The sequence below is a fragment of the Emys orbicularis genome, chromosome 1, assembly GCF_028017835.1.
Source record: "Emys orbicularis isolate rEmyOrb1 chromosome 1, rEmyOrb1.hap1, whole genome shotgun sequence".
Taxonomy (NCBI): domain Eukaryota; kingdom Metazoa; phylum Chordata; order Testudines; family Emydidae; genus Emys; species Emys orbicularis.
Genome location: NC_088683.1, coordinates 105,715,866 through 105,860,044, shown reverse-complemented (window position 1 = coordinate 105,860,044; position 144,179 = coordinate 105,715,866). Strand labels below are relative to the sequence as shown.

General features: G+C 39.6%; 1 protein-coding gene across 1 annotated transcript; it reads right to left on the bottom strand.

The window, feature by feature from the left end:
* Positions 1-24,646: 24,646 nt before the first annotated feature.
* On the bottom strand, positions 24,647-101,651 carry IGF1 (insulin like growth factor 1). Its single transcript, XM_065414919.1, has 4 exons — positions 101,589-101,651; positions 97,768-97,924; positions 42,995-43,176; positions 24,647-24,706 (listed from the first exon to the last, which is right to left on the bottom strand). The coding sequence occupies exons 1-4, from the start codon at positions 101,649-101,651 to the stop codon at positions 24,647-24,649; spliced, it is 462 nt and encodes a 153-aa protein (XP_065270991.1).
* Between the last annotated feature and the right edge of the window lie 42,528 nt (positions 101,652-144,179).

Below are 144,179 nucleotides of genomic sequence, written 5' to 3'. Positions count from 1 at the left end.
CATCCCTGCAGCACAGCCCGGGCCTGAGGAGGAGGCCTGGGACCTACAAGGAACAGACTATGAACTGCCCTGAAATTCCAGAGACTCTGTTTGTGATGTGACCTGTCACAGAACGGGGTGATGTGTTTCCTTCAACCTTTCCCATTTTTCCTTATTCCTTTTTAAACTAATTGCTGATTAAACAAATTGTATTTGCTTTAAATCGTATGTAATGATCAATGGGTCAGGGAGGTGCCCAGTGCAGAGAGAGTACCCTGGAATGGGGACACCCTAGCCCCTGACCTAGGTGACCACAGCAAGGTTGGGGGTCGAGCCCCCCAGGAATCCTGGGCCCAACCTTGTTGATGTCACAAGGACTCTGCCAGACAGAAGAGTGCAAGGGGAGTCCTCGAGGGCAGGGAGGCCTCTGGGTAAAGGAGGCTAGCCCATTTCAACGGGGTAGTGCAGAAGCCAGGAAAGTTCCCCACAACAGTGGGACCATTCCCCCGCTTACATATATAAGCATTTAAACAGTTTCTTTTTTTTTACTAAGGACTTTTTGGGGCTAGTCTGTGAGAAATCCCCCAGTGTAGTGATTTGAACTCTGGCTCCGTATGAGCATCCACACAATTGATAAGATTTTGTTTTTAACAGCCGTAGAAAGAGAGTAGTACTAATCTTTTGCCATAGATTTCCTGCTAATGGAAGGTTGAGATATCAAAACTTGTTAATTGACACCTCAAGATTATGAAGAGTGTAATGAATTCTAAATGGTTTCTCCTTTTTAAATTTGTTTTTCATAGTATGAGAACAAAGAATGTGATTAAATTAAAAGGCTGTACATTTATAATCAATTATAGTAAATACAAGTACCATATTAATTTGTGGAATGTAGTCAATATATGGAATTCACAGGAGTTTATCAAGATAAATACTATGGTTGGATTTGTGTATAAAAATTGGATAACATGATCTTTAATATAAATAGCTATAAAGGTAATGGTAATCCTCTTTTGTGTTTGTGTTAAAGGGGCATAACTTGACTCTTGTAGGAGTCGGAAAGGACTCGTTCATGCTGCTTTTATGGTACTGTATTGCACAAGGAGCTAAGCCAACATTTTCAAACTTGAATGCCTGAAGTTAGGAAATCCATATCTGAGCACCTAAATAAGTGGCTTGATTTTCAGAGGTGCTTCTAGGTTAGCCCAATTTACTCCCAGGGTGCCTATTGCAGTGTGGCCCCTTTGAATACTCCAGAACATAGTCGTTTAAAAGCCACTTTTGAGCCCCAAGACTATAAACAAGCAAACAATTCTTGGTGACAAATTCAGCCTTGGTGTAAGCAGGTGCAATTCCATCGACTTCAAAGGCCTTTCACTTACTTAGGCCTGGCCAAATTTGGCCTCTTTCTCCTCCATTTCAGTGAATAGTTTTGAATGCCAAGATGAACCAATTTAGTTTAGCCACCTGTGTGTACAGAAAACAAAAGATAAAATAACCAAATCAATAGTATAGTTGGCAGCAGTGTTCAAGTTAATCAGGCTCTTGACGCTTTTGTCTTCTGTGCTATCATGTGTTCTTTAGCTAATCTGGCATTCTGGGACATGGCCAATCCAGAAAATTAGTGTGTTTAAAAATCCCAACCAAGGAAAATTCGAATTAAGTGTGAGTCAACTTTGTGTTTGTAAGTAGTGCAAGAGATATTCCTCCTGTTCAGTCAGATGACATGGCAATTAAAATTTAAAATGTAAATGCGTAAAGAGGAGTGGGGGCAGGGAATCTGATAACACTCTTCAAATATATTAAGGGCTGTTATAAAGAGGACTGTGATCAATTGTTCTCCATATTCACTGAAAGTAGGAAAAGAAGTAATGGGTATAATCTGCAGCAAGGGAGATTTAGGTAAGATGTTAGGAAAACCTTTCCAACTATAAGGGTAGCTAAACTCTGGAATAGGTTTCCAAGGGATGTTGTGGAATCCCCATTATTGGAAGTTGTTTTTAAAAACAGGTTGGACAAACACGGTCAGGGATGGTCTAGGTTTGCTCGTTCCTGCTACAGCGCAATGGGCTGGTCTTGATGACTTCTCGGGGTCCTTTCCAACCCTGCAGTTCTATGATTCTATTATTCCTTTAAACTAGGAAAATGGGTGACATAATTTCTTATTAAGCTATCTGACCTTCAAGAACTCCTGGAATCAAAATGAGAAGAATGTTTTTCTTTAATCGATAATGAGATGCTTAAACGTTTTTTTACTGCTTTCTCCCTGACACAATTGTATAAACAGAGACATTTTTGCCAAGTCTTTACGATGATCAAAATCTTGGTCCCTGTTTGAGTAAAGTGCACGACAAATAAATTGGCACACAAATTTACTGTATCATCTTTTCCGTATTCAAAAACTGTCTGAGACTCATTTGATTAAGCTTAAAAATAACTCTGTGAATGTCATTAGAAGTGCTGATGAATATTCAATGTCAGTTGCCTGCATTTGTATTCTGGTAAGGAATTATTAAATTGCCTGTTAGTCTTTCCTCTTGTAAGAAGTTGATTGTACTTGCCAGAGCCTGAAGGAATTATTTTCATATTGAGAGTTTTAAAGGGTTTAAATTTTCCACTTTCCATTGGAGAAGGAAACAGCTGGTAAATTAGTGAACACTTGTTACAATTTATTTGGCTACTGTAATCTTCTCTTGCTTCCTTGGTAAATAGAACTTAAATAATACAAAATCTTTTGGTGACACCATGTAGTGTTTAGGAAAAGGTTGGGAGGAAGGGGGGAAAAGGGAAGAGAGAAGGGAAGCAATGTTTCCACAGAGATTAGTTGGTTATCTTCATGCTTGACTTTGTTTTTCTTATCCACTAGTTCTCAGCTTCTACCTTTCTGTCTAGTGGTGGTTTTTGTACTGCAGCACAACTGACTGAGCAAGTGCAAAGTCCTTTACAACTGTGCTGATTGCTACTAAGTCAACATTACACGGCTGCTTGAGTTATGCAAAATGTCTTATTTTCTTCCTACCTGGGTACTAATCTCTCAAGAGAATAATTGACTGAGGTCCAGAAACCCCATGCCACCTCATTTTGAGTTTGAATTCCAATAAGGAACTCTTCAGGAGACCAGGGAGGGCATAGTTCAGAGGAATTGGACTAAAAGAAAAACTATTAGTAATATGTATAAAGTCTAAGTTGTAATGCAGAGAACTACATGTAACTGTTCATACTATTTCTAGAGATCTAAGCACTGCGGGATGTTTTTCAGGAAGACTTCTAGGCCTTTTGGCTAAGATAAGTGTAATACCAGCTTACCATTGTGCACCTTCTGAACTTGCAAGGTGATAGATTCTAATATCTTACAGTCTTTTCCATATTTAACTTCAATGATCCTCATTTGTTCAGAATGTTATAAACTTTTCCCCTAATATCTCCATAGTGTCAGGTGTTTTCTCCATCTACATTCATGATATGTGCAAAGCCACTAAGATGTAAATTATTTCATTTATTCAAAGTAACATAATGGGCCAAATTTTTCCCTGAAGTCAAGGATGACTTTGGTCCAGAGCATTTCATTTAGTATAGCTACTGTTGAAATGCCTTTTAATGGCTAAGGACAATGAGACTGTGGAACATTATATTACAATATAGAAATTCTAAACTCCGAGAAACAATCAAGGCAAACTTAGATAAATGTATTAAACAGATAAAGTGAAATCCTTCCATGAGGCATAGGGTTGGACTAAATGATCCAGGTGGTCTTCTATCATTGATTACACTGGTCTACAATTTTTGAGAAGTCGTCTGCTTCAGAGATAAAATGTGCTATTTATTATGTATTTTGATGTGCTGAATTCAAATATGACAATTAAAACAACTGATTGGCTACTGTTTCTAAGATATTTAAGTTTTTACATTTTATGTCTATGTATATTGTGTAGATAGTAGAGTTTTAATCATAAATTGTAAACCTAGGTCTTTTCATGTGTTTATGGTTGCTTTACATGATAATATTTCACCTGTCCTGTTTATGTAACACTTTAAAAATCAGCAAAAGGGTTATATAAATCAAATTTATTATGAAACAAAAGGCAAAAAACTATTATGTACATAGTTTAGTCCTATTCAGTGTCTACTCGGCGCTTCTTGGCTTGTCTCTTGTATTCATTAATGGAGCATCTCTTGTCACTGTCCAGCAATAGTCTGCAAGCATTGATGGGCTCCATTTGCCCTGATAGCGTTTCTCGATTGTTGCAATGTCCTGGTGAAATCGCTCGCCGTGCTCGTCGCTCACTGCTCCGCAGTTCGGTGGAAAAAAATCTAGATGAGAGTGCAAAAAATGTATCTTTAGTGACATGTTGCAACCAAGGCTTTTGTATGCCTTGAGGAGGTTTTCCACCAACAACCTGTAGTTGTCTGCCTTGTTGTTTCCGAGAAAATTTATTGCCACTAACTGGAAGGCTTTCCATGCCGTCTTTTCCTTGCCACGCAGTGCATGGTCAAATGCATCATCTCGAAGAAGTTCACGAATCTGAGGACTAACAAAGACACCTTCCTTTATCTTAGCTTCACTTAACCTTGGAAATTTTCCATGGAGGTACTTGAAAGCTGCTTGTGTTTTGTCAATGGCCTTGAGAAAGTTCTTCATCAGACCCAGCTTGATGTGTAATGGTGGTAACAAAATCTTCCTTGATTCAACAAGTGGTGGATGCTGAACACTTTTCCTCCCAGGCTCCAATGACTGTCGGAGTGGCCAATCTTTCTTGATGTAGTGGGAATCTCTTCCATGACTATCCCATTCGCAGAGAAAACAGCAGTACTTTGTGTATCCAGTCTGCAGACCAAGCAAGAGAGCAACAACCTTCAAATGGCCACAAAGCTGCCACTGATGTTGGTCATAGTTTATGCACCTCAAAAGTTGTTTCATGTTGTCATAGGTTTCCTTCATATGGACTGCATGACCAACTGGAATTGATGGCAAAACATTGCCATTATGCAGTAAAACAGCTTTAAGACTCGTCTTCGATGAATCAATGAACAGTCTCCACTCATCTGGATCGTGAACGATGTTGAGGGCTGCCATCACACCATCGATGTTGTTGCAGGCTACAAGATCACCTTCCACGAAGGAGAATGGGACAAGATCCTTTTGACGGTCACGGAACATGGAAACCCTAACATCACCTGCCAGGAGATTCCACAGCTGTAGTCTGGAGTCCAACAGCTCTGCCTTACTCTTGGGTAGTTCCAAATCCCTGACAAGGTCATTCAGTTCACCTTGTGTTATGAGGTGTGGTTCAGAGGAGGAGGATGGGAGAAAATGTGGGTCCTGTGACATTGATGGTTCAGGACCAGAAGTTTCATCCTCTTCCTCTTCCTTGTCTGACTCAAGTGAGAATGATTCTGGTGCATCAGGAACCGGCAGTCCTTCTCCGTGGGGTACTGGGCGTATAGCTGATGGAATGTTTGGATAATGCACAGTCCACTTTTTCTTCTTTGACACAGCTTTCCCAACTGGAGGTACCATGCAGAAGTAACAATTGCTGGTATGATCTGTTGGCTCTCTCCAAATCATTGGCACTGCAAAAGGCATAGATTTCCTTTTCCTGTTCAACCACTGGCGAAGATTTGTTGCACAAGTGTTGCAGCATATGTGTGGGGCCCACCTCTTGTCCTGATCTCCAATTTTGCAGCCAAAAGAAAGGTGATAGGCTTTCTTAACCATAGTGGTTATACTGCGCTTTTGTGATGCAAAAGTCACTTCACCACAAACATAGCAGAAGTTATCTGCACTGTTCACACAAGTACGAGGCATCTCTGCTCACTTTGGCTAAACAGAAATGTGTCCCTTTGCAAAATCAAACACTGACAAATAAGAGAGCACGACACTGTATGATTTCTAGAGCTGATATAGGGCAATTTGTTCAGCAGAGTGATGTAAGCTTCGTTATGATTGCATCATCCATGACTTCTAGGAATAACATGATGCAATTCATATCATGTATGACGCAATACCAGCTTCAGATTGCATCATTCATTGTTTTGCCTAAAAAGCAAGTACTGTCCAAACCCAGTCATAGATTTATTCATAGATCCAGTCAAAGATGTATTTTAGTCATTTCTGGTTTAAATTGAGATCCCTTCCCTTTATAACTCACTTATCCTCCGCCATTCCCAAGTCAAGGGTTGTATATACTGACCCAATAGCATATCTTGAAAACTAGAGCCAATCAACAATTTTAAGCATCATTTTCGTTCTCAGTGACCCAGAATTAGTAAAGTTTGACTACATTTATTTCAGAAGCATTTTGGCTGTAGAGCAGTGTTATGCTATCATGTTTGGGAACTGGAAGTATGTTTAACAGAAAGATCTTTTAAATACCCTATTCACTCCTCTTCCATTTAAATGAGGCTACTCTCAATGAATGAAAGTGTTATAAGGAAAAAAGTCGAAGTCAGTTAATTCATATAGGTGCTGCATTCCAAAGGTCATAGAGGTCAATGGGAGTCTTTTTCATTGATTTCCATGACTTTTGGATCAGGCCCATACTGCGCTATATGATCTTCCATTTGTTCTTTAATCCTAGAAAGAGTGTGTGAAATGTGTGTAATGAGGTAGTGTGTGTCTAGTGCTAAGTTCAAGCGACTGGGAGTTGGAGCTCCTGGATACTGTTCCCAGCGCTACCACTGACTTGCTTTGAAGTTTTGAGCAAGTTACTTAAAACTCCTGAGTCTCAGCTTCCCTGTTTGTAAAAGGGGGATAATACTGCTGCACTGTCTGTAGTGGCTCACAACTGTGAGTGCCTACCTCAGGGCAGACTGTCAGAAATAGGGCAGATTCCCCAAGCTGATGGTGTGTTCTATAATTAGATTTCACCAAGCCAGTAACAAATGTGAACTCCTGGATCACTATACCAGTCTTACCATGGAGTCACAGACAGTCCTCTTAGGCACTCCAGTCTAGCTTGCCACCCAGACAAACAGAACTTTGTGATAATGGTCACTTAGAGCAAAAATCACACCACATCAGGTTGTTCCCAGTCCCAAGAGACCAGTCACTTCCCCCAGATCAATTGGTACTCTGGATCTTTCACCAAAGACAATGCTGGCAGCCAATTCTGTAGTAAACTAATGAAAGATTTATTAGCTAAGAAAAAAGAATGAGAGTTATTCAGAGCTGAAAGCAGATAAAATATATGTACAGGTGAGTCACACTTTGTATCTCCAAATGGTGGCAGTGATGTAATAAACTGCCAGTTTCCCAAAAGTATTTTCAGGGTACCCAGATTGTCCCTCGGGATCGCCGCTTTGCATCTGGTACACTTCCTTGTAAGAGTCCAAACAGTCCAGAGATGAAGGATTTTTCCTTGAATCCATGTTTATAATTTCTCACAGAAAGCAAGGTGACAGTTTCTCTCACACATGTGCATTTCCTTTGATGACAGTGAGTGAGGAATGCACTTTGAGTCATTGACCTCCGGTCATCACACCCAATGGCCATTTGCTTTGAAACTAGAACTTTTTCCGATAAAGTCCTTCATTAGCATTCCACAAGGTTTCTTTGATGGGTTATTTAGTTCCAGGAATATACACAATGTAAATGTTTGCCGCTGCATCATAACAGGATACAGATAAAAGAAAACAACGTGAGTAATGTCCTATTAGTTTTATGAAGTCTAAATACCAAATACACTCTTCTACTTTCAACAATCACTTTGATCTATACTAATATACAAGTGACTTGGCCTGAATACAGTCTGGCATGACCTAGTCTGCCAGCATCACACATACGACTTATTGACTTTCTGCGAAGCACAGTGAGATGTTCTATTTAAATACAAAGAGTTGTTATTTATTAATCTCATTACATCATCCTCTATTTTAGTTATTATAGAATCTTGTGTGTATGTTGTCGTGTGATCAAATTATTCAGTTACGATCACAAAGTATATAGTACTGATGTATGTGAATTTATGCAGCTACCTCCTTGTGCACTGAGATGAAGTTATGTTTTAGGGATTAATATTTCTCTTAAGTCATGCGTTACACCATTGAGTCTAAAGGAAAGTGAATATGATTTATTCCAAGTACTTGAAGCCAGTTATCCTTACTATTTATACTCCTTGTCACCAAGGTTATAAAACATCTTAACTTCAGCTGCTTGGGTGAGGTAGATCCTTAATAAATCGCGATTTGTGTTTTTGATTTGCTGTAATAGCATCAGGGCTGTAGGTAGCACATCACCTTTGTAATATGCTCAGGATTTATCAACCTTAGTTCCAGTAGGGTATATTTCCAAACTGGGAAGTGAGACTGGGTCACTTACTATATAGTTACTGTTGTGTATCAGTTTTTATTATTCACTCCTGCACTCAGTTGTTCAATTTTCTGAAACTTTAACTTTTGAGGCTGAAATTTCCCAGACTTGGTATCAGCCCAAAAATGAATTTTATTTGAAAGTTGAAGAAGTCATGACCATTTTTCTGTGTGAGGATAATAGAGAAGGGAGAGAACCCACTATAATTTTTCCAACCGTTTAATTTTTTTTTCTACAGCCAAAAAAGCTAGAAAGAGAATTTTTTTTGGCATGGAATAGCCATCACTCAGAAGAGGTGCCTTTGATCCACTGAAAATTTGTTGTCGACTTGACTGACTTATGAGCCTTTGGCAATTGCATTTTGCACCTGTAGTATAGCTTTTGAACATGATTTTTCATTAAGCTGGTAAAGTGCGTGTCTAAGTATGCCTGCATTGCGTATGCTTGTGTAACTGACTTTACTGTTCATGTAAACTCTAGTTTCCTAATTACTCCCAAGTGATCAGGCCCCATTATCAAATGTTTCAGAGAAATGCAGGGTCAGGTAAAAGGGATGGAATTTCTCCTTGTAAAATATCCCTTTAATGTAGGAGAATGAGCACAGGACTGAGAGTTGTGACCATCTGAGTTTTGTTCCCATCACTTCCTTTCACTGGCCTTAATTCGCTGCACATTAGTGAAGTCTCATACCACTTTCCTAGCAGAAAAATATCAATTTGCAGTCAGGATAACTGAGGTACAAAGACGTTAAATACGTTGCCCAAAGTCACAGAGGAAGTTTGTGGTAGAACTAGGAACAGAACCCAGATCTTGGAGGCAATAAACCCAGATGCCTACTGCTAGAGACCACGGTGCTTCTCAGGAAAAAAAATGCTGCAGATCTTGGTTAAACTGCTTCTAAATAAGGCTAATCATGCCTTCTTGTCCATTCTTGTCAAATGCTTTGAGATGTACTATCTTTGGAAAGATACAGCTCTGCTTAAATAATTTTTTATTATTTTATTATCTGCCCCTGGAAAAGTAGAAGTAGAGAGTACTGCATAGAGCAGAGCAAGCTTCCCTCTCTGTGTTCTAGACCTATTGTCTTTCACAAAGCCCAGCGAGCATGGAGGATTCTCTGGATATGTCATTGGAAGAGAGGGTTGCGGGTTGGATGATAAATGTTCAGGACAGATACCTTCTATACAGAGAAAAACTTTAAAAAGAAAATGAGGGAGGGAGAAGGTACTCAAAGTAGCAATGAAAATTTAGGCTGGGCCAAAGGGGATGTTTTAGTGGTCTGAACAGTAGATATGCAATGGTTTACCCTTTCTGGAGCCATAGATTGTAACGTCTTTGGTGCTTGAACCAAATCTTTTTATTTGTACTGTAAAGCAGTCAAAACACTTTTGGGTGCTGTAAAAATAAGAAATACTAATTCCATGCATTGGCTGGCTGTTGTTTTCCCCAGAACTTGCAGCAGTGTAATAGTGCTGTAGGTATACAATGTGTAAAGTGCTGTGATGAAAGGTGTCATATAAATTTAATATATACATTTATGTGTACTCTGCTTCACTGGGACAGAGTATATTAGAATAGCTGTGATTACTAGGTCATCTCTCAGAAAGCTAGCTTTGGCTAATGATAACACATGGTAATGACAGTTGCTTAACTGGGACAGTATTAGATGACAAAGCACTCTCAGTCAAGGGGATCCAGCTGTGGAATGAAAATCTAGAGATGGCTAGTTGAATCCAGAGTCTGACCATCTCTATGAAATGCTACAGAAACCTCTTCTTTGAAAAAACCTTTCTTCCATAGCAAGAATGACACTCCCACTGTTGACACCTCAGACAGCCCCCTTAAGAAAACCCCCAAACTGAAACAAACAAAAAAAAACCCAAGAAGAAGTTTTTACCCTGGAAGGGAGAAGAGCCAAAGACTCAACGAAGTCCAGCAGGGACTTTGCTATTGTTGTTTTGTATGGAAGATGCTCAAATACTATGGTGATATGTGGTAGTTTAAACCCTTAGATAAGATAATATGGAGGGTTTTCTGGATGTAAATGGATTTTTTTAATTATTAAATGTTATAGGAAAAGGTTCAGAGAAGAAAATAGGAAAGAAAAGGCATAGTATCGCATCCCATACAACTATCATGAGCATATGTAATTAGTTTATTAAAACAGAAATATATAAGTTGAGGGAGAAGTCTGATCATTTTAATGCTAGAGACTTGGTAAAAGAAAGAGACTACTCATGTACTTAAAGTTAGGCATGTGTTTAAGTATCTTGCTGAGTGATTGCCTGTTCTGTTCATTCCCTCTGAAGCACCTGGCATTAGCCACTGTCGGAAGACAGGATACTGGGCTAGATGGACCTTTGGTCTGACCCAGTATGGCCGTTCTTATGTTCTTATGATCCCCTTAGAGAATATTACATTAGGTGAAGGGCTATCCTCAGTAGAAAAGAGAGAAGTCATGGTTGTGTTGAAAGCCAAGGAAAAGTATTTTGTAACAAACTGAGGCCTGGTCTACACTGGGGGGGGTGGGGGGAAATTGACCTAAGATACGCAACTTCAGCTACGAGAATAGCGTAGCTGAAGTCGACGTATCTTAGTTCGACTTACCTTTGCTTCTGCCTCTCACCGAGCTGGAGTTCAGCAGTCGACGGGAGAGCGACCGGGGATCGATTTATCGCGGCAACACTACACGCGATAAATCGATCCCCGATAAATCGATCGCTACCCACCGATCTGGCGGGTAGTGTAGACGTACCCTGAATCTCACTCATTTGGTGTTAATGTGGTGTTTTTGCAATGAGGCACACCCAGTAACTAGTAGAAGACTTACAGGACAACCAAGGAACAGATCAAGGCGGAGGTGTAAAGCATGCTAGACATGGGAATCATAGCAGTCTCAGACAGCCACTGGGCTTCCCCAATTGTCCCAGTCGCAAAGAAAAACCATACAGTAAGATTTTGTGTGGATTATAGAAAACTTAATGCTGTTAAAAATCCCAGATGCTTACCCTATGCCTCATGTGGATGATATGTGAGATATACTTAACAGTAGGGCTGTCAAGCGATTAAAAATATTGTGATTAATTGCATGATTAAAAAAATTAAACACAATTAATCGCACTGTTAATAATAAAATATGATTTATTTAAATATTTTTGGATGTTTTCTAAATTTTCAAATATATTGATTTCAATTACAACACAGAATACAAAGTGTAAAGTGCTCACTTTATATTTATTTTTTATTACAAATATTTGCACTGTAAAAAAGAAAAACAATCTCTTTCAATTCACCTAATACAAGTACTGTAGTGCAATCTCTTTATCATGAAAGTTTAATTTACAAATGTAGAATTATGTACAAAAAAATAACTGCATTCAAAAATAAAACAATGTAAAACTTTAGAGCCTACAAGTCCATTCAGGCTTACTTCTTGTTCAGCCAGTCACTCAGACAAACAAGTTTGGTTACAATTTGCAGGAGATAACGCTGCCTGCTTCTTGTTTACAATGTCACCTGAAAGTGAGAACAGGCATTCACATGGCATTGTTGTAGCCGGCGGCACAAGATATGTGCTAAAGATTTATATGTCCCTTCATGCTTCAGCCACCATTCCAGAGGACATGCGTCCATGCTGATGACAGGTTCTGCTTGATAACGATCCAAAGCAGAGTGGACTGACACATGTTCATTTTCATCATCTGAGTCAGAGCCACCAGCAGAATGTTAATTTTCTTTTTTTGGTGGTTCAGGTTCTGTAGTTTCCACTTCGGAATGTTGCTCTTTTAAGACTTCTGAAAGCATGCTCCACACCTCGTCCCTCTCAGATTTTGGACGGCACTTCAGATTCTTAAACGTTGGGTCAAGTGCTGTAGCTATTTTTAGAAATCTCACATTGGTACCTTCTTTGCGTTTTGTCAAATCTGCTGTGAAAGTGTTCTTAAAACAAACATGTGCTGGGTCTTCATCCGAGACTGCTATAACATGAAATGTGGGTAAAACAGAACAGAAGACATACAATTCTCCCCCAAGGAGTTCAGTCACAAATTTAATGCATTTTTTTTTAACGAGCATCATCAGCATGGAAGCATGTCCTCTGGAATGGTGTCCAAAACATGAAGGGGCATACGAATGTTTAGCATATCTGGCACGTAAATACCTTGCAATGCTGGCTACAAAAGTGCCATGTGAACACCTATTCTCACTTTCAGGTGACATTATAATAAGAAGCAGGCAGCAGTATCTCCGGTAAATATAAACCAACTTGTTTGTCTTAGCAATTGCCTGAACAAGAAATAAGACTGAATGGACTTGTAGGCTCAAAAGTTTTGCATTGTTTTGTTTTTGAGAGCAATTATGTAACAAAAAAAATCTACATTTGTAAGTTATGCTTTCATGATAAAGAGATTGCACGACAGTACTTGTATGAGGTGAATTGAAAAATACTATTTCTTTTGTTTATCATTTTTACAGTGCAAATATTTGTAATAAAAATAATAATATAAAGTGAGCACTGTACACTTTGTATTCTGTGTTGTAATGGAAGTCAATATATTTGAAAATATAGAAAAACATCCAAAAATATTTTAATAAATTTCAATTGGTATTCTATTGTTTAACGGTGTGATTAATCACGATTAATTTTTTTAAGTGCGATTTAATTTTTTTGAGTTAATCGCATGAGTTAACTGCGATTAATCAACAGTCCTACTTAGCAGAGTTAAATATTTAACTATTTTAGATTTAACCCAGGGGTACTGGCAGATCCCTTGGATACTGCGTCACAGAAAAATTCTGCATTCATTACCAGTTTGGGACTTTTTGAGTTTAACGTATTACCCTTTGGATTAATTCATGCAGGAGCCAGATTCCAGAGGCTGGTCAATCAGCTGTTACCTGAGTTCCAGGGCTTTGTTCTCAGCTACATAGATGATATTATTATATTTAGCAACACCTTGGAGGAACATAAAACACATGTGGGAAAGGTATTGAAAAGCCTCAGGGAGGCACGTCTTACAGTCAAGGTGTCAAAATGTGCATTGGGGGCAGCGAAAATCCCTGACTTGGGTGATATTTTGTGGTCCTCATCTGTATAGCATGCCATGTTTACTATAACCTCTATTATGGTAAACTTTCAATCTATTAATATTTACAGTTTGGGGTGAGCCCTTTCCATATGGTTTCTGTGCATGGAATGTCACTTCATTTAGTCTCTCTATTATCTCAAAGAGATCCTCCCATGAGGTCTGCATTTTATGCCTTTTTTCAAGGGCTAATACCAGAACCAAATCACCTATATCAAAGTCTCTATCACATGCCTTTTCATCATACCATGCTTTTCGTACAGCTTGGATTTTTCAAGATTATGCTGTGCCAGCTCCATAATAGATTTTAGCTCCACCCTCAATTTCAATACAAATTCAGTCATTGATTTCCCTTCTGAGTCAACGTCACCTTCCCACAAGTCTCTGACCAGATCTAGGGAGTCTCTGACCTTCCTTCCATACACAAAGTTGAATGGGGCAAACCCTGCTGATTCTTGGGGTACTTCTCTGTAAGCAAATGATAGGTAATGCAGTAACATGTCCCAGTCCCTTCCCTCCTGGTCTACATACATTGCTAGCATGAATTTCAGTGTCCCATTAAATCGTCAACTAAATCATTTGCTTCTGGTGATATGGGTCAGACGTGAATTGTTTTACCCCACACCTTTTCCACAATTCAGAGAATATGTGGGACATGGAATCTGACAAATCAGATAATATCTCTTTTGGGAAACTCACGCTATTCAATATAGAAAGGAGAGCAGTTGTCACTGTTTCTGTTTCTATATGAGCTAGGGCCACTGCCTCTGGGTATCTTGTAGCGAAGTCAACCACCACCAATATGTATTTTTTCCCCATTTTTGGATGGCTTCAGGAATGGACTAATAACATCCATGGCAACATCCTGGAATGCTTCTCCAATTACTGATGATGGTTGCAATGGGGCTTTGTAGAGATTTAGTCTTTCTGCTTTTGGGACAAGTCATAGGACTTATAGAATTCCTGTACTGATAGGTTTATTCCAGGCTAGTAAAAAAATTTTCTGATGCCTTTTAAATGTCCTCTGTATTCCTAGATGTCCAGCGAATGGATAGTCATGGGCCAAACCTAGTAACACTGCCCTGCACTTTTTAGGCACTAGGCATTGTTTGTGGGATTCTCTGGGGCCCTTGATCTTACCCTCTGGGGCTTCTCTGTATATCCTACTATCTTTCATAAAATGCCTCCCCCTATTATCCTCCATATGGGTATTGCTAATAACTGTTTTCCTAATGCTCTCCAGGGAAGGGTCTGTGTCCTTATCTTTAACAGAGGCTGCTTGCCACTGGCTGGTTTTAGAGCTGCTTTGGTGAGAAGAGCTGATGCCCCCTCCCCAGGAATGTGTTCCCACCCTACAATGCAGGCAAGGCGTCCTTCCCTTCAGGGCTTTTGTTTGATACCCATTCTAGCGCCCGACCAGCAACCTGCAGTGTGTCAGGAGATTGTTTCCCATATGGCAGCTCTGATTTTGTCTGGGCATGCATTCATTTATTCCTCCTGCTTGGTTATCTCCATCCTATCTGTGAATATTACAACCTGGGGACTTAATGGTCTGTTCTGCAAGGTGCTAACCTCCCTCAACACCCATGGACTTCAGTTTGAGTCAAGAAAGCTGCTCATCTTATACCAGAAGAGAAAGAAAAGGAAAAAGCCCCTTTAAAAAGGAAGCTAGAAACTGAGGTCTTCATCAAGAAATGGAGGGACAGTCACTTGGCATGTGCTGTCTCTGAAATGTTAGATCCCTGGTACGCTGGGAAACTGTTCAAAGCTAATAGGTAACTTCCTGCTTAGAGGCTGTCCCTCAGTTTTTTGATGGTCTTCAGTTCAAACCCCTTCTTTTTAAAAGGGTTTCTCCATTTTTCCTCTCTCAAACTATGGTGACTCGTGGTTATTCAGATTGGGGAAATTCTAGCTTGGATGTCTCAATGTTCACAAGCTCACAGGCTAATCTAGCCCTAACAATTGGGAATGAGTGGGTTGTGTTAAATAAAGGTGAAGTTGGAGATGATGAGGATTTTGGCATGGAAGGCAGTGACACAAAATGTTGGTCTCTACAAAAGTAGGTTTTGGAGGAATGTGAAATGAAGAAGTGTCACTAATGCATGAGAAATGTGCAGTGGTGGAAATATAGATTGTTATGGAGGTTGCAATCCAAAGTTGATTCAATAAAATCCAAATGCAAAACTGGCAAAACCCCCAATGTTTCTGTAAGAAGTGGATTAAAAGACAAATGAAGGACATTAAACATGCAAAGAGATGGAGGAAAATTGGGAGAACAGTACAAATAAGCAGTACAAAGTAAAAACTAAGTAGCTAAAGCTAGGAAGGGCAATAAGAAATGACAAGTGGCAAATTGAAGAAAATATCCCAAATAAAAATAAGGGACCAACTTCAGTTCTTGGTAAGTGGATGCAACTCCACTGAAATAAATGAATTTGGTCCAAGAGATTTTTCAAATAAGTACACAATAGATAAAAGGATAGAAGAATGTTTGGCCTGCTTACAATTGAGAACGGAGAACCTGTACCAAGGGTAAGGAAATAGCAGCGTACTAAACTAGATTCTATTCCCTAAATATATCTTAAAAATCTACTGCTCAAGATTTTAAAAAGTGATTCTAGTGATTGTTGCGTCAGTTTTTGGGTACCCAACTTCAGACACTTTAAAAGGGCCTGATTTTTAAAGGGTAGGTCCTCAGCACCTTCTGAAAACCATGCTCCTTTAACATGTCACAGGTTGGGCTCCCAAAATCAGAGTCACTTTTGAAAATTTCAGTCCACTCTTCATAAAGAAAATCAAGAGCTGTTTTTGGGAAATAGCACTTCAGAGGCTTAATACTGACCATGTATATTCCTAAAATGACAATGTGCATTTATTTAAAAAAAAATTCAGTACACATCAGATGAAGAGGGTGGAAATTTAAGTGATGGATTCATTTCCCAAAACAATCCAAGTTCTTTTTTTCAGTGAGCTAAGGGAGTCTGTCTCTCTCCATCCTCTCCCCTTCATCCCCCTTGGGTCCAGTCAGTGTTTGTCTTTTTTGTACTCTCTGATTCTCTGAAGAAGAGCTCTATGGACCTAGAAAGCATGTCTCTTTCACCAACAGAAGTTGGGCCAATAAAAGATATTATTTCACCCATCTTGTGATTCTCTGTAGGCACTCCTATTCTTCTCAAAGATATAGTCTCCTGGGAAAAATTCTCCCCTGTGAGGAGGACAAGCACAAGCCCTGTGCTCCTCTTTAGTTCCACTTAAAACTGCAAAATAGGGACTTCAGTGGCGCAGACGTCCTTGTGCAGATTGTCTGCATGGATGTGACTTTCCCTGTATCTTGTCTCACTTATTGAGATACATTGTTCATAGAGGATAAATCACTTTTGCTGGGGGGAAATAGTACCATAAAGCCATCCTCACTCTTCTATGTTATATTCATTCAGGATGTATTTACAAGATGTATAATAAAAGACACTAAGGATGAAAGGATGCAATAGGAATCTAAAATTATAAGGGCTCAAACAGAAATTAATTTAGTAATTTGTGACCGAGGCTATTCTTTCATCAACTATTGTACTACAAAAAATAAACACAAGAAAATATACAGGTGAATAAAGTTTCTCCTGACAGATAAGTGTCTAACTTCTCACATAATGTTTGATTTTAAAGTATTTTTAACATCCGTGCCCTCTGCCCTTCTGCTCTCTCAACCTCCTCCTTTCCTATTGTCCTCTTTCTCTCTTACATAAGTGCTTTCTGAATAAGTATCTCCTCAAGGAGCAATTGATTGTGAATTGACTTTCTCCTCAGCTCTGTCCCAAAACCCATTTTGAAGTTAGGGCAATGGCTGAATTAAGATTGCTTCCCCTTATGTCAGGATCTAGACCTGGGTCATTCAGAAAAACTTTTTCATCAAAAAAGTACTATAGATGATTCAATGACCTGCATCCCAGATATTGGGCTCTTGAAGAAAGGAGTTTGCCACTATACCTGTGATCTAACTGAGCTATTAGTAACTTTGTCATGTTTTATAAATCTTTTGTCTATGGGTTTTTTTTACTGTGTTAATATGGCTTGACATACAATATATATATTGACAATTGTTCATATAAGATCTGAAACATATTGCAAAATATTTAATGCATTAACCTTACACATGTAGTAATCTTGGTTTCTCAGTTCAAATTATGAACAAATTGTGGTTCAGATCACAAAACCCACACAACTGATCGTGCCTCTGGCATCTGCATAATGTGCTCAGAGTTAAAGGATGAGTGTGTGTTTATTATCCCTGGATCAACATTTTTTTAAACAACAATTTTCATACATTTCCTAAGTATTATGTTAACATGGTAGTGTTTAAAATTGTTTTTGTTCTATGAAAATTTGTATAGAAATGTAAGTTGGTGCAAAGGAATGATATTACATTAGGGACAGCATGGGTAAGTACCCACAAACTTCAGGATGACTGTGAAATAAGTCACCTACAGGTAGCAAGGCCATCTGCCAATAACCATCAAGATCATCTCCCTAAATCAAACCATATCTCAGCACTAAAACCTAATCTTCTACACTGTTGGTGGATGTCCCTGTTTTGACATATTCTAACCAACTGGAATGTGCATTTATGGAATGTGTAGTTTAGACCAGAGTCTAAACTAGTTTTATTTCCAGAAAAATCATATACCATTATAGCGTGTGTGCGTGTGTGTTTGTGTACATGTGTGGGTGAGAGAGAGAGGAAGGATGTTCAATACACAGTTGTTATTAACCATTATCCTTTATTAGACCTCACAGAGGTGTAAACTATACATACAAATACATTAGAAAGATACCCTCTTACAGTAATGCTTCACATTTTGGACCTGATACCAAGAGGGATGCAAATATTTCAGTACATTCTACAAACCAAAGGGTGCATTAGCCTTTATGTATACAGAATGACAGAGCCCTTTACTGAAATCAAAGTAGATAAAAGTGAAAATCAGTCAGCTAGCTCTTTCAACCTTTGGACCTACCAGAATGCATATAAAAGCCTTTAGAAGCATGGATACACTATCATTTATGGAACAATGTTTACTGATTTAGACAGTTTGTAGAGAGAGGGGAAGAAAATGGCTAAAATGGCATTACATGAACTGCAAACTAGCAAGAATCCTTGATTAGCTTTTATATTTGTACATATTAAAAGCTCCTTTCCTTGGCCTTGATGTTTGTTACTAGAAAGCCTATCAGTGCTAAATGGGGAGAATAGTGCAACAAATGACATTGTTGAGGTATTTGGGGGGTTCTGCAACACAATGATGTTACATACACAGTATGAAATATTACTTGTCATCAAGTAGTGACATCACATTGTGTGTAAGCACAGGATAATAAAAAAGAATGAATCCAGTTAGAGGTTTAGTAGGAAGTTTACTGGGTTGAAAGTGAACATATAACACTCGTCACTGTTGGGTTATAATGATTTGTACTGTTAAAACTAGCATTATTCAGTAGTGATAATCAGAAATTCAAGTGTCCACATTCATGCCTGCATCATGCAAACCCAGGCTTATTCAGGATATCAATTAAAGTCTAACAATGAATAAAGACAGGTCAGTTAATATTTCACTTTGGAAAAAATGACCTCCTTAGAACTAAGTGCTATTAATCTCAGCATTTAGCACTTCTGGGTGGTCTTACAGACAGCTAGGGAGACAGAAAGAGTGCATATGATTTGAATAGCAATAGCAAGATGGCTAGTGATGCTGCTTTCATAATTTAACTTTGTTCCGTAAAATCATGAAGCTTTATGCTAACAGCGTGTTTAATGCACAACCCCAAAGACTACTAGGACTATGTAAAACAGAAACACCACATTATGATGAAAGCAACATAGTCTATTTGACAGCCAATGAATCCTGTGTCAGTGAAAGCACATTCAGAATGCTGATATATACCAACAGGCCACTTTATAACTCTTGTTTGATTACATCGAGTTAAATCAGATAATCATTGTGATTTATTATAAATGCATCACAATCATTATTGGATCGTTTGCTGCACTCCTATATATTTCAATTGTACAAGTTCTTCATAAATCAAAGTATACATTGTTTTCATTCACTGAGCGATATTAGGTAGCTTGCATATTTCTATTTTATGCAAGCTCCTCACTTAGTGGAAATAATGCTCAATTAAAACATAATTCATGTGGAATACTTATATCTATGTTAATCTGAAGGATTAATTTATTACAGTAAAGTACCAAATCATTAAGGATAAAATTCACCCCGTGTACTTAGCCAGCATGAGGTTTACAGTGCCACTTAAATCCACAAAAAAGTTCTTAAGTGATGTGTGGGCCCCTATACTGGGCCTTTGCACAAAGTGGAATTATATCCTATAATAGCAAAGTGTGCTTAATAAATTAAAGGTAATGGAACACTTATTTACATTTAAAACTCATCAGGATAATATCCCATTATCAAATATAAATTTGATGCAACAAATCAGCTCTAATTATAGTTTTCTGGATACAATTTTGCTTTAATTCAAGAGTATATAAGCATGACATTAATTTAAAGTGTTACCAATATAGAAATTCTTTCAATTCTGCATTTGTTTTGTTCTGATTGGGGGGCGGGAGGGTAATGAGATTGTATTATTGAATCAGAATAAAAGACACTGAGTCTTATTGTATTTTATCAACTATTCTTAACCAAAGCAAAGCATGAAACCACGTGAATCTCTTTCTTAACTGGATTGATGCTGTGTATTTGTTAGAAAAAGCTTTCAATCAAATACTATGTAGAGGTTTTACATAGATGCAGATTTTTACAAGTATGTTTAGTGTATGCTTCCGGGAAAGAGTTGGTAGCAGCGGAAGTATCATATTAGTGATTATCATGAAATGTATGAGCAATAGATTAGAAATTGGTAAAAAAAAAAGTCCTTTCCACTTTTTGAATATTTGTCTGTGTGACTGGAAGGTATGAAGTCTTAGAGAAGTATTAAGTCCATTTATAAAGCTTAATTCAGATGACAATAAATGACTGAGATCCAAACTCTCCCCATTTTATAACACTCTTTGTTCCTATGTCAAGAAGGAGACTTTAACAATTTTTGTACAAATGGTATGTAATGAAGGATGAAATGAAAGAAAACACTTAGGCCAATATTTTCTAAACTGGGTGCCTAAAGTTAGGGTCTTAAATCCATACTTAGGCACCAAAATAGGTTTTCCTGATTTTTCAACAGGGTCTGTAAGTTTTGCAAATCTGGCCATCTATTTAGAGGCCTAAATATGGATGTTAGATCTATCTTTAGCCACTCATATTTTAAAATCTTGTCCTGAAGTTGGAAGAAATTCATGAGAAAAATGTGTAAGAAGCAGAGAAGAAAAATTTAATATGTTGTAGGTCAAATTTCACTGCAGATTTTTTTTAAAAAGCACAATATACACCCTTTATGCAACCAGTATGAGACTTCCTAATGTAATGTAAGCATCAGGGAGGTCCTTGTTTTTGTATCTGTCAGACTGGTATCTATACTGTACTATATGTAATCAAGTTTCAGATATTATAACCTCCTTCATGTAAAAATCAAACAAAAGATGTGTATATATCAGATATTGTGTTGGACAATGATCGTCCTGTAAAATATTACAATGCTGTGACAAGCAAAACATGTAGTGTAGGATTAAAATGAACAAAAAATTGCATTTATGATTTTTTTCTCTTTCAAGACAGAACTTTGATCCATTTGCTTTACTTTATGGTATTTCCACAGGTAAAATGGATAATTTGTGAGGAGTCTTGCCAAGGCAGATTTAGATATTTTGTCAATTTGTGAAAAAAATCCTTTAAAAAAACAAAACAGTGATGCAAAGGCATTTTAGCTAGATTTGCCATTTGAAAAAATAACAATAGAAAAGTCTGTTTGAGTGAAACTTCGGCATCTTGAAGATTTGTTTGAATTGAAGAAGTGTTCCTAAAAGAGTAACCAGCTGTATAGGTTGAGTCCCTAATAAATTATCACAATTCCTTTTCAGACTAAAAATAACTTTAAAATAATTTTAAATAGACGGATTATAACTTCATCAGAACATAAGTATAGCCTATAGGTTCAGAGAATCTCTATTTGGGTTTAACTTACTAACTCTCATTCAAAAAATAATAAAACAATGAACTGTCATTTTTTGCACATTAAGTTGTCCATAGTGACCATATAAAGTTAAAAAAAAAATTCACAGACTATTAGCCATATTTTTCAACTCTTTCTCACAACTCAGAATTGCTCAGTATTAGAAGATAACCTGTTTTTCATTGGCAATGATTTTTCTTCATTTCCCACCATGATCAGAGACATTGCTTTGCATTACTTTCTGTACAAGCAAAAACCTTATTGTATTGCTTGGGGCTAATAGTGGAGGATGGAGGGCTAGGCAGGAGAAATAGGGAGTGTTAATCATTCCCGTGAATTAGAACCTGGACTATATCATGTCACACTGACTATAAGCAGAATCCACCACTGATTTCAATGATATGGGACCTTCCATTGACTTCAGTGAGCTTTGAATCAGACTCATGGTTTCATGACTTTAAATGCTTTCCTTCATCTGTAATACCCACTTGGAATAAAATGTTGATAATTGTATTGTGTTTGAAAGCCCTTACCCTGGCCCAATCCCAATAATTTAGCAGATTTCTTCATGACTTTTTTGTGATTAAAAAATTGAAAAGTTATGGCTAGACATTTCTATTTCAATAAGCTTATCTATATAATTGTCATTTTCATACTTTAAAAAAATATTTATATGCTTTCTTTTATATTTTAGTCAAGTACTTTCTTAAACAAAACAATAGCACCACTTCGGCATTGTTGGCCAAATCGGTAAAAGGTAAAGCAAATTGCTACATATTCTTTTCTGAACTTGAGTTGTAATGCACTTGCTTGTTGAAACTGAGGGTCATTGAGCCATTGTATTGGCATAGCAGAGGCTTCATGCATACATTCATACATACCAACCATCAACAGAAGGGGCAATCTGAAAATGGCTACTGCTTATGGATGAAATTCACTCCTGCCTAAGGCCCATACAAGGCCTATGGACCACAAGCCTTACAGACACATCTAGGCTGCATGTTCTCTTGGGCAGCGACTGTCTTTTTTATTACATTTGTGAGCTAGTACCGTACAATATAACTGTGTTCTCTGATGGTGGTTCCTATTTATGCCATAATGCAAATAATAATAATAAGCCTTGTTCAGACCCTCCTCACAGGTGTGAATTTCACTCTATATGTACAATTTTACAGCTGTGCAGAGCATTTATTTCTGCTATCCTTTCAAAATAGTTAGTTAGTGCTAATTACGATTGAATGTGGGCTCAAATCTTGCTGCCATTGAAGTAAATAGCAAAAACCATATTGACTTCAGTATGTGAAAGATTGAGCCCTTTTTGCACTGCTTGTTAGTCAACAGTCAGGTTTAACTCTCTCTTTTTTTTTAAACTTCAGTGAAATTCTATGTAGTAATTGAAAGTCTTATTTTGTATCAAATTTTAGAAGGTTAGGATATTTCCTGAAATTTAGTCATTTAAATTTAACACTTTAAAATTTACTATGGGATGGAGAGTGCAGAGCTGTCCAGATGCAGAGAGTAGAACTATGTTGCACACCTTGAAGGGGTGTAGCGTTGTGTGTGCTCCTCCCCATAGTAGGTTATTCTGGTGCTCCCTCTGCAACAGTGTTGGTTCCATATCACCCTTTATTACAGAGTTGTTTTAACCTTGAATCAGAGCGTCACATATCAAGGTTCTGTGAAATGGCACCGATTAGAAACATATAATCTTATTCCTCCATCACCAAGGTATCTGAGTGTATAAAAGGTACAAAGTTACAGTCTAAAGAACTGCTCTGCCTAAAGAGCTTTTCTGATTTACAGAGGGATGCTGTAGTATAATTAACACTCGGTTTAGTCACATAGAGATGTGGGAAGAAATAAAAGAGTATGATTAACCCCCTGTTATAAGAGCAGAATACTAATGTTTCTTAAGGATTTAGGGCCTGATCCTACGCATTGAAGACTGTTGACGTTTTTCTATTTATTTCAGTGGGCCTATGTGTATATGTCTGTGTTCAGAATTACTGTAACTGTATTCATGTGTTACTATAAATACTAGAATCCAAATCTCAAAAAGGAAACTACTGGAACTTCACATCTTTATTTTCTTTTGAAGGTGAGAAACAATTTTGAAATAAGAATCTAAAGCACTGAGTCTTTAAAAAAAATATACTTGTGTGTTTTTTTAACCTACTTTCTTTTATTTCATCTTTGGCTTAGTTTTCTATTTTGCTTTTTACCTTTTACGGTTTTGGCCGGACCCTTTCATATAACAGATTATAAAATAGCACCATTGTACTATAAAAGAGAATTTTACATACTGTTTGATATATGTGTATTATTGATATGCTAAATTTTACATACTGCATTATATGGAAGAAAAAAAGTTATTTATACTGTTGCAAAACAATTTGTTACCTGAAACAATCATTGATGGTCTAATAGCCTACATATGCTTTAACTGCTTCTAACAATCATTTGCCTCACAAGTTGCAACTATTTGCATCTTAGCAAGATGTGGAAAAATAAAGCTTTGTCTTAAACGTGTTTAACCCATATGCTGTCAAAATACCACAGATGGAATAAATGGATGTCTAAAAGTTGTGTTACTTTACTGCTGCTGCTGCTGCTACTGGGAATATCAGACTGTGCAAATATGAAAGGGGTAGACAAACAAAGTTACCAGACACTGTAAAACAAACAGCCTGTTCTTGTATAGAAGTGCAAAAAAAAAAAAAAAAAAAAAAAGACCAAACAAAACAAAACCCCAACTCTAAGCCAAGGCTGATGAATGACTCCAGCGGCCAGGGTTCATAGGTTAATTTAGTGCAATTGGATCCATCAAAGGCCCATAAATTTGCAGGCTTTTGAGGGGCACAGGATTTTAAGAGTTTTTGTGCAGGACATTTATAACAGGTTAATAATCAAGCAGCATTGTACCAACCTCAGAACATTTTTAGCACTAGGTTGGTTTATAACATTCTGCTCTCTAAAGACTTGATGTTGGAATGTTTACTTGCATTGTTTATTGGGAGAATGCCCATTGGTTGAGATTTCATCAAGCTTATAAACTATAGTTTTTAAGTCTTCCAATGTTTAACAAATAATTTATTTACAGTGAAGTGTCCTGCAGATGGCACATTCATTCTCCATTCTTGTGGATGGCATTTTCTTACATTCTGTAGTTCCTGTTTCCTGTGTTCCCTCTACTTGTATTCTTCAAATGCACTTCCTGAAAGTTTAAAAATATATTTTAATTAGTTTTTAATCTGAGATATAGTTATATGAATAACTTGGGTGGGTGGAATTAGCATTAGGAATCATGAACTCCTCCATTCATACCACTGGTTCTGACAGTGATACTGTCTGCGGCCTTGGGCAAGTCAGTCATGCAATATCTACCTTATAGAGGTTTGTGGCGATTAATGAATGTTTCTAAAACAATTGGAAGATGTAAATCCCTAGAGCCTGGGCAGTAGTGCATACTCAAAGGTTGATGATTTCCAAACATGTTTTCTGTCCACCAATACTGATATGAAGACGCAGATATCCTAAGTGCGGGTATTATTAGAGTTCTAACACCAAAACATACAGCACTGGGTCCTGCAGTCCCTTTGCACCCAGAACTCCCAGTGCTCCTGGCATCAGCAGAAAGAAAATTACATCCAGTTATTTATCTGATTTGATTTGTAATCCTGCTCCAATACTCCTGTACCTTTCAACAGTCTCACCAGATAAAAGTTAGCAATCAAGGGATACTCCAATGATTAGCTCAATGAAATACTGATTCCCCTTTACCAGATATTACTTCTTAATGTCACTAATAAATAGTTGCCTCATATACATTGAACACATGGGTGGATACATTTAAATATGATCTGGATCCACTATAACTTCAGGTCACATTTGCAGCTTCCTTGTGTAGCCCGATCTATAGATTATGGATTGATTATACTGATTACTTAAGAATGACCAGTTAACACTGAGGGTTGATAGGTTCTTGTCCCAAGATCAGGCCGAGTATTATTCAAATTATTATGTAGTTGGGAACCCCAATGTACACAGCTGCAACACTCACACTATAGGAACTCTTCTATATTTACAAATAGTTTATTAATCCATTTAGCACAGTCACAAACATCCCAACTCAGTAAGGTAGATAGCAATACTACAGAATGTACATCTGCACATCCATATACTCACACTATCCCTTGTAGAACAACCTGAAATGCTAGCCATCATCTTTCTCATCACCATCACCTTCCTCTTCATCACTAGTGGCCATTATTCTGGCATCTCTTTCTCCTACTGTCTGTAGGCTGGGATGCCACTTTTATAATATGTTGTGCTGATGCCACTCTGATGCATATTCAGGAGGGATTTCCTCCCTTTTTCTTATTTGTATATCCTCAGTTTACTAATGATGGAGTTTTCTTCTCCTATAGGGTGGTATATCAATGATCTCAACTTATTATCATATACATCAATTCGTCACCATGGCCCTCTTGTGGTTAGGTATCTGCTGATGTAGCTCATGTACCTGTTAAGTATGTCAATTCATTCCTATGACATTCTTTTGATTGGACTCATGTTTCTGTAGTCGGAAATTCTCCTTAAACATTCTATTTTCAGCTCCCCAATACTTGAGGTTTTCCGTTGGGCCGTATATCTGTTCAAAGTTCAAAGGCCTCAGGCCTTATGCTAACTTGCAGAAGCTAATGTTTGTCAGGATACAGGCCTGTAGGTTCCTTGCATTACTGCTGAATATAATAAAAGCAGAATATAATGCAAAACAGTGAATATAATAAAGGTAAGCTGGCCCAATATGGTATACTTGATTTGCCTCTCCCAGGCTTGGTAAAATAACTTTCCCTATCTGTCTCTAATTTTTCCCAAATGACTTCATCTCACATACACTCACCCCAGATGAACCCTTTAGTTTTCACTGATTCATTGCTGCACCAGGCCACTTTATGCTGCTGGCCCCATATCTTAAAGATACCAAGGATCCTACTCTAATCCACCTTGATGACTACAACAAACTGGGAAAGGATAAATTATTTGCATCTTCAGCCTTACAATTTCTGCTATGACAATGGCTTAAAATACCAGCGTGATCATTGTTGCTCCAGGATGTGTACCACCTCTAAGAAGAATTTACTAAGAGATGGGGAAAGGACAAATTATTTTACACAATATTTTTTTCCTTAAGTCAAGTATTCCAAAAATTATCCAAGCATATTATCTGTAAACTGGAAAGTAGCACAAATGACCGTTCTTGATCTACAGCCATATTACATTGTAGAGGAAATGGCTTCCAAAAACTATTAGGCTAATAATGAACCATGCAGTTCCCTAATGAGCAGATATATCTTCTCCACTATTGTTGTACTTTGAATTTATGCTAGCTTAGTCATCAAAGCAAAATATAGATTCTGATGGGCCAGGGTAAAATCATGTTTCCGTAATGTTCTACGGCCAAATGAGACATTGCTTATTATCCTCTCATAGAACCCAGAATTAGGTTTGAATCTGAGAAAAGATGGAGTTGCTTCTCTGCTGTTCTGGTCACGGACTCAGTATTTTCATCATTGGTGCTAGACAGAGGAGGCATTGGCGGTGGCAGCAGCAGTAGTGCACGCTAAAAAAATGGCTCTGCCCCAAGTAGCACATTTCCTACTAACATGAACAGCTGAGACCATTCAAAACTAACTGGAATGTCTGGTTAGTGTTTGGATCATCTCCCAAGGTCTCACATGTGACCTCTTCATGCAGACAATAACAGCAATAGAATAAAAGTATGCGGGGAGCTTGGTCTAGCTCACATCTGCTGGTTCACACATGTTGGTTTTAGTTCGATCATGCAGGGTTTTCTCAACAGTGAATGTCTTATCCCAATCACATTATGCAGAGTTATGCAGTGTATGCCCCCACTTTAATTGATCTCCAAAAGCCTTGGATGCTCTGTCCCAAATTCAACTAAAAAGCCCCCTTGCATTTCCACGTCTCGCTGAATAGATAAAAAACAGATGGAATCTAATTCACGTATTCTTGATGAGAAATCTGCAATCATTAAATACAACAGTATATCAAATAAACTGGGACTGATCATCCAGCCCAGAGTGCCATGCGTTATCATTTTTTTTTATGGATCTTGGAACTCTTTGACACATAAGAATGAAATTCTTAAACTGAACAAATAATACAACAAATTATTCCCAAATCATCCAAAAATGAACAAAGTGAAGAAAAATAAAGACCCTACTATAGTCCTGATCAAAGGGCTTTGAAAGTCAACAGGAGCCTTTCCAATGATTTTAATAGGCTTTGAATTAGGCACTTGGTCACTTATGCTGACATTAAAATCCGGAAATATATATATTTTTAAAATGGCTTTTTTCTTTTTCAACTATTTGAGAATCTGTTAGCAATTATTAAATACATAAAGCACTAGCTATGATCTTGTTCAGATGCTGGGTTCTGGGATAGACATCTCCTTGGTTGCCATAACAGACAGAGATAAGGACTACAGGCAATTTTTAACTGACAAAGCAAAGTAGCCATGCTTTCAATGGCAAAATGCCAAATGCCTGCTATACCTGCACAGAGAGTGCACATTGGAGCCAATCCTCCCCTTACATCTCTACAACTCTACTGAAGACAATCAGGCTACGGAGGCATGAAAATAGAATTTGACCTTGTCTTCTTCAGCGCTGACTTCTTGCACAGAAAGACCAGCCAGTCCTCGGATAATGACTATCTCCATGATCTGAAGGGTCATTTAACTGAACCTGGCAAAGAGGATTAGGAAGCATGCAGTGGTTTTCTTAAGCTTTCAGGATGGACATTCAAACCTAACATTGGCATAAAAAGACCTCTCTGCTTTACTGGTAATAATAATAAAAAGTCCAATGTTTGTAGTTTACAGCCACTATATCTTAGTTACGAACCCTCTAGAGTCTATTTTGAAAAAGCTTTTTAGCTTTGTGGGCAATGTGGTCAGTGACAAAATAACTAGACTGAAAAGTCTTAAAGAAAACAGCCCAAATTCTGCTCTCTGTTACACCTACTGCTTCCCATTGACTTCAGTGGTGTGGCATGAATGCAAGAGGAGGTAGGATTCATGTCATTGTGCATATTTTGGCCTATGAATGTATATATATGAATTGTTAATGTGCCAATCACCAGAGATGCTGCCAATCTTTCAGAAATAAGAGAACTAAATCAGTCTCCACTTTTCCTCTGCTAATGATGTTTTCTTAATGTAAAAATATTAACTTCCACATTTTTTTTGGTCGAAAAGTGTATTTGGGACCAAAAGTATAGATACACTCTTTCTGAGATGACCAAATATCTGAATTTTTTAAAGATCAGCTATGCTACTTGTACCTGGATGTTACTACATGGGGGCTAAGCAAGAACAAGGCCCTAAAATAAAAGAAAGGGGAAATTAGACCACGAGTTGTCCACTTCTCTGGCCCTTTTGCTAGAGGGTAAGGGGATGGTCTGGTAGTGAGTCCTTGTCCTCCCCTCTAGCCCTGATGTCTTTTAGGTAGATAAGGTTGGCCCATTAATTCCAGAATTTGCACAGTACAGTATGTGGGGTCTAAAACAGGACTTTCTTTTCTTGTCCTTAAGGTTGACTGTGACACCCTTACAAGAGTGGCCAATCATGCATTCCCAGAGTAGTGGACATTCCAGGAACAGTGTGGGCCCTCCCCCTGCCAGTGTGGCCTTGAATGCATGGCGCGTGCAAGGTCATGCCACACAGAGAACACCCTTATGGAGAGTACTCCACTCCCACCAGTGTGACCTCGCATGCTGGCTGGGGCAGAACAGGGCGCTCTTCAAAATGGCGTTCTCCCCCTCCCCCAATCTGTGATACCAGACAAAACTGCATCCGGTTTTGTCTCAGTACTGGACAGGGGACAAACCATTTAAAAACAGGACTGTCCATATTAAAAACCAGACCAATGGCCTGCCTAACCCTTACATGTACAAGAGTGATGGTGCCTTTTGAGCTTAAATCAACAGGCCTTTTTGTGCCCACTGTGGTAACCACAGCACTGCTATGTAGGAAAAGCCATAGCCTTCCCTACATCCTTGATTTACGTATAGACTGTTGTGGTAATCTCTCTACCTCTTTGCCTGGACTGAAATTAATTTCCTTTGAGAGTGCTGGCCTGTACTTTTTCCAAATAACTGTCAAAACCCAAAACTCAATTTAGGGATAAATTGACTAAGTTTTTATTGGCAGAAGAGAAAAAAATCAGAAAAATAAAAATGTACGCTCTTAACACGGGATGTACAGCCCACCATATCTAGATTTATAAAATTAAATTCCATAGGAAAGCAACAATGTTACCTCATGGCCTAAATAATGGAGAGCTGCTCCCACAGTTTTATACTGCAATCTTAGATATTTTATACATGTTGTCCGAAAATCAGATTTCTACCTGAAAACTAGTTTTGTAATTGGTGTAATTCAGACTTTGGTATAAAGGTGTTACAAAGTACAGTGTACATTGGATTTAAAACATCTCTTTGCTAATTGTAAAAATATAGTGATGTCTTCTTTTCTTGGTATTAGGCATATTAGCATATGGTTAGGTTATGTCCTCTGTAGTAATTTGTTTGCTTTTTTACATGGATAACTACATTCACCTTAGCTGGGATTTAAGTATAAAGACTTTTCATCACACAAGGACTTTCAATTTTAGATGACAACGTCTATTGTTTAATGATTCTGGCTAGATAAATAAACAATTTTTTTTAACAGACTTCAGTTAGCTGTCCTATTGTATTGCTAAGAAATCTAGGTAATACCTTCCAGCAGAGTATTCCAATAACATACAAATGAACAAGCACTTTTAGCGACTTTTGATAAGCATAGTTGAGCAAAATAATGAAAGCCAAATAAATTTAGGTACAATTAAAATTAGACAGCTATGTCACAATACATACGCAGTGTTTAGGGATATCAGTACCTAAAACTCCATTGGACAATACAGATTGAATCAGAGGTCTGCCTCATATTAACAATACACTGTGACCATATGTGGGACTGCCCTTAAACTCAGTGGATGTTCGAAGACTTGGGTTGAAATTCACTTTTGGAGACAGAGTGCCAGCACAAGGGCTGTTCATCACCTTTAAGTTTTATTTTGAGGAGTTAAGGATATAAGTTGTGTGCTGACCCTCTGCACAGGGGGTGAAATTCATCCTTAATGAATTTGTATATATTTGGTGAAATCATGGCCCCACAGATGTCAATGGCAGAATTCCTATTTACTGCAATGGGGCCAGGATTTTAGCCATGTAATTACTGCAAATCCTAAACATATGAAGTATGTTTTGAAAATATTTGTTCAGTCTTCCCAGAATACAACATAATAAAACTTTAGATTTGAAATATTAAATAGACTGTATGTGCTGCAAAAATATGATGCATATTCAAAGACTAAAAATTCACTTAAAACTAGTGTCTTAAAAACATAGAGTAAAACTGATTTTTAAAATATGGATTAAAAATGTTAGTTTAAAAGCTGCATAGACTAGAAATGGGTTGATACTGAAATATCCATCAAATCCCTGACCTATCAGAAGAGGACACCATTAAGTCCATATGATTTTTACTATAATTACATCTGCTTTAAATACAACTGTTTTAAAGATAGATTCTGTGTAATTTAGTGAATTCCAATGTATATTTGAGCATATAACTTTTCTTATGCAATTGCAGTATGCTTTGCCCAAAGATGCTTGGGAGCTCACGATTTATATCTTGAAATAATTTATTGAGCAATAGTATGCCATCAAATTGCCCTATGTGTATTTTACATTGCAGTTGCAGCCAGTTGGATCAAATTCTGCTCACAGTTACATTGGTGTAAATCTGGTGGAGCTCCACTGGCATTTTTGTAATTCACTCCCAACTTTGGAATTTTTCATGTGTGGTTTGGAAAACTTGGCAATAAAACATACACTGTTTAACAATTTAACTGTCATCTAAGGAATCAATGCAGTTGTCTGTGGAACCTAATCTGTTGTAGCAAGGGGAAAAATTGCTGCTGTCTGGTAGTGGTAAAAATATATGTAGTACTGAGAATTATTCTTGCTAGTTTACATGCAACCAAATAAGGTAGAATAGAGGAAAATTACTGGTGGCTATTATTATTCTGCATTGATTATTTCAAGTTAAGATAGCTGTAAATGTGTGATTTTATGTTTGCAGTATTATATATGCTTTATTTAGAATAAATATTTAGTTGATCACCACCACATAAAAGCCATAGAAAAAGATGTGGGTTTGAGTGTTACTGAAAGTAAACTCATTAGGGTTTTTTTTTGACATATGCTAACACCTAACTTGCTTGAGAGAGGTTGGAAAATGGTTTTTGACATGGGACATTTTACAGCACTTATTTTACAGATTAGCCCATGCTGCTTCCCGCAGCTCCCATTGGCCAGGAATGGCGAACCACGGCCACTGGTTGCTGTGGGTGGCCGTGCCCATGGATGGTCAATGTAAACAAACTCTCCCGCAGCCCGCCAGTGGATTACCCTGACAGGCCGTGGCAGGTTGCCCACCACTGGATTAGCTTGTTCAATGAAAAGCTGGAGTTGGTGAGGATTTTTTGGTTGGCCCTGACCCTGCACACACTTACACACATGCTTAACTTTACACATTGAAATAGTCCCATTGAATTCTATGTTTAAAGTGAAATGTTTGCAGGATTGGGATTGTCATGGCTGGGTCATGGCAGCCAGACCTAGTAGGCAGAGCCAGAGTCTGCAGACACAGGACAGGAGCCAAGAGTCAACTGGGTTGGGATACTGGAAGATCAGAACCATGAGTTGGGAACTAGTCAGGCCAAGTCAGGATATTGGGGCCTGGAGGTCAGGAACCGCAAGTCAGATGTCCGGAATCAAGCCAGGTTGGAATGCCAGGAGACCAAGGGAAGCAAAAGCAGGCAGTAGGTAGCAGGAAGCACAAGGCACACAGTCCAGAGCAGGATGGAGGCCAGTTGTTCATACAGCTTCCTGTTCCTGCTACTGGCTTAAATAGGGCCAGCAAGCCAATCAGGTGCTCTGGGACTCTGCCAGTTGGACCTCATGGATGGAGCCTTACGCTGGAGCTGGCTTTGTTGGTCTCAGGTAAGCTATTGCCAGCAGGCTGCTAGGTGGAGGGATGGAGTGTGGATGCTCCCATGAACCTTGTGGGCCCAGGTTGGAGACCTGTGAGTCATGACCAGGCTCTTGTTTTGTAATAATACTAGAGTGACCTACAAAAGGCAAAGTATTAAATTCCAGTAACTTCACCAATATCTTCACAAGTCACATTAAAAAAGGGCAACTACATCACCTAAAACCATTTCACATTTTTTATTGCATTTCTCTTTCAGGCTCAGGCCAGCTTCCTCTGTGCTGAGATCAGAGTGATCAGAGCACCCTACAGGAGAATGGGGACAGTTTGTAGATGGTAAAGGTAAGTTATTATTTATTTTATGGGAAGGTGTGATGGTCTATACTCTTATGGTCACCACTTTTACAAGACTATGATAAATTTTGTATAATGTATGCCTTATTGAGATATAATTTGAAAATTATAATCTGCTGAACATTATTGTCCTGGTAAAATATATGTAGCAACATTGTATGTAACGTTATAAATTTCTACAGCATAATGTTGCTGTAACATGTTCCAGAATTAGAAAGGCAGGCTCAAACCAGTTTTTCAGAGACAAAGACACACTAGCACCCCAGACAGGTGTTAGTGAGCCATCACCTATTTAAATGACCATCCTCCAGTGGGGCAGGAGGAGAGATGTAAACAAGAAATTTACATTTCATCACATGGATGATTCAAACCTCACATCTGCAATGGACTGTGTGTCACCATGACTCAACAAGGATGTTTCTAGCACTAGCAATTGAGTTATAAAGTGGGAGGAAAACATCTGACTACACCTTTCCTCCTCTCATCTCTCTGTTCATGACATCATCTATCCTCAAAGAACTGAGCTAAGGTGCCAGTGGTCCCAGGCTGGAAGGAGACCTAGCCTGTGAAATTTACAGCAGCGTATGATGAGACAAAACCTTTGCTTTTAAGGCCACTTAGTTTGTTAAGTTAGGTATTAGCTTGTGTATTACTCTTTAATTTTCTTTTGTAACCAATCCTGACTTTTATGCATCAATGCTTGTAAACACTTAACTTTATTAACTACAGAGAGAGAGAGATTTTATCTTATTGTTTTATCTTAACCAGTGTGTTTGGATTAGAGTGTGTGGAAAGCTCCATTTGGGATAACAAGGCTGGTGCACATATCATTTTCTTTTGATGAAATGACAAACTTTCTATGGGCTTGCATTGTTCAGTGGTGTGCTGGACAGTACAAGATGCTCATTTCTGGGGGAACAAGGCTGGGACTAAGAATTTGCAGGTGTTGCCCTAGAGTTTAATTCATGAGTGACTGGTCAGAGAGCTCATGTATTTATCTGGGAGTGAATTTGCATGCTGGAAGCTGTGTGAGCGTGCCAGTAGTGGATGTTCTGACGGCAAAGCAGTGTAAAAGACACCCCAGGCTAGACAATTAAAGGGACAGAGCTGTTCCATGGTCTAGATTGTATCCTGAGGAATGTCACAGAAGTCTGATAATTTCTTTCACCGATCACTTTCAATGGAAGAATACTTTTCAGCATGAGACAGTATAAATGATTACCTAACTTTCAGCCCAGATTTGACTAGTTTCTGACTAGTCAAAATACTTCAGTCTAGCCACAATGGTTATCTCAGGCTGTGACTCTAGAACAAGCTATTGGCTTTTTCAGCTATGACTATTTAAACTCTTGGTGCTGGCTGGACTGAAAATTCCATGCTGGAATTAGGGCATTTTTAAATTAGAAGTGCAACAGTGTTCTCACCTTCTGCAAAGCTTGTGAATTTTGCCAGTTGAACTTGGAAGTAAAAAATTTTGATATGTTGCTAGAAACAATTGTGGTTTTATATTGGAGAAAACCAATTTTCATGATAAAATAAAAAGCATTTCCTGTCCACAAATAGTCCTTTCTGCCCAGAGGAAAAACAACAACCTGCAGTTGGCTGCCCTTGTATGCTGGGACCCAAAAAAATAGTATCTTTGGACAAGGGACAGCCTTATCTTTCTTGTTAAGTAGGGCACTAAGGTCCAGATCCTTAAAGGTATTTCTGAGCCTAACTCCCACTGAAATGAATGGGCGTTAGGTGCCTAAATACTCTTGAGGCTCTGAATCTAACACCCTGGTTAGCTAGTGAGTATAGGGATTCCTTTGGCATCCTTTCAGGTGGCTGCCTGCGAACAGGTTACTTCCCAAGGTTTCAACACTGAGGACCGATAGGAGCTGTGTGTCATAGTTTGCAACCTCCCCAACCACCAATATCCAGAAATCCTGCTGGAAGGATGGCATGTAAAACTGCACTTGCTCAATATGGAGTTTGTTGTTTGGCCTGCAGCCCCACCAGCTCGCCCTTCTCCACATATCACTTTATCAGATTATTTCACCCCAATGATAGCAATTGTGCATGTTTGGCGTAGTAGTTGGCTGCACTGGGAGAGGGTCATTTGATAAAGGATTGTGCACAGAAGAGCAGTTAAAGGGGGTGATGAGAGGTTGGCATTCTAAAGAGGGCGGAGTTACAGTTGCAGTGTGTGGTCTGTAGTGTGCCGTAGTTGTGACAATATTTTTTTTAAAGAGATACCCATCATTGATGAAAAGTAGGACTACCAAAAAAATAAATAAAATTTTTTTTGAGCAAAAACCCAAATTCAAAGTCTTCCTGTTTGAAACTTATGAAAAGAAACCAAATAAAAACTACATGGAAAATGCAAAGGGAATAAAAACAAACCACCTGTGAAATTTCACTCTCATTGGCCATCAAGTTTTAGAGCAAAACAAAAAATGATGCTCTATTTTAAGTCCATTTTAGAACTCACTTCTAACTGTAGAAGTGTCTCCATAACAGGAACTCCCTATATCACTGAGGTATTGTGAGGCTTAAATTTGTTGACACTATAGCTGTGAAGTGCTTTGAGAGCTCTGGGAGAAAAGCATTGTAGAAGTGAAAATTATTATTGATTTAGTTCTGGGACCTGCAGGCCTATGAGATGCGGCTCTCTCATAGTTTTTCCTCCAGGGAAGAAGGAGCACAGATGTGAAACTTCTGTTTCTGAGAAGAAAATATTTTTTCAGAAGATTCCCCAAGCTCAAAATCTGCATTAATCACTCATAATGGGAAATCAAATTCAGACTTATTCTATTTCTTTATTATAAAACTCAAATTGCCTTATGTTGTACTATTGTAGTCTCCTGAATTTGATTTCTGTTGTTCCTCATGGTACATCTTTTTATGCAAAACCTGTATGTAAAGTCTCAGCCTGTTACCTTCTATCTGATGAACATACTGGGTCAAATTCCCACTGAAGTCAGTGGGGCTGAATGGGTGTAATTGAGTGTAAAATGTATCTCATTGACTTATTAATGGTTTTTACTGTAACAGGAAAAACTCAAACTTCTCACAAGACACTCATCAAATCATAGGAAGCCATGACTGAAATATAGCTTAATCATAAATAAATATGCTATTCCAATCTTACTTATATATGTGAATTGGCTCATCACATCAGAGTCACTGAAACAACACAGAGAATATTTAAAAGACTTTCCAATGACCTTATCAGCAGGCTATTATAGGGGTTCTAAAGACCTCCAGAACACCTGCTTTCACAGGCAAGAATAATCACTGTTATATTTGTATTGGCTTAAAGTCATGTTATGATGATGATGACCTACTTCTAGTAACTTAATTTCATTCTGTGGAGCTCTGTTACAGAAGGATAGAAACATTTAGGCATAGTCCAGAATTACCAGACTTTGCTCAGACATGCAGGGATAGAGAAGTTGATCCCTTCCTAAGAAAGAAAAGTAGTCTCCTTCCAAAAAGTGCTTATGCTGGCTTTGATTTTCAATGACGTTCAGATATTTTATTGGACTTCAGAGTCTCGTTACTCACCGAACCTCAGTACTTGTTGCTTAATAGTACACTCCTATGTTGGTCAGTACACTCCTACGTTGGTCAGTTTGTTGGCACCAGTTACACAAAAAATCTTCAACAGTGTCTTTATGTAGGTGGGCAAATATGGGGTCAAATCCTCAAATTCCTTATTCAGTTTTTATTTAGGCAAGTCCCTCTTCGACTTCAACGGGAGATATGCTTGAATAAGAATTGTCAGCCCTAAGGTCCCATTCTTTCAAGCTATTCTGCACAGGAGAATCTTTGTGCCCACACAGAGGCCCACTGAAGTGAGCGGGGCTCTGTACAGACACAGGATATGCTTGCAAGATTAGGGCATAAGCAAGAACTTCAGGATCTGACCCAGAGGGCCTGCTTCAAAGCCCACTGAAGTCATTGGAAAGACTCCCATTGGCTTCAGTGGGCTTTGGAGCAGGCTTGTGTTGAGGAACTATGCAATGGGTATTCTAAAGCAGATAAAGAAATTGTGCACAACCCCAAAAAATCTTTTCCCATTTAACATAATTAATTTGATACACTAAAATGAGAGTGCCAGATCATGGATTAGCAATCAGCTAAATATATTCATATATGGCATGCATTAGAGGAAAAGACCTGAGCCTCATTAGTTTATTAACCTTGCCTTCTCCAATGGACACTTCCAAAGTTGACTGCAAAAGCTGTGAAATTTATTAAATTTGAAAATGTACCTATTACAAAAATCAATTGCTTGCCATGTTTTCTGTTGTTTCATCTGTATGCTATATAAAATCTGAAGGTCTGTGAGCTTGTATTTATTAATTTTTTTATTTCAAAGTGAATTTATGTTCATGAAAAGTCCTGTATTGACAGCCCTAGAGACTGAAGTCCCGGAAGCTGCATGAGCTTTGAAATATCCTACATCTCTATTTATTTTGGCATTCTGGCTTTGCATTTGTAAGAGCTTGAATTCATGCTCCAATTAAATTTTCCCTAGGTACCACAGTTTTGGAAAAGCTATTCCATGCAAGGAACAATAAAAACACATATTACATTAGTTTAAGTGGTTCATAAAAATGGTGTTTCTCAAACACTAACTCCACCACCTATAAAAGCCATTATATAGTATAACTGTTCTTTTTATTTAAATACATTTAAAACTTGCTTTTCAGTTATAACATCTAGATGCATATTATTTCTACAAGTTCCTGAGTTAGTTAATTCATCCTTCTTTCCAAAGTCTGCAGTATATTAATTGCATTTTGAACTCTCTAGCCTATGTGCTGTAGGAGAATCCACTGTTAAAATATTTCTCATGCTTATTTTCATTTCATGGCAGTAGTTAGCATAGATGAATGGAGGATTAAGGGAGAAAGAAGCTCACCAATTTTGGTGGCTGTCATCAGGCAGAGGAAAGTTTGTCTCATCAAACGTTATATAAAGCATTCTTCTAAAAATGTTCAATTTGTCTTTGTTTTGCTTTCTTTTTACATTTCCCCCCTTTCCCTCTACTTTATCCCTTCATCTGTTGTAGATCTGAGTTTCATTCCTTCCATCTCTTTCTCTGTCTCTTTTGTCTCAGTCTGATTTTCCCCATGCTTAATGCTTAGTGAACATTTCAGTTAATTTTTCTCTCAGATTGTTCTTTGTTCACCTCCAATTTCTCATCGTTTTTCCGACTGCCTCTTTTCAACTCTCTTCCCCTCCCATTTCCCCCTATTTATTTTCTCTTTCTTGTGCAGATTTTTTTTTCTCTCCCATTTTTCGAACTCCAACTTTTTCTGTTGTTCTGGTAAGTGATTCCCTTTCTCTTGGTTTCCTTGAGTTCTCTCTCCGCCTCCTTCTTCTGTTCTCTTTCAGTCTTTCCATGTATTCTCTCTCTTCCTCTCAGGTCCCTTAATCAATCCATCCTCTCCTCTTTCTTCCCCAGAGTGTGCTCTCTCTTTCTTCTTCCCTCCCTCTTCTCTTGTCCCCATTTCCCCCTGCTTATCTCCCACTCTCTTCTGGCTTTCCTTCCCCCAGACTTCATTCTCCCTCTCCTTTTCCCTCCCATCGTGCTCACTTCCCCCTCCTGGTTCTCTCAATAATCCCTCCCCTTCACCCACTTTTTTCTTCTTCCAGTATCCTCCTCCAAGCTCTCCCTCCCTTAGGATCATACTTTAGGTTTTGGGAGGATGTAGGGTGACCAGACAGCAAGTGTGAAAAATCGGGACAGGGGGGTAATAGGAGCCTATATAAGAAAAAGACCCAAAAATTGGGACTGTCCCTATAAAATCGGGACATCTGGTCACCCTAGGAGGATGTGAGGACCTTTCTGCTAATCCTTCTTCCCTTTGTGAGGAGAAGTGTGTTCCAAGGTGATGAGGGCGGCCCCATCTTCTGTTTGTGTGGAGAGGAGAGCTGTCTAGAGGGTGACTGATTGTTCTTGTGGCCCTCAGGAGGAGGTGTGTCATGGGGAACCAGTAGGGAGCTGATGGGAATCTTCTCTCCCTTCAACCACGGTGAGATTGTTTTTTCTCCATCTCCTGAGGTCATAAGAGTGTGGAGCACAAAGAGGAGTTGCCATAGTTCTTCTCTTCTTTTTTTCCCAAGGCAATGAGCATTAAAGTGCTGTGACATACAGAAACCACATAGGTTGCTGCTCTATGGTTGATCTCTGCCTGGAGAAGACTCCACTCCTCATACATTCATAGTGGGAGGTACATCTCTGTGTTTGTCTCTCAGCAAGTATTACAGAGCCATTTCTTCAAAGCGTTAAAAAAGCCTTGGGGAAGAGGTGGGACAGGGCTTGCTTTCTCTCAAAAAAGCAGGATGTTGCATTTCTGACAAGACATTCAGACCTTTGAATTTGTTTTTAGGACTACACCTTTACCTCGATATAGCGCTGTCCTCGGGAGCCAAAAAATTGTACCGCGTTATAGGTGAAACCGTGTTATATTGAACTTGCTTTGATCCACTGGAGTGCGCAGCCCTGCCCTCCCGGAGCACTGCTTTACCGCATTATATCCGAATTCGTGTTATATCGGGTTGTGTTATATCGGGGTAGAGGTGTATATAAATTCTAGTTTGCTCTTCTGTAACTTTCACTGAAAATGCTTTATCAGCTTTAACTTTTGCAAAGTATAAATCTCAATAAGCTGACCATTCATTTTTATTTAATTTGATTTAATTTAATTTAAATCCTTTTCTCACTACTGTTGGTATTATTATGAATTCAGCTGTCAATTTGGATTCTGTCTTTAAGGAGAAAAAATCCTTCATGTAACTTTGCAGAGAGGGTCCTACAGGATACAGTTGTGACACCAGGCCACTGCACACTGTACTCAGTCAAATGGCCTGGGCAGACGGGCCTAACCCCAGAAGATGTGCTGCACAATGTAAAAGGCAAGTAACACATAAAGGAGAGATGCTCAGAGGCCAAAACAGGAGACCAAGGTGGAGACGTGTCCAGATGTGACAGTGGCCATGGGCAGCTTACTTAGGATCATTTATATTGTAAGCTCATCAGGGCAGGGACATCTTTTACTACATACATGTACAGCACTTAGCCCAATAGGGCCCCAATCCTAGATGGAGCCTCTAGGCACAACTGCGACACAAATAATAATAATGGGGACTCAGAGTGCTAGTGTAATGTATATGTGAAATAATAATGGAGAGCAAGACCAAAACAAGGAATCAGTGGACATCATTTATGTCTGTATGTAATAGCTGTGGTGAATATTAAATTAATTTGGTTCTGGGGAAAAATGCCAGAACTACAACTTTGGAGACTAAAGTCATCTATTAATTTACAGAGTAGACACAGCACGCTTGGGCAGCTGAAGTGAAAGCTTCTTCCTTAATGTCCCCTCATTGTGCCTCTGTTCTGAGCTAGTGAGAGAGTTCTGAGGAGATCAGTTCATGATCATGTAGTGTTTGGCTTCTCTATTGAAAATGGCACTTACTGCCAACAGTAGTGATGGTTTTATGATGTGAATACTTGTCCAATGGGATCCGGAGTGAGGTTATAAACTCACTTTCAGTAGATCCACAGTAGCCATCTGATTACATTTGGACAGTGATGAATTGGTAACGTAAGAAAGTAAGAACATAAGAATGGCCATACTGGGTCTGACCCTGGGTAATGTCCCAGTATCCTGTCTTCCGACAGTGGCCAATGCCAGGTGCTTCAGAGGGAATGAATAGAACAGGCCATCATGGAGTGATCCATCCCCGGTTGTCCACTCCCAGCTTCTGGCAGTCAGAGGGTAGGGACACCCAGAGCATGGAATTGCTTCCCTGACCATCTTGGCTAATAGCCATTGATGGACCTATCCTCCATGAATTTATCTAATTCTTTTTTGAACCCTGTTATAGTTTTGACTTTCACAACATCTCTTGACAACAAGTTCCACAGGTTGACTGTGCGTTGTGTAGAGAAGTACTTCCTTTTGTTTTGCTTTAAACATGATGGTTCTTGTGTTATGTGAAGGAGTAAATAACACTTCCTTATTCACTTTTTCCACACCATTCATAATTTTATATTTCTCTAGCATATCCCGCCTTAGTAGTCTCTTTTCCAAGCTGAAAAATCCCAGTCTTTTTAATCTCTCCTCATATAGAAGCTGTTCCATACCCTTAATCATTTTTGTTGCCCTTCTCAATTCTAATATATCTTTTTTGAGATGGGGCAACCAGAACTGCACAAAGTATTCAAGCTCTGAGCGTACCATGGATTTATATAGTATCATTATGATATTTTCTGTTTTATTATCTATTCCTTTCCTAAAGGTTCCTAACATTCTGTTATCTTTTTTGACTGCTGCTGCACTTTGAGGAGATGTTTTCAGAGAGCTATCCACAATGACTCCAAGATCTCTTTCTTGACTGATAACTGCTAATTTAGATCCTATCACTTTCTATGTATAGTTGGGATTATGTTTTCAATTGTGCATTTCTTTTCATTTATCAACATTGAATTTCATTTGCCATTTTGTTACCCAGTTTCGTGAGATCCCCTTGTAACTCTTCAAAGTCTGCTGTGGACTTAACTATCTTGAGTAAGTTTGTATCATCTGCAAATTTTGCCACCTCATTGTTTATCCCTTTTTTCAGATCTTTTATGAATATGTTGAACATCACTGGTCCCAGTACAGCCTCTGGGGGGACACCACCATTTACCTCTCTCCATTTGGAAAACTAACTATTTATTCCTATTCTTTGTTTCCTGTCTTTTAACCAGCTACTAATCCATGAGAGGTCCTTCCCTCTTATCCCATGACTGCTTACTTTGCTTAAGAGCCTTTGGTGAGGGACCTTGTCAAAGGCTTTCTGAAAGTCCAAGTACACTATAGCCACTGAATCACCCTTGTCCATATTTGCTGACCCCCTCAAAGAATTCTAATAGATTGGTGAGTCATGATTTCCCTTTACAAAAGCTCTGTAGAATCTTCCCCAGAAACCTGTGTTCATCTATGTGTCTGATAATTCTGTTCTTTACTATAGTTTCAACGAATTTGCCTGGCCATGAAGTTAGGCTTATTGGCCTGTAATTGCCAGGATTGTCTCTGGAGTCTTTTTAAAGAATTGGTGTCACATCAGCTATGCTCCAGTCATCTGGTACAGAATCTGATTTAATTGATAGGTTACATACCATAATTACAGGTTTCAGAGTAGCAGCCGTGTTAGTCTGTATCCATAAAAAGAACAGGAGTACTTGTGGCACCTTAGAGACTAACAAATTTATTTGAGCATAAGCCTTCGTGGGCTACAGCCCACTTCATCGGATGCTTATGCTCAAATAAATTTGTTAGTCTCTAAGGTGCCACAAGTACTCCTGTTCTTTATACCATAATTAGTAGTTCTCCAATTTCATATTTGAGTTCCTTCAGAACTTTTGGGTGGGTACCATCTGGTCCTGGTGACTTATTACTGCTTAATTTATCAACTTGTTCTCAAACCTCCCCAATTGACACCTCAATCTCAGATTTTTCTTCAGATCTGTCACCTAAAAAGAATGGCTCAGATGTGGGAATCTCCCTCACATCCTCTTCAGTGAAGACCGATACAAAGAATTCATTTAACTTCTCTGCAATGGCCTTATCTTCCTTGAGTGCTCCTTGAGCATCTCAATCATCCAGTGGCCCCACTGATTGTTTGGCAGGCTTCCTGCTTCTGATGTACTTTTTGGTGTTAGTTTTTGAGTCTTTTGCTAGCTACTCTTCAAATTCTTTTTTCTCCTGGCTAATTATAATTTTACACTTGACTTGCCAGAGTTTATGCTCCTTTCTGTTTTACTCTGTAGATAACTTAGAGGTGAAATACTCCATATTCAAGGAACCAGGCATTCCCTTGACAGACATTACTTTCCAAAAGTGCCACTAAATCTTTGAAACCTATATTTGAAACCTAGGGGATATTTTAAATAAGATTCACAATCATGATGCTTTTCCTTATTAGTTAAAACACATATTACTTGCTACATGACCAGGCTTGAGTGAAATCTCCTACCCTTTGTGCTTTTGGCATATCAGTGTGGCGCTGAGCACGTACAGAGCGTGCAGATTTGGGTGGCTTGATAGGAGCGCAGTACATTTCCAGCCTCCTCAGGTCACAGCTCTGGAAGCAGCATTCATCCACTATTCCCTTGTGGTGTAAACGTCTACTGCTGGATCCATACCCTGTTGGCTTACCTGCACACAACACAAATGGGAGAGTTTTATTGTTGGGGGAAAAATGCAAAAGCCTCAGTAGCACTCCTATGATAGGCTGCATTATTATAGCTGGAATACTGGTGATCGCTGTAGTTAAGGCTGCCTATGTGTTTCTATTCTAAGATCCTTTCTTCGTTGCTCATAACTCTCTGAATCATTCACCTGAAAATGTCCAGGCTTTGTCTGTGCCTAAGAGCTATTTTATTTTAACCATTGAGAAAAACCATATCTTTTCTTATTATAAAAATGTTGTAAAAATGTTTTTGGAACTATTTTAGCACTAAAGAGGTTGAGGGTAGGAAGCTTAAATTTGGCAACGTACCTGTCATCATTTGGGTGAAAACTGACTTTGAACTGGTAGAATTAGGAGTGATTAAAGATCATAGTTTGTTCATAAAAATCATAGAAAAGTAGGACTGGAAGGGACCTTGGTAGGTCATCTAGTCCAGTCCCTTGCACTGAGGCAGTACTAAGTATTATCTAGACCAGCTCTGACAGGTGTTTGTCTAACCTGCTCTTAAAAACCTCCAATGACTTTGGGCTAGTCTACACTAGAATGGCTACAGTGGCTACACTAGAATGGCTACCGATGTAGCTGTGCCACTCTAGCACTGCTAGAGCAGACGCTTTGTGCCAACGGGAGAGAGTTCTCCTGTCAGCATAATTACTCCACCTCCCTGAGCGGCAATAGCTTCTCCTGCTCACATAGCACTGTCCACACCGGCGCTTAGCTAGATGTAACTTATGTCGCTCGGGGGTGGCTTTTAAGTTATAGAAAAGTAAGCGCTAGTGTGTGCAAGCCCAGAGATTCCACTGCCTCCCTAGGTAATTTGTCCCCGTGCTTAACTACCCTTAAAGTTAGGAAGTTTTCCTAATGTCTAACCTAAATCTCCTTTGCTGCAATTTAAGCCCATTGCTTCTTGTCCTGTCCTAAGTGGTTAAGGAGAACAATTTGTTCTTATTGAATTTCATCCTACTTATTTCAGACCATTTCTCCAGTTTGTCAAGACCATTTTGAATTCTAATCCTGTCCTCCAGTGCGTTTGCAACCCTCCCAGCTTGGTATCATCCACAAATTTTACAAGTGTATTTGGTATGCCATTTATCCAAATCATTTATGAAGATACTGAATAAAACCAGACCCAGAACAGATCTCTGCAGGACCCCACTCAATATGCCCTTCCAGCTTGATTGTGAACCATTAATAACTACACTCTGAGTATGATTTTCCAACCAGTTGTGCACGCACCGTATAGTAGGTTCATCTAGATTGTATTTCTCTAGTTTGTTTATGAGAAGGTCAGGTAAGACAGTATCAAAAGCCTTACTAAAGTCGAATTATATCACATGTACTGCTTCCCCACTATCCCGGCTTGCTACCCGGTCAAAGAAGAATATTAGGTTGGTTTGACATGATTTGTTCTTGACAAATTCATGTTGACTATTACTTATCACCTTATTGATAGGTGCTTACCTTGATTGTTTGATTATTTGCTCCATTATCTAAGTTGACTGGTCTATAGTTCCCTGGGCTGTCCTTATTCCTCTTTTTATAGATAGGTAATGTATAGTAGTTTCTTTAAAATAATGGATAGTGCTGTTAAGATACTATTTCCTAACATTTTAAACAAAAGGGGGCTTCATTGAGCCTGCATGTGAGGCTAAAATTAAGTGTAAAGGGGGAAAATATAGTGAATTTCTACAGACTGTAAGATGTGGTTTAATCAGAAAACAGTAAGCAGTAGAAAGTAAGGTTGAGTTAGCACTAACCAGTAAAATGCTGTAAAAGCAGTAAGCATTAAGGTGCATGGTGAGTGAGGGAATGCTGTATACTGCTACCTAGCACTGTATGATTGCGACACAATGCATGAAACAGGACTGGTATTGCATACTGTTTGCTGCTTATTGTACCCTATGGTCACTGATCAGCTGCGATAAGTGTGTGCTCTGTGAACGAGGCAGTGTTTGCCCATTAAATGTTTGCAAAAGTAAAACTTGATTCCACTAATGTTTACCCAATGTGAATACAACAGGGGAACCAATGTAGCAGAAATGAATCCACTTAATAACTCAAATTGATGGTCACAGAAAATGTTTTGCAGTATTAATCCAGCTCTAACCAACAGTAATGTTATTAAAATCCCCACAACATCCACTTCTACTTTTCTCTCCTTCTGATCCATGTCTTCCTTCTTTCCGACTTTTTTTTTTTGATTTCTTGGCTAGTTTCTGCTTTTCTCTCCACTCTTTGACACCAGGCAGGGAGTTGGGCATGGAGCAGCCCTCTCTTTGCTGGGCCTGGAGTTTTAGTACTACACAGTGATGACATCCAGTTGCACTGTCAGGAGACTGAGTTTTAGGAAGGGACAAGGGACTCAGCCTGGATGAAGAGTGAGACTATCACAAAGTTGATTAATTTAGTTTTTCATTGGGAAAATTTTGCTTCTTGCCCTTTTACAGTAAATTCTGGAGGCATAAAGACATCCTGGGGTTGTCAGTTTGGGGAAGATAGTACAGTTTGTACTCCTTTGTGATTAAAACAAATAATCACTGATCAAGAGCCTCTGAGACCATAGTACATCAATAAAAGAAAAGATTTTTTTTAGTGATAAAATATGTCTAACTTTTTAGCCAGGGATACCGTCAGCTCAGAACTAACTGTCCCTGTGAGCTTTGTAAACTTAAACAATAGGTTTTTTTAAACATCCTTTTCCAGGGATTATAAATTAAAGAAAAAGAAAAACATGCTTATTTAGTACATTGTAATCCACTGAGGACCTCTATACTGTACATTCTCTGCTAAATTATTTGTTTCATAAGGATAAACAGGACAGCAAGCCAGTAATAGATTATAGTAACATTTTATGGTGTAGGGTTGTTTTTTTGGTGTGTTTGTGTGTGTACCACTGAAATGTCTTATAAATGTGCAGAGATAAAGAAATTTTTAAAGGATTATCTAGATTATTTTCACCCAGTAAGGAACACTACTACCTGTGAGATATGCAAGACTTGATTCTGAAGCTTTCTAACTTGATCTCCTCAGCATAACTTATTTTATAGAACTTAGTGTTTAGGAGTCAAAAATAGAGTGGCTCTTACTTTACCTGGTACTGGGAGCTGTCTCAGCCCTGGTCTACACTGGGGGGGGGGGCGGGGGATCGATCTAAATTACGCAACTTCAGCTACATGAATAACGTAGCTGAAGTCGACGTACTTAGATTGACTTACCGCGATGTCTTCACTGCGGTGAGTCGACTGCTGCTGCTCCCCCGTCGACTCTGCCTGCGCCTCTTGGCCTGGTGGAGTACAGGAGTCGACGGGAGAGTGCTCGAGGGTGGATTTATCACATCTAGACTAGACGCGATAAATTGACCCCCGCTGGATCGATCGCTGCCCGCCGATCCGGCGGGTATTATAGACATACCCTCAGATTCTCTCTGACTTATTTTACATTTAAATAATTGCAGGTTAAATTCTGTCCCTGGAAGTGCCTGTGTACCTCTCACTGACACAGATCATCAGACTATTCATAGAAACTAGTTTATTTATCAAATTTAGCTTTTTTCACTTTACATATTGCCCATTCACAGACTGTGATTTTAACAAATCTGTTGTGTCTTGTTTTAATTTAGGTTGTAAAATTTTGAGGTCAAGAACTTTATTTTTCACTTGATATGTGTTTTTACAGTACCTAGAAAGCACTAATCCTGACTGGGTCCTCTGGGCGCTACTGAATTACTAATAAACAGTCAGAATAATATGTTCACTGACGCACTGTTTATTAATTGCAATTTGAGTCGTATGCCTTTTTTGTCTAGAAAAGAAGAGAAATTACATTAATATATGGAGATATACCTATCTCATAGAGCTGGAAGGGACCTAGAAAGGTCATTGAGTCCAGCCCCCTGCCTTCACTAGCAGGACCAAGTACTGATTTTGCCCCAGATCCCTAGGTGGCCCCCTCAAGGATTGAACTCACACTCTTGGGTTTAGCAGGCCAATGCTCAAACCACTGAGCTATCCCTCCCCCCATGCTGCCAAAAAACAGAACCAATTCATGGTAGCCATGGCTGCTGTCTTCAGAGTAAGGCCCTGTTTTAGCAAAGCACTAAAACATGTACTCATGTCCATTCTTATTCAGAAAAGCCATTAAGCATGTGCTTAACTTCAAACACACAATTAAGTCCCATTGAAATGTGCTTTGCTGAATGGGGTTGGATGTAAACATGTACTTAAAGTTAAGCACATGCTCGAATGCTTTGCTGCATCAGGGCTTAAATGAGCCGAACAACATGGTTCTGAGAGGGTGCTTAGGACCAGGGAATCATCATCAAAAAGTCAGTCTGTTCTCAGTCATTCTGTTTATCTTCTTAAGGTATGTAGAGTACAGACACAGCACACCCAGCTAGCACTGGTATAAAGAGCAGTGTAGACAGTGAGACACTGCTTAGGTGAGTACAATAGAGACACACCAGAACCCTACGGTATATACCTTACATGGCTGTCTACACGCCCAAGCAGCACGTTCTATATCTACACTGCTATTTTTATCAGTGTAGTGTGCCACTACCTCCCCACTGCTGGAGTCTTTCCCTACTGCAGTGATAAGCTCTGGTACTGGGAAAAGGCAGTAGGCAAAGGCTCTGGCAGCTCCCCACTGCTGGACCCTTTCCCTGCTGCCTCCTCCTTGCCACAGACTTTCACAGTGTGGACTTAGACTTCCTTTCACTGTGACATGGAGCTACATGTATCCCACATGCTGCTGCAAGAGTAGACAAAGTCTTATACGGTCCTTATCACCATAATATCTGAGTCATTGGGAAAGTCACCATCGTTTTTCATCTATCTAAATGCTATGAGATTTCAGCGATAATCATAATATTTAATACTTCTTTAGTGCCTTTCATGAAAAGATATCACAAACAATAAAGCCTCACAACAACCCTAGGAGGTAGGTAAATATTATTCTCTCCAGATGGGAAATTGAGGCACAATAAGATTAAGTCACTTGTCAAATACTCCTATAAATCATCAGTCAAGTTGGATATAGAACCAAGTTCCCTTCACTGACTACATGTCCTGTGAATGACAGTGTCTTATGAATTTTCCTGAGATGATAACAGTATCCCTGGTTCTTTACCAGAGCCAATTAGCTGTTATGCAGACGTATCAGAACATTTCTTACACTGACCTTTTCCTTTAATGGTAACTTTTTGTCTGATCCTGCAAAAGGACTGCAGGATCAGGCCCTCTTACTCCTATTCAGCAAAGCACTAAAACATGCACTGAACTTCAAGCACATGCCTAAGTCTCATTAAAGTTAAGCATGTGCTTTAGTGGTTTCCTAAATGGGGATAGACTTAAGCATGTGCTTGGAGTGCTTTCCTGGATCAGGCCCTACCCAAGTGAACAGCATGAGAAAATATCTTAAAAAGGCAAGAAGGCCTACACATGCAACATCAGTTGTCCTGTTCATAAGAAATTTTATAATAAAAGGAAATGGTCTGAAGGGGAGTTCATTCAAGGGAATGAGCTCCCTAACCTTTTATTGCTCATATTGTAATCTGTTACCTAAAAGCCAGGATTGCCTAAAAATACTGATTGATCCTGATATGCCAGTATGACGTATCCAGTCCTGCTCACCCAAACAGTTCTTCCCTTTCGTTCTGACTCAACTTCAAAACTGCTCTCTGGCTGCCATCAAACAGTTCCTTATTTTACTCAACCTTCAGAATGATGCCTTTGGACATGTAACAGTCCTAGGAATTCCTTTTTGCTGATGTATACTCATGTCCTTGGAGGTTTTTTCCTTTTTTGTCAGCTGTTCGCTCCAAAGAGATTTCATATCATGTAGGTCAAAGTTTACTTAATAGAATTTTTGGCTACCATTGAATCTACTGTAGCAAAGTATTCTGCTGTTTCTTGAAAATGAGCCAAGTTATAGAATTCCAATGGTTAAACAGCTGGCTTCTGTAATAACAGAACTTCCCTTTAAACAATGCGTGGCCGTGAAGTAATTTAGTAGGACCTTCTCTATGCTAGACTCTTCTTTTTGCAGCAAATTTCTCACTGCTGAGGCCACAGTTCAGCTCTACTGGTAGTAGCAATATTGGGAGCTCTAGTGTAGACAGCTACAGAAGGTTTAACCATCCTGCCATCTAGACCTCCTCTGAGGATTAGAAACTGCACTGGTAATATTAACAATGAGAAATGTCATGAAAAATAGTTCAGCAGAAACACAGAGCTAGCTTACTGCTACAAAAAGAACAGGGGTACTTGTGGCACCTTAGGGTATGTCTACACCCAGCCGCTAGTTCGGCGGCTGGGAATCGAAGTTCTGGGTTCGACTTATCGCGTCTTGTCTGGACGCGATAAGTCGAACCAGGAAGTGATCGCCGTCGACTGCGGTACTCCAGCTAGACGAGAGGAGTACCGCGGCGTCGACGGGGGAACCGCGGCGTCGACGGGGGAGCCTGCCTGCTGCGTGTGGACCGAGGTAAGTTCGAACTAAGGTACTTCGAACTTCAGCTACGTTATTCACGTAGCTGAAGTTGCGTACCTTAGTTCAAATTGGGGGGTAAGTGTAGACCAAGCCTTAGAGACTAACAAATTTATTTGAGCATAAGCTTTTGTGGGCTACTCTGAAACCTTACTACTACAAGGGCTCTGGAAGGAACTGTGGCATCACCCAAATCAGAATCATTACCCAAGTCTTCACACTGTGCTGTAATAAGTAACGTATTTGTCATTACTGGAGCAGAAGCTGAGAGTGATGTTTAGGCCCTGATTCAGGAAACCATCCCAATTTAGGAAACCACCTAAGCACATGCTTAACTTTAAGCATAAAATGCAAAATGTGAAATCCAAGTTAAATATCGCCAAATCTACAAAGCCAAGATTTTTAAATGTGACTAGTGATTATGAGTGCTCCAATTTTGGGTGTCTGATATTGGACACCTAAGCAATGAGGTGCAAAATCACATTTGAAAATCTTGACTATGAGGGGGATCCTTTGCTATTGGCAATGGGGGCAGTTGCCCCCCTGGCCTCGATCTTGGTTTCTCCTCCCCACCAGACTTTTCATATGCCTGTGTGTCTTCCACTTTTTGCCTCACTCCATGTGGCTTTGAGGATATGATATTGTCACATATAATGTTCCATATGCTGACACAACTTTGCCCCCCAGAATTTTTCTGCAATGACTCCCCTGTTGATGACAAAATTGTTCCCATTGTAACTTCTGCATGAGTTTACTTCTATGGCATTTCTTTAGGGTTTCCAGTCACTACTGAGAAAACTAGAGGCCTGTGTTAAATCAAAAAGGAATGTCTGTGTTTTGATGATGGTACGAAAGATTTACAAAAATCTTGCTACCTGTTGTCAAAGTTCCTGTACACTAGGAATTATTTAAAACTTAAATCTAGCAAACAAAGCAAGCTGATTTTAATAAAAATGTACTGCACTTGTTTCGAATCCTGAACACTTAGTTGCAATTTTGCTTTTGTTTTATTGAGTGTTGTACAATTAATATGTTGAGCCAAATTTGGATTTTGTTTATATCCACCAAAATGAGCATATGTTTGTATTTGTAAATATATGATAAATGGATGTACTGGCTCTGAAGCCTAATTTTTACATGTATGAGACTAAAGGATGAGTTTTATCAAAATGTACTAGTAACATTTGAATGAGTGTTGTGCAATTTTTTTTAACATTGAGAGCACTAGATTGTACGCAGCTACTGCTTTGCAGGATACTTGGTTCCATTGCATTCTGAATGTAAAACAATAGGGGATATTGTCTCAATTCATTGTAAAGGGTTTTGTCTTTGCAAATCCTAAGAGAGTTTTGTTGGGAATGCATGAGCACTCAGAGGGCATAGCAATGTAACATATGAAGTTATATGACTTTACTGAGAGTTTTGCCTGAGGAATCATATAATCATAAAGACTTAGGGCTGGAAGGGACCTCAAGAGGTCTCTAGTCCATCCCCATGTGCTGTGGCAGGATTAAGTGTATAAAGACTCACGGATTAGGCTTTATGAGAAAAAAGTCACTGTGTTTTGAATAGAGAAATCCACACAGACAACAAAATCAAACATTGTATTTCCGCTCTGGAAAACCTAGATTAACATACCGTAGGCTAAATCCACTTAGAAGGAAATGATTACTTCCATCTATGTGGATTTAGTCTCCAGTTTGTGTTAATTTTTAATTTTAGTTAGTGTTTGCCAGACAACCTGCCACATAATTGAACAGGGTAATTTTCTTCCCCGAGGAATCTGCTTTTAGAAACAATTTTTTGCTCTTCATTGGATATTTAATCTTAATTCCCTCCACCCCCAAGAAAACCCAACAACCCCTCTTAAACTTGTTTCCAAAGTACAGAGTTTGTAACAATTTACCCTCACACATAGCTGCATTGCACTATGCCCTCTGCACAGAGCTGCTATTTGGAGGCCCTTAAGTCTACTAAACATGTGATGAGGCCATTATTCGCCACATGGTAATTTCCAAAGTCAGTTGCGCTGATGTGAAGAGTAAGGCCTATAGGCTTGGGAAATATTGCACTGGGATATGAAGAGAAAATTGTATAGTTTTAGAATTCTTAAAAAAAAAAAACTAACAAAAAATTGGGAAACAATATGATGTATTGCTTTAGACCAATACAATTCTCCAGGGGGTGAAAACCTTGCCAGCACGGCACAATTTACAAGCCTAGATCAGATTCCAGCACTGGAAAGTGATAGACAGTGCCAAAAAAAAAATTATACTTTGGCAAGAGAAATGCTTTGCTGGACAGAAATTCATTTCTAAGAGAATAGCCAGGTTTATCAAGGTCTAGGATAAGATAATCAGAAGCCAGTAGATCATTGTTACATTTGAATTCACAGAATGTTGCATACTATGGTGCAGCTTCCATGGAGGATGTTGGGATTGCATTCTTCCAACTGTAATGAGAATATAGTCCCTATTCTTGTTACAATAGAATAAATTAACATTACACCATATCCTCTTCTTCTTGTATTTGTTCTCACAACAATGAAGTACTGCATAACAATTTTCTGTGGTAGTGGTGATGGCACTGCCCTCACCTATCCAAGTAAAACACGGACCCCCAAAATCCAATTTAGATGGGGATAGAGGCCTCTTTAATATTGTTAATGAAATAAATATTGGGAATTGTGTGATTATGGGAGACTTTTTAATTTCCCAGATATAGATTGGAAGACAGGTGCTACTAATAATGGTAGGGCCCAGATATTTCTGGATGTGATAGCTGACAGATTTCTTCACCAGATAGTCACTGAACCAACAGGTGATGCTATTTTAGATTTAGTATTGGTAAGTAGCAAGGACCTCATAAAAGAACTGGTTGTAGAGAACAGTCTTGGTTTGAGTGATTATGAGCTAATTCAGTTTAAACTAAATGGAAGGATAAACAAAAATAGATCTGCAACTAGGGTCTTTGGTTTCAAAATGGCAAGCTTTACAAAATTAAGGAAATTATTTAGGGAAATGGGCTGGATTGATGAACTCAAAGATCTGAATATGGAGGATGCTTGAAATTACTCTAAATCAAAGTTGGAGAGACTATCTGGAGTCTGCATCCCAAGCCAAGGGAAAAAAATTGTAGGAAAGGGTTGCAAACTGGATGAATAAGCATCTCAAACAGGCTATTAAGAGAAAGCAAGAAGCCTACAAGGAATATCAGAAGGAATAGATCAGCAAGGAAAGCTACCTCTTGGTGGTCAGAAAGTATAGGGACAAAGTGAAAAGCCAAGCAGGACTTGCAAAAGAAATTAAAACCAATAATATAAGGCATATAAATAAAAAGAAAACAAGGAAAGAAGAAGTAGGATGGCTAAGCACTGAGGATGGGGTGGAGATTAAAAATAATTTAGCTATGGCTAAGGCTGCGAGTCTGTCATGGAGGTCACAGCAGTCATGAATTCCATGACTTTCCATGACCTCTGTGACTTCTTCAGCGGTTGGTGCTGGCCCAGGGCAGCAGTTTGGATGTGTGCAAGGGGGCTCAGGGCTAGGGGCAGGGGTTTGGGGGTTGTGTAGGGGGTGCTTACCTGGGGTGGGGGGCCCCCCTGCAGCTCCTAGGCAGTGGAGGGGCGGGGTGTGTATGTCTCTGCGCTGCCCGTGCCCGCAGGCCCAGTCCCCGCAGCTCCCATTGGTTGCGGTTCCCAGCTAATGGGAGCTGCGGCAGCTGGCCCCTGCCTCTGCCGCCTAGGAGCTGCAGGGATGTAGAGCTGGGTAGGGAGCCCCTGCCAGCCCCACCAACTTCCCCACCCCCAGAACCAGTGGGGGTCCCAGGTCGCCTCCTCCAGCACCCAAGGTGCCACCGGACCGCCCCACTCGCAGAGCATCCCTGCCCAAGTTTTAGTCATGGTGGGTATTTTTAATAAAAGTCATGGATAGGTCAAAGGCCTGTGAATTTTTGTTTACGGCCCGGGACCGGTCCATGACTTTTACTAAAAATACCCATGACTAAAATGTAGCCTTAGGTATGGCCGAAAACCTAAACAAATACTTTGCCTCAGTTTTTAATAAGAATAATGAGGAACTTGGAGACAGTGGCAGGATGGCTAATGGAAACCAGGATATGGAAATAGAAATTACCACATCCAAGGTGGAAGCCAAACTCAAACAATAATGGGACCAAATTGGTGAGGCTCAGATAATTTCCATCCAAGAATATTAAAGGAACTGGCACATGAAATTGCAAACCCAATAGCAAAGGGCTGTAACCTATGACTGGAAAATTGCAAATATAGTATCTATATTTAAGAAAGGGTAAAAAAAGGTGAAATCTGCTGGGAAACTACGGCAGATTAGTTTGACTTCAATTGTATGCAAAGTCTTAGAACAAATTTTGAAAGAGAGAGTAGTTAAAGGCACTGAGATAAAGGGTAATTGGGATAAAATGCAGCATGGTTTTACAAAAGGTAGACCGTGTCAAACCAACCTGATCTCTTTCTTCAAGAAGATAACTGATTTTCTAGCCAAAGGAAATGCAGTAGATCTAGTCTACCTAGATTTCAGTAAAACAGTTTATACAGTTCCACATGGGAAATTATTAGTTAAATTGGAGAAGATGGGGATTAATATGAGAATTGAAAGGCGGATAAGAAATTGGTTAACAGGGAGACTATAATGGGTCATACTGAAAGGTGAACTGTCAGGCTGGAGGGAGGTTACTAGTGGAGTTCTGCAAGGATTGGTCTTGGCACAGTCTTATTTAACATTTTCATTAATGGCCTTGGTACAAATAGCGTGAGTGTGCTAATAAAATTTGTGGATGACACAAAGTTGGGAGGTATTGACAATACAGGGGAGATCTGGAATATCATACAAGACAACCTTGAAAACTGGCATAATAGAAATGGGATGAAATTGAATAATGCAAAGTGCAAGGTCATGCACTTAGGGACCAACAACAACCATTATGAAAAAGGCTAATGCAATCCTAGAGCATCAGGTGAGGTATTTCCAGTAGAGATAGAGAAGTGTTATTACCATTATACCAGGCACTGGTGAGACCTCACCTGGAATATTGTGTGCAGTTCTTGTCTTCTATGTTTAAGAAAGATGAATTAAAACTGGAACAGGTGTGGAGAAGGGCTACTAGAATGATCAGAGGAATGGAGATCCTATCTTATGAGAAGAGACTTAAGGAGCTTGGCTTGTTTAGCCTAATGAAATGAGAGCTGAGGGAAGATATAAATGTGCTCAATAAATACATCAGAGGACTAAACACCAGGGAAGGAGAGGAATTATTTAAATTAAGAGCCAATGTTTGCAGAAGAATGAATGGATATAAACTGGCCATCAACAAGTTTAGGCTTGAAATTAGATGAAGGGTTCTAATAATCAGAGAAGTGATGTTCTGGAACAGCCTTCCAAGGGGAGCAGTGGGGGCAAAAAACCTAACTTGTTTCAAGACTGAGCTTGGTACATGTATGGAGGGGATAGTATGATGAGATTGCTTACAATGGCATATGGCCCATTTGTGACTGCTATTAGTAAATATTTCTGATGGCTGGAGATGGGACACTAGATGAGAAGTGTTTTTAGTTACCACCGAGAATTCTTTCCCAGGTGCCTGGCTGGTGGGTCTCGCTCACACACTCAGGATCTAACTGATCATCATATTTGGAGTTAGGGAGGAATTTTCCTCTGGGTCACATTGGCAGAGACCCTGGCGTTTTTTGTTTTTTTGCCTTCCTCTGAAGCATGGGTTAGGGTCATTTGCTGGTTTGAACTAGTGTAAATGGTGGATGCTCTGTAACTTGAAGTCTTTATATCAAGATTTGAGGGCTTCTGTAACTCAGACATAGGTTAGGGGTTTGTTACAGGAGTGGGTGGGTGAGGTTCAGTGGCCTGCGATGTGCAGAAGGTCAGACTAGATGATCACAATGGTCCTTTCTGACCTTAAAGTCAGTGAGTCTATGTATGCTTTCCTTGCCCACACTCAGTAAAGATATGGTCCTGAGAACAACTATTATGCCTCTTTAATACCCATCCTTTTCCTGTGGTCAATGTAGCATCTCCCTTTTTCCAGTTGGATTAGTGGGTGAAAAGCAATGTTAAAACCATTGTTTGAGTAAAATCTTGGCTCCATTGAAGTCAATCTCAGAACTCTCGTTGACTCCAATGAGATCAGGATTTCACCTTATACATTGCCTGCAAGAAGCTGCTTATGTAGGCCCCGATCCAAAGCGCATGGAAAGACTTCCACTGTCTTCAGTGGGCTTTGGATCAGGTCCATAGTGAGTAATCCTCTGCTTTTCCTTCCATCTGTCCAGATGGAGAACAAACATCAGCTCACTAACATGTAAAGAGACATGGGGTCAATGGATGTTTGGGGAGACCTTGAGGGAGACAAGAATAAAAAAGCTAGTGAGATACTCTATATCAGAATGATCATTTTCCTATGGTAATGCTTGTGAAAATGGAAAATAGTATACTAATCTGGCTACATAATAAAGTTTCTAACCATGTAGTGCTCTTTGGATGTCCTTCCTTAGCTGTATTGTGAGGAATGATAGAAGATAACAAATTACACTTGTGGTGTTCTTCTCCTACATTTCAGCATCACTCTCTTGTTAGGGACAGTAGGTTTTAAGAGCTTTTGCATAATGACATAATAGAATTTGTTTCTCTGTGGCATCTTTCACACTCCAGATATGTCAAAATACTTTACAAAGATGTGTTAGCCCAGTGACTGTGTAAGACTGCACACAGCCATTATAACCCATGTTGTTATGATGATTTTCATTTATCCTATTATAGTCCCCAAAGATCCGGATCACAATCAAGCCACCATTGTGTTAGCCTCTTACAAACACATAGGTAGACAATGCTCCCTGTCTCAAAACATTTACAATCTCATTAAAGACAAGTGAGAATAACAAACAATAGGAGGGACAGGAAGAGGGAGAATGAGGATAATGGTAATAAGATTGTACAGTTATATAGGTTTGCAATGTGCACAATATGATAGAGGCTCAAGTTATCATTACAGTCAGCAAAGCAGCAGCTTCATGCGCTACACTATGCAGAAATAGAGAATGAGCCATAAATAAGCCACTAACGTTTCATTCTGTATCTGTGGCTTCAGGTTGAGTAGCGTTGTTTGAACCAGCCCTGACTAAGAGCTTTGTAGTTCCAGCTATTGTACTTTTCTTTATGCGTTAAAGGGTTACCAGAGCTGTGACACGATAATGACTTAAATATGGCTGCTTATGTAATTTCAGTTTGTAGATTTCTTATGTCCATAATTTAAAAAGTGAGTTATTTGCCAGGGAGTTGAATTTTGGTTTACTGCCACTTTCTAGCTATTGAGGTACACATATGTCCCTGTCATCACCATGTTCCCAATGCCTCCCAAGTATTTGTGAAGATATCCATGCAGGTCCTCTGATAGGTTGTGATGTATTTACCCTTTTCAGGTGGGAAACTAAAGCACAAAGAGATTAATAGCTGTATTAGTTCATCCCTTCTAATGTTAAGTAGTACCTTGCTCCAAGTTCAGAAGGTTCCTCACTGAGCAAGAGACTTCTCAACTTGAACAGTGGTGGCAGAATACAGCCTTAAGTGATTTGCCTAAGGGAATTCTGTGACAGTGTCAGGAACCAAACTTAGATCTCCCAAGGATCAGTATAATGCCTTAACCACATCACTATCTTCCCTTCAGCCCTCTTTTTAGTTATTAGATTTATGCTATTGATTTGTAAAAGAGTAACCTTGAAAGAAAAACATTCCTGTGAGGTCACGATGCTCCTGTTAAACTTGTTTTATGAGCTAAAAGAAAAAGGGAAGCTTTCCAGTAGAGTACATGGTTATTAGAGAGTGAGGATAAAGTGACAGGTGAGAGAGGGACAGTGAGTTGTGCCTGGAAAAAAAACCCCAAGTAGCTAAAATATACTGGTGGGCCAGATTCACCTCTCTCTCACACTGCTTTTACATTACTGTAACTCCATTCACTTTGATGGATTTGCTCTCATTTAACACTAAAGTAAATGAAAAGAGAATCTGATTCAGTGACAGCAATAGAAACAGAGAGCATGTTTTGAGAAATAAGTGAAGCTTCTCCAGAGATGTTCCTTGGATGACTGAACACTCCTTGTTGCTGCTGAAGGGATCCTAGAGGGATCTCTGGTGTAATACTTGTAGGACCACAGAAGACTGTTTACAGGCAGTGAAGTTTGGTAGCAAATAGGAAAAATTCCTGAACTTGCAGAGCTGACAGAGCCCTCCTATTCCTGCTTTTTTTTTTTTTTTTTTTTTAAAGGGCCATATACTTTTCTAAGTGGAAATTTTTGAGTTCTCACTAACTTGGTATAGTCTTTTTAGTGGAGTTTCAATGATACATATGTTAAATTCCCTCTTAAAGTTGAGTTTCTTAAGTAACCAGAGTAATTGCTTTCTTTTACTATTTCCACTCCAACTTTTCTAAAAACTTGAATGATGACGGAAAGCCCAGGATCATTTAAAGATGTTTCTCAGAGATTTCTCTTTTATTTGGCAGTCTTTCTGTCTTTTTGTTTCACTAGGTTCATTCTCTGGATGAAACAGGAACATTGTAAATTTTAAGAGGGGTGTGGTTATGCCGAAGTCTGTATCTGAAATGAATCAAGTTTTCACTCGAGCTCCTCCTGGGATTGGTATAACTCCTAAATCCCATATGCTATATTAAAAGCTCACAGACTTCTTTTGAGTCCACAGCATTACCCAGACACAAGGATGTATTCACAATAATCTAGCTCAGTTTATGAGGTGGAGAGACAGGATGAAACAATAGCTCTAAAAATGTGTGAATTTTTTCATTTATTTTAATGCTGTGTTAACTTGGAATCCTAGAATTGACCATTTAAATGTCAGTTTTGATGGATGTGTTTTCCGGTTGATCATTCTTCTAGAAAGAGCCAGACAATGTTTTTGCCTAGTCACATCATGACAGCCCCTTCAGTGGACGGGATGGTTCACAGAACTAATCTTGCAAGTTTTGAATATGCAGTTAGGCAACAGTCAAACTATTTGCTGCTAATTTTTAAACTGGGTTAAAAGTGAGGTTTACAGTAACGTGGGCTAAAAGTGGTTGACAGAAGCAGTGTGGTTTTTGGAATGGTGCAGATTTTGTGGGATTTATGTTCAGCTTCATTGACGCTTGGGCCTGGTCTCTCATTCCCGAGTCGAACAGAAGTTAGGAGTGTTCTGGAGCAAAAATAGTAGCAGGGGCAGGAGGGAAAAATACTTGTCTGTAACATACTTGAGAGGTTTATGGGCCACAAGTGCCATATTAGTGTGGTAGTAAAAGAGGGCTGAACAATTTTTATGGAATAAATATATTTATACAAAATGTCTTTTATGCCTGTGTAGGTTATTGGAGAGCACAGTCTCTTTTAACTTTCTAGCCTTCAACATCTGTAATTCAGTTTTCATTTCTTTAAATTTTAATGTCTCCAAAGCCTGGGGGAATTTGGAGGAAGCTTTGTATCACCTGCATGGATTCGAAGTTGCATCTGAAACAATTGCAAAGGTATAGACCACTGTATGGATGTCTCCTAACATTTTTTGTTGTGCGCCCTGAGGTTCTTAATCAGTGCAGTCAGAAGTTTCTTCATCTATCTAAATGTATCTAAAATTGGTAATCTATTATTCAAGAAACTAGATTAATAGTTCCAGTTTCACATAAGGAAGTGACGTGAAACATGCTCCCTGAGCATCAAAGTTTGGTTTAATGAGATGATAGACATTTTTGAATGACTATCCTTGAATTTGTATGCAGTGTAGTTGTAGCCATGTCGGTCCCAGAATATTAGCGACAAAGTGGGTGAGGTAATATCTGTTATTGGGCCAAGTTCTCTTGGTGAGAGAGATGAGCTTTTGAGAAACACAGAGCTCTTCTTCAGGTCTGGGAAAGATATTCTGAGCATCACAGTTAAATGCAAGATGGAACAGATTGTTTATCATAAGTAGTAAGCACGTATTCCATTCTAAAGAAACATTCAAGGTAGAGTGGAATATGTGCTAACTACTTATGCTAAACAATCTGTTTCACCTTGCATTTGCTGTGCTGCTCGCGGTACCTTTCCCTGACCTGAAGAAGAGCTCTGTGTGGCCCAAAAGCTTGTCTCTGTCACTAGCAGAATTTGGTCCTATAAAATATATTACCTCACCCATCTTGTCTCTCTAATGTCCTTGAGTTTTACAGTAATATCTGGTATTGAAATACAAGAGCTGAGCCAAGTAGGATAGAAAACAGAAAAATCCTCACCACAAAACTGTAGACTTTGGATCAATCCCTGTGATTCTGGGGAAATAAATCTTTGCAGATCTAGAGAAATCACCATGCATTGCTATGGCCTTTGCTAATATCATAGCAAAGGACATGATTGATTATTTTATATATATAAATGCATTTTCAACCAGAAGCAGTTTGTATGTGAAATTCTATTAACTGTGGGTACAAATGATAGTGCACAGAAAATTAGGGACCATCTTTTGAAAATCTGGCCCATGATGGAACTGATTCAATAACTTCAAAGTGTTTGTGTTTCATTATACACTTGTATGCATTGAATTAAAAAGATTTCCCCACACACAACTAAGGAAAAATGACCAGCAAGTTATTTGATAAAATCTCATTAACTCTGTTAATAGTTTTTGACACCTTGAAAGAGAATGTTTCATTACCATGAAAATGGGGAGGAAACCCTTGAATGCCATATTACATTCCTAAACATTTCCATAGTGAGACATGCACTGTGTTTACTTTTTTCCGTGGTATCAATATTAATGATTAGTAACAGCTCAATTAAAACTGTAAGTACACCTCTACCCTGATATAACGCGACCTGATATAACACGAATTTGGATATAACGCGGTAAAGCAGTGCTCCGGGGGGGCAGGGCTGCGCACTCCGGTGGATCAATGCAAGTTCGATATAACGCGGTTTCACCTATAACGCGGTAAGATTTTTTGGCTCCCGAGGACAGCATTATACCGGGGTAGAGGTGCAATTCATTTTAAATAGGCTTAATTTAAATAATATGGGATGATGAAATATGAAGGTGCAAAAGACATGAGGTTATTTTGTTTACCTCTTGCCAGTGAAGGATAGTCCATACAGTATATTCTAGAGTAGCTTCTCCAGTCTAATTTGAAATGACTCAAGTAATGTGCTGTTCCCTTGGGGAGAATATTCCAGGGCCTAATACCATAGATGTCACTGTTAGGAAGAGCTTCCTAACACCTTATTTGGATTAACATTTCCTTGGCTTACTTAAATTCCACTACTCTTACTAAAACGCTCTTGGGAAACTCTAAGTAATTCTGCCACATTCTTGATGTATTTACACTATTCAAATGTTTATGAAGATGTCTATTGTATCCCTCCTTTAGTCCTCCTGTACCAAAGCTATACATAGTTCTTTCCATACAGAGTGATTTTTGGATAAAATATGACTGCTCCTCTCACTGCACCTTTGGTCAAAATTTGTACCAAATGAGCCTTTTCTGTGGTTTGGGAAAGTTGGACTAGCTTTTTTCCTCTTGTTATTTTTCATTTCAATGCCAGCCCGAATGGGAAGTTCCAGAACAACCCAATAAGGTTGTTCAGCCTGGCTGGAAGAAGGAAGTACTGGAAGTCTAACAAGGGAATCAGTTCATGTAAGATTTCCAAATTAATGTCTTCATCATGTGAGATGCTTTCTGCCTTCAACTCCCATTAAGAAGAGGACGCTCAATATTGGCTGCTCAGCACCATGCAGAGCAGACCTTACTTTTGCAGATCCTCCAACTTTGTAGAGTTCAGAAAAGCTTCAGGTCAGCATCTGGGGTGAAATTCTGACTACACTGAAATCAATGGCAAAGCTCCCATTGACTTCACTGGGGCCAGGATTTCACTACTGAGCTTTTGGAGGCTTACTCAAATCAAATCTTTTGCAATTTGCCTTTGCTACTTCTGGTCTTTCCTCATATGTCAGCCTCTCATGCCTTTTGGTTGTTGTTGCTGCTATTCTTTGGGTTCTCTAACGTTAGTCATTAACTTTCTGCTAATGAATTGCCCAGATCTTGGATAGTAGTATTCAAGATGCTTTTTTGTTTATCCCTCTAGCAGTTAGACAGCAGTCATTAAAAATAAAATGCAATCTCTTTAAAAGCCTCACAATTTTATTTTTCATCTTCTATTTGTTATAATAAAAATGCTGTGCAATAAGCCATGATCATTCAAAATTCTTAGAGATTAAAAGATAATGACAAATAAACTATTGAATGAAGCCTTATTTATACAGCACAAGAATTATGTAACTGGAGGCTATTCACATTTTATAATACATATAATTTATTGTTTGCGAGTAATGAACAGTCACCATAAGAATGGTCTATGGTAATATTTTTGTTATCGGAACTGAAGCTATTAGGGCCATATTAATATAACAATTTCAAAACAAAGGGTGAACCAAATATTTTGATCCATTATACAGTTATATATTACAGTTGTGTGTGTGTGTGTGTATAGTTACGTCAATAGAACTCCTGGTATGTATGTAGTTATACTGGTATAAAGGTACTACATACTGGTATAGCTTATTCCCTTTCACTTATGGCTGAGGCTTTTAGGTACTTAAGGAAATTTTGAAAATGGGACTTAGGCTGCTAACTTACTTGGGCACTTTTGAAAATTTTACCCTACATCTTCAAGTATTTGTTCTACATTATTTGTTTTTTTACACATTTTTGCATCTTGACACAACAGCCATAGGAACAACTTTAGAAGTATAGGTGAGTCGCTTCAGTGTTGAAAGAATTTGGTCTCCCCATCCCATTTCTTCCCATTCAGCTCAATGACTCATCTGGTTCTTTATCTGTCATGATTCCATCTGTGAAAGAGTTTCCCTTTCTCCAGGTGGTTGGTTAAATGAGATACTGTGGGAGCCAGGATATAAAATTGTGAGGGAACATCATGGAATTGCACTAAGTAAGCTGTAAGCAGCTGAGCTGGAGACAACAAGGAAGAGAAAATAGGAAAGGGCTATTTATTGTCCCTGTCCTAATAGTACCTGTTTAGATGTCTTGCCTTAGCCAGCACCCTGTGACTCCATTTCCTAAAGTTGCTTCTGCGTAAACCTGATGTGGCTGACCTCAAGTTCAGTGGCAAACTGTCAGAGCTGACCTTTGGAGCCTGGGACTGGTTCCCCTCCTCCTTCACAGTTTGGGAGACCTAGAAATGTCAGGGGCTTATCTTATCTTTGATTTAAGAATAAATACATTTCAGGCTCTTTTGAAAAGGTAAAACATTATAAACTGGTTAGTAGGATTGAAAGTTTGTCCCAAATTTTTCCTAAAAAAACCCATAGGTTATTTAAGGTCCTTCTTATAGCCACCCATGGATGGACTTTGGGGTCTGTTGAAAATCATGACCACTTGTCCATCAATTGTTAGGAGGATCCAGATCACTTTGTGGACTGAAGGAGTTAATTATATTTTGGTGGAAGATAAATTATTGTGCTAGTTCACCTCAGAATGCTAAGACCAGCTCTACAAACTGTAATAGGTGCTTTATGTATACCCAGACATCACAGATACAGTAGCTCAAACACCAGGCAAACAGTAGATAACAAAGGCAGGATAAGTCTTAACTGTAGTGGAAAGGCTCCCCCTTTTGATAAACTCCTCTGGTCTTGTTTATGTTGGAATTGAAAATGATTTGACCAATCAATAATAATAAATAAAAATTGGTGATAAGTATGTGGCTTTCAGGAGGTAAAATTCCTGTCTATCACTTCCCCCTTGCTTTGTGAACATCCAGTCTTGTGTTATGAATAATTCCCTGTTTTCATGGCTATCAGCTATGTATTCACATATGTAAAAGTAATTGTTTAAATGTTACAGATATATTGATAGTGGATTAAATAATAATAATAATTAATAATAAAAAACAGATGCTGAAGAACAGAACTGATTTAAGTGATTTTCTGCTATATACAGAATTATTTTACTGTCAATCCAGCTAATCTTCCTTCCTTTCCAGATTAAATGGAAAATTATGGTAAGAAATCTGGTGATACAAATGTAGGGCAAGATTCTGATACTCTACTTTAGTAGTGCTTTACTCCAGAAATAGCGGGTCCCAATGATTTCAAAGGGACTGCTTGTGGAGTAGAGGTACTATTCCATGTAAATGAGTATATCAGAATCTGTCCCTAAAACCTGATGATAACTTTTTTTTTACTGCTACTGATCTCTACAGACTTAGTTCTTAGCTTTATGCCACTCCTTGTCAGCTTTGTGCTGTGGAATGTCACAGGGCTGACAGCTGGTGGTGTGGAAATGAAGAGCCCAGTCCTGTTAAGTGTCAAAAATATGCTTGGTAAGTACTGCCATACAGTAGAAAGACAAGACACTGTAACTGCTGAAAACAAGATGTGCTGCTTATAAAATCCATGACCTATTGTTTCCTACTGTATCAGAGAACTCCGTGTTGGTTCTAATTAAACATATAAGTGTAGTTGAGAGGTGTGTTTCACCACCATTCCTCAATAATGCAGCAATGAGGAGATTATCTTTGCTTCCTCTCCAAGGTGACGTCACTGCATTAGGTCTCTTGTGCTGATAAGCAGGACTTAGAAAAGGTTTATGTTCTTAGCACTAGCATTAAAAAATATAATACTCATTTCAATAGAATCATTTTAGCTCTGCTAACTCTTAATATTTATCTTGCAAGATCATTAGAAAATTCTGTAATCATTTCTCTCCGGTTTGGAAAAAAACAGAGAGAGAGAGAGAGAGAATGGGGGTGATCTAAGGATAACTAAACTCTGTGTTGTAGTGTTCCTCAACCACTGTATCACATCTGGCAAGTATCTAGAATATCTTCCAAACTGATATGCTGTAAAATGGCTAAGTAAATTCAATATTTAGGAGTTCAAACATATTGTTAACATTTTAGTGCTGAAGCTGGCAATAATTATTGAGTATATTTGTTCTCTAAGGCAGTGGTTTTCAACCTTTTTTCATTTGCGGACCCCTAAAAAATTTCAAATGGAGGTGGACCCCATGGAAATCTTAGACATAGTCTGCGGATCACAGATTGAAAACCACTGCTCTAATAGAACTGGAGTTTCTAATGTATGATTTCACATTGCAAACTTTCCTGTCAGACACTGCACTGGCTGAAGACGTCGTATCAGTGATAGGTCACTTGCTTTTTCATACAGACATACTTGTGCCATCTTCCATATCTTGTTGAGATTCATTTTGACTAATTTCCTTCAGAAATTGCTAAAGCCTCTCCATGTTCTCCATGGGCCATGTATTAATTACTACCTCTGGCCTGTTGCACAGACACCTAAAGCCTCTTCTATTAGATATGGAAGAAGAGAGTTAAAAGGGCTAGATGCTCAGGACTGGCCCTGTGGCACTGGCACAGCTCAGGGTGGGGACCACTGGGCACCAGCCTGATCCCTAAGGAGCAAGTTATACGCTCTTATTGTGCAAATGGTACATGTAATAATTTGATAGCAAAATATCTCTGCTAAAATGAACAAAAAAATCCTAGTACGATGATCATCAATCTAGTGGAAGAACTGAGGTTATAAGAATCATGAAATATAAATTGTGATTTCTGGCATAGAATATTACCAACCGAGTAAACTATAATTAAGGTTGCATGACAATTCCCATTATAAGACCCTGTTTTTGGTTACTTATAGCTTAGAAAACTTAAACCTTTTGGGTTGAAATTTTCCATGCAAGATGTCTTCCCCAGGCTTAAATTTTTGGGGACATTTCAGCTAAAACAGTTCTGCCATTTCTAAGAATGAGATTAGGGGAAAATACATTGTTTTGTCCATATTAAAAAAAAATTGTTCAACTGTTTTGTTGAGAAGCTGTAGCACTTTCATGCTGCAGAGCAGAGACTTGAAATTTGGCAAGTAGGTTGCCTGGGTGTCAGGAATGTGCAATTTGCCATGCGTGTGAAAATTTCCCCACATTTGGCAAAGTTATAAGCCTCTGAAATATCTCAGTTTGCACACGCTGAATAGAGATTTGTTACAGTTTGGCAGCTATAATCTCTGAAAACTCCATCTGTATTGAGCTTTGGATCAGGCCCAACATATCTCCTACATGCTGTCCAGTCTCTGCATGCGCTGTCCCCAGAGAGTGATGAATGGTCAGAGGGGAAGGAGTAAAGGGAGAGCAATGGCAGCAGGAGCCAGAGGGGGGAAGGGACAGGAACAGAAGGATGCATATGCACAAGGGCACCTGTTGTACAGGCAACATTAGGCATTTCCTAACTCTTGAGTGCTTGACTTTTCAGCCTTGACCGCATAAGTTTGTTTTGTTTTTATGTAATATAATTTGTAGAGTGCAGAGGCACTGAAAGGGTCACAAAGGCCCAATCTGTGCCTAATCTATGACTGGCACAAAAATCTGAATGAATGAACCTATTAGACTAAGAGAGCGAGAGTCTGCAGAGACAATGGAGCTGTCTTTGAAAACCATGTGAAAAAGCAGTTCAGTCTCAAAAGATTCAGAATTTCAATTCAGGTAAGATAAGTTCCAGCCTCTAAATAGATACTTAGCCAAACCTTTTGAAGGTAACTCTCTCTTCTCTGGCACCCTCCCAAGTCCCATCCTTGCTGCCTTCCAGGCCAAACAAATTCTTCAATCATCCCTGACTATCTTCTTCACTTCCCACCACCTCTCCTTCCTTTCTTTCCAGTCCAATGCTAATTCACAATTACTATCTTTTTGAAAATAGGATAGAAAATTAGCTTCTTTAATTAAGAATGAACATCCTAAAAGTTCACAATAGAGGGTTTTTTGGTCTTAGGAAATGCAGAAGCTAAAATGGAGCAGGAATAACTAGATAGAGACTTTTGAAGCCTCAACTGGTTTCCCGCAGTTGCTCAGAAATCCTGACAAACACTGCTTTCAGCCTGGTACTGAACACATTTCAGACACACACGAATGTAAGTTTGAAACATTCTGAGTGGCAACTGAAGCTATCACCACTCCAGGGAAATCTCTGAATTAAGTTTGTTACTCTTTCAGGATTGATTATAGAAACATTTATAGGGAAAGGAGAGGCAATGCTGCCCTGTCACTAGGAGCCTTTTGACTCAACCCTGATGTGGCATTGGCTGAGTACTTTGGAGAATCAAGAGAAGCTGCTTGCCAGGCTGCTCCACTGAAGTGGAGCGATGCAGCAGTAGTTGCTCTGACACATCTAGGGAGAAAGCGGGGAAATATGAGCTGGAGGCTCAGAGAAAGTTAAAGGATGATGAGTCAGAACGTACCTAAAAGTAAACTGAAGACTGGAACTTGGTACTTAAAACCTAACTGCACCAGTTTGCTCAGCACAACAATTTAAAAGCTTATGTGGTAAGAGAAACAAACCACTGTGTAAAAAGATATGAATTATGGTTGAAGGTTAATGTTATAGATGGTGACCAACAGTATTATTATTAGTATTTATTATTTATTAATATCCTCCAAGAGTCTCAGAGCCCAGTATCAGAATTGGAAAAATAGTTTTTATCCTTCCCTTAACATTTCTAATGTATCCAGCACAATAATGCCTAGGTGCCTTTTTACATAAATAAGGTACCTAACTATTGTTCTGTCCAAAATAGATCTCAAACATTCTTTCCCACCTTTATTTTATCTAATTATGGCTGTTTTCCTTGAGATCATGGCAGGAGATTACTATTATTGTGGGAAAACCTGCTCAAGGAGATCATGCTCTATAAATACCAAGACTTAGGCTCATCCTGGTCCTCTGGTGTTTCACAACTTAAGGCCTTGCATCTAGAATACCTTGCCCTGGAGAGTTTCATTCTAGGGATTGGTAATTGTAGTATTGTGTTTGACCGTAGCTGATACCTGAAACATGAAGGGAGAAGTGGGCTCTGAGATAACATGGGCCTACCCCACTGAGAGCTTTTGAGGTTCAGGATTAACACTTTGAACTCATGCCAAAATTAGATGGGTAGCCTTTGTAAAGTGCAGAGCACTGATGTTTTTTTGCTTTTTAGTCTGTCCTGTATTGGAGGCAGGACAACATGGTGCACCAGCTGCAGGAGTTTAAGCCTGCTTATGGTTGATCCTCTTCCTCCCCCTATAGGATAAGGAGAGAAGTCCTCCTTAGCTTTGCTTAGACAAAGTGGTGGTCAGATCAGATTATAGGCACTATTACAACACCCCTAATATCTCCCTTTAGGACAAAAATCCAGTTCAGTCTGTGTTGGGCATTATGAGTTGGTTTGGATGTCATTTCCATGAATTCCTTAGTACTTGTGGGCTGATTTGCTCTCCATTAGAGTTCCCATATTGGATTTGATTTGGGATTGACACACTTGATGAGCACATTTGAAAGAGTCTGTTTCCAGAAGGGTTTTTCTTGAATTTTATGTCAGATGCAAATAGTATAGTACTCTACCTCCCTTGTCCTCTCTTTTTAAGTGGCAAGCTGAGCAGTCTGGTGGACAGAGCTACACCAATTCATACAAGGCCAGTGTTGTCCTGACAATAGCCTCCTGTTGTCATCGATAGGTATGTGGCAAGCTGAGTAGCATGGTGGAGAGAGCTGTGCCAGTTTATAGAAGACCAGTATAGTCCCGGCATTAGTCTCCTCCTGTTTAAACTATGGGCTTGTTAGTTCTGACATCTCCACTGGTCACAACTGCTGGGTTCACACCATTAAAGGAGAAAGGTGGCTTCTTAGATAGCTTCTTAGGTAGCTGGGTTTTATAGGTCAAAACTAACCTGAAAACAAATTGGAAGCAGAGCAGGTTGTGGAGCATATTTAGCAAGCTGCCCTATAAGACATTTATAAACAAATGAGACACTGGATTCAGCACTAGCTGACATTTCCCAGTGATCTTCAGGTATAGCCCCATGTAGACAGCAATATTATAGAGGTAATCCCAAGGCGACAAAGGAAGAGTTAACTGTAGCAAACTCACAAAGCAAACTAATGTTTTAGCTATCTGTGAAATGGATCACTAAATTCTCAACACATTTTTCATCCAAGCATGTGGGAAGGCTCAAATCTACTTCTGCTGAAGTCAAAGGTGAGATGTTTGAACACATGGGAGTTTTGTTGTTGATTTCAATGGGGATGGAATTGGGCTCATATTCTGCTTTTAAACCAATGTTAAAATAATTCCTTTTGTTTGGAGAACAAATCTTAATACAAATCATGGACCCAATCCCATACTCTTTATATTGGCAATGTTCTTGCCAGTGTGCTCTACATTTAATTTCTATGAAATTTTGTATAATGGTACAGAGATTTACTAAAAGCTTTGAAGAATTCTATGCAACCACGTGACATACAATAACAGTTTTTTGAAAGCTGTAGCTAATTTTTATTTATTTGTCAATTGGAATGTGTTTATTGCATTTGCTTGGACTCGGTCTGGTAGCTGATTATAACCTATAATTTCCCGGCATGTTCATATTGCATTTTGCTTAAAATTTGGATTAGTTTCATTCCAACAATGCAACTATAGATGAATGAATTTCTAAAGCAAAAGAAAAAAAAGAATTTATATCAGATGGAAAACATTCTTGAAAACATGCAAAAAAGACAAGGTAGAAAAAGAACAATTGAACCTTATTGTGTCTAGTAAAACAGTTTCATTACACTCTAATACTATGAATAATATTTATATTGTCCTTTTAATCAGTGGATCTCAAAAACATTGAATAGGTGGATCACTAGGTTCCTCCTTCCCAATTCGCAACTCCCACTTGTGGATTCATGGACTGTATGGATAGGGGCCAAGTTAGTTTTAATGGTGTCTTACTGAACTTCATCATTTCAATAGCTAACTTTCTTTTTATAGATTTAAAATTATGGATAAGTTGTTCTGTACATATGAGAATTTGATCAGAGACACAAAAAACTGTCCTATGTTGCATATAGAGAAATCAAGTGACTAAGGGCCTGATACTTGAATTGCTGTGTGTGCACACCACTGTTGACCTCAGGTGGGAATTACGAATGTGGAGTGCTTGAAGGATCAGACCCTAATCTTGTTTCTTGACATCAGAGAAGCTCATGTACTCTTGCACATTGCCACAAAAGTTGTGATTCATCCTAAACTAGATGCTGGTGTAGTTGGGGCACCCTCTCTGGCATCTTTTGAAATTAGCCGTAACCACATCTAAAAATACATTTGGATTGTGAGTAACCTAAGCTGGTTCCCTTCCTACCCCTTTCACTGCCACAGGGGCAGAGACTGTGACTCTGCCCAATGTCACAGACATTTATTACAGCTAGGTCAACATACAAACAAGTGGCTGGGGCCTGGATTATGCCTTGATTGACTGATGATTGTGATGAGTGGATGGGTCACCTAATGCAAGTTATTGTCTCTAGTTGATAACTCTAAGATGGAACTGACAGTCCAGAAGGACAGATAGTTCTGTGGCAGCTTCCATTGTTTCACAGGAAGCAGAAAGAGGCCTAGAATCCATTGCAAGTATGCTTAGGTTTGGGGAAGAAGAAAGGAGCTAGTTTGCATGAGTTTTCCAATCTCTAGCACAGTTGGGTACCACCCTTCATTCCCTTTAGTAACTAAGCCTGACCATCCCCAAGCCAGTTCATGCAGCAGTCTGGGATGACCATGCTGATTACTGTTACATAAATCTAGGTCAGGATTTGACCTGATGGCTTTAAAAAATTAAGACTATTGTTGCTTATTAAAAGTCCGCATCAGAATTAGTTCTTCCTAACAACCTCCCTTCTCCTGAAACTCTGGAAGCCTCTGCAGCATGTGAAGCTGTTAATAAAAAATTTCAAAAAGGAATATTTAATCTCTTGGTTCTTAGTTGCTATACATCCTCATTACACAATCTATTATCATAGTTAGAGTCACTTTTGGCAGCCCAAATGATGGCTTAAATATGCACAGAAGATGATGAACTACTTCTCTCATTCCTTGCGATGGTCACTCTAAGTCAGGGTTCAGGCACACTGCCAGAACAATGCTCATGATGCTTGTATTTTATTGGTGGTGAAACCTACCCCTGCCACCTCAATTCTCTGAATAAATAAAGGATTCCAATTTCTACTGCTAGCATTCTGGCTTCACAATCTCTACATTCTCTTTTTCTTACTTAAAAAAAACCCAGAGCTCTCATATTTCAAAGAAAATATCTTGAAAGATGCTTTTATTCAGCATATGTGACTGTTGAGATTTTAAGTTGCTGAATGAATGCATAATGCATTTACAGAAGTCATATTGCTATGGTTATGAGTTACGCAACAACACAGTGTCAGTCTTCTGACTGGAGTCACGCTATTTAGCAATACCATTTGGACGAGCGAGTTCACATACTGAAGCCTGTCCAACAGTTCTAAGAAATTTGTATCTTTGAAAGTATTCAATATATTTCTTTATGTGTTGCGGCATGTGATATTGTTCTCCAGAAATCTCAGTGAACTTGGGGTCATTGGATTGCTTCCTTACTGGCTGCACTGAGACTGAGCAGCCGTCAGTGCACTTACTGTCATTTTAAATGCATCTAAAATGGAACACAAAGCAGTGCTTTAAAATAGCATCACGGCTATACCTTTAAAACAGTATAGAGGAGGAGTCAGAGACTGAAGAAAAGGTAGGTGATTCAAAGTGTAGTTTTGTTACTCTGCCCTGGGGTCATGCTGCTGTGAGATGGTGATTCCTAACTTTTGTCAGCTTCAGGCACAGTCTATTTATTCCAGTTTCTTTGTAATTGTAGGTCTTTCAGCAAGGAAATAGTCTTCCACTGGTATACAAATAGATCTGAGTTTACCTCAGGGGTGTGCACAATCAAACTCCTCTGGGGCTGGGGCGGGGAGAGCGAGCTCCTCCATCCCGGGCCAGGGCAGGAGATGACAACTCCTCTGGTCCTGGGGCCGTGGGGGAAGATCCAGCTCCTCTGGTTGCCATGGGACAGTGAACTCCACTGGCTGCGGGGGGAGTGGTGTAGAGTCAGCTCTACCGGCCCCAGGGCCACGGCGGGGAGATTCAGCTCTTTCGGCCTTGGGGGGCACAGGAAATGCCCCTCCAAAAGCGGCCACATTTTTATTCCTGCACATGCCCCTGCTTTGCCTGGATAGCCCGCCATCTCTTGAGTTTATAAGCAACCAGCAAAATGAAATCTTTACTCTGTGTATAATCAACCTGCTTTGAAAACATAGAAACAAACAGCTATCAGTTTCTCTATTCTTCTGAAAAATTCAGGTCAAAGCCAGTTAAGATGGCCACATTGGGAAAAGCCTGATTTGCCAGTTCAAATTGTTCAAAGTAGACATCAGTTTTTGAGAGTTGCACACAATGGTGAGAGAAGAAAAGCCACAAGGGAGAAAGCAATGTATCATGGCACTTGGACCCATAGAGCGGACTGGGATGGTTCAAAGTATTAGTGGGGTTTTTGTAGTTCATCAGTTCAATTCCAATCAGACTCAATAAGTGAAATGCGTTACGATCTGTAAACGGTTGGGAAAAGAGTTAGTGGTCTCTGTTATAGTTCCTAAGGGGCAATAATTCACATCACAAAACCATTGGCTCTAGCTGGCACTCTTGTTAATAGTTTCAGTAGACTGGCAATGGCCAAGTGAGCAGAAAGCCTGAATTATACTTTCACCCCTAGTAGTCTGGAGATAGTCAATTCAGCTCAGGGCTGCAACACATTCACATCTTACTGTGAGGGATGCTTACACAACTGCTGCAAGTTCTGCACTTGTGGACAAATAAAGAGTTTCTGTCTCTAAGTTTCTCAATGTTATCTGTCACTAGCTCCTACATTAACTTTTTAAAAAAAGACAGAGAAAAGAAGGTTGTTGTAGTTCTTTTCTTTTCTTTCAGCGAGCTAAAACCAGGAAATAGAGGAAATCATAGGAAAGAGTCAGATTTCATGAGATTTCCAGACCAAATTGGTTTACATTGGATAAGAAAGCTAAACGAATTTCTGAACCTTTTGAGGTTCACTGACAACTTTTAATGCTGGAGGCTTTACTGATCTAAACTATGCTCAGAGAAATATATAGAGAAAAGATGTTGAGGTGTGAGGAGTTTAAGAAGTTATTGATACTCTGTTAAGAGGGTTTGCTATTACAGGGTTTTCTGTAAGTAAAACTGGAATACCATACATTGTATTGAAAGAGATACACTGAGTTTTCTATAGAATATAAAAGTTAGGGAACAAGCGAAGGTTTTGCTTCTTTGGTGGCTTGAAAAAGAGGTTGAATGCAGCGAACAATGAACTGAAAACAATATAAAATTCTTCTTAGAAACAAAACTAGAAATTGTTCTAAACATAGTGCTGAAGTCTGCAAAATACAAACCATCTGTAGAGGAAATCAGTGAACATAGTTAATTGCTGGCTACAACTTGTGGGGAGGGATAGCTCAGTGGTTTGAGCATTAGCTTGCTAAAGCCAGGGTTGTGAGTTCAGCCCTTGAGGGGGCCACTTAGGGATCTGGGGCAAAATCAGTACTTGGTCCTGCGTAGTGAAAGCAGGGGGCTGGATTCAATGACCTTTTGGGGTCCCTTCCAGCTCTATGAGATAGGTATATCTCCATATATTAACTTTTAAGGAGCTAGGAAGTAAAAATCAAAAGGAGAGGAGAAAACATGAGAGAACATTTTTAGTGACTACACACATACACTATAGCCACCCTCCCCTCAAGTTGAAAGAGGGTTAAGGCATTATTGTTAATCGGAATCATGGTAGTATCTAAGCTTTCTCAGGTAAATTGGAATTGCTTCCTTTATGCATGGGGATACACTTACTGCTGCACTTGTGACGCCACTGTACAGGGCTACTCTGCTGAGGGTTCCGCAGTGGAACAGCTTTCTGTGGGCTTTCCACAAGGGTGAATTTCACTTAGTAAGCCTGGCTTCATTATAACAGTGTTTTCCACAGGGCAATTCTACTCTGTATGTACACAGATTATAGAGGGAGCAGCAACAATCTATAGTTAGACTTGGAAGAATTCAATTGTGACTTTTTAAAATAATTTCAACGAATAATATGAATGTTTAATTTAGGTATTTTTTCTGTATTTTTATAGATTTAAATGTTCACAATTGTGGGAAATTATGGATGTCTGTGTGTGCGTGGGGGGGTGTCAATAATTATTTAAAGTTAAAGCTTTATAACCATTAAAACACACCACATGTCAAAATATACAAAGTAAATATCCTTAAATTAAACTCTGATAAGTTCTCAAGCAGTATTTTTCATACTTTGCCTATCCGTAAATTTCAATTATCATTGATGGAAATATTTTTTCATCGATTTGTAGGTGTACAGTGAAATTGACATTTACTGACATTTACTAATATCTAATCTTTCCAAGCCTACTTATATTACAATGCCTAACACTTCCCATTGTGCAGTTTTTCTGACTATTTTTTTTGGAGAGTTCTAAAGCCTCCCTACTTTGCAGCAGGACTTCGATATTTGGCAAAGTGATACTTCTGGGTCAAGAAAAGCCCTTTACTGTCCCTGTGGATCTCTGTCTGTTCAGATTTGGTAAGTTATAAAGCAGCCCACTGTTTGCACGTGTTTATACATGCTCCATTAATGGCTGGTTCACACAGTATAACTTCATACTCCTGTTGCCTTCTGTTCTAGTTAGTCTTTTAGCTCAAGTGGTAGAGGTCTATGCTGCAGTGCCAGGTTTTAGACCCCATTGAAGAGGTACTGGAGTAGTGGGAAGGACAGTTACAGCTGCATATTATAGAATTTGTTTTTGCCTTGTCTCAATTTCACCATCTGCACAATGGGGATAATAATACTTAGATCTCAGGGGTACTATGAGGATTAATTAGTTGATGTGTGTACACTATTTTAAACATCTAAAGCTCTATTAAAAATGTTAAATATTCTGAAAAATCAGGCCTGGTCCCTCAATGTATTTGGTTGGATGCCCAATCAGTAACATATCTACATTTAGAAAACATCCTACAAATTTTGACCTTAATCTCTCTCTATCTCAGTTCTGTAAAATAGGGAAAATCACAGGGAAGTTGTGAAGTTAGCCGCATTAGTCTTTGTGAGGTGCTCAGATATGTTAGTGATGAGCAGCATAGGAAAGCTTGTAACAAAATTAATAATTCTTTATTCAATGCAGTTTTTGGCTGGTGTGCCGTTGATAGGGCCATACATTGAATAATGAGGAAAAAATGAATAATTACACGACACCTATTTTTATAGGACCAGCTGTTCAATAAAGACTATCATAATATAGAACCTGATTTGCCCAAAGCCGCACAAAGGAGCAAATTTAAGGTTAATAGGTTCATAGATTTCCAGTCCAGAAGGGACCATTATGATCATCTGGTCTGACTTTCTGCATAGCATAGCCCATAGGGCCCTCCCAGAAATTCCTTCATTTAGCCCATAACTTCTGTTTGAGCGATAGAATAGATTTTTAGAAAGACAGCCAGTCTTCAATTTAAAGATTTCAAGTGATGGAGAATCCATCGCATTCCTAAATAAATTATTGCAATGGATAATTTCTCTTACTGTTAAGTTTGCCCCATATTTCAAGTCTATATTTCAAGTCTACATTGGCTCTTGTTATGCTTTTGTCTGTTTGATTAAAAAGCCCTCTTCTATTAGACATTTTCTCCCCGTGTAGGTATTTATAGACCATGATCAAGTCATCTCCTAACTAGACTTGGTTGGGAATTTTCAGACAAAACTGGTTTTTTGTTTGAAAACGTTGATTCATCAAAACTGAAATTTTGATAAATCTCCTGGTTCAAAAAATGTTGGAAAAAAAGGTTTTGAAAGTTTGTAGTTTGTAGAGCACACTGGCAAGAACATTGCCAATATAAAGAGTATGGGATTGGGTTTCAAAACGTTCTGTTTTAACATACTGTATTCAAAATGAAAAAGTTTTGTTTTTTGGTTCAGAACAACTTTTTGTTTTTATGTTAGTTGATTTATACTAAAAAGAGGTTAAAAATGTTAAAAGGTGGAAATCAGTATGAAACATTTTGAATAATTGAAATGAAATGTTCAATTTACCCAATCTGATTTTTTTTTCAGATTATCAATTCATGAAAAATTTTCAAGATTTTGACTTTTTATGCAGATTCAGTTCAGGAAATTTTTTTAGAAATCTCAAAAGTTCTCGTGGGATGGGAAAACCAGTTTCCACCCAGTGGTAGTTCTAACCTTCTGTCTGATAAGACAGAAAAATTGATTTTTAAGATTGCAGAAGCAATCTTAATGCTGGTACTTCTTAGCTTTTGATTACTTAGCCACATAACCTTGAGACTATTCTTTTAACATACTTTTTAGTATGTAATACAATTAAGTGTGTGTGTGTGTGTGTGTATGTGTGTGTCTGTCTGTGTGAAGTGTCTTCTGTTGAAGGATTGTAAGATTAATTGGTATATCAGACATCAAATAAAATATTTCTGATTTGCATTGCTTTGGGCTTCCCACATACCTACCCTTCCCAAAATAACCAAGTCTCTGTGCTTGTTTACATATTGAGATACTGGCCAAAGATGGGAGTGATATCACACCCTGTCTGTATGTCTACACAGCAAAGAAAAACCTGTGGCTGGCCCATGCCAGCGGACTCCGGCTGGGGCTGCGAGGCTGTTCAATTGCTGTATAAACTTCTGGGCTCAGGCTGGAGCTCAAGCTCCGGGATCCTGCCACTGTGCAGGGTCCTAGAGCCCAGGCTCTGTCTCAAGCCCAGAAGTCTACATAGCAATGAAACAGCCCCACAGACTCCTGAGAGTCTGAGTCAGCTGGCATGGGCGAGCCGTGGGTTTTTCTGTGGTCTGTAGACCTCCCCATACATTCCTGCATTCTTAGGGTATGTCTATACTACCCGCCGGATTGGTGGGCAGCGATCGATCCACCGGGGGTCGATTTATCGAGTCTAGTCTAGATGCGATAAATCGATCCCCGAGCACTCTCCCGTCAACTCCTGTACTCCACCGCCGCGAGAGGCACAGGCGGAGTCGACGGGGGAGTGGCAGCAGTCGACTCATTGCTGTGAAGACACCACGGTAAGTTGATCTAAGTACGTTGACTTCAGCTACATTATTCATGTAACTGAAGTTGCGTAACTTAGATCGACCCTCCCCCTCCCCCAATGTAGACCAGGCCTTAGTGAGTACTTAGATAAGATAAAGGAGCAATACTGGTATCTTATAGCAACAGAGACTTTTGCAGATCACCAACAATTCCTTATATTCTTCAAATTGCAAGGAATTTAAAATTATTTAAATACAGTTAGTTGCAGCTCATTGTTATGGAGACCAAAACTATGGTCAGATTATTCAGAACCCACAGAAATAAAATCCTTTAATAATATGGGCAAAACTCCTTAAGAGGTTATGAGGTATTTTTATTTATACTCTTCTACATATGAGACATTGAAGACATTAGAAAACATGCATTGTCTCATGCTTCCTGCATCAATTATTGTTTTTCCAATACTGAATTTTTATCCTCTATTGTTTGTGTCCCACATTTGGGCTTTGGCATGTTGTAGGGTCTTGCAAGCAATAACTTGCAAACTTGAGGTTTTGCAGTCTTGATTGACCACCATCTGTTTCAGACTACCTCCTGATATAGAATATTTGTTCATATTCAGCTTTCATTATTTTTAGCTCGCTCTGGAAATTACCACCCTTCATTTTATGTTTTACATATTTATGCTAGAAGATTTTATCCTAAGCATATTAGAATGTTTCACGTCCAAGAGGAATCACTAAGCCAATTTTTATTTTAGAGAGTTTTTATGTCTCTCTCTTTTTTAAAATGATCATGTTTTTTCACAAGTGGTGAGAGGGTTTACAAACACTACACAAGTCTGGAAAGGGTTAAACAGCTCCAGGGGTCCAATCAGCCCTACCCACCCATAACTTCTGAGGTAGATATGAGGCTTTGAGGAAGAAGGTAAAAAGGGAGAGCTCAGCTCAGTTGGTGACTGACTGGGAGGGAGAGCAGGCCTTCAGCTTTCACTGTGGGAGAGAAGGCTGCCTGGGGTGAGGAACTGAGGACGTCCCTGAGGGAACATAGACTTGGCCTGGCCTGTTTGCTTTGTTTGGTTGCCAGTGACCAACTTAAACTTGCACGAGCCCATGCGGGGCAGAAGTATTTGTTTCTTGGTATGCTGTTGAGCCCAGGAGGAGTGGGAGGAATTTATGTTTCTTTGTGTTTATTGTGGACTTTGGGTACCCTGGATGGAGTGGAACTTCTATGTGACCTAGCCAGAGGTCTAATTCACCTCAGCCCAGAAGGTGTTGGAGGCTGGGTGGATCAGTAGAAGACCAGGAGGGAGACAGAAGCAGAGCCATTGCCATACTGCACCATGGAGTACAGGGGCACGTGGGAGAGCATGGCTGCACAACCATTCATTAAAGTCTGTGAGTAAAATTTTCAAAAATGCCCAAGTGACTTAGCACTCAATCTTCTATTTCCAAAATTGACCTAGGGCCAGATTTTTAAAGATATTTGTGCTCCTAAAGATGCAGATAAGAATCTAGTGGGATTTTCAAAAGTGCCTGAGCACCTAACTTCCACTGATTTCAATAGAAGTTAGGCACTTAGGAGCTCCTATGTTCCATTGGCTTTCAATGAAACTTAGGACTTGTCTACACAGTAATTTGGATCATGGGTGTGTGTGTGTGTGTGTGTGTGTGTGTGAATTGCAGCAGGCCCTAGTATTTTGCACTGAAACTCCCCTGTGTGGACACTGGAGACTCAAACTAAAAGGTACCTAGTTTGTGTTAACTTAGTCCTTCTGAACAAGGATTACCTTAATGCAGACAAGATACCTTTTAGTTCACGCCTGCAGCTTCCACACAGGGGATTTACAGCACAGCACACTAATGCATGTTACAGTTCACACACTCATAGTCTGAACTGCAGGGCTATGTAGACATAGCCTTAGGCTCCTAATCTTAGGCCATGTCTACATTTACAAGCTTACAGCGGCACAGCGGTACCAATAGAGCTGTGCCACTGTAAAAACGATCATGTAGCCGTGTTATGCTGATGGGAGAGAGCTCTCCTGTCAACATAATAAAACCAGCTCAATGAGCGGTGGAAGCTGTGTTGGCGGGAAAGCATCTCCCAACGGCATAGTGCTGTGCATACCAGCGTTTATCCCGGCAAAACTTATGTCGCTTGGGGTGTGTATTTTTTCACACCGCTGAGTGGGAAAAGTTTTGCCGGCATAAGTGCTAATGTAGACATGACCTAAATAACTTTGGCCAATAAGACTTAGGCTCCTGAGTCACTCTAGGGGATTTTGAAAATTCACTCTGTATGCACAAGTGATAGGTGAACCTCAAAAAGTACACAGGTTGCTTATATAAGCCCCTCAAATGAGTGTTTGTCTCATTTGCCCTATCCAAACCAAGTGTTGATAGTATCTGTCAATAGTCCCACAGCCACCCTACTATAAACAACCAGGATGCACAAGAATCAGACGTGCAGGTGGTGGTTCTTAGGGAAACCAAATGACAATGGACATACTGAGAGACAAGGTGAGTGAGGTACTCAGAAACCAGATTGAACCCAACCAAGAGAAACAATCTATCTGAAGCCTATGGCACCTGCAGTCAAAAGGCCCAGAGAAACCAGCCACAGAGATGAATGGGAGCCTTTTCGTTGACTTCTGTGGACTTGTGATCAGGCCTGATCTGATGGGGCATGGTGGTCTGGGTTGATGAGACTATGCATTACCTGAAAGAATTCAGCTGATTGGTTCCTTAAGTTTGTTTTTGTTTTTTTAGATCAAATTTTTCTGAACCTAAAGAAGGCTGAGATTTGGCAAAATCAGAATTTTGGACAAAGAACTGAGTAGGTTCTTATGTTATCCAATCTGGTTTTCCCCTCTTTAGTATAGTCTGCACTAGTCTTAGCTCTGTAACTTCTGTCTCGCTTCTGCTCTGTGCAAGGATAGATATATTTTTTCCGTTATGTGCTAAGTTATTTATTAAAACTGGGTGGAGTCCTACTTGTTTAATAATTCAAAAATAATCACTTTAAATTCAGAATCTGTTATCTATTACTTGATTCTTTTTGGTGGTGATATTAAATCTGATTTATTAAAAAAGTTTCAATCTATTTCCACTCAATTCAGGTTGATCTGTTTGAAATCAGAGGTGATCCAGAATATAACTCGCATTTGAAAAGAGTCATAGAAAAATAGGATACCACCACCACCATCAATTATCTTCTCTTTATGAGTTTTATTCTTAGGGTACATCTACACTACCCGCCGGATCAGCGGATAGTGATTGATCTATCGGGGATCGATTTATCGCATCTAGTGTAGACGCGATAAAATCGATCCCCGATTGCTCTGCTGTCGACTCCGGAACTCCACCGCGGCGAGAGGCGGAAGCGGAGTCGACGGGGGAGTGGCAGCAGTCGACTTGCTGCCGTCCTCACGGCCAGGTAAATCGACCTAAGATACGCCGACTTCAGCTACGCTATTCGGTAGTTGAAGTTGCATATCTTAGGTTGACCCCCCCCCAGTGTAGACCTAGCCTTAGTGATAACAATTAGTTTTATAGCATCTACCCCTGTAGGTTTTGAAAAATAAAATAAAATGCCTTTGCAACAAATATGTTCAACTTAAAACAGAGGTACAATAACAGAGGTGTACTCCAATGTTTGCAAAAAAGAAAAGGCTAAAGGTCAAATTCTATTGTCTCTGTAAACGTTGCATTTTGTAGTTCCTGAAAGAGAAATTCACGATCCACAAAATATTTTCTTTAAAAAAACTAAAAAACATTCTGTATGAACAACAGATATCAAATTAAAAGAACTGACCTAGTGCAGTGATTAAGAGTTACTTGCAGTCACATAATCTGATAACGTACTATTATTTCTTTTGAGGAGACTAAATTATTTTGACCACAGCTTGTGAAGCTAAAATTGTGTTTAGTACATCTATTACTTGACCAGAGGGCTATTTAGCAGTGTTTCTAAAGAGTCAGTGTTGTGAGTATCTATTTCTAGAGCACACCCTTCAGTTTTTAAATTGCTGACCCCAACACATTTTTACAGTTTCTTAAACCTAATTTTCCGTTCACACTATGAGACAGACTAATTTTTTTTCCAAACGAAGTCAAAATAGTACAAGGCAAAATATTAAGATCGGGTTGAGAATGACAAAGAAAATAACATGATTCAAGTAAACTGCACATTTATCTATTCATAGCAAATATAAATCACCCTGGTTTTTTTTTAGTTTTTTTTTTAGTGCTATTCTCTGGCTCTTCTTGAAGAATGTAACTATTGAAAAAAATTGGCAAGATCCAAATAACTGAAGTACTGTCCTGGCCACAGCAATTGGTTTGGAAATTGCAACCACAGCAATTAGCATTTCCAATTTCCAGTTCACAGAAGGTCAGGCAATGGGGTTATCCTTGGAGCAGTTATATTACCCCAGAGGAAAAGAAAAACTGAAGGGATGGAGTTAAAGGGATTTTGCATTGTTGAGTCAGCACATGAATTGGTAATGATGACCTCAAGCAGAGTTTTGTCTTGTTTTCTTCCATCAATTGTTCTGCCACATACATGTCCATTGCTGAGCTAAGTAGAGCTACAATATCTGTTACTTTATTGAATCCCTCCAAATGCATATAGAACCTATGGGTCCTCCAAACGGTTCAGCTTACTGTCATTCAGTGTTCACTTGCTTTTTGAAATATGGCCCCTTTCCCCATGTACTTTGGGGCACAGCATTATAGTACAGATGCTGTTTCTTTAATTGTCAGATTGAACGGTCCAATGGGTTCAGAGATAATCCCTATATAAAAACAACAAAAACGCTTTCCAGATTCAGAGCTCAATCTTGGCTTCTGGTAAAATTGTCTCCTCCATCTCTAAGAAAATTGCATTGAGTCAATTTCTTCTATGTATACTCATGGAGCAAGACACTAAATATGAGAAAAGGTATCAGAACCTGGCCCAGTATTTGCACATGGATAAATCATAGAATCATAGAACTGGAAGGGACCTCAAGAGGTCATCTAGTCCAGTCCCCTGCACTCATGGCAGGACTAAGTATTATCTAGACCATTCCTGACAGCTGTTTGTCTAATCTGCTTTTAAAAATCTTCAATGATGGAGATTCCACAACCTCCCTAGGCAATTTATTCTAGTGCTTAACCACCATGACAGTTAGGAAGTTTTTCTTAATGTCTAAACTAAACCTTCCTTGCTGCAATTTAAGCCCATTGCTTCTTGTCTTATCCTCAGAGGTTAAGAAAAACAATTTTTCTCCCTCCTCCTTGTAACAACCTTTTAAATACTTGAAAACTGTTATGTCCCCTCTCAGTCTTCTCTTTTCCAGACTAAGCAAACCCAATTTTTTCAATCTTCCCTCAGAGGTCATGTTTTCTAAACCTTTAATAATTTTTGTCTCTCTTCTCTGGACTCTCTCCAATTTGTCCACATCCTTCCTGAAATGTGGTGCCCAGAACTGGACACAATACTCCAGTTGAGGCCTAATCAGCACGGAGTAGAGCAGAAGAATTATTTCTCATGTCTTGCTTACAACACTCCTGCTAATACATCCCAGAATGATGTTTGCTTTTTTTGCAACCGTGTTACACTGTTGACTCATATTTAGCTTGTGGTCCACTATGATCCCCAGATCCCTTTCCGCAGTACCTTGTTCCTTCCTAAAAGGAGTACTTTACATTTGTCCTTATTGAATTTCATCCTAGTTACTTCAGACCATTTCTACAGTTTGTCCAGTTCTTTTTGAATTTTAATCCTATCTTCCAAAGCACTTGCAACCCCTCCCAGCTTGGTATCATCCGCAAATTTTATAAGTGTACTCTCTATGCCATTATCTAAATCATTGATGAAGATATTGAACAGAACCGGACCCAGAACTAATCCCTGTGGGACCTCACTTGTTATGCCCTTCCAGCATGACTGTGAATTGCTGATAACTACTCTCTGGGAACAGTTTTCCAACCAGTTATGCATCCACCTTATAGTAGCTCCATCTAGGTTGCATTTATCTAGTTTGTTTATGAGAAGGTCATGTGAGACAGTATCAAAAGCTTTACTAAAGTCATGAAATAACCACATTTACTGCTTTCCCCCATCCACAAGGCTTGTTACCCTGTGAAAGAAAGCTATCAGCTTGGTTTGACACTATTTGTTCTAGACAAATCCATGCTGACTGTTACTTATCACCTTATTATCTTCTAGATGTTTGCAAATTGATTGCTTAATTATTTGCTCCATTAACTTTCCAGGTACAGAAGTTAAGCTGACGGCTCTGTAATTCCCTGGGTTGTCCTTATTTCCCCTTTTATAGATTGGCACTATATTTGCCCTTTTCCAGTCATCTGGAATCTCTCCCGTCTTCTGTGACTTTTCAAAGATAATTGTTAGAGGTTCAGCTATCTCCTCAGTCAGCTCCTGGAGTATTCTAGGATGCATTTCATCCAAGGCCCTGGTGACTTGAAGGCGTCTAATTTGTCTAAGTAATTTTTAACTTGTTCTTTCCCTATTTTAGCCACTTCTGATCCTACCTCATTTTCACTGGCATTCGAATACAACAGTGGACTTCCCATGGTACTCAGGAATACACACCATGTTTTGTATTGTAAGAAACTGTTCATTTTCCTTTGTACCTAGTCTAATCTGTATATACAGCGATTGCCTTCTCTTTCCACTTTTGCTGTACCAGTGTGAAGTTTGCACTCCTACGAAACTCCCACTGAAGTTATTGGCTGTTCTGCTTGAGTAAGAGAGCAGGAGGAGGCTCAGCTACCATGAGTCACATGAGCAGATCCCTATGTCCATGCAGAGTTCCACTGAAGTCAGACCCAACTAACACAAGCTTGAGTTTGCAAATTTAGGTCTGCAATCTGATCTGTATGAGCTATGCCCATGGTGGAGTCTACTGAAGTCAAGTGAGGGTCTGAAAGGCACAGGAGACAGCTTGTGTGGATCAGATAGGAGGATCCAGGCCTTAATGAGGTTTGTAAAATTAGAAGTAACCTGTCATATAAGGAAACTACAAAGAGGAACCACTAGCACTATTACATTATGCAATTTCTAGCCTTATATCTTTCAGGTGCATGTATTCATATAAATGCAAAATGACACAAGCTTGTCACTGATCATCAGTCTGAGAAAGGACTGAGTGAAGAGAAAAACATCTTATCTTAATTTGACAAAAGGATCAATGGAATTTTCAATATAGCTTGGGAGACGGAGTTATTCTAACAACACATCTCTTCATACAAAAATGATGGGAAAGTGACATCAATGTAATTGATCAGAACCTGGTGGAAAGAAAATAATTTCGCTAATAAGGAATGTTTGTTTGCTGAATTCCAAAGTACAGTTAGGATCATACTGGAAAAGGTTTCAGTAGGATCCGTAGGATCCGTGTTTTCATTCAGTACCCATTGATTTAGGGGACAGTGCCAAAAACAATTAGAAAAGGAGCCAGGAATATTTTATAAACCGATGTACAGGTATATTTGCATTTGATCTTTGTAATATATTTCAGGAATAACAAGACTTCTATACAGGATAAATATTTGGCAATAATGCATCTGATTAAACCAAGAAAAATTACATGTATTATTAGTAGCTTGCTCCCAAATTACACAAGGAGAAATTGGATACATTTTCAGTAGCTTGCTCTCAAATCTCTTCATTCCATGAGTCACCAGAGTCACTCTGCCAAACTAAATATGTCTCTGAAAGGCTGGAAACTTTAATGGAAAGAAACATAAAACTCAAAATACGTAGGAAAATTTAAGCTTCTTCTTGGATGACCTATTGGCTAGTAATTCAGGAATTTAGGGGATGCAGAGGCAAGACATTACAACCTTCTAATCTACAGGAGTTTTGAAGTATTGCTGAATGTGAACATGCAAATTAAAGTGCATACAACACCAGCACATCCGTCAAAAGCACCAGGGAATTCCAAATTAAGATTTCCTTATTTTTTCAACCTGCAACCATGATTTCACCTTCTCCACACTATCTCATCCACAGCCCCTATCCACGACATACACGTCTTCTCCCTCCACCACCATATAAAACACACAGCATTTAAATCTGACCATGTAGAGTTGTTAAAGATGGATGTTTGTCAGTTGTTCGGAATGTAGAATCGGTGTTGCATTGAAAGAGATGGCAAGTGTGTAGGGTTTAGATTTTTATCTCATGATTCAGTAACTAGTGTTGGATGACTGTTGGAGAGAATTGTTTAAGATGAAATAGTTTTCTGTAGTGGTTATCATTTTGGGTAGTTGTTTGCAATATTTCTGGTAGTGTTATTTTGTTGCTTATCTCATTTGGAGGTAGAACTGGTCAACAGGTGTTTTTGTAACCCTTTATTTATCTTCAGTAATAAAATTACTTGGCCAGGGTGATTGGAATGAGTCACTTCCACTCTTCACTTTTCATAAAAAATGTTTACATGATAGAGATTTAAAAACCTTTTCTTTTCTTTTCTTTTCTTTTCTTTTCTTTTCTTTTCTTTTCTTTTCTTTTCTTTTCTTTTCTTTCACACACTCAACCATGGGTAAACATTTACTTATCATACAAAAGCAAGAAGAATAAAAAACCCAAATATTTTTATATTAAGAATCACATGGTTTTGAATTAATGTGTATGGTCTAATTTTCAAATAAAATGGGACATCCGTCCCCATATTTATGCATTCACATAGGCAAACATAAGATTCATTTTGCACACCACAATGGGAGATTTGGACATTCTAGTACGTTTTCAATGCTAGAAAATTGGGATTTCGTTGAATTTCAAAAATAATATAGGGAAAATATAAATATGAAGGGTTTAGAAAAGATGAAGGGTAAGATCATTAGCTGGTACAAATCAGTATGGTTCTATTTATGTCAGTGGAACTATGCCAATTTACACTAGCTAAGGATTTGGCCTGAAAGCAACATCTTCCTGGATAGACTAGAGAAATCAGGTGTAATCTGCTTTGAGGTAGGCTCTTTGAAGGCCTGTTGTCTTTGACTCTACATCGATGCTGTAGTTCTTGATGAAATTCTATCTCAGACTCATTTGTCTGCTTCAGATTTTATAGCAGTTTAACCATTACTACGACATTCCAAAGCAACTCTACAGGAGTTGGCATTGGATGGGGAAATTTAAGAATCAGAGATACATAAAAATCAACAGAAATCAGAATTTTAACTTAAAGATTGCTGCCATAACACTGACAAAATAAACCCATCTCTAGAATTGTTTCTAATCAGCAGTGAAGTTTTGGGAAAGGATATCATTTAATTTTACTCCCCTTGATAGAAGTAAAGCAATTTGTCACCCTATGCTGAGTACTATTGGTTAACATGTGACTATGATGACCTATTTTGGATCAGGAAGGCACTGAGAGATGTTTTAACTAGATTTACTTGTCGAAACTTGTGCTTATAATGACACTGTTAAACTCTCCATTATTGTGTGGAGCCCACTCATCAGTGTATGTTACATGTTCCCTTCTGTGCCTGATGCACAGAAGATATGGCTCTGTTAATGCTCTCCCATTGAGAACCTGGCTCCTTAGCTCAAACTGTGGAGATGTATGTTTTTAGCTCTGGTTTTTAGCTCTTTAATCTCTGATGCAGCAGTTTAGATGGTGACTGTCATATTTGCACTAAACCAAATTGTAAAATAGTTTGAATTTCTCATATTTTTTTCCCATTTGACACAAGAGGCCCTAGAGTTACTCCAGGGATGAATTTGGCCCAATATCTTTGATAGGAGCAGCATGAAAGAATTTGATGCCACTTTTTTATTAGTTATATTGAAATATAACTTAGCTGCACATAATCACTTTCATTTGTAGTCATAGTTTTGAACAAATGGGCTCATTTTAAGGAGGAATGTCGACATTAGGTAGGTTAAATAAGAAACTTATCCCAGACATTTTGAAAAGCATCAGAACATATGCTTAAATCCATCCTTATTCTGCCAAGCACTTAAGACAATGCTTATGTCTAAGCACACATTTAAATTCCATTGAAATCAGTGGGACTTAAGCACATGCTTTGCTGAATAGACATAGACTGCTGAATTGAGTCCCTAGAGAGGCTGCCGTATGAATTCCCTGTCCTGAAACACTTACAATATGGATTGCCTTAGACGCTCAAGCATTTAATGCAAAAGGTTTGAATTAAGAGACTGTGTGGTCTTGGTCAAAATTGTATGATTTGTCTTTGTGACTCTAGCGGCTCTGATCAAATATTGCAAAGCCATTAATAATATCAGGACAAATGCAGAGGACCATGTGCAAAGGTTTTGGCCAATTGCATAAAGGAATATGCCAGAAGTAAAATGAGTCAAGGGTTTTTCTTAGTATTTAAGGTTCAGTGAAAAAGTAAGAGGGGCAGCAATGCCAAGAATTAACGCTGAGCTTGCCAATTGCTTCTTTAAGCGACTTTAGCCAACATGAGACTAAACAATGCATTAAATACACATACAAAGTAGCTGCAGTTAAGGAATCACACGTTAAGTAACAGCTTTTTGCTCAGTGTTAAAGTTGTGCTAGCACATTGATAAAGACTAACATCATGACAAGCTTTGTCATCTCTTTTGTCTAACCACTAATGAGGGCACACCTAATTTGAACTTTTAGGGAACCTACTGCACTCTCATTTGGATCTTTCACAAAGATGTACATGCGTGAAAGTTTGCCCACTGCTTCGGCTTCAGAGCAGCCAATCAGCTGATCACTGTGCTCAGTGTACTGCCATTGAATGAAAAGCAAATTTATTTTTATTATGGCTGGGAGACTCTCTAGGAGAACACAGTGGCACAAGCCCCCCAACCCTTTCCAATGTGGCAAAAATTGCAGCCTCTCTCTCATAGGCCCTGCTTCTTTTTAAGGCATTCCTCCATGTTTCTTATGAATGGCAGTAAAATGTAGGTCGTCACACCAGGGATTGAATTGGGAACTGCAAAGATAAAAAGCACGAGCTGCTGCATCTTGAGCTAAACAGCCAAAACTCTATAGGTGGAGGTTGGAACAACTCATATCCTCTGTGGATTGGCACAGAGCAGGGATCCATAGCACACATTCACTAGTGGGTTATATAGACACAAAAGAGGTATGTGTCAGATCCGATTTGATTCCACAATTATGTCAATCCAAAACTGCATGGTTTCCATGTTGTTACTATACAGGCTCATCTGTTTCACCAGGATATATTTTTGAAATGTCTATAAAAATTTCCCTAACACAGTTGAACATAGTACAGTAATTGCAACTTTTCAATGTTTCTTTTCAGGGCTTGTAATAGATCATTGCTTTCAGCTTGGGACATTTAGAGGAGTGAGCATCTATATGGCTATCATAGTCCCCCCAGCTACGGGAGAGGTATGGAATGCAATGCAATTCCATCTGTTGTAATTACATTGATGAATTCTGCTGTCAGGCCTAAAAATCCTAAAGCCATCTTAAAAGCAGACTTTGAGCAGCTATTGATTAACAGGGGGTGGGGAATCATTGTCCTGATACTTAGCAGAAGCACTGTGCCGGTCACATAACTACCTATTACTGGGCCAATGATTTCCTTCTCTGCAGGATACTGACTCCTTCATTTATACCTCCTTCCTACACAGCATGGTAAGTGTGATGACAGGTCTGATTGTAGGGATTCCTGCTCATTAATTCTTCCTAACTTCCTGGTGAACTGGGAGTTTGGAAGAATAATCCAGTATTCCCATGACATGTACAAGGGAGGGGGGATATCTCTGAGCATTTCCAGGGATACTGAATTGGTTTTGTTGTCTCAGTGGAAGAAAATCAATAGTAAAAATATGTCATAATAGTCCACACAGTGGTTGTCAAAGGCAATGGGAGGGCTGGATACTGGGAAAACCTAAGTCTGCCCATCCCAGTTATTAGAGAGACAAGGTGGGTGAGGTAATATCTTTTATTTGACCAATTTTGATTGGTGAGAGAGACATTGCTTTCGAGCTCTTCTTCAGGTCTGTGTAGCTCCAAAGCTTGTCTCTCTCACAAACAGAAGCTGGTCCAATAAAAAATATTATCTTAACCCCCTTGTCTCTCTAATATCCTGGGACTTTCACAGCTACAGCAACACTGAATACATTCCTCTTCTGAAATTCTTTCTTCTATGTAAGGAAGCATGTGTTAGATCATTATTCATTCTTTGAAGAATGTCGGAAGGGCTTCACTATGCTAGGTCCCTAACTTTAGCTTCCATTTGTATACATGGCCCCAGGTACATATTACATCTAAATTGGGCCTGAGAAATTAGAATGGCTCATTAAATTATCTAACCATCTGAAAGGCCATTTATTTTTTAACACTTATATGCACCTTTAACTAAATTAACCATCCATGTTTGGGAATGTGGCAATGCATGTTTCTTAAAGAAGAAGGAACTGAACTGAAAACAATGTGACTTGTTTCCTAGAGCAAATTGCACATGCTCTCCTCTCCCAAGCTAGTGCAATTTATTCATAACATAGACATGTGAGCTAGAGTAGACTGAATTCTGTTATTCTCTTTGAATTATATAAAGAAACAAAGACATAATCTCCTTTTAGAGAAATCAACAGAATAACTCTTACAAGAAGAGTAGAACACTTACAGCAAAATTCTCCCCCTCTGATCTGTGCTGTAGCTCTCTGGAGCATGTTCTGCTTCTATTCTTTACCTTTGAAGTCTCTAGTGAAATGTGAATGATGGAAGAATAATCTTCCTATAACACTATTTTCCTGAGCAAGTTACACACAGATTTATCAGTTTGCCAGGCGAAATAAGCACGGGGTCTACAATGTATGAACCTGAAATAACAGGATGTGAGAATACAAGGTCTATGTTGCCTAGAAAGCTATAACAAGGAAGGATGATCTTGTGGTTCACACACAAGACTGCATCAGGACGAGATCTGTGTTCTATACCTGACTCCGTTACAGACTTCCTGAGTTTCCTCGGGCAGTCACTTAACTGGTTTGGTTTCAAGCTAAAGCAGGTGACTCTTGAAGATGTCAATTGAGTTGTTTGTGTTCATTCTAACCGAAACTCTGAGTGAATCATAGATATCTTAACCCATATTTACTGAAACAAGGGGAAAGGTCTACATTGACTGCAAACCAAAACTGCAGAATTCCACCTCAGTGTAGCAATAATTATCCTTTTAACTTCCTGCTTACATATGGTAATATCTTAAACGAAAGGGAGGGTGGTTCAGGGAGTATAATAATTTGAAACAGAATCCTTAAACTCAAGATCACTAGGGCTGAAAGTGAAATGAATGATCACTACTGACTAATACCTTACTTTTATGTTTACCCCTAAGAAACCTAAAGAGCTTTACATACACTGGGTCACATTGTGTGGCATTAGTTGCTACAGTTGCAGTAAACAGATGCAGTGGTCCTTTGCACAAGCAACAGAAATTCTGCATGTGGCGAAAAGACTGGTAGTGAGTATGCACAGGATTGTCACACCATTACAGGGGCCAGCACATGCTTCTCACAGGATTGTCCTCAGCTGCCAACCAGTATGGAAGGGGAATGGTACATGGTCACAACCCGCAATGACATTATGGCCCTCCTCAAACTCTTACTTAGTGAACTCAGAGTGTGGGATTTGGGTTGCCTATTAGTACAGGAACAGAAGGAGGACATGCAAAGCTCCCTATACTTCCTCTGCCCATGTCAGAAACCATTCAAGAGAAGCCAGAATATGGGCTTTTATTAATCTACCACTTCATGGAATGTAGCAGCTGTTGAACATTACTGGATTTAGTGTTTAAAGCAACATGTGTCATAGGATGGAGAATTGACTGTCCCTTCAGGGCAGATCCCAGTGTTTGCATGGGCAGCAATTGGATGCCATGTTGATAGGCACTCTAGACATTCTGATAAATAGCTAGTGATAGATAGATATGAAGCACAATAACGGAGGATTCAATTACATGCATGCAGGGAGGTAGACTGACTTCCCAAACTACAGTTTGGACAAGCCAGTGGGGCTAATTTTTCTTCTCTTGTAAAACATGAGATAGGATCTTTTCAGTGATTAGGACTTCTCTTAGGGCTGGTCCACACTGGGGCGGGGGATCGATCTAGGAAACGCAACTTCAGCTACGAGAATAGCATAGCTGAAGTCGACGTTTCCTAGATCGAACTAAGGGTACGTCTACACCCAGCCGCTAGTTCGGCGGCTGGGGATCGAAGTTCCGAGTTCGATTTATCGCGTCTGATGTGGACGCGATAAATCGAACCAGGAAGTGCTCACCGTCGACTGCGGTACTCCAGCTGAACGAGAGGAGTACCGCGGAGTCGACGGGGGAGCCTGCCTGCCGCGTGTGGACCGCGTCTGAACCGCGGTAAGTTCGAAGTAAGGTATGTCGAATTCAGCTACGTTATTCACGTAGCTGAATTTGCGTACCTTACTTCGACTTGGGGGGTAAGTGTAGACCAAGCCTAAGTTTACTTACTGCGGGTCCATGCGGCGCAGGCAAGCTCCCCCGTCGACAGCGCTTCCTCCTCTCGGCGAGCAGGAGTTCCGCAGTCGACGGGGGAGCGCTTCTGGGATCGATTTATCGCATCCAGATGAGACGCGATAAATCGATCCCAGAAGATCGATCTCTACCCGCCGAATCGGGCGGGTAGTGTGGACCTACCCGTAGTCTCATCCAAAGGATGGCACCTTCCTAATAGAATACTTCGTCACTGGCTCAATACTGACTCCCAGGGAAGAGTACCACTTATTGAATATGCATCTCCTGCAGCAGCTTGTTGTTTTCCTTGGAGCTCTCCCATCCAAATACCAACCAGGCCCAAACCCGATTAGTACACTAGTTCTAACAAAGTAGCAACAGAAGGTGATGTGGTTGAATTGAAGGATTCAGTCTAGTAGCTAATAGACAGGTGCTCACATCATAAAACTGCCATCATAGTAAGTACTATTTAGCACTCTTGATAGCATTCTCAGGAGAGAATGCCAAAGATAAAAGCAGCGCATGGAATGAACTACCCTCTCAGCCCTAGAGATGGTCCCTCCGGATCAGGGTTGAGGCACATTGGCAGAATGGTGTGGGGAAGCTTGCATTGCTGCTGCCCATGCTGTGTTTGTTCTGTGAATAAGCAGAAGACTTCAGTCTGCCAAGCTATCAATACAAAGCCTATTATGAGCACTGCATTCACTTAAAATACCGTGGACTTTAATACTTAACCATTAGTTAAAAGTTTGCTTCTCCTCACTGGTAATGAAGATAGCCTAGGTACATGTGCTGTAACTAAACACTTGGCTGTGCTAGTAAATGGAAATTTAAATTTACATATAATTACGAACACAACCCCCCACCCCATATTAAAAGAACATTATAAAGGTTGCAAAATCAAGCACTCAAAAGTGCCAGAATTAAGTTACCTATGCCCTTTGCATATGCATTATGTGACAGTGTTTAATTACATAGTCACCATACTGCTTTTGCCACAGGACTGCTGCCTCTTTCAATGAATAGGATGGACTGTGCTCACGTAGTGAGCCTCTATTCAGTATTTTGTTTTCTCCCCATTGTTCAATCAGTGGGCCTAAGCCTTATTTACTTCACACTATTCAAACCTTGCTATGAAGAAAGAATTATTAATTTCCTCATGGGTTTTTCTATGGCGCTCATTACTATAATCTAAGTACTTCACAAGCAATTAATTTATCTTCACAAAACCCCAGTAAGGTGATGGGGTGGTATTAGCCCCATTTTACAGATGGGGAAATGAGGCATAGTGAGACTGAGGTAAAAATATCAATTAATTTTGGGGGTCCAATTTGAGTCACCTAGGACCTTTAGCATTATTAGAACTATATATTCAAAGGAGAGCTGCCATTGACTTCCGTTGCAGCTGTGAGGAACCCTGTACTCTAGTGAGTTCAGACTGTTCTGCCTATTTCCTCCCAAGCTTGAATGCTTCTGCCCTGTCCCTATCCCAGTCCTGTCTCTTCCCCACCCTGGCTCCTCATCCCAGTCCCATTCTCCTCACCTAGCCAGTCCCAGACCTCTAGTGCACAGCATCAGAATTTAGATGATGAAAGTCAATTTGAGAAGTTACCAACTTTTCAATTGAGCTGTTGCTATGGAATGTTGGCTCTGGTGAACTTAGTAAGCATCTAGCCCCTTTTATTACATTACATAGACCTAAACATGTAACCTATTCTCAAATGAGGCTTGGTGAAATAAAAGATAATTTTGCCAAAATGGTGCATTATAGGCTTTGAGCCTCCTCAAGCTCATGGGGTTTTCCACTTGTACAGACCTATGAAGATTCACAGGAAAAGGGGAATGACCTCTGAGCTCTTCCCTCAAGCTACCTCTTCCTTGCACCTACTGAGGTCTTCCTTTGGGACCTGATCCAAAGTCCATTGAAATCAATGTAAATGCTTCTATTGACTTCAATTGGCTTTGGATCATGGCTGTGGTCCTCTGTGGCAGCAGTAGTCCCTTGTAACCAGCCCCAACAGGTTTGCTGAGTGGAAAAGGCAGGGAAGTATTGAGTGATAGTATGTGTATAAGAGACACCTTACTTATTTTAGTCTGGGGTGAGCAGTGTTGGGCTGGTTGAAAAAAACATTGATCTAAACTGTTTTTCAATAGAAAATTTTCATAGGAAGTGCCTGCTTCCTGTGGAAAATTTCAACTTTTTCTTGAAAAACCCAAAACAGGAAAACCAAAATGTTTGGTTTTATTTTGCCACAGGGGAGAATAATAATCTGACCAGCTCTAGAGGCATGGTAACTTGGAGCAAAAGGAGAACTGGGACGTGTTAACCCATAGAGTTTTAAGTACTGAGGGTCAACATTTTCAGGAGCTCTTGAAGATCTCATAAGGCCTCCAGGAGCCCAAGGTATAGTATGTTCTTAATATTCCTTAGGGGGAATAAATCTCAGACAAAATCTTCATTGTTAAAGTAAAAGTTGTTAGAGTAAGTAATAAACATCAGAACAATAAATATCAAGAATGTTATACTTAAAAAATAGAAATAATAAGGAAAGTTTTAATTTAATTAATAGGTTTAATTACTCATATAATTCAACCATTTGAACTACTCAAAGAGTATAATTATCAATGGTTCACTATCAAACTGGGAAGATGTATCTACTGGGGTCTTGCAGAGGTCTGTCCTGTGTCCAGTACTATTCAATATTTTCATTAATGGTTGCATAAGGGAGTGGAGAGTGTATGTATAAAAATTACAGATGGCACCAAGATGGAAGATGTTTCAAGCACTTTGGAGGACAGGATTGGAATTAAAAAATTCCTTGATTAACTGGAAAATTGGACTGAAATCAACAAGATAAAATGCCATAACAACAAGTGCAAAGTGTACTCTTAGTGAGGAAAAACCAAATGCCCAAAACAATATGGGGAATAAATGGGTAGGCAGTAGAACTGCTGAAAATGATCTGGGGTTATAGTGGATCACAAATTGAATATGAGCCAACAATGTGATGCAGATGCAAAAAAGTCTGATATCATTCTGGGGTGTATTATTAGGAATGTCATATGTAAGACACAGAAGGTAATTGTTCCACTGTACTCAGTAGTGATGAGGCCTCTGCTGGAGCACTGTGTCTGATTTTGGGCATTATACTTTAAGAAAGATGTGAACAAATTGGAGAGAGTCCAGAGGAGAGCAACAAAAATGGTAAAAGATTTAGAAAACTTGTCCGGAAAGATTAAAAAACTGGGCATGTTTAGTCTTGAGAAAAGATGACTGAGTAGGAACCTGATAACAGTCTTCAAATATGTTAAGGACTGTTATAAAGAGGACTGATTAATCCCATTGCTCCTTGTCCAACCTTCAGTGGACCTAGAGAAAATTAATCTGCAGTAAGGGAGATTTAGGTTAGATAGTAGGAAAAACTTTCTAACTATAAGGATAGTTAAGTACTGGAAAGGTTACAAAGGGAGGTTGTGGAATGCCTGTTATTGAAGGATTTTAAGAGCAGGTTAGACAAACACCTGACAGGGATGGTCTAGGTATAGTTAATCCTACTTCAGTGCAGGGGGCTGGTCGATATGACCTCTGAAGGTCCCTTTGAGCCCTATATTTCTATGATTCTATGATACTTCCAGAAAAATGTAAGCATGTAAAAATTAACATTAAACATTACAATTACAGCCTCAACTCCGACCCCAGGACATAGCTTTAAAAAAACATAGCACTTCAATTTTTTAATTATAGAAAGATAGTTATAAACATTTAAATAACAGTGTTGAAAGATAAAGCGCTAACAGATCTACAGTAACTATAATCCCTTGTACCAAAATACAGAAACAACACATTCCAAGGTCTATTGAACAAACAATTTATATCAGAATATTGATATTTTATAATTATCAAACTATGCAGACATTGTGCAAAGAAGAATGTTGCATATTTAATACATTTAACATATCTTTGTACAGTACACCTTCTACTGTGGTAATATATAATATCTAAAATAACGCCATGTTTTCACTGTTCATTGTACTTATATATCTGACTTCCTTTGCCATACCATAGCAATTAGATAAAATACAAAATAACTGTATGAAATTAAAAAGAAAAAAGAAAAAAGGGGTCAGAGTTAAGGTTGTTATTGGAATACCTAATGTTTATTTTCACTTGATTTTCATTAGGCAGTATAATCACTATAAAGGTATTCATATCTTTAGGTACAATGACATCATTATAATTTTGTATGCTTTAATGAATAGGGTTGGTTTTTTTACCTGTAGTGTTCTTGGTTTTTGTTTTAATGTTTATATTTCTTACTGTAGGAACCCTAATATTAAGTTGATGAGGTTATTTTTATTTCTGGGAATATAATATTTTAAAACTCATGAACAGGCTACACCTCATAAATGTATTTTATGTATGAACTTCCATCAGATCATTAAATGTATTTTAAACTATGTTTACAATAGATAAAAGAGCTTCGATGTCCGTCATTACTGTTGGTGATAGATGTATATTCAGGAGATGTACAGTACATTCATTAGCCTTTTATGAAAACCTTTGAAAGTGGGAGAGAGGTTTTAACAGTCTTTCTAGGTCACAATAGGAATGGGTTAACTATTTGGAAAAAATAATAGGTGTCTCAAAGTTCAACCCAGACGTTGAAACAAAGCTTTAAGGTCCAGGTTGGTAATAACCTTCCATCTTTCTAACCCGTAGTTATTTCCTTAGGGCCATACACCATACAACATTGGGAGTTGTTCTTATGACCTGTGCAGCTCCAGAACATATGAATTTTGAGGACAGTGGTTGTATATAAGTAGAGACCTGATGTACTTGGTGTGATATCACCAAAGCTATGGAAAGCCTGAAGGAGACCAGGGAGAAGGATATTTGGTGTTGGAGATCACAATAAAAGCATGAAGGAGATAGAGATAACCATGTCAGAAAACTGATTGTGCTGGGGAGAATGGGGAAGAAAGAGAGGAAGTGACTTCATTATTGAAGTGAAGTTGGGGATGGCTGGGAAGAAAAGGAAGGACCTGAATAGACTGAAAGGATGGAGAAAGTTTCCAAAGATTTGGAGCTTCAGGTAAGTGTCCAGAATTGAGGCACTTTATCTGAATCTTTTGTGGTTTTCCCAAAATGAAGGCTAGTAAAGGCACAGAGTGAGCCTCACACCAACTAGAGTAACCTCAGCAGACGCTGAATGGCTTTTCTTTAGCAAATCACTGAAAGTTTCATTAGAGGCCACATGTCTTTCAGTGGACTCAACAGCTGCAGTCTGAGTAGTTACCAGACTGACATGCACTTGACATGAGTAAATGTGGAAACTTTGATATTTTGAAGTGTATCAGTGGTAAAGCCAGAATATCTCGATGCACTGGAATCTTAGAATAAGCCAGCTTTCAAGTAGGAAGTGACACTGAAATTCCCTCTGTTTCATAGCTCTGCTCTTTTTGAACTGTAGACCACCTGTAATTGTTTAGTATCAGAGGGGTAGCCATGTTAGTCTCTATCCACAAAAACAACGAGGAGTCCAGTAGCACCTTAATAGGCTGACTAGATAGCAAGTGTCAAAAATCAGGACAGGATGTGGGGGGTAATAGGTGCCTATGTGAGAAAAAGACCCAAAAATCGGGACTGTCCCTATAAAATCAGGACATCTGCTCACCCTACACCTTAAAGACTAACAGAAAGCTTATGCCCAAATAAATCTGTTAGTCTTCAAGGTACCACCGGACTCTTCATTGTTTTTGTAATTGTTTAGGAAGCTATAATGGGTTTGAATCACCACTGCATTATTCCGGTTTCATACCAAAAAAGCTAAGTCAGTGAAATATTGCAGTGGTCTATCAAGGCCAATTTTGGGGATTTTGCTCAGAACAGGAACTCATGCGCTAACTTATGTTCAGCCTCATAGTCCATTCACTTGAACTGTTGGCTGTATTTGTGATTATTGTTTTTTATTATCCCAATGCAAATTAATTTTGTCTTCGCCTGAACTGATTTGATGTAGTGTATGGATATTTGGATGTTGTAACTTTCTGCCTGCTGCCTTCCAGATTTCCTCTCTCAAACCAGATGTTGGAGCGTAGTGTGTTTTTAACATGATGTGATATGTACTTAACTTGTTTTCTATTGCCTGATATCTTAGTACATAGAACAAATTGATACATTAATGTACCACTGCACCTACTACGCTGCCACATGGACCTATCAGGTCTAGCATGTCCTGTCATTCCATTGATTTCAATGGAAGGCCAGCAGAAGGTAGCAGCACAGCAGGTGGAATAGAAGTAGCTGGGAAGTGGTTAAAAGGAATAAAATAGTTGAAAAAGAAAACCCATTAAAACCTCAGATAAGCTGAACTCCGACTGTGCTCTATGCTTTATTGAAACTTCATGTTCACTTCAGATTTGGAGAACTCCGAGATTTAGGATAGTAGCCATACTTCACAGTCGGGTTTGATTATTCTTGTGCATGCTTGCAGTGGTTGCAAAACCCAGAGGATTACATGGAAAAATGTCGAAGCTGAACGATAGAAGGGGTTGACTTACTGAAATAAAAGCCTCTGTCTCCACATACGAACTGGAGAGCATCAACCAGCTCAGCACCACAGAGTGTCTCTGGGCCAGCAGTGGCAGAATTGGTTAAGGTAAGCAAACACAGGCCAAGGTAGAAGAGATGAATGTAGGACACAGTGTGCATCTTCACCTGCCAAAGAAGCAAAAGTACTGCGTCAGAGTTTCCCAGTAGAGTCCTAAAGAAAATGAAATACTGCACCCCAGTGAATTGGGAATGCGTATGCAGTGTAATTTGTTAAATAAGAGTAACCACATATTAAAAAAGTTCTCATGATAATACTGCAAGTCTTTACATTTTCCATTGCGTGCATTTTATAACCTGTTTTTTTCTTCCGGGTGAACATTCATGGTTCATGTTTACACAGAGTTAAAGAACCTTCTAAGAATGGACTTTGACTTGTTGCAGCTGCATATGGAAGAGGTAGAAAGAAGGCAAGGGAACTCAGGGAGGCCAAAATAACTAGGGTGGGAGAGCGAAAGCAGGAAACAGGAAATGTTCAAAAAATTAAGATGAAAATTAGTCATGGTTTATGGGCCAAATTCAGTTCTGTGCCAGCAGGTATATCTTCATTGAAGTTAGAGTTACACCCATTTCGCTCAGGTCTCAACTTGACCATATGCACAAGAGATTATAATTACTTTCTCTCTCTTGTATTTATGGTATAGACTCAGTTTTTTCTTTCCTAGAAAAAATATTAAAGGTCCAAATTCTCAACTGATGTAAATTGACAGAGCACCATTTGTCTCCATTTCTGTATTGATTTACAGCAGCTAAGGATCTAAACCAATATGTGTAGCACTACACAACCCCTAGGCTGCAGAAATGACATAGCAGTTTTAGAAAATACCATTGTCAAAATAGTAGGAAAACCTATTTATGTCTAGTAGTAGGGGCAGTGAGTGAGACAAACATTCTGCAGACTTACGCCCCATGCTTACCATGTTGCAGATTTCAAAAGAAGAAAATATATAAATAATTTGGAACGGTTTCCCTTTTTTCTAGATGGCATTTCCGTTGTGAAAATAACCAACAAATCCAAATCCCTTAATATGTCATACAAAGTATGAGAATAATTATATTCCCATTTACAGGAGTCTTTAGCCAATTTTGCCATGGAAAAACCAACAAACGTTATTGCATTAAAATGACTTCAATGGTAGATGCAAGAACATCCGATTATAAATGACTGATAACATAGGGCATCATTTCCTGTAAGGATTCCATATTTTAACAAACACCAGTTTCTTCTTTCCCCTTCCATATTCTTGAATTTCAAATAAAAAAGTGATGCACCTGCAATTTAAAATAGCTCTTACGTCAGAGGAGATAAATCAGAAAGCTATTAAACACATAGCCTCACTAGACTGAAAGGCTTTGTATATATAAGAACATTATGTATTTAACAGTTTGTTCTTGAATAACATTTGGGACAGCAATAAACATAAATCCTAAGCATTTAACAATTTTATGTTTTTCAAGAGTTTTCAGCTGGGTTACATGGTAAGATAAATATCAGCATGTAGCTAGGACAAGACAGATTCTCCGGTGTTTTTCCTTTAGTGCAGGCCAAGAAAGCTGCACAGTCCAACCACAGAGAATTTCTGAAGTTTATCCCAAAATATAAAACAATCAAGAACTTGCAGACTAGTTAAAACGTTGAAAAAAGAAATGGATTCCCATGTCCATAGGGCTCAATTGATTGATTTAAAAAAAAAAAAAAAGTTAGGTACTGTTCCCTCCAAACTTATTCAGGAACAGGATTTGTTTTCTTTATCATTTTAATTAAATGTGCCATTAGTTGATTCCAGATGTTTCTGATAAGATTGAAGTTCCCATTTACATCTGAGGGCAATATAAGAAAAATACTTACAGAAATGTAACACAATTGGTCACAGGTTTTTTACAACAGGTTAGGGTGTTTATTGTGTGCCCAATCTGAATAGAAAACTGAGGTATTTAAAAAAATGCCCTGGTTAGTGGGTGGGGTTTACTGAAGCATTTAATTACATTTGGACACCAAATACAAGTACAGGATGAGCCTGGGTAAACACTTCCATTAATTGCAACAAATGATTGATCATATTTTCACAGCTGGAATTTCCATGGATCTTTCTTCAGTAACATAACCAGCTATTACTGCAGGCCTGTTCCAACAGTGCAAAATAATGGCACATAAATGAACTGACATAGGCTGAACACTCCAGTCCTCTTTTACACCTTTCATGTTTTCTGACTCCACCCATTGCAAAAACTTGAAATCAGTTGGCACAAATTGCATGTAAATAATCTTTACATTCATGATGACAGTTGTCCATTTAATTACATTTGCAGTCATTATAAATACTATGTATAAATACCAGTTAAATGACATAAGTAGCATGTATTACAGCGTAAAATAGAATATAGGGTTATATGTATCTTCTGAAGTACAGGTTGCATATGAAACTGCAGGAGCGAATTACCAAACCAGAGTATCTGAAGAAACATGTAATTACAATGTAATAACATAGTATTCACTAGTAATTATCTTGTAAGTAAAGTATACGTTTGGACCAGATCTTCAGCTGGTGTAAATCAGTGTTGTTCCATTGACTTCAATGGAGCTATGCCCATTTATACCCACTGAAGAACTAGCCCATTATTTTTAGGTCTTTTAACTTTTAGTATTGCTCAGCTATTTTTTTATTTGTTCATCTTTCAGGTATGTTGGAATGAGGTGTCTATCTGGACACCAAAAAATTGTTCAATTGCAATTCACATATTTTACCTAGAAAAGCTATTATGAATTATAGTAAGGAAAGTGGATGAATTCTGCTTGTGACAGTCACTTTTTTTAATGAATTGGGCCCTCAGGTAATTATAGCTGTGGCGGTTGTGTCAACTTCTTAAAACTGTGCTTGCAAATTGGAAAAAAAAAATCCCAACATAGTTCTTGAAAGATATGATTTTGCTGAGAATGGAAACTTGAATGGGGGCCAGTTGATAGAAACAGAGGTCAGTGCATCTATTGCAGTCAAATTTACCTAAAGAGAATTGACACTCCTGAATAGAAATGATAGTATTATAACATGAAACTTTGCCTGAAAAAGCCCTCCCTACAAAGGGAAAAGTTGACAAGATGATGGGGAATATTTCCACTTTCCTTATGTACAATTGTTTAAACTATATGAATATGCAAGGTCAGCAAGAGTTGTAACTGGTTTCTAATATAAAAGGCAAACTGAACTTCATTTTTACTTTCAATATATGAAAACACAAAAATAAGTAAATGTAATATAGTGGCAACACACTGCTGCAGTGATACCATCACCTATAAGTTTGAACACCATAAAGTATGAGTGTTTTATATATTGTTTGCATAGAATAATAGTACAGTACTTTAACATTTATCATATGTATAATGCATATATCAATATAAACCTCTGCACCTGCAGAAAATATCTAAAAGTTCTTATTCTATGTTGAACAACATTAATTAACTATAGATAATAATGTAACTGGAAGCTTTAATATTGATATAACAGAAATATTGTAAAGTTTTCCTAACAGAAGCAGAATTTTAAATAATTACCTGCAATAGTTTTACCTTTGCAGTTGTTATCGGTATGTAATTGCACCTATCACATACAGCCATTTTTCAGATAATCTAAAACTGCATATTCAGCAATTTATAAATAATTTCCAGTTCAGAAATATTGTTACTAAAAAGTGCATAACACTCTCTTAGCCAGAAGCAGACAATACACACTAAAATAAAACTCCAAAATGATTTCAAATAGTAATAAAGATTTACCTTCAAGAAATCACAAAAGCAGCACTTTAATAATTGTGTTGAAAGACTGTTGATTTTTTCCATTGCTTCTTAAAAGTGCAAAGTCTGGAAATGAATTTGTTAGCAGAAATAATGAGAAAAAAGAAATCCAGAGAGATGTGAGATGTTGAGAGCAATGTCACATTTCAATATTGAGGACTTTATTCCATTGCGCAGGCTCTATCTGCTCTGATTTTAGCAGTGACAGTGAGATTTAGCAAACAGAAGAGGGATTTAGAGAAAATCCTCACATTTATCTACATTACACAGACACTGTAGACAGGAAACAGCTGGGGGAGCATTTGCCTTCTCTCTCTCTCCCTCTTCTGGCAAAGTTACCGAGTAAGGACTTTTTTGGGCATGGTGACAAATAACATCATACCTTTGCATTTTAAAACTAGAGCACAGAAGCATATTTTTTTCCCCTTAAAAGAATGTGCATTAGTGACAGAAGGGTTAGCACATGAAAAAGCTTATGCTGCCATGGAAAACAAGAAAGTGTATTATGGTTAACTTTCAGCTGGGTATCTATCTATCAGCTTATACACCTTTGCATTGTTAGGGTTGGAAATTTGGTAGTCTATACAATCGATAATAATTTAAGCCTCCAGCTTGTAGTGATGTTAACCCTGAAATAGCAGTTAGCAATTTGATATAAATATGAGGCTCGGTGAGCACTTACTTGTGCTAAATAAAACGAAATACCTTTAACAACCTCATGGGAGAAGTGATATAATTTCCTAGAACCTACTGTAGTCAGAATATAGCAGTGCTATTGGCCTAGTATGGGTCACTGTCTCATGACTTTGCTTTTTTTTGTACAGTAAAAATAAAGTGAAATTTCCCCTTTCACTAGTATTCTTCATAATTATTCTTGGTAACAAGTTAAATGCCAAGAGGCAGGAGATAATTTTACTTTGTTAGCTTTATAATACATAACTTTTGCCTTTTTATTTTTCCTCTGTTATGTGTATATTATAAATAACACCAGCTGGCCAGCAACATGCTCTCACGGGTTATGATGTCATTCAAATCCCTCAACTGTTAGTGGCTTGCAACACAATCCAAGCCAGCTGTTTTTCTGTTTATAATGTATATTGCATTTCAATTTTTGCCATTGAGAATAAAGATGTGATGCTATTTCATAGATACAATTTGTGCTTGTTATCCTTTGGGTTTGAGAGGTGGCCTATACAAGAAGATTATTAAACAACATTGCATGGCCAGGGACCAAACACATGCATTATTTCTATAAAAACGGTTTATTTACATGGCATTTTGTCCCCACTCCTCCATATAATGAGCACCTACTTGGATGTTATTAAAAATCACATGTTAGTTCATATCATTACATGTGTAATGGTTCAAGTCCAGTTTTCAGGTCCACCTTGAAGTACATCATATCAGTCAGGCAGAAAAGATACATGACAATGATTAATCAAACAACATTTGGGTATTCCAACAGTCTCTCACTGGTTAATACTCCTTTGATTAATTCTCTGTATACTGTTCTAGGTGGCATACAACTGACCAAACTGAATATTCCTTGGTAGGGACTTCTCTCTCCTAATCATGGGTTAGTAAGGCTGAATCATTTGTACTTTTGAGCTAAATTAAATGTTGGTTGCTCAGATAACACCCAACATTTAAAGGATCCTCATATTCATGTGTGGTACAGGTACTGTATTTTATTATTTTACTCTCCAGGGTGGCTTCAGTGTATTTTAACCTTGTCAATACATTTCAGAGAGTCCATAGAATAATCACATGATCATTCAGAGAGTCAGACATGTCCTGCTGTAACTCAGAATGCATGTATCACCTTACTTCGTCAATTTAATAGGATTGTTTTGGAAAAGAGGTGATCAAAGCACTGATCTCCTATAGGAGTAACCCTTATAAGCAACGAAGATGAGTATGCTTGATCCTTCCTCCACACTCTCCCCTAACCAGCAGAAACTCCAAACACAAGCCCTCCCTTACTCCCTCCTTTACTCCCTCCCTCAATCCTTCCTTCCTCCCTCCCACCTCATTAGCCCTTCCTTGGTTGTACTCCTAGCAAGATGGATAGCGATTATACTGGAAGATGGCACTAATATAGCTTCTATGGTGGTTGGAAAGACTTGAGGTCTCTGGTCACTTCACAGCACTGCTAATTCTTCCTCCATACATGGATCCACTCTGAACTCCTGCAGTGAGGCGGAGTGGCTTCCCTCTGAGCCAGAGGGTGAGAGGCTTCTCTCTGAACCTGGGTGGGTGAAGCCAGGCTGAGCTCTGCCCTCTCACTGGAAGTTGAGAGGTGGGACAGGAAGTATAAGAAGCGGGGACCACAACTCAGTGGAAGAGGAGTCAGGGAAGGAGACAGATGCCTCTTGCTTGCTGCAGGCCTCTGGCCTTGTGGCCAAACCAGGCTGCGGCCTGCCCCCAGAGGATACTGAGCCCAGAGAGGAGCATCTGGGATTGCTGGTGGCCTAATACCGCGAGGAGATGGAGGACCCGTGGACGCTGGAGCTCCCCGCCCCCAGATTGTGGTAGGAAGTGGCCCAGGGAAACCAGACTTTAGTCCATTTTGCTGTCCGTGCTGGAATCGGTATGTTTTGGTAGGATCCCCACTGATCCTGTGGCACAGTCCTCCGCCACTGTCAGGCCCTGGGCTGGGACCCAGTGGAGTAGGGTGGGCCCTGGTTCCCCCTATCCCCTGCTGCCAATCCCACTTCTGGGGTGGCAGCTGCCCCACCTTAGGCCAAACGGTTTGTTTGCTGCTTTTCCCTGCCTGAGGGTCAGAGCTCACTATACTGTTTGCTGCCCTGCCCTACTTGAGGGCTAGAGCCCCCTAACCGTTTGCGGCTCTGCACTGCTTGAGGGCCAGGGCCCCATATATCGTAGCCCTTGAGTCTCTAATTCCCCCTGCGACTGGGCTAACCCCACAGTGACACAGTGAAGTGGAGTGGCCTCTCTCCTAGCCAGAGAGGGAAAGATAACCGCTAAACCCACTGTAACTCCACATTCCTCACCCTGCCTAACTTTCTGATGCACTTCACTTCTTTCTACCAGTTCTTGGCCTAAGAGTAAGGTCTTGAACACGCAACCAGGGGGAGCCTCAGAGAGAGAGCAGACCATGTTAAGAAGTTGTTCCTGGCAGTGGCCCATTTACACTTACTGCTAGTAAGACTCCTAACCTGAGCTCTCTTCCCAACAGCCACAAACTATCCCTCTGACAGAACCCCTTGTCAGACTCCCACTTCCTTCCTTTAGAAAATTAACCGTTTCATAGGTGACATCTACCTTGGGTTTTGCTAGTTCCTGAACATGTAAGGTACAGAGTCACAGCTCCTTTTTCTGGTGGCCACATTCCAGTAACCTCTTTCTAGCCCTATCTTGAAGACAATATTTTTTAAACGGGTATCCTAGCTATTGGATATAAAACAAATAAAACTGATTTTTTTGGTGAGTTGTAATCATCCTCATCAGCTGCCCATTTTGAAACATGCTAACTTTAAATGGCAGTTTCTAATAGTGAGAGGCAATTTCCTGAAAATATTTTTTTGTAGATTTCAGTTTGGGGAATGTTTTTTATTATCATGCAGGACTGTCTATTAACTGTCACTGCTATGTAGAAATAGGCTAACTACTAGAAAAGTGTCCATTCTTTCCTTGCAAATTCTAATAGCCTTGACTATATAAACCACAGGGAATAATGTGCCATATGATTAGTATTTAATGACTGAGTGCTTACGTGGTTACTTGTGCCCCATAAAATAAAGCACATCTATAAACTACAGACTACATAGTAGTCATAAAAATGATCACCAAGAAATGTTTAGGTCACAAATAAGGATTTAATTTGAATACATCTAATCAAATTAAAATTACAGAATGATTGCATGGGTGGTGCTTTGTTTGGTGAGAGTTCATCTTAACTAGATCCTGAAATTATATAATACCCATACAGATAACTGCAAACATATGAGATAATTGAACTTGTGGAGATTTATATATTATCAGTGTCACCTTTTGCACTTTTAAGACCTGTATGATATCAATTAGATGCTGTAATGGTCGTTTGTCAAATTTTCCAACAAGCACAATTGCACCTTCTCTCTCATCCCTACTTATAATGGGAGGAGCTCTTGGTAAAAATCTGCAAGGCTATTACCGTAGCCTTCTTTAAATATCTCCTTAAAACTCACTAATCGTGTGATGTCTGCAAAACACTCGGCAATGGGTAGGCAATTGAGGTGCTGTGACTTCTGCTTAATACACTAATCATAACTGTATCACTGTTACACTGATTGTGTTCCACCCATCTGTTGGTTATCTCTAGATTTATGCATAGATTGTAAAGTCTTTGGGGCAGAGACCAAGATGGTGTGAGGGAGGATGAGAAATACAGTGTCACTATTCTTGAGCAGGGAAGAAGGTGGGATGTAGGATGGCAGAAGATCATAAACAGAAATAGTAGTGAGTAATTTTGCCTCATTGTACATCTCTCTTCTCCCACTCTAGCACAGAGACAGGGCAGTCATCTGATTGTGCTTGAAAGACAATGATACTGAAAGAAACACACAGAGAAGCAGTGAGATCAAAATGGTAGTGCCTTAGGAATGTGAGGAGATATGTTGTCTTGAATATCTGTGGTAAGATTCCTTCAGCTTTCATTCCCCAAGAAGTAGAGACCTGTCTGGAGTGATGCCTAAATAAATATGATTGACTAGCTTGCTACTAAATTAAAGTCTTTGGCCTATCTGGCAATTGTAGTCTTTGTGGCAGCTTTTCCCTTTGTGTCCTTATTGGCTAAATTAGATGTTAATTCTGAGATTTCCAAAGGGATGAAAGACACCCAACTCCCATTGAATTTCAATGGGAGTTGGGTGCCTAACTGCCTTTGAAAATCCCAGCCTCAGCTCTGTGAAGTGGGGACCATCTCTTTTCATACATTCCGTAAATCACCTCGCACACTTTTAGATGCTGTAAAATTATAGGTACTATCTCCTGAACCACACCAGGATTGTTTGGCTTTTCTAAACTCTTGTGAATGAGATGTAAAATTTCACATTAACCCTGGACAAATGTAGTTTTTATATCCTGGGAGGAAACTGGGCTTGGAGAGATGATGGGGGAGAACAATAGCTTTATTGATATGAAATTCTGTGTTCCAGTAAGGGATAAAGTCAGGGTGGACAATGAAAGACCATGTTCAGCACGATGCAAGTAGTGGGGAGTAATTCATCTCATTTATTTACCTAGCAGAAGTGGTAGCAACTAAAAGGGGTGCTTTAAAAAGTGTTTCCTGCAGAGGCTCCTGACTTAGGGTTTTTTCCATGAAGTTATAACTTATTTTTTTGGAAATGTATGATTTCTATTCAGCAGGTTCGTTGGTTCTTTATTCTGCTGACTAACAAAGGAACAAAAATTAGAAAGGGCTGTGTGCTTTAAAATATATTATAGCCAGGTTACACATTTCCACACAAATCTGACAGTGTGAGGACATGGCAGGAAAACCTGTTTTTATCTTATCTTAAACTGAAGCGATCTTGTGTGATGTTTGATAAGGAATTTATTTACCAATGTCTGAAGTTCTATAAATTTCCTAGAAACAAACGTTAATGGGGTTGAGGGGGGAGGGAGATGACTCCGAATGGAAAAAGGCAAGCCAAACAGTCCATTTTCTTGTACTCACCACCAAGCCACATCCCATGCAAGGCCTATGTGATGATAAAAGATTGTTGTAAATAAGTTGTATTATTCATCTATTATTAATATTGTAAGCACTCCAACATATGATGTACTGGTCTACCGAAAGCCCATTGACGTCAATGGAGAGGCTTTCCATTGACTTCAATGGATATTGGATACTTAATGATCTAGCAACCATCTTTCCCCATTTCCCTTCACCCCAAACAGTTTTGACTGGCCAAATTATATTTGCTTTTCACCCTGAGGTACAAACTAGATTGGGCTGGTGGGTACTTCTTGCATTAGGGACAGCATCTACCAGTATGGAACCGTTGTCCCTGATCAAGTTTGCCTAAATCCTTTGGTGGCTCTCCTCACATCGCTGAGCAAGAGCTTGCCTGTCAAGCCAGTTTATTATTCTCCATCGATCCCTTTTGTCCCCAACAGCTCTTCTTTGGGGGATTATTTCTTTACGTCCATAATGTTAGGTTTCCTGAATGGTTCTGGCTGCCTGGTCCATGGAGACTAGTTATGTTAACCCACAGTTTCACATTTCAGAGCATTCAGATAAATATTTGGATGCTACAGAAATAATAAAATAAAAGAACCTCTTTAGCCATTTGTAATTTTTCTCAAATATGTTTCCGTTGAAAGTGGCTCCTAGTCCCACCTCTCCCTCTGAATTGCTGGGTGACCTTGGGCAAATTACTTCTTCTCTCTGTGCTTCATTTCCCCCATCTGGAAAGATGCTCTCTGACTTGCTCTCCTTTGTAAAGCACTCTGAGATCTATGGATGAAAAGCAATATACATAGTGATTTATTTACTTATTTATGCATTATTATTTTTTTTGAAAACATGGGAGCACCCTGGTGGCCAAAGTAACATCTCTACATTTGTATAGGCAATCACAAATGACCACATAACCTAGGTTACATCCACACTACAAGCTAGGAGTGCGATTCCCCTGCTCGTGTACACATTTTTGCTCTAGCCCTCACTGAGCTAGTGAGACTATAAATAGCAGTGTAGCTGCAGTAGCACTGGTAGCGTCAGCATAGAGGCATGGCTGAGCCACACTGACTACAAACCCACTTGAAACCGGTGGGTACGAACTGGGCACAGCTCAGTGACCTATGCTACCAGAGCCACACTGCTATTTACTCTTGCACTAGCTCGATGAGAGCTAGTGCAAGTATGTGTGTGCGAGTAGGAGAATCGCACTGCTAGCTCGCAGCGTAGACATAGCCCTAGTGGTAACTGTCTGGATCATTTTTCCCAGGTGTCGAGCATAGCTGGATGAATCTCCAACAGCTGTTTGCTTTGACTGTTCTTATCCCCCTTTTTGTACCCTATTCACAAAAATTCTTGTGAACAAGTTTGTGTCACACAGTTGTTTGGGAGGATGGCTGTTCTTTGTACCAATGCTAATGTTAGTGCATAATAAATATTCATGGTTCATTATTCTCCTGTTTAAGAAGCTCCTGTTGTTCAAGCAGGCAGAAAAAAACCACACAATACCATGGGACTGATTCTTCTCTCTCATAAGCCAATGTAAATCAGGAGTTGCTCAGCTGAAGTCAGTGGAATTACATGAGCGTAAACCAGCATGATAGGAGAATCAGGGCCCACGAGACTTAGGGGACCAGCTGCTTGCTATTCATTCTTTGTGATGTATAGGTGAAGTGAACAGTTACAAATAACCCATAGACTGACATTTGTTCCCATAAATGATTTGTCCATCAAAAATTCTGATTAGAGAATAAGACCCTGATCCTACAATAGGATCCACTAGCATGGAATCCCATGCTCGTGCAAAGTCCCATTTCAAGTGGCTGGCTCCACACAAGCATTTGCTCTAGTGGGTTGTCAGGATCTACATTTGAACAAATTAAGATCTGTTGGCAAAGAGTTGGCAAACAGAACCATGGGTAACATTTGGCAAACAAAACAATGGGCCTATTTTTGAGAGGTGCTAAGCATTTGAAGTTGTGGGTGCTCCACCCTTCTGAGTGTCAGGCCCTATTTGGCTGTTGTTTGTAATTCTTAGTGATTCTATTGCCCTTTCTCCTTCAGTAAGATTGGAGATGAATTTATGCTGCTTTTTTCAAAATAAAAATAAATAACTGATCTGAAAGGTTTTATGATATGTAGAAGGATTAGTAAGAAAAAGGACAATTCAGCCATAAAAAGAGATTCATAAAAATATGTTATTAAAGGGTTAGCTGTTAAAATGGTGAGGTGAAACAAGGTACATTTAGGGCTAAATTGGTCTTTGCTTAGGGTTTTTAAACCTAGACACAGAAGTTTTGATTGCGGGAGGGAGGAGACAAATTATGCAAATTGTGTCTGAAACAATACACGCCTTTCTGATGTGGCTGTTTTTATAGCTATCACATTTATTTTGCTGAACTATTTTTTTTTTTAGCTTGGCTTTAATGCATAGGAAATTTTCTGGATCAGATAATACTGCTGCTTCTTTAGAGAAGCAGGTGCTGCCTTTATGCTCTTTACTAGTTTATGATCTTTTCTTTTGTGAATAAGGGCATCATGATCCTAAAAAAGAACTGAACACTTCTGCAAATTTTTTTTTTGGGGGGGGGGGCGTTCATCTGAACAGCAATTCTGATTAGACTGTAAATGCATTTTAGACTGTAAATGAATTGGGTTTTATGAATGGGGCAAAAGTCTCTCCTTGTGAATGGATTAAAAAGGGTTCTCTTTATTTATAGAAACAAGCATTTCTACTTCTATTTATATGGTATTTAACACAAGGGAAAGCACATGCACAAGATCTATGGCTTAAGCAGGTATTTGTGTAACAATCCAATATTTTTCTCCCCATTATGTAGTAGCATTTTTCTACTTTTACATCTTTTGCAGAGTGATTGAACCTTCTGCAAAACACAATAAACCAGATACTCAGCTGATATAAATTGGCATGGTTCCAGTGAAGTCAAGGCCATTGGAGGATATGCCACTTTATACCAGCTGAGGATCTAGAGCAATATCTGATTTCTAATACTGTTAATAATTTAATAATTCTCCCTCACTGGATATGATGATCTCATTAGCAAGACACAGAACATATTCTGGCTTCATTAGAAAGTTCTAGAGCCACTTACATGTACAATTTAAAAATTATATCTACATTTCATTACTGTAGATTATTGCCTTCTGAAAAAGATCGTAAATTGTCTTTTTACCTGTTATTTGCTGCTGCCATTATTTTATTATTTATTTTATGTTACAAAAATGTGCTGTCAACATTTTGTTGTCATTTATGTATTCAGTTCTAACCACGCCAAAATACAGGTATGTGCAAATCCTTTTGTTCAATCCTTTTCCAGGTGAGCTGGGACATTTCTTCACACCAAGCTGCTTTGCCTGTTGAGCATTTATGGCACCTCATTTATGGTACCTCTGACATAGTTTTTATATGTATATGTACAAAGTTAAAAAATATTATTTAGGTTGCAAAGCTAAGCACTCAAAAATTAAGAAATGTTAGATTTACAGTTGCCTCTGCAACCTTAATTCAGCCTCCTTATGTATCCAGCCTGTGCACTGAATGAGGCAGTTATGATAATGTAATTAAAGATCATAATAAGGGGGCTGAATCCAGGTTGCATGGATAACTATAAATTTGGCATTTCCTAAGCCATTTTCCAGTTCTGCAAACATACATGTGAGTAGGCTCATTGGTTTCAGTGAGACTACTCATACGTGTCAAGCACATCTGTACAGGTTTGCAGGATCAGGGCCTTAGTTTGTCAGCCACCAGACCATCTTGTGTTGTGATCTTGTCACGTCTCACACTCTAATAAAGATTTAATAAGGTAAGTATTTGAATGGAAACCTGCCTCTGAGAAAAACTCTATCCACTGCAAATATTGGTTCATCAGGTGGCACTCTTCCAGTAAGGGACCGGAGTGCTAGTCTGGCCTAGCAATCACAGCTAGCCCGAGATCTGCCTACCAGGGACAGGAGTTGCCAGGCAGGAATTGGAGGAACTGCAAGGCTGGGTCCCATAAACAAGAGTCAGAGCCAGAGTCAGGCCAGGGTCAGAGACCAGCGGTAGTACCAGGTTAGCATTGACAGGCAGGAATCAGAGTCAGTGTCAGGCTGGAGTCAGAGATCAGGAGATGAGGCAAAGTCTGGCATTGCAGCAGGCCAAGTCTCTGTGATTTCCCAGACAACTTCCTTCCTGGGGCAACCCCTGGGTTTAAGTAGTGGCACTTGGCCAATCACAGGGCTGCAGGGTACTGTCACTCTAGGTCTCTTGGGCTGTACTTCCTGTGGCACCTGCTCTCCACACTGCTCCCTGGCTGTGCCTCCTCTTGGCCTCCTGGTGGCACTGTGGGAATATCAGCTGCCCTATGTTCCTGGGCCCTTACACATCCCCAGCATGGTATGAGTGGGCACTGTGCTGCTGGAAAAGCTGCCTTTTATTTCTTTTTAACTTTATTGCAGGAATGAGGGGCATCCTGACAGATCCCAATATGGTTCTGTATAAACTTCCTACATTCCCCTGCAATTTCAGTTGGTTACGGTATTCTGAATGTTCTAGTGTGCAGTCCTTTGCAATGTAAAATAGTTGCCATGTGCCACTCTACTGCTGCATGAAGTGAGACTTTTTTTGCAATGCACTTTTAGATTCTTCAGGATACACACTATTATATACTAATTTATTGTGTTTCATGGCCAATGCAATCTTTATTTAAAACATGATCACCTAGCACTTTGTGTACAACATTATAATTAAGGTAACGTTTGAGCTATAGACTGGAGCGAGAGGTTCAATAAGAAAGGGTCAGTTACTATGGACCAGATTCTGCCACCTTCACTCAAACTGAGTTGTACCTTATTACAGTAGTAGTCCCGATCAATGAGACTACATGTGTTTTAAAGTATTATTCAGTGTGCATGTAAAGAGTGGCAAAATCTGGACCCAAGTTAAGTAGAGGAAACTTGCAAGAAATCCACAGGGCTGGCCCACAACATTTTGGCACCTGAGGCGGGGAGCTCAAATGATGCCCCCATGCCTCCTCGCTTGGGCCAAAACTTTGAAAGGTCTTAATTCTGCCTTCTTCCTGTTCTACTCCTCTCATGGTACTGCTCTGCTACCTACCCCAGTAAAGGAGAACTAACAACTTAAAATGCCTTGTTCAAAAATTTTAAGTAACACTTAACTTTCAAATGCCTGAGCAGCAAATGTAACTTTTCTTGTCTGCATAGTAAACACTGGCATTTTTATCTGTTTGAATAATCAAAGTGGTGCTTTCCGTGCCTTCTTGGTTGCAAAGATTTGAACTGCTTCCTGCTGAAGGTCCGGGCCATACAGTCTGGGCCAGCTCATGCTCTATTGAGATGGTTGCAAGGCTGACCAGCCTCTCCTGTGTCGTTGTGGAGCGTAGATGTGTTTTTATTAACTTCAGCTTGGAGAAGCTGCGTTCTCCACTGGCAACTGTTACAGGAAATATTAGAAGTATGCGCAGAGCAACAAAAGCATGTGGAAAGAGGGTGGTCATCTTATTTGTGCACATATATTCCAGAACAGCCTTTGGAGTTGATCCTGCTGAAATGTATCTTGAAAGGGCTTTCAGTTCATCACCTAAATCACTCGCATCAATATCGCGCATGTCATCATGTGTCAACACTGTCTCTAGTGCCCTGCATTGCCAGTATAGTTCTTCTTCAGGTATAGTGAGGAGTTTTGGAATATCATACAACATCCCAAATATACTGCTGTGTTCCTTGAGCTGCAAGAAACGTTCTTCAACTGACTGTATTGCACAATCTAGCACCTGGTTAAACAATTCAACTTTGAATTGTTATTTGGGGTCTCTTATGGGATTATCCTGGGCCTCGTAATCAAAATGTCTTCTTCTTCGGTGTCTCTTGTATTCTTGAATGGGTGGGAAAATAGCTTCAGTGTGAAGTGCCTCTGCCAACTTCTGTGCACTCTTCAGAACGTTTTGAAATCCCTCATCTGACCGGCAAGACTGTAGGTATGACTTTGCTTTGTCCAGTTGTTCCATTGCTCCATATATATCAAGGTCAACACCTTGGAGTCTCTTGCTTACAACATTTATTTCAAACAGTATGTCATGCCACAATACTAAGCCATACAGAAATTGGAAGTTATGTATGTTTCTGCTGATTCCATTTCCCTTTGCCACTGCTCTCCCACGAACAGTTCTTGTGATAGCGTTATCCTCCGTAATGGCAACTATGGCATCATCTATCTTCCCAATTTGGTGTTTGATAGGCTTTATCGCCTCCACTCGACTTTCCCATCGTGGCACTCAGTGATTTCAGTGTCAGAGAGGATGTTCCCAGATGTTACTTCAAAATTTGTCATTGATGAGTTGATGCAGAGAAAAATACATAGATGCTTTGAATTACATAAAAAAATTCAGCAGCCTCACTAGAAGCTGATGCTGCATCACTGACCACCAAGCTCAATGAATGAGAACTGCATGGGACAAAAAATGCTCGAGGATTTAACTCTCGGATCTGTGTCTGCACTTCTCTGTTCTTTCCTCTCATGTTGGCACCATTATCGTAGCCCTCACCTCTCATGTCAGCTATCGCAATTCCCGTATCTTCCAGCTTTTAAGAAGCACATTTGTCATACCAGCTCCTGTAGTATCATTAATGTCAATACATTCTAGAAAATGCTCTCTGACAGTCATCATTGCAGGGACATTTTCACTAGGTTCTGTTGTTGTTACAAAACGCACCATTAAAGTAATCTGTTCTGTATGGCTGATGTCAGGTGTGCAATCCAGAATAACAGAGTAATATCTTGCTGACTTCAGATCTGCCACAATCTTCTGTTTGACTATTGTTGCCAGTAACTGTATGATCTCATTTTGAATTGTTTTTCCAAGGTAGTGGTGTGTGTACATTTCTTGGGTGGTGACTCTTCTAAGATGCTCCTGGAGTACAGCATCAAACTCAGCCATCAGCTCCACAATTTTAAGGAAGTTTCCATTGTTTGGACATACAGCTGATCTGAAGTGCCACGCAGTGCTAGGTTCTGGGTAGCAAGCATTCTCACAATGGCAATGAGCCTTTTCAGAACATTTTGCCAGTAAAGAGACTCTGATGCAATCTTCTCTTGATGCTGATCATCTCTGTTGGCCTTTAACCTTAGTCTCATCTCAAGCTCTTTCCACCTATGGAATGCTCTCTGGTGATTTGTTGCCTTCTCATGGCATGCCAGATTTCTAGCCAGATTTTTCCAGTCCTTTGTTCCTGTAGAACCCAATGTGGCTGGAACATTAGACTGGAAGAGTTTGTAACAAAAACATTATGCAGCATTCCGGGATTTTGAGTACATAAACCATGGCCTCTCCACTTTGTCACCATTGGGGATTTCACACCAGTAATGTGTTGGATGGAAACTTCTATTTTCATTGTCTTTGGGGAACATGAAGTTTTTCACTTGCTGTGGCCCATGCAGTACAAGGAAGTCCCTCAGGCTACTGCTCAAGTGGGTCCACAGTCCTGGATCATCTAGACTTAAGGAACTAAACTCAGCAGCAGCTGTTTCTTGCGCCTCCACCACACACTTCTCTGATCTACACTTTTCTTCAGGAATGCGCATGGGTACATCCATTTGAGATGGAGATATGGATGCTGCAGTAGCTGCCAGGTCACCTGCACTCTGACTAACTGGAAGATCAGGCATCTCCTCACCACTCACATCCTCACTGGGGCTGGAAGGCTCACCATGAACATTTGTGTCTATGTATCTCAGGAGAGCTCCTTCCTGCTTAGATAGAAAAGCTTCCTTTGCTTTCTTTCTTTTTCTGAATGCTGCCCCAGAGAGGCGTTTTCTTCTTTCACTCATGACTGCTGTTCTGTGCCAGCTATAGTGGCTCTCAACACTCAGTTGAAGGGGACAAATAAGCAGGCTGGTAGCAGGGCCTGAGTGAGGGAAGATATCAGCGTCTTAAGGGCCTAGCTGGCTCCTACTACTTCAGTTGACTGCCTGTTCTCCTCAAATGGGTTCAGGGAAGCAGAAGGAAACAGGAAGCTCCCTGAGAGGCTCCTCCTCCTCTCTCTCTCTGCAGCTCCTGCTGCTTTCTGTTATTCCCGCTCACCTTTTCTCCTTCCTGCCTGTTATGTCTCTCGTGCCCTCCTTCCTCCAGCACAGCACTCCACCATCTTTGTGCATCTAGAACAGAGAGAATACATATGCACCAGCAGCAGACACAATTTTCTACACTCTGGGTCCTAGTGGCGCCCCCGCACAGTCTAGCACCTGAGGCAGCCACCTCAGTTCACCTCATGGTAAGGCCAGCCCTGGAAATCCAATGAAATGCATTATATCTTGCAATACATTTTTTCAAACAAATGTTAGGTGAACATCTCTGCTCTGGGTAAATTCATGTGTTATAAAAAGCAGCTGAAGTTCATGATGTAACCATGTTAACACTTTTTTATAGCTCTGTGAGAACACAACAAAATTGTGTTTAATGGTAATCATTTAAAGAAAACTCCATATGTTCCAGATGTTGAGTGTGTAATCTTTTTCACCAGCAAAAAGAGGTGTTTCTGCCATGTCCATGTTCAGTGTCAGTGACCTGTGTATGTGTAAAGCTGTTATCTTTCCTTATAGATTATACTAATGAGCCAGAGTTTGAATTGCGTGTGTGAAAATAATAGTGAAAGAGAGAGATCTAGAAAAGCATTTTCTTCTTTTGGTTCGGGACCTTTAGTCCCCAGCAGACTACAGTCCAGCCCCACAAAACCATTACAGTTAGAATGACTGGCAGACTCTGTTCTCATTGTCAAACTAGCCCTTTAAGGTAAATTTGTAAGAACTATGAAAATTTTGCTAACACCAAAAAGTAGAGAAAAGAAAGCGAGCCACACGCAGATTCAAACATACCATTAAATAACTGATTTTGAGTAAACTGTGAAATTAGATGACCTATATTAACAGAAAACATAGCATTTACTTATTTGTTGCTTAAATTTCAAAAACCCTACCAAGGAAAACTTGACATTCAATATCTAATCAACAAGACGGGTGTGTCTTACTAGACTTACAGTAGACAGATATGTCTAAACTTGTTCAAAATGTTAAATAAAGATTCTATTTAAGGTTATAACTTAAAGAAATAAATAAACTAGGGCTTTGGGAGGTGGTGGAACATTTTCTATATATCCATTCCACGGTAGTAGCTGTCAAATGTCTCCAGTGGTGGGAATAGGTTAGAATAAATTTCTATTTCTAGGCCTACCTTTTTGCCTCTCTCTATCCTACATGAATTAGGAGGAATTAGTATGGCCCAAATACTCTTCTGCACCTAGATCTGCTCAAGGGAAATAGTGAAGGGTGCAGTCAGGAAACTAGTTATGGCTCCTTGATTCTCAAGCTGCACTGGCTCTGACCAAAGCCTTGGCATGGCTATTCTAAATCCATTTTCCCCAGTGACTCCATCCCATCCCCTGATCTCTCTTGTGCACACTCTCATTCCTTCCCTTACTCTTCTCCTTACTCTCTTGCTCTCATAGACTTTAAGGTCAGGAGGGACCATTGTGATCATCTAGTCTGACCTCCTGCACATTCCAGGCTGCAGAACCTCACCCACCCACTCCCGTAACTTCTGGCTGAGTTACTGAAGTTCTGAAATCCTGGTTTAAAGACTTCAAGTTACAGAGAATTCATCATTTACACTAGTTTAAACCTGCAAGTGACCCGTTCCCTGTGCTGCAGAGGAAGGCAAAACCCCACCAGGGTCTCTGCAAATCTGACCTGGGGGGAAAATTCCTTCCCGACCCCAAATATGGCGATCACTTAGACCCTGAGCATGTGGGCAAGACCCACCAGGCAGATACCCGGGAAATAATTCTCTGTAGTAACTCAGAGTCCTCCCCATCTAGTGTCCTGTCTCTGGCCCTTGAGGATTTTTGCTACTGGCAGTCACCGATGGGCTGTATGCCATTGTAGGCAGTCTCATCATACCAGCCCCTCCATAAACTTATCAAGCTCAGTCTTGAAGCCAGTTAGGTTTTTTGCCCCCACTGCTCCCCTCGGAAGACTGTTCCAGAACTTCACTCCTCTGCAGGGCCGGCTCCAGGCACCAGCTTAACAAGCAGGTGCTTGGGGCGGCCAAGGGAGAGGGGTGGCATGTGCGGCAATTCGGGGTCGGCAGGTCCCTCACTCCCTCTAGGAGCGAAGGACCTGCCGCCGAACTGCCGCCACCGATCGCGGCTTTTTTTTTTTTCCCCCCAATTGCCACCGCCGGTTGCGATTGCGATCGCGGCTTTTTTTTTTTTTTTTTTTTGCTTGGGGCAGCAGAAATGCTGGAGCCGGCCCTGCTCCTCTGATGTTTAGAAACCTTCACCTAATTTCAAGCCTAAACTTGTTGATGGCCAGTTTATATCCATTTGTTCTTGTGTTCACATTGGCGCTTAATTCAAATAACTCCTCTCCCTCCCTGGTATTTATCCCTGTGATGTATTTATAGAGAGCAATCATATCTCCCCTCAGCCTTCTTGTGGTTAGGCTAAACAAACCAAGCCCTTTGAATCTCCTCCCATAAGGTAGGTTTTCCAGATCATCCTAGTAACCCTTCTCTGCACCTGTTCCAGTTTGAATTAATCTTTCTTAAACATGGGAGACCAGAATTGCACACAGTATTCCGAATGAGGTCTCACCGGTGCTTTGTATAATGGTACTAACACTTTCCTGTCTCTACTGGAAATACCTCACCTGATGCATCCTAGGACAGCATTAGCCTTTTTTCACAGCCACTTCACATTGGTGGCTCAGAGTCATCTTGTGATCAACCAATACACCCAGGTCTTTCTCCTCCTCTGTCACTTCCAACTGATAAATCCGCAGCTTATAGCAAAAATTCTTATTGTTAGTCCCTAAATGCATGACCTTGCAGGTTGCACAATTACATTTCATCCCATTTCTATTACTCCAGTTTGCAAAATCATCCAGATATTCTTGTATGATATTCCAGTCCTTCTCAGTATTGGCAATACTTCCCAACTTCGTGTCATCTGCAAATTTTATTATCACACTCTCACTTTTTGTGCGAATGTTAAGTAAGATTGGTTCCAAGACTGATCCATGAGGAACTCCACTAGTAACCTCCCCCCAGCCTGAAAGTTCATCTTTCAGTATGATTCGTAGTCTCCCCTTTAACCAGTTCCTTATCCACCTTTCAATTCTCATATTAATCCCATTTCTCCAATTTAACTAATAATTTTTCATGTAGAACTGTATCAGATGCCTTACTGAAATCCAGCTAGATTAGATCAACTGCATTTCCTTTGTCTAAAAAAAATCAGTTATCTTTTCAACAGAGGAGATCAGGTTGGTCTAGCATGGCCATGGTTTGTAAAACCATGTTGCATTTTATCCCAATTATCGTTCACCTCTATATCCTTAACTACTTTCTCTTTCAAAATTTGTTCCAAGACCTTGCATACAATTGAGGTCAAACTAACAGGCCTGTAGTTTCCTGGATCAATTTTTCCCTTTCTTAAAAATAGGAACTATGTTAGCAATTCTCCAGTCGTAGGGTATGACCCCTGAGTTTACAGATTCATTGAAAATCCTTGCTATTGGACTTGCAATTTCATATGCCAGTTTCTTTAATATTCTTGGATAGAGATTATCTAGCCCTCCCCCCCCCCCCCACGGTGATTTAGTCCTATTAAGGTGATTTTTCCACCTTGGATGTGGTAATTTTTACCTCCATATCTTCGTTGCTATTAGCCACCCTCATTACCCCTAAGCTTTTCATTAACCTCATTAAAAACTGAGGCAAAGTATTTGTTTAAGTATTGGGCCATACCTAGATAATCTTTAATCTCCACCCCATCCTCACTGCTTAGCAGTCCCCCTTCTTCTTTCCTTGTTTTCTTCTTGTTTATATGGCTATAGAACTTTTTACTATTGGTTTTAATTCCCTTTGCAAGGTCCAGCTCTGCCTGGCTTTTGGCAGTTCTCACTTTGTCCCTACACTTTCTGACCTCCAAGAGGTAATTTTCCTTACTGATCTTTCCCATCTTCCATTCCATGTAGGCTGTCTGCTTTCTCCTAATAACCTGTTTGAGATACTTGCTCATCCAACTTTGTCTGCACTCTTTCCCTTCACATTTTTCCTTGCTTGGAATGTAGGCTTCAGCTAGCTTCTGCAACTTTGACTTAAAGTAATTCCAAGCCTCCTCCACATTCATATCCTTGAGTTCTTCAGTCCAGTCCACTTCCCTAACTAATTCCCTTATTTTTTTTAAGTTAGCTCTTTTGAAATCAAGGACCCTTGTTGCATATTTGTTTATCCTTCCATTTAGTTTAAACTGAATTAGCTCATGATCACTTGAACCAAGGTTGTCCTCTACAACAAGTTCTTCTATGAGGTCCTCACTACTCTCCAATGCCAAATCGAAAATGTCATCACCTCTTGTTGTTTCTGCAACTATTTGGTGAAGAAATCTGTCAGCTATCACATCCAAGAAAATCTGAGGCATAAACATCCACAAAGCTACCTCATTAAGTAAGTAAAATCCATTGACTCTGAATATTGGTGACACCAGAGCAAAATTTTTGAAAGCCTTCTCAATCCATCTTTGAAGATTCAGCAGCTAACCTCAAAGTGATCTGCAAGCACCTTCTATCCATCTATTTGCTGGTCGGCCCCTACTGAGATGACCTGCCAACATTCCTTCCATGATAAATTTCTTGAGGTTATTTCCATCTCTACACCTGATGCGGCCAAAGTACATAAGTTTGCGCCTGTTGATTTCAAACAGTATGGTATGCTTCTCTCCAATATTGTTTCTAACATAAGCATTTGTCTTCTTTTCTGTCCAGGAGATATGCAAGAGTCTTTGCCAGCACCACATATTGAAGACTTCAGTTTTTGTCTTGTTAGCAGCATTAATTTCCCATGATTCACATCCAAAAGTCACTAAGGAAAAAAAATTAAGCATTTAACCAGTTGAACCTTCATACATTTCCAGCTGCCACGTTTTTTCCAAACTTTTGTAAGTGAGGCCATGGCTGAGCGAGGCAATCCTAGTCTTTTTCTGATTTCTTTTGAACTGCCTTCTTGGTTATATAATATACATATGATCCGAGATAATTTAATTCATTTACTTCTTTTACAACTTGACCATTAATTGTGATGTTTGCTTGCCTCTTATTTTTGTTAATCATGTCAACATGCAGGCATTTCATTTTTGCCATATTCAGGAATAATCCATATTCCTCACTAACTGTTTTTACAGATTTACATTGCGCTACGTTAGTGGCTGTAGTAAAGAGAATCATATCATCATCAATCTTAGGTCAGTTAAGAAGTGTCCACCAATTGAAATCCCAGCTCTTTCCACTTTGTCAAAACTTTCCAGGGCGTCTCATAATAAATTCTGTGTTTGTGTTGAAAAGGTTTGGGGACAGAATACAACCTTGGGTCACACCCTGCCCAGTAGAAAACCACTTGCTCTTGCCTGCTGCTGTTTGCACCATGGTCTGTTGTTGACAATAGAGACTTATAATGAGTTCAATGAGGTGCTTTGGAATCCCCATGTCTGCCAATATCCTCCAAAGATGGTCATGTTGGATGGTACTGAGCGCTTTTGAGTAGTCAATGAAACACACGATCAATGTGTGATTGTGCTCCCTGAATTTTTCAATGATGTGAAGGATATTCACTATTTGATCACGTGTGCTTCATCCCTCTCTGAAACCAGTTTGTTGTGGTGGTAGTTCTGCTTCTATTATTTTCTTCATCCAATTCTAGATTATGTAGGGCAGAACTTTCTTGTGTACGATATCATGTAGACAATACAATTATTACTACATTCTGTTATGTCTCCTTTCTTTGGTAAGGGCAAAAAGATTTGTCCGGTTGTATGGTCAATTTCAAGTAATCCTTATATCATTATCCACCTTCAAATCCTCATTATCCAACTTCAACTCCCTCCTCAAAACTCTCCTTTGCTGAGTGTTACACTTTCTGGAGTGGCTCACGACTGTGAGTGCCTACCTTAGGGCAGATTGTCAAAGACAGGGCAGACACTCCCAGATGGTGGTGTGTTCTATAATTAGATTTCACCAAGCCAGTAACAAATGTGAACTCCTGGATTACTGTAACTGTTTTACCATGGAGTCACAGACAGTCCCCTTGGACACTCCAGTCTGTCTTGCCATCCAGACAAATTGGACTTTGCGATAAATGGTCATTTACACCAAAAATCACACCACATTCAGATTCCTTCCAGTCCCAAGAGACCAGTCACTTACCCCCAGGTCAATTGGTGCCCTAGACAATGACAATCAAAGACAATGCCTGTAGCTAATCCTGAAATAAACTATCTAAAGGATTATTAACTGGCAAAAAGAAATAAGAGAGTTATTTACAGGTTAAAGCAAGCAAACATATACACACAAATGAGTTATTATCTAAATCCTAAGAGTGACAGAATTGTAGTGCTCTGTCTAATCAAAGTGTCTTTCAGGGCAGACCCAGGAGGATCTGGCTTCAGTCTCGAGACTCTGGCCCTTCAGAGTTCAAACAGACAAAAAGATGCAGTTTCTTCTTGTCAGGGATTTTTATTCCCTTCCCCCAGAGTTCAAAATGATGAGACTAGTTCACGTGCAGGTCTCCTCTTCATGTTTGTGTGTGTGTGTGTGTGTATGTGGGGGGGGGAATCAACAAAGTCTTTTGTCCTATGATGTTCCACAATGGTTTTTCTGGTATCTATGGGCCTTCTTTTGTTGTGCAAGAGAGAACACCTTCTGTGGAAAACTAATATTTCACATTTGGTAATGTTTCTCTCCAGATTGGGAGTGGGGAGTTACAGTTTCAGAGCAAACACTTTTACCATTACAGAGCAAACAATTAAATATTGCCTTATAACAATGGTTTTCAACCTTTTTTCATTTGTGGACCCCTAAAAAATTTCAATTGGAGGTGTGGACCCCTTTAGAAATCTTAGACATAGTTAGCGGACCCCCAGGGGTCTGTGGACCATAGGTTGAATACCACTGTTTTATGGTTACAACAACCATTCTCGGACCCCTTAGACATAGTCTGTGGAACCTCAAAGGTCCGTGGACAACAGGTTGAAAACCACTGCCTTATACCATGGGCTATAGATATTACAAGTGAGATTAATTCATAGAGCAACATACAAGCATTTCATAGAGTCTAAACACTAAATACATTCTTATAAGATTAATACCTTTTTGAGCAAAACTAACATACAAGTGACCTGGTCTGGTCCCCAGCTGTTCTTAGTTCTTAGTTAATGCCTGCAGCCTGGGCAAGAACTGGCACCTGGCCTGCCAGCTTCACACTGGCATGCCTAGAAAAAACTTGACAATAGTTAAGTGTTGATATGCAGGGACCCCAGTGTTTAGTGCTGATCAGTATTATCTCATTGTTCACTTAGAGTTAGCGCTTAAACTACTTGTTGAGTCTCTCAATGATTTATGTGAAGGTTTTATGACATTTTGCAAAGACATATGATTGACCCTGGTGTGAATTAGGGAATTGGATTTGTGTGAAATGTGTAGTTCAAAGATACAATTTCCCCACTATACTTATAATCCTCATTATTCAGGAAGCACTACCAGAGAGCTCCTGTAGCTAGCACATGTACATGGACAACAAAGCCTGAGTAGTGTGATGGATGCAATGTCAGGTTTACATCACACAGGTAGTGAATTCAAATCTAGCTGTACATATTCTTTTATTAATAGCTGGCTGCCTGTAAAAACTGTTTTGGGGGAGCATTGGCCTTCCCAGAAGATGCCTGAAAACGAGTGCTAGAGATGCTGTTAAGACAGTGGGTATGGCTAAATGGAAAAGGGAAGGAGACTCCTCGGGTTTGTTCTGGGAGGGGGTGGAAAGGTGTCTGATGGAGGGATACAGTGAGTACAGGGGCCTATTAGTGGGAAAAGAAACATGCAGATTCCATTAGGAGGTTGATGACTGTTGCTTTGTTTGTACCAGTTTCATCCAGAGGATTTGGGATTCAATCATCCCTGGGGAGAAGAGATGGGTTGGATGGTGAAGTGTTGTCTATAACTTAAACAAGTCAAACTTGACAGTTTTTGTTGGCCCAAACAGGATAAACCAAAAGTGGCAGATAGGGCAATCCAATATGGTAGCCAAGATAGGCTCATGTGGATCCCAACTTCCCTGAACTTTGGGCCCTATCCTGATAATAAGTCAAAGCCCTGAAGCTAAGCATCCCCATGCATTGTAACTGAAATTGAGGTTAAAAATCAATATTTACATTTCCTGGCTTGGGCCTGTCCTACAGGAGTTACCGATAAAGCATTAGATAATACTGCAACTTGTGGCCTCGATATACAGGCTTGTATTAATTGCAAAGTCTGCATCATTCATTAATTAAATCTCCCTGAACCGTTTTTCTGTTGCTCTCATTTCCTTGTATCACTGCAACCAAAAGAAGTTGTAGTGGCTGGATGTTTTTAAAATAAACAGAAAAGCCCTTGCTGTTATTGGACTAGATGTTCCTGATAATATGTTGCCAACAGAAAAGTTCTCATCCTTGAAGAAAGTTTTTCAAGTGGTCATGACACTCTCAGTCATATAAGCCTCTCTTTGGAACAGACATCCAGTGCCCTCAGATCACTCTCCAGACTGGCTCAGAAACAGCCTGACACAAAAGGGGCTAATTAACACGCTGATTTTCATGTGGAGGAATCTGGTTTCTAAACAGATTTTTACCAGCAATACAGCTGACAAACTGATTCTGCTAGGGCTGCTTCCTTCCTTCCATTTGAATGAAAATGGAAATGGAGAGGGGGGGAAATTTCATTCCCGTGATGATGCTGACATGATGAGTTCCTTTGAGCTGAACTCCTGTCATGTCAAGGTTCTGCTTGACTGAACAAGACACACAATTTCAGGGTAAGACAACAGATGGTACTTTATTTAAAACAGACAAATGTTAACTGTGCCATGTGCACAACAGGACACAGTGTGTTAGTCATCCTCTCTCTAGTACATATGCCAATTGGGTAGAAAGATGGTCCTATGGTTAAGGCGCTGGACTAGACTGGGAATAGAAGCTTTATCTTCACACTTCTTCAATAGACTTTGTGTCTCTTAATCCTGCTGTGTTTCAGTTCAATCTATAAAAGTGGTTATTATAACACTTCTGTACTCTAGTTTATGGGCATGTCTAGTCTGCATACACAGGTGAATGTGAAAGAAATCATTTGTAGGCCTCCAGGAGGAATGATAACTCTGGTAGGAGCCAGAGACTAGACCAAACATTGACCACTGTGGGGGGGCATATGTCCTCATTGAGTTGGGTCACCACTGTTTCCTTTGACTAGCACAGTCTGTATTTCAGCTGGATTGATTTGGAGCCAGTTACTACCCTTCCAGGTCCCAGGGGAGATTAAATATACCCCTGTCCCCACTAAAGGAACAACTACCTAGGATTGATAACTAATTGCTCCAGACTAATCCACTGAATGTGCACATCGGACTGGCAGGGTATTGTATTGGCTGCTATCAAGGGGTTCTGGAGATAAGAACAGGTTAAAATATGTTTTAGTGCATTACAAAGAGTCCATTGTAACATTATGCCCTTTGGATTAACATTAAAGAAATGTCTTCTTTGTCAGTTTATCAAAGGAAAATTAACGTACTTGGACATCAGTTATATTGAACATGAGCCTTTAATCAAACTGACAAGAAAAGATAGAGAATTTATTTGAGCTGAAGAATGTGCTTATAGCCTTAATGTTGGGCTGCTGGGATTTAACTCCATGTCACCTACTGATTTTTCTAAAATACAGATACTGCTTTTAAACAAAAAAAGCAAAACAAAATAAACAATGGTCCCCCCCATTTTCATTTCAGTATAAAATATTCCAGTAAACTTCATGATAATGATAATGACATCTTACATTTACAATATATAATATGCTATTTTTCATTCCACAAGGTATTAGACACTATTCTATATACCGTACGTGTGTATTCAGGAACCACTGAAATGCACCAGCTGTTTAACAGCATACCAGATAGTAGTTTAGGACTGAAGAGCCTGATTCTCCTTTACATTAATGTCTCTTTATACCACCCTGGAATTGTAAAGGGCTCTTTATGTGAACGTAATTATCATTTACAGAGCGATATAAAGGGGCCTTAGTGTAATTAAGAATCAGGCCCCAAATGTAGAAATCCCTATCCATTTGAAACTCCAGTGCAGTTGCAATATTACCTAAATCAGAGTATTGTCAAAATGTAAGATCAGGAAAATTCCCCTATTCTTGGAGAAAGATCCAAGGGATCTTTAATGAACACAAGTAGTAAGGACCATATTTTTATGTCTAATTCAAAAGATAGCTCTTCCAACAGCATAATGCACCCCCCACACCAAGCTGCAACATTGGTTCAATACTAATTCAGAATGAAAATTGCCACCTACTAACTCACAACTGTGATGGGGTGTACCGACCCCATACTGGGCCAATGGGGATGGACCAATCACTGTGGGCCTAGGAGGCCATGCCCCATTTCCCCTGCTGCGCATGCTCCAGGTAGGCAGCCCAGCTCAGTTGGGGCTGGCTGCGGAGAAGGAAGGACGTGTACTACAGGCTTCTCCAGAGGGGCTGGTGACACTCCAAGAGGTAGAGCCTGTGGAGCTGGACTACACTATGGGCAACTCACCGACTGCGGAGACTGACGGAGACGCCAACCGCCACCAGCTGAGGAGATGCCCGGGATGCAACTTGTGGTAGGAAGTGAACCAGGGGATGTAGTAGAAGCCGATGCCTCAAACCTTAGTGGGGAAGTCCCCGGTTTCATAGGGCCCTGGGTCGAACGTGGTGGAGCGGGAGGAGCCAGGTTGTTTGTTTGGTCTGCCCCGCCCGGGGGCTATAGAATGATTACTGTTCTGTCTCACCCAGATGGCAAGAACCCCAATTGCTATTGCCTGCCCCAGCCAGGAGGCTTGGGGACCATAGACTATTTGTTTGCCCAGCCCTGCTCGGGGGCTATAGGCTGACCCTTGTTCCACCCTACTCAGAGGGCCAGAACTCCAACTGTTGTTGTCAGCCCCAGCCCAGAGACTCAGGGGCTATTGGCTGTTTGTTTGCTCGGCCCCACCAGGGGTCTAGAGCCCACTGTACTGCAAGTACCTGATCTAACAGGGAATCCCGACAACTGGGTGATGGGGTGTACCAACCCCACACTGGGCCAACGGGGGCGGCCCGGCCAGACAACAGGGCCCATTGTCACAACCACACCACATCCGAGAGCCTCTTGGGTGTTCACTGGAAGTCTAATATCCAAATAGTGAATAGACCTGACCTTCTTTACATATGTTGCAATCTCAGCTCAAGGTGGTATGACTGTGGAACTGAAAAGCCTCTTCTTCATGCATCTGCTGCTTCACTGAACCTCATAGTTCATAGTATCTCAGCCCCAAAATGGTGTAAAGAACTAGTGAAAAAGCAGTAGAGAGTCCAAGAAGATTCTTTCCAGTCTTGCTGCTCCTGTAGAAAAAAGAAAGTGTTTCTGGTGTGATCCCTTAAAAACAGAAGGGGGAGCGGGCCAATCAGCTGCTCCCTCAAGATCAATGTGTGGAAAGTGGGTCTACCAGCCATCCTTTGGATGAGAGGGACGAGAGAAGGCCACTGGTCATCCAAACTGGAAGATGGCTTGAGGTAAGAAAGAGATTGGGGGCTGTCAGAATTGGTTCTTGGCTGGATCTGTTGGCACACAGTCTGAACCAGGTCAAGACTAACTCCTGAGTTTCAATGAAGCTTGACTAAACTTCTGATTAGTTTTGGGTTTATAAACAGTCTAAGGTACCTAGTTAAAATGTATTCAATCCTACTGAACTTCTTTGAACTTGAACATGGGATTGGAAGGGACCTCTTGGGTCATGTCCAGTCCCCAACTTGGTTTGTCCATAAATCTCAATGTGAATGCTAGTCCAAACTGTGCAAAAAGGCTGTCTTCTGACACCAAGGGATAACACTTCTGAATTTTGATTTATAACACTGCTCTACAGCCAAAATGCTTCTGAAATAAATGTAGTCAAACTTTACTAATTCTGGGTCACTGAGAACGAAAATGATGCTTAAAATTGTTGATTGGCTCTAGTTTTCAAGATATGCTATTGGGTCAGTATATACGACCCTTGACTTGGCAATGGCGGAGGATAAGTGAGTTATAAAGGGAAGGGATCTCAATTTAAACCAGAAATGACTAAAATACATCTTTTACTGGATCTATGAATAAATCTATGACTGGGTTTGGACAGTACTTGCTTTTTAGGCAAAACAATGAATGATGCAATCTGAAGCTGGTATTGCGTCATACATGATATGAATTGCATCATGTTATTCCTAGAAGTCATAGATGATGCAATCATAACAAAGCTTACATCACTCTGCTGAACAAATTGCCCTATATCAGCTCTAGAAATCATACAGTGTCGTGCTCTCTTATTTGTCAGTGTTTGATTTTGCAAAGGGACACATTTCTGTTTAGCCAAAGTGAGCAGAGATGCCTCGTACTTGTATGAACAGTGCAGATAACTTCTGCTATGTTTGTGGTGAAGTGACTTTTGCATCACAAAAGCGCAGTATAACCACTATGGTTAATAAAGCCTATCACCTTTATTTTGGCTGCAAAATTGGAGATCAGGACAAGAGGTGGGCCCCACACATATGCTGCAACACTTGTGCACCAAATCTTCGCCAGTGTCTTGTCCCATTCTTCTTCATGGAAGGTGATCTTGTAGCCTGCAACAACATCGATGGTGTGATGGCAGCCCTCAACATCGTTCACGATCCAGATGAGTGGAGACTGTTCATTGATTCATCGAAGACAAGTCTTAAAGCTGTTTTACTGCATAATGGCAATGTTTTGCCATCAATTCCAGTTGGCCATGCAGTCCATATGAAGGAAACCTATGACAACATGAAACAACTTTTGAGGTGCATAAACTATGACCAACATCAGTGGCAGCTTTGTGGCGATTTGAAGGTTGTTGCTCTCTTGCTTGGTCTGCAGACTGGATACACAAAGTACTGCTGTTTTCTCTGTGAATGGGATAGTCGTGCAAGAGATTCCCACTACATCAAGAAAGATTGGCCACTCCGACAGTCATTGGAGCCTGGGAGGAAAAGTGTTTAGCATCCACCACTTGTTGAATCAAGGAAGATTTTGTTACCACCCTTACACATCAAGCTGGGTCTGATGAAGAACTTTGTCAAGGCCATTGACAAAACACAAGCAGCTTTCAAGTACCTCCGTGGAAAATTTCCAAGGTTAAGTGAAACTAAGATAAAGGAAGGTGTCTTTGTTGGTCCTCAGATTCGTCAACTTCTTCGAGATGATGCATTTGACCATGCACTGCGTTGCAAGGAAAAGATGGCATGGAAAGCCTTCCAGTTAGTGGCAATAAATTTTCTCGGAAACAACAAGGCAGACAACTACAGGTTGTTGGTGGAAAACCTCCTCAAGGCATACAAAAGCCTTGGTTGCAACATGTCACTAAAGATACATTTTTTGCACTCTCCTCTAGATTTTTTTCCACCGAACTGCGGAGCAGTGAGCGACGAGCACGGCGAGCGATTTCACCAGGACATTGCAACAATGGAGAAATGCTATCAGGGCAAATGGAGCCCATCAATGCTTGCAGACTATTGCTGGACAGTGACAAGAGATGCTCCATTTAATGAATACAAGAGACAAGCCTAGAAGCGCCGAGTAGACACTGAATAGGACTAAACTATGTACATAATAGTTTTTTGCCTTTTGTTTCATAATAAATTTTATTTATATAACCCTTTTGCTGATTTTTAAAGTGTTACATAAACAGGACAGGTGAAATATTATCATGTAAAGCAACCATAAACACATGAAAAGACCTAGGTTTACAATTTATGATTAAAACTCTACTATCTACACAATATACATAGACATAAAATGTAAAAACTTAAATATCTTAGAAACAGTAGCCAATCAGTTGTTTTAATTGTCATATTTGAATTCAGCACATCAAAATACATAATAAATAGCACATTTTATCTCTGAAGCAGACGACTTCTCAAAAATTGTAGACCAGTGTAATTTGAACAGCACAACTGTGTCTCTATTTGAATGGCATCAACTGTAGGTTTGGGCATTTGTTCAACATAGGTTCTCATGGAAGTTACCATATAAATACTACAAACGTTTTTGCCAATAAATCTTGCAGGCAGCTGAAAGAAAATGTTGAGCCACAGGAAAAAGAAACTTTTTCATCTGGTGTGTGATGACCATGTCCTCCTTTATTTGGGGGTGTCAAGTTTAGTGTGATATCTAACCACAGTCCTTTATAGTGGTTGATGTCTAAACTTGAGCCAAGTGCATGTTTAGCCAGATGTCATTTGAGATTGCAGGAATTTGGACTTTCAGATAAACCACAAACCTGGATGAACAACTGTTGTTCCAGATGCATTAACTCTTAATCTAAAGAAAATAAGGTTGGAGAGGAAAGAATAATAGAATTTTTCCCTGTATGAGCACTTATAGCTATGGTTAGTCCTTAGCCTATTAGAAAAGATTAACCCACAAGTGTGTAAAATTTTAGCCAAACCAGAGCTGAGGATCATAGTGCTTTTAGTATCCCTCAGATCCATAAAGAGGCATTCAAAATTATCTGAATTTATTAATTATAAAGATTTCTTTGGGATAAGAAATCTTAGGTTAAAGCCAGGGATGGGAGAATTATACAAAATGCATTGAGTCAAAAATGTATCCATGGTCTTAAGACATTTTGAAAAGATCTGACCTGGTGAATGTTACACTTCTAAATTTTTGCTAGTTTATGTTATACTAGCACCATCCAGCTAATGGCAGTGCTTGGAGCACATTAGTGTGCAGTGTCCTCATGGTGAAAGGTAGCTGTATAGCAGTGACCTATGGGCTTGCACTGTTGTCAGGAAACAGCATAGTGATATCTGTGAGTACAGCAGGACCTCAAGATTAAGACTTTGTGAGGATGTGAAAGAAAAGAACATGTGAGGAGGAGAGAGGGAATGTGTAGGAGAGTTGGGGTAGGTGGAGAACCCAGGCTCCATGATCCCGATTAGTGCATGGTGCAGATGTACTATAAAAGGTGCACACGAATACTCTTCCTGAGATGATTACACATAAATTTCATCAAAACTGACTCTCTGCAGCTGCAGTTCTGTGCTCTAACAGAATGACGAATCAATGCCGTTGTGCTCAGTTACTTGTTCTTATATAATTAGTCTTCTGGGGTGACAGAAAAAATGTAATTAAAAAATAAAGGGGAATATAACAGGAAAAAAAATCTGTATGCCTTCAGCTCAACTTCAGCTCCAGTACCATTAGTGCTACCCCACCATTCACTGGTTACTTAGCTGAAGATGCCCTCTACACTTTTGACAGCATTGGGACTAATACAACTTATAATTAAAGTTAATTTCTATGCAGATACACTCATTCATAAAACAGTATAGTCACCATGAATGACAAAGCATTTTGTTAGGTCACTAGGATTGCCGAATTATAAGGAGAGAGAGACAGCAAGAGGATTGATAGCTTCCTGAAGGAATGAAATAAAGGACAAAGTTCTCATTTTTTCCTATTTACAACTGGACTGCTGTGGTAAGGCTGAGGGAGAGAAGTAGACTATCCTGATAAATTTCAGGTTTCAGAGTAGCAGCCGTGTTAGTCTGTATCCGCAAAAATAACAGGAGTACTTGTGGCACCTTAGAGACTAACAAATTTGTTAGTCTCTAAGGTGCCACAAGTACTCCTGTTATTATCCTGATAAAGGGTGTTTATAATTTCAGTGTCAAAAAGAGGAATGATCAATGAAATTGTCATCCAACTTTTCCATTCGTGACACATTGTGAATTCAGTTTTATTACATACTTTGTGATGAAACATACATAAATAACACCAGTATTGGCTGTCTTTTCAGGTAATACATAGGTATATATGGAACGACTTACTAAAGGCTTTGATGAATTCTCCATCACTGGAAATTTTAAAATCAAGGTTGTGTGGTCTGAAATATATGCTCCAGGTCAAACTGGAATTAATTTAGGGAAGTCCTATGGCTTGTGTCCTGCAGGAGGTCAGATTACAATGGTCTCTTCCGGCTTTATAATCTATTAATCTAAAATGCACAAGTAAATGTTCTGTTGTGTTGATAAGGAAGTACCTTTGTGAAGGGAGTGACAGAAAATGTAATTTGTACTTCTATAGGACTTTTCATGAAAGATCTCAAAAGTATTTTACAAACACTGATTAATACAGCGTCATCACTCCCTTTTAAGTATTTGTTAGAGCAAAATTTCATTTTGAATTTTTCATACATCTCTAATTATAATCCCCATTTTACAGAGGGGCAAGCACATGCTGTTTTATTTATATAGATTTATCAAGTTTCCCAAGAAGGCTGCATGAAGAGTCAGTGATAGAAGGCCTAGAACTCAGGAGTCCGGACACCCAGTCTCTTGTTCTATACCTAGATCACATTCTGTCCCTAAACAGCAACAACAAATCCCTGTTCTAGCTGTAAGAGGACATTGCTTTCTCCCCAAGAAAGAATGAAAAAACAGAGAACCAAAGGAAAGAAAAGAAAAGCTACTGTAGGTTTAGCATTCTAAGTTTCAGTTTGTTCAGTTGATTTATCTCTGGCTGGTTTGGAGACTGGCCTTGTGGCTGACAAGTTCTATTCAGGGGTGTAAAGAAAATTCTATAGGTAGCACTGAATCACATCATATCATTTGGAAATGCTATTGTGGAGTTACGTGCTACACTGTATGTCATTACCATCCTGCCTATAGAGTTTGTACACAGGCTGATAGAAGAGACTGTGACCTGGAGTTAGTCTTTCTGTGCTCTGGTGCAGCCTTCAGTATGTGAACACTGAGCTATATCATGTCCAGACAGTCCTAGAGTTCTCTCTCTCTCTCTCTCTTCATAACACCAGCATTAAGTGAAGAAAATATTGTGTATCACTGTTGGTTCAACCTGTGTCATCAGAGTGATTGATGGTTTCTGTATTCCAGTTGTGGAAGGAGCCAGAGAATGAGCACATGTATAGGTATAGGAAACAGTGACATGGAATGAATATGCAGGATGCGGAAGTCAGTGATGCTAGACATATTGCCGTTAATATCTTAGCAAAATATCCTGGCTCTTCTCACAGCATATATATCTTTGAGATGTCTATAGTTAGCCAAATGATGAAGATTTGACCAACCTCTTATCAGTAGCTAATTGGTAAGGGTTTGTGCCAAAGAAGAATGGTGTAACGTTATTGACATACACTGTGACTGTATAGATCATTGTTGCAGCCAGGGTCCTATGGTTGCACCAGTTCTTATACAGAGGAGGCCAAGTGGGGTGACTATGGGAAGCTTGTAGTTTGCTGGTTATGATTATTGCTGTCTGTATGTGTGTATCATTTTTGTATTTGAAGTTATGAATATTGGCTATGTAGTTGTTTGATTTTCAGTAGCCTCAGTGAAGCATTTGGTCAGCTTCTTGAGAAAGGACTATTCTCAGTAAGTGCCCAATCAAGAAACACTTAACTGACAATGGACTTTGGGAGACGCCAATCCACATCTGAGCTTTCCTGGGAATGTTCAAACTAACATGTAAACAATGGCGTCGGCCTGCAAAAAGCTGAATCATTCAGAGATATGTGACTTGCCCAGGTGACTACAAACTCCATCTTGTTGAGGGGATTTTACACAGGAGAACAAAGGGGTTTCCACCCACAAGAGAAAGATTATATAAGGCCCTGGAAACCCCTCCATTTTGTCATCAGCTGGCTCAAAAGAGATGCCAAAGAGATGCCTGAGAGATGCCAAAGAGATGCCTGAAAGAAACTGGAACAAAGGACAGTAACTATGGGGGTGTGAGTGATTGCTGTACCCAGACTAGGAAGGAGTCTAGTCTGTGAAAGAAGCTTATTGGAACATCTCTGAGGGTGAGATTTACCTGCATTTAGTTTCCTATTGTATTAGGCTTAGACTTATGTGTTTTTGTTTTATTTTACTTGGTAATTTACTTTGTTCGGTCTGTTATTACTTGGAACCACTTAAATCCTACTTTTTATATTTAACAAAATCACCTTTTGCTTATTAATTAACCCAGAGCAAGTATTAATACCTGGGGGAGCAAACAGCATATCTCTCTATCAGTGTTATAGAGGGCGTACAATGTATGAGTTTACCCTGTATAACCTTTATACAGAGTAAAATGGATTTATTTGGGGTTTGGACCCCATTGGGAACTGGGTATCTGGGTGTTAGAGACAGGAGCGCTTCTTAAGCTGGGTCTGTGTTTGCAGCAGGCTAGCATGTCTGGCTCAACAAGACAGGGTACTGAAGTCCCAGGCTGCCAGGGAAAACGGGCTCAGAGGTAGTCTCAGCACATCAGGTGGCAGTCCCAAGGGGGTCTCTGTGACTCTACCCATCACAGAATTGGTATTGTTTTAGTTAGGGGTAACTGAAACCTTGTTATAGATATTTTATGGGAGAATTGTCTTATTGATTCCATATGTCATCCTCCAGTCTTGGTGAACATTGCTATAATAAGGATTGCAGAACTGTGGGTAGTGATTCTTTCCAACCACAACTCATTAGGATCTGGATGAAAAGCGGAAGATTTGCTAACATGCTGCTCAATAATCTATAGCCGACTACTTAACATTTGACTTATAGGCGCCAATTTAGTCCTACCTGTATCTTGTTTACCTCAACCATTTAAATGTCTAGTCCTTGTCTGGCTTGGTCATTTTAAAATAGATGACACATCTTTCTCCTATCGTGACTTCTTTCAGAGATGATATATTTTGACTCAACTACTATGTCTTTTTTCACTCTTATACTTTGGAAAAGTAGTAAGAATAACTAATTAGTGGCATTGATCATAAAAAATAATGAAATAATATGTACAGTTAAATCTGAATTCACTACCTGTGTGATATAAACCAGACGCTGCATCCATTACGCTACTCAGGCTTTGTTATCCGTGTCCATGTGCTAGCTACAGGAGCTCTCTGGTAGTGTTTCCTGAATAATGAGGATTACAGTATAGTGGGGAAATTGTATCTTAGAACTACAAATTTCACACAAATCCAGTTCCCTAGTTCACACCAGGGTCAATCATATGTCTTTGCAAAATGTCATGAAAATTTGACTTATGACAAGGTAGAAAGGTATTCCACAAGCCCCAGTGTGTGAAGAGTTAACCCTGCCTGTCCCCTGGGTGATCAGGGTTGTACATATCAAGGTAGAGGGGAAGTGGTCAGGGTGATGGTTAACTCGAGGGAAGGGTGTGTTTTTTCCTCTCCTAGCTGTTGAGAAGCTGGAAAGATCTTTTGCAGCTGGCACTCACTGTTTTGAGTGGCTTGTTTTGGTCTTGGATCTTTCATTTATGACTCAATAAAAGAAGACCCTGAGGTAAGGCACTGAAACTCGGCTGCTGGTGAGAACATTATTCATTTTCCCTGGCTGGTCATTCTGCCCACAGACTCAGTATGTCAAGCATGTAGATTAAACAAATAATGATGAACATAAATTTTCTTGCATTTATTTATAAATCTTTCCATAAATAAAGCCTCTATTCAAATAACTTTTTCAATATGATGTGATTAGGTGTGTGGAAAACACAGAAAAACTAGATTTCCAATACTTGCTAGAGTTTATGCTCCTTTTTACCTTCCTCAGCAGGATTTGACTTCCAAATTTTAATAGATGCCTTTTTTCCTCTAATTGCCTCTTTTACTCTGTTGATTAGCCATGGTGGCATTTTTTGGTCCTCTTACTGTTTTTATTATTTGGCACATACATTTAGTTTGAGGCTCAATTATGGTGTTTTTAAATAATTTCCATGCAACTTGCAGGCATTTCACTCTTGTGACTGTTCCTTTTAATTTCTATTTATCTAGCTTCCAGACTTTTGTGTATTTCACCTCTGAAGTTAAATGATACTGTGGTGGGTTTCTTTGGTATTCTCCCCTTCTACAAGGATGTTACATTTAATTATATTATGGTTGCTATAACTGAGCAGTTCAGCTATATTAACCTCTTGGACCAGATCCTGTGCTCCACTTAGGACTAAATCAAGAATTGCCTCTCCCCTTGTGGGTTGGGAGTAGGTGCTCCAAGAAGCAGTCATTAATAGTGGCTAGAAATTTTATCCTGTCCTGAGGTGGCGTATACCAAGTCAATATGGAGATAGTTCAAATCCCTCATTATTACTGGGTTTTCTGGTTTTGTAGCCTCTCTAATCTTCCTGAGCATTTCACAATCACAATTACGCCCCTGGTCAGATGGTTGGTAGTATATTCCTACTGCTATACTTTTATTATTCAAGTATGGAATATCTAGCCATAGAGATTCTATGGTATAGTTTGATTAATTTAAGATTTTTATTGCATTTGACTGTATGCTTTCTTTCACATATAGTGCCATGCCCCCACCAGCAAGAACTACTCGGTCATTGCTATATATTTTGTACCTTGCTATTAACATGTCCCATTGATTATCATCATTCAATCAAGTTTCCGTGATGCCTATTATGTCAATATCCTCATTTGATACCAGGCACTCAAGTTCACCCATCTAAATATTAAGACTTCTAGCATTTATATATACGCACTTACAAAATTTGTCAATATTTAGTTGTCTGCCTTCATGTGAAGTAATTGAATGGGACAGTTTTTTGTTTGACTGTTTCTCTTCAGTTCCTACTTGTACTTTATAAATTTCTATTCTCTCCTCTTTACTACAACTGGAGAAATGGTCTGAAGTAAATAGGATGAAATTCAATAAGGACAAATGCAAAGTACTCCACTTAGGAAGAAACAATCAGTTGCACACATACAAAATGGGAAATGACTGCCTAGGAAAAAGGGATCTGGGGTCATAGTGGATCATAAGCTAAATATGAGTCAACGGTGTAACACTGTTGTGATAAAAGCAAATATCATTCTGAGATGCATTAGCAGGAGTGTTGTAAGCAAGACACAAGAAGTAATTCTTCGGCTCTACTCCACGCTGATTAGACCTTAACTGGAGTATTGTGTACAGTTCTGGGTGCCACATTTCAGGAAGGATGTGGAAAAATAGAAGATAGTCCAGAGAAGAGCAACAAAAATTATTAAAGGTCTAGAAAATATTACCTATGAGGGAAGATTGAAAAAATTGGGTTTGTTTAGTCTGGAGAAAAAAAAACGGAGAGGGGACATAATAACAGTTTTCAAGTACATAAAATATTACTACAAGGAGGAGGGAAAAATTGTTCTCCTTAACCTCTGAGAATTGGACAAGAAGCAATGGGCTTAAATTGCAGCAAGGGCAGTTTAGGTTGAACATTAGGAAAAACTTCCTAACTGTCAGGGTGGTTAAGCACTGGAATAAATTGCCTAGAGAAGTTGTGGAATCTCCATCATTGGAGATTTTTAAGAGCGGGTTAGACAAACACCTCTCAGGGATGGGCTAGATAATACTTAGCCCTGCCGTGAGTGCAGGAGACTGGGCTAGATAATCTCTCAAGGTTCCTTCCAGTCCTGTGATTCTAAGATTCTATGATGATACAGAGTATCCCCTTTAATAAATCCTTCCCTAAGGGACGTTTCATAGTTTCCTCCCTCCTGTGTCGACCCTTGGAAAGCTGGGAAGAGAGCACTATTGTTACTTACTTGCCCCAGGTCACTCATGATCTTCAGAACTAGACAGTAGTTTTAGAAATATGTTGCCTTTTTGCTGCCTGAAGTTTTATGTTTTAACTTTTAACAGTAAACATGTCACCCATCCAGAAGTCCGATTAATTGGTACGTACTCCATTATATCAAAAAATACTAAATAATGAGTCAGAATGGAGACCGATTATTAATGCAGAATGCTTTGCAAAAGCCAAAGAATAGAATGACAAAAATAGATGGAATAATTGCGAATCTCAAAAAGGGTGTTGAGATGTACATCTTACATAAATCAAAAGTGAAGTGTGTACAAGACAGCATGAGTCATCCTGTGAATAAGGGGAAGATGAATTGAAGTGTTGTGTGCCAGTAGTAATAGATGGTACCACACGGGTTCTGTCAATCTGCTACATAATAGTGATGCGCCTGATCCTGCATTCCAAATACAGGAAGTAGGTGGGAGTTTTGCTTGTATGAGGAATGCAGCCTAGAGCACCATCACATTTCTGAAGTTAAATAAGAAGAATGAGTTGCATTGGCTTGCCTTCTGATCCTACTCTGGATGAAGTACATGGGAAAATGTTCATTAACATTAATGGGAACAGAAGTAAACACCTAGATAAAAATAAAGTATTTTGTTGTTGGCAAAGTAAAACCGTAGATAAATTGCAAATAATCAGTCTAATATTAATTTTAAGCCCCACCCCCAGTATAAAAAGCTTCCATGTATATCATTTCAGCAATGGATTTTATCATCCCCTATGGTTGTGCAAATAAAAGACCAAGTAGGAGAGAGCAATTCACTTGAGAGGCAGTGTTAGATTTATTTGCATTTGTTTTATATTACATGTCACAATATAAATGAAAACAAAATGCATAATAAGTACGCAGCATGAGATTTTGGTAACTTCACTTGGGTAATATTTGTTCCTTTTAGCCCTGGTAAGTGAAGATACAGAGCCAAAAAATCCAACCTGGTCTAAGTGGGCACGATTACATCACATCAGGTCTTAAATTGGTCTTGAGTGTTCATCTTTGGAGCAGAGATTGTCAGTTCAAATTCAAATGGTGTCTTTTTATGTGGGAAATTCAGACGAAGGATAGGAGGACCACAAATGGTTCTGAAAGTTTCCATTGGTTTTTAGGCTTTTGAGCTGGTTTGCAGAACTCAGCTTTCAAGTGCCTTCAGAAATGAACATGTACCTCCATCTTTCCTGTTCCTATGCGTAGATTCTCATGATGAAAACTGTCCAAATGTTTTCTATTTTACTGCTTCTGTGAACCTGAGCTCTCTGCATTTTCAGTTGTCACTGTTCAAAACAAAGATTAGTGGCATTTTTGGTACTATGGAATTTATTTTATTGGTGTTCTAAGAGCAGAAAGACTTGGCTAGAAAAGGGATAAAGAGAGACTGGAAAGGCAGAGGGGAAATAGGGTTGAAGGAAAGAGTCTGAAAGAACAGACAAGACTGAAAAAGGAAGAAAGTTTGGAGGAGAAAGATGGGCCTGGAAATAATAAAAAGAGCAAATGAATTTTTGGAGTAGAGAGAAGTCTTGGACTCGTAGAGCAGAACAAAACAGTGAAAGAGGATTTGGGGACCAGAGAGAGAGAGAGAGAGAGGAATCACACGTTGGACAGAGGGAGAGGGAAACAGGGAGACCAGGAAATAGGGCTGAAAGAAAGATGTGGGGGAGAGATGGAAAAATGAGATTTTGGGAGCAGTAGAAAGGCTCTGAAAGGACAGAGTTAAGCAAAGAGTATTGCTGAAGGATCCAACTCTGTGAAATGTCAGCCAAGATGGCTGTCTGTAAATCTCAGGGTTTGTTTATTTTTTCTTGCCATAATATATAAAGGAATTTATTTAGTTAGGGAAACATATTTTTATTGCATTCTGCATAGCCTATTCTCCTTTCTGTGTACATGCTAATGGGAAATAGTTCAGCAAATTGATGGGAGAACAGATGTCTCTGAGTAGTTTTTCACCGACTTACCATTTTTAGAACTGGAAATGTCCAGAGAGAATACAGATAATTTATGCAATGCAAGTATCCAAAAGTTGGATTGTATCTCACAGGTGAAGGACTAGACTGTGTAACTCTTAATCACTTTGTTGAGCTTTTAGGCTTGGATCCAGAAAGTTACTTAGGTGCTTAAGCCCCCTTTTTAGGTACTACTGCAATTCACAAAACTTGCGTTCAGCTACTGCCTTCCCTATAGGCATCTTAACTCACTCGGCTCCTACGTTTCTGCAGTAAAAGTTCCCCAGGCACCTATGTTTCTGGCTCTGGGCACAAGCACTGCTGCTTAACTGAACAGCAATGTCCCACCTAAGCCCCAGAACAATCCAAAAATTGGGGGAAATAAGTGCTCCTCCACCTAATTTGTGTGTGGGCCACGATCCAGTAGGCGTGCTCATAGGCTGCCAGATTTACCCAAAACACGTGGGGTGGGGAGGATGATGATGATGACAAACTCTCTTCTAACCTTTAGCTCAGTAGTTAGGGTACTCACCCAGGATGGTGGAGACCCCTGTTCAGTTTCTTGCATCTGTCTAAAGGATTTGAACAGGGCTATGCCACTGCTCAGGAGAGTGCTCTAACCACTAGGCTATGGAATAGTGTGATGTGGGTTCCCCTCAGTCTCTTCTATTGAGGTTCTTCCACTTTAATTAAATAATTAAATATTAATTGGGCCAGCAAGAGTGTGACTGACTCTATAGTCCAGTGGTTATGGCACTCCCCTGAATGGCAGCAGATCCCTGTTCAAATCCCTTCTCATAGAATCATAGAATATCAGGGTTGGAAGGGACCTCAGGAGGTCATCTAGTCCAACCCCCTGCTCAAAGCAGGACCAATCCCCAACTAAATCATCCCAGCCAGGGCTTTGTCATGCCTGACCTTAAAAACCTCTAAGGAAGGAGATTCCACCACCTCCCTAGGTAACCCATCCCAGTGCTTCACCATCCTCCTAGTGAAAAGGTTTTTCCTAATATGCAACCTAAACCTCCCCCACTGCAACTTGAGACCATTACTCCTTCTTCTGTCATCTGGTACCACTGAGAACAGTCTAGATCCATCCTCTTTGGAACCCCCTTTCAGGTAGTTGAAAGCAGCTATCAAATCCCCCCTCATTCGTCTCTTCTGCAGACTAAACAATCCCAGTTCCCTCAGCCTCTCCTCATAAGTCATGTGCTCCAGCCCCCTAATCATTTTTGTTGCCCTCTGCTAGACTCTTTCTAATTTTTCCACATCCTTCTTGTAGTGTGGGGCCCAAAACTGGACACAATACTCCAGATGAGGCCTCACCAATGTTGAATAGAGGGGAATGATCACGCCCCTCGATCTGCTGGTAATGCCCCTACTTATACAGCCCAAAATGCCGTTAGTCTTCTTGGCAACAAGGGCACACTGTTGACTCATATCCAGTTTCTCGTCCACTGTAACCCCTAGGTGCTTTTCTGCAGAACTGCTGCCTAGCCATTTGTTCCCTAGTCTGTAGCAGTGCATGGGATTCTTCCGTCCTAAGTGCAGGACTCTGCACTTGTCCTTGTTGAACCTCATCAGATTTCTTTTGGCCCAATCCTCTAATTTGTCTAGGTCCCTCTGTATCCTATCCCTACCCTCCAGCGTATCTACCACTTCTCCCAGTTTAGTGTCATCTGCAAACTTGCTGAGGGTGCAGTCCACGCTATCCTCCAGATCATTAATGAAGATATTGAACAAAACCGGCCCCAGGACCGACCCTTGGGGCACTCCGCTTGAAACCGGCTGCCAACTAGACATGGAGCCATTGATCACTACCCGTTGAGCCCGACGATCTAGCCAGCTTTCTATCCACCTTATAGTCCATTCATCCAGCTCACACTTCTTTAACTTGCTGGCAAGAATACTGTGGGATACCGTATCAAAAGCTTTGCTAAAGTCAAGGAATAACACATCCACTGCTTTCCCCTCATCCTCAGAGCCAGTTATCTCATCATAGAAGGCAATTAGGTTAGTCAGGCATGACTTGCCAATGATGAATCCATGCTGACTGTTCCTGATCACTTTCCTCTCCTCTAAGTGCTTCAGAATTGATTCCTTGAGGACCTGCTCTTCATAAGGGGGGAGGGGACTTGAGCTGGAGGTCTCCTTATTCCAGGTGAATACTGTATCCACTGAGCTAAAGGTTTTACAGGTCTTCCCTCCACCCCAGATGCTTTGTGTAGATCTAGGTAGCCTCTGCGCACACCTATTGGACTGGGCCCTGCATGTGAGTTCGGCAGAGGAACACCTATCTTGGCCTGGTTTGTGGATCACTAGCAGAGATAGATGCCTCTCTGCAGCCTGGACTTAGGTACTGATCTCTGCAAGAGGAGCAGGGTTTAGGACACATCCCTCTCATCAGTGTATCCCATTGGCTAGTTTAGATGGCTCTCTGCCTAGCTTGCTGGCTTTATGAATCACATTTTAAGGCCGCCTATCCATCCAGGTACCCTAGGCACCTAAATGAGGCTTTGTGGATCGCAGTGTTGTTCGGGTGATTTTCTAGACACCTAAAAGTTAGGCTTTGTGATGCTGAGCATCACAATGCCTCAGTCCCTTTGTGGATTCAGGCCTTACTCACCAGAGTAGTCCAGTTGGCTACTGGTGATGCTACTTATGAAGTGCTCACTAATGTGAGTAAGGATTGCCCATTGTAGTTCCCAAATGAGCACCTCTGATGGTGAATTTAAATAGGCTGCATGATTAATAGATATAGTTTGTACTAAATGGATTAATCAACCATGGGTGGAGGGTAGTGGTGATAAAGAAGGAAATGGGAAGATATAAATTGGGTCAGATGCGCCCCAGTAGTACAGAGCTTCCATTAAAGAAAATAGAGTTTGGAAGATTTTAGCCAACTGTATATTTATAACTAGATACAACTGTTAGGACTAGATTCTTCCACTCTTACTCATGCAGATTAGTGCCTTACGTCTCTACTAGTCCCATTGAAATAGTGGGACTGCTTGAGAAATAACATATTACTCATCATAAGGTTGAGAGACTCTGACCCTTATTGAATAAGATATTAAAGCTACTCCTTCATCCTTTCTTTATTTCCCCATGACATGCAAACAAAATCCCCACATAATATCATCCTGCTTCCAAAGATTTTATTCGAAACACATCCTGTTCTTCAGCTTTCACCACCATATGTAACTGGGAGCAAACCCAAACTAAAGGTGGCTAATCTTTGCAGTTTTCCATATGCTTGGTGTTCTTAAGAGTTTTTCCAGTGTTCTCATCACGGATTAACTATATCCAAGCTTGTAGATATGTGATGGCAAAACTCATTACATTTCTCATGGCATCTCCCACAAATGAGATTCTTGCTGGGATGTGATAAACCTAGTGCCATAATGACTTGGGATTGGAATCTGAAAAAACAAAAATTAAAATTCCTTTTTGCTCTGAAAATAAGCTATAGTTTTGGATCCTTCCTCAGCTTCATTTGTATGTTTTCTTGTTATATTCCCTAAAAAAATGTTTTCTTCTCTGTGTGTCACATTGGCACATGAATGTTAAACTAATATAAATAGGGGCAGCAAAAATATGTTCAGACAGTTTTTTGTAAGCTGGTGTGATATGGGCAGACGGGATAACCCTTCTCCCTGCTTGTCTTTGGATGTGGTTTATCTCTCTTCCTGAGTAGAGGAAAGAGCACAGCTATATGCAATAAGTACAGGGATTGTCAGGATAGCAGGGTTGGGCCAGCTGTTGTGAACTGAGTAATTCCCCAGCATGCTGCGAGGGAAAGTTAGGTGGCTGGCATGAGGAGCCGGATTCTTCCTTGGGGAAAGAGAAAACCGTTGGCCTCTTTGAATTCTGTTTCAACACTGACTTACACCTTCTGTGTATCAGAGCAAATGGTTGATGCACAAAAAGAGGGCCGGTATCACAAGGCTTGCCTTGCAATTGACCTCATAGAGACTTCATCCACAGCCTCCCATAGGGATCTGAGTGAATACCAGACCCCCTTTAGGTCAGAGAGCTCTGCCAACTTGCATCAAGTTTACATTAAAACAAGGAAAGGAGAAACGAATTCTCAAACCTTTCAGATGGGGAAACATTTTTTGAATTAAGATTTATGACTTGGTTTCATAATCTGTTACTTGACAGCGGCTGGTCATACAAAGTGTGGAGTCTATTGGATTAGTTTATATAACAGATGGTTCTGTTTTCAAATTTACTCCAAATGTTCAGATGCTGGACTAAATTAATATTTACCATGTGATAATACCCGATGGGCTTAGCTTTAATCTTTGGTCTTTCAACAAAAAAGAGTGAATAAAGACCATCAGGGTTCACTGACACTTGATTTTAACATGACAGATTAGGGAGTGACAGCACAAGCAATGCCAAATAACAAGGATGAGGAGAATATGAGATTTTTGTTAGAAGTACAGTATATACAGTCTTGTGTTTTGCACTTCCACAGGCCCTTTCATCTGAGGAGCTCAAATCCGATTACATATGTTGGCCCAGAGCCTATTTTCTTTGCACCCTCCAGAAGTCCCACTCGAACTAATATAAATGTTGAGGGTGTAAGGAAAGCAGGATTGGGCCAATAAATTAATTAAGCCTTACAACAGCCCTGTGAGATTGGGAATATTGTTGATGTCCTTTTCCAGATAGGATAATTGTAATTAATGGGTCATCTGTGTGTAATTTTGAAGGGGGGGGGAAGTGAAGCCAAGTCAGCCCCAAAAGACCTACAAACAGTACATTATGTTCTCTGTCTCAGGCAGTAGACTCTCTCTTTCTCTCATATATATACACATATATATATATATATATATATATACACACACACACACACACATCTGTATTAAACTCTTTCTCTGTCTTTATCTCTAATTACTTCAAAACAAAAGTACTTTAAAAGAAAATTAAGGTGGCAAAGTCAAGCACTCAGAAATTGCATAATGCCAGAATTAAGGTTGCCTGTGCAACCTTAATTGGGCCCCTCATGTGTGTGCATTTTGATAGTTTCTAATTACATGATCACATACTTTTTTTCCACAAGACCTCTGCCTTTTTAAGTCCACAGGAGGAATGGTAGCTATTCAATCATTCTATTTATCCTCGTCATTCAGTGTAAGGCCCCATGCATCATTTACTATACCCCATCCAAACCCTGCCCTGAAT

Excerpts from the sequence above, each read along its gene's own strand:
- IGF1 (XM_065414919.1), bottom strand. The coding sequence starts at position 101,651 with ATGGAAAAAATCAACAGTCTTTCAACACAATTATTAAAGTGCTGCTTT. Across the intron at positions 97,925-101,588 it reads GCTTTTGTGATTTCTTGAAG|GTGAAGATGCACACTGTGTC; the intron begins GTAAATCTTTAT and ends CTTCTTTGGCAG. Across the intron at positions 24,707-42,994 it reads ATATGCCAAAAGCACAAAGG|GAAGTGCATTTGAAGAATAC; the intron begins GTAGGAGATTTC and ends TTAAACTTTCAG.